The 144,179-nt window shown below is 41.4% G+C and overlaps 2 protein-coding genes across 8 annotated transcripts; both read left to right on the top strand.

Moving 5' to 3' along the window:
* Positions 1-1,443: 1,443 nt before the first annotated feature.
* tfec (transcription factor EC) lies at positions 1,444-45,130 on the top strand. Of its 7 annotated transcripts, none has more exons than XM_086269593.1 (9): positions 1,444-1,567; positions 11,207-11,436; positions 37,283-37,537; positions 38,292-38,393; positions 40,395-40,515; positions 41,396-41,452; positions 41,584-41,659; positions 42,609-42,756; positions 43,855-45,129. In XM_086269593.1, the coding sequence occupies exons 2-9, from the start codon at positions 11,230-11,232 to the stop codon at positions 44,338-44,340; spliced, it is 1,452 nt and encodes a 483-aa protein (XP_086125719.1). In that variant the 5' UTR covers positions 1,444-1,567; positions 11,207-11,229; the 3' UTR covers positions 44,341-45,129. The 7 variants fall into 7 exon arrangements, with proteins under 7 accessions (XP_086125719.1, XP_086125720.1, XP_086125722.1 ...); XM_086269594.1 differs by having other exon boundaries at positions 40,395-40,440; XM_086269596.1 differs by lacking the exon at positions 38,292-38,393 and having other exon boundaries at positions 43,855-45,130.
* Positions 45,131-71,594: 26,464 nt separating this feature from the next.
* LOC147310458 (uncharacterized) lies at positions 71,595-74,096 on the top strand. Its single transcript, XM_086268289.1, has 2 exons — positions 71,595-73,480; positions 73,571-74,096. The coding sequence occupies exons 1-2, from the start codon at positions 71,595-71,597 to the stop codon at positions 74,094-74,096; spliced, it is 2,412 nt and encodes an 803-aa protein (XP_086124415.1).
* The last annotated feature ends 70,083 nt before the right edge of the window (positions 74,097-144,179 follow it).

The raw sequence follows: 144,179 nt of genomic DNA on the forward strand, positions 1-144,179 counted from the left end.
TACACCCTCCTCCATATGTGATTAATCATATTTAGTGATTAATCACTTCATCTTTGGGGGTTTTTGTTGGAAAATTTACCACAGCAACATTCCTGTAACCTATGGGAGTTGCGAAAAAGCTAACATCATGTGCTAGTTCGAGGAAGACAAGATACTGACTGCATGGTACATGGGCAAGAACATTAAACTGTTCATAGGGAGAACAGTAGGAACACTGAAATAACCATAGAATGACAAGCTGACAGTATTAGAAAGCTTGTACTCTCGACAGAGACTTATTAAAAACAAATACAGTTATTGTTGATATAATACAAAATAACAGTTAAATGCTGGTAAATCTAGATGCCAGTACTTTTCCCGTAATTCTAACAAGGAAATTACCCACAGAGTATCAAAATCAAAAACAAGTCACGGATATCTCATAATAATTATTTTTGAGTGTTATCCTTTTCTTATGAGTTTCTAAAAACACATAGTTGTGTATTTTCACATGTGCTGACATACTCACAGCTTTGGCCTTGTCTGCGAGCAGAGGTGCCTCCTCTCTGGCCCCTCAGACGAGGTTTGGTTTTTGGCTTGATTAACCACTTAGTTCAGTCTCTCAGACACAAGATTGCAGGGAAAAAGCAAGTAATGAAGTGCTTTTGAATTTGCATTCCTGAGAGCTTTCACAGACGCCTTGATTTCAGTCTGCCTTTGCTGTTTGTTCTTTGTCAAGAGATGTCTGCTATTTTAACGGTAACGCGTAACAAGTGTCCATCCAGCCTCCTCCATATTGCTCCCTCATCAACCTAACTGCCATGAATAAACACAATCAACATGCATCTGAAGGGGAATTTGAAGGCTTTTTCTCTTAAATCGTCCCTGATGGGTTGTTCATCATTGTTATCATGCAGATTACAGTGTGACCGTGAATGCAGTGTTGAAGCCCTTTCCATCTGGAACCAAATGCCACAATTTCATAAAGCTGACCGAAAACACTTGTGTGTTTTGTTCTTATATTTCAAGTAGTCCTGATCAGTTATGAACAAACTGTCTCAAGAATATGAAATTAACAGTATTCTGTCTACACTTGAAAGTCAAGCCTTTATTTTTAGTGTCGACCTTGACAACAATATCAAAGTGAGGCAGCATGCTGCATTATCAGCTGGAGTGTAATTTACCTGGTAAGTACTGTGGTTTTGTTGAGAATTTCCAGTAAAAAACCCCTCAAAGTCAGGTATAAAGTAAGTTCTGTTCACCACTTTACACTTTTCACATAAAACTTTAAGACGCTAAGATTAAAGTAACCATCATTATGTCACACAATGACTTGCAAGAATCTGTGATTTTTTTTTTCCTGTTAGAGTGGCAGAGGGGCAGTTGACGTAAAAGCTTCCCTTTGCACCCCGCTTGAAAAGAGGAAATAGAATTTGGTTTAAATCTGGGGCCCTTTCACTGGCTCGGGCTTCCATGTGTCACACGTCAACAAGCACTTTGACTTGGATAAACTGAAGCTGCACTTGGATATAGAAAAGCTACATAAAATATACCAACGAGACTTTCAACAAAGAGTCCAAACAAACAGGTAAATGAGAATGTTTTCTTTGACAGACACACTAGAATGCAATTAATATTGTGCAGGCTATAATTTTACTTCTATATGTATAATGCGTATCACCTGTTCTTGCTGTCATGTGTGATGAAGAGGAAGAATTGTCCTTCACTTCTCCACAAGTAACATCCTGTTTAACAGGAAGTTTGATACTTCCCGGTAGGCAGGTATGTTTTATTGGGTTCTTAAATAAATAGATTTTGTGCTCACGTGTGAGCATAGTGCTGAGAAATGTAAGCAATTTGGATAGACATTATTGAGATATAAACATGTTGCTCATATTTTAAGATTATTGAGTGGTGTCAGCATAATCATTTTACGATAACTCGAATGCTCAACTTTTTCTTACGCAAGGCTCACATTTCTCATATTTCTGAGACGGGACATCTCAGAGATGGTTATGTAACACAATGAGGATATTTTAGTTTGCTGCTATACACTAAAATAATTTGATTCTTCATTATATTCATTTTTATATTCATATTTTAAAAGTAAAGTTAATATTTGGACAAGATAACCATGCTGCATCAAGCCCCACTGCATCCTTTGTTTCCAGTTGCAACCTAACAACAAGTTATTATCGCGTGGGCATGTGGTCTGTTTGTGTATGTTTGTCTGGGTGCCGCTTTTAGAAATCAGAATGACACAGCGGGAAAAGTTCCTCATGGGGGACTTCCTCGTTTTCAGTCATCTGATATTATTTACAATATTTTAAGAAAAACTTCTCTAATCTTGCATCACGGGAATGTTGTTTTTGGAGTGCGTGTGCAGCGTGGGGGCTTGGGGAAGAGAAAAAAAAAGCGTGGAGAGACTGAGCGGTGTGGCAAAGAGTGGGGATGTGTGTAAAAGACTAATGGGACAGTGAGTCACAATGAAGATCAGTGGTAGAGCAGTAGGATGAACAGAAATGATCATAAAAGGTATAATTACGAGATTGCATCCAGTTATGTTTGGGGGCTTTTAGCTGTTATTAAAAGGTCAATGACAGAATTCAGTATGGCTTTTAATCAAAAATATGAGAAGGTGAAAGAAATTGTGTCAGTGGTGTGTGCAGGGGTGCAGTGTGCAGCACCACAGATGTGTGCAGCGCTGCAATTCCAGTCTATCTTCAAAGGGTGGAGTGCAAATATGGAGTAGCGTGCAGCTTTGTGGAAGTGGTACTTTGACATGACTGACTGCACTCATTGCCCTCCATATGTTTTGCAATTTTGAGAAATCATTCTTCTCTGAGTCATGACTTGTCAGTAATGACATTTGAAAACTGACACTCATTCTGCCTTTCAAATATTCTAGGATTTGTTTCTTCTGTTTGTGGGGGCAAAACTGTTTCAAGAAGGAAATAAAAGTTGGGGTTTTTTGTTCTTTCTTTTTAAAGCTTCTGAAGTGAGTAAGTGAGAGCACCACAGCACCACCTTGTGGATAATATGAAAATGACAATTTGGTCTGTTTCACCTCCTCAGAAGCACATATTTGTTTACACATGGTTGTTAAGACTTTGTGAAAAAATATAATCTCGGCTTTGAGAAACAACAAAAATAAAAATAAGAAACCTGGAAGACCAAGCCCAGTATCATGTGGCTTCAAGTAGTAGGTTCTAGGTGCCATTTCTGCAGGCGGTAGACAGATGTATGTAAGAAATGATGGGCTAATGGGGTAATGTGCTGGAAGAATGTAAACATTGTCTGCTCTGAGGACTGACTTCAAAGTGAGCCTGTGGCAACCTCCTCTCAGCTGTGGCCCTTGACCGATGAAAAGGGAAGGTGAATGCTCATCCACTCTCAACAGCTTCTTCCTGAATCCGCTCTTTGATGTCACTAAATGGATCTGATTGACACATACAGAACCTCTCTGTTTCCCATCTCTGGAGAGGGGTTGTTTTCGGCAATGCACGAGCATGCTTTAGCATGTGTTTCATCCCCTTTTCTGTTGTTGTTCCTTCATCAGAATTATCATTTTCATCTTTTAGCATTCAGTTTAGCAAGCGTTAGAGAAGAGAAAGTGCTTTAGTTTTAAAAATGTATACTTTTAACTGGAGATCTCATAATTAACGCACATCCTGGCAGTTATTTTGCAGACACATAACAACCACAGGGATGAGTTTGCACAAGTATCAACTTCATGATTCTGTGGTTAAGGGTTAGCCCCAGGTGAGTGTTGTTTTGGTTTATTTATGTGACAAAAATTCCCAGCAGTTTCATATTTGTTAGACAATAAAAGCCGATTCCCCTTTTTCTTTTTCACAAAACCTAATCTGTTTCATAACTATTATAAAATGTACCCACAGAACAACCGTCAAGTCTCTCCGTTGACCTTGCATTGACCCCTCTGGTTTTAAGTTTATTTTAGTTAAATTGATTTCGCTATCATCATTTTTGAGCTTCTATATGTCACGTTGTCAGCTAGTGGGACTAATACAGACAAGCATATCTGGGGCTTCTTAACATGTGGCAAACAGTTTTCAGTCACAATTTTGTTTAGGCCTCAAAGATCATATTATATGAGATTAGCTAAATGTAATGTTATTATCATCATCTGAGAGACATGCTGTGAGGTTTAATGAATTCTCGGAGCTTAATGTTTTATAGGTGGACCTCATCACCCAGTGCAGCTTATTAATTTTTTTTCTTTAATGGAATGAAAACAGAATCATAATAAAGTGACATTGGAATAAATATTGTTGCATGGATCTCAAAACCCTATTTAAGTGACTGCAATCTAACCCAAAATTTGATGACCAGTTAAAACGCACAGGTTTGTAATACCTCGGCTCTTCAGACAAACTGAAAGCCCTCTGTAATAATGACCTCCTACGAGCGGTGTGTGTTTGCTGGCACGATCGGTGATAGAGGCTTGATCTGCAGTGTGTCTGAGCTCTTCATCATTATCTTGGTTCAGTGATTCATGTCTTGGGCACAGAGAACAAAACTCTTGTGGAGGCCTTGTTCCTGACGCAGTGGGATGCTGGGAGTGACAATAAGAGAGAATTAGGGGTGGAAAAAGCAAGTAAATAGGTTCCTAAATACATGGCAGCCCAGTGACAAAGCCCACTGTGGATAAGACGGCGAGCGAGAGAGAGGCAGAAGGTGGGGAGAGAAGCCTTGATGAAAATAAGTAGCGAAGCTCAAAGGGAGGCAAGGCTTGAGCGGATTGGAGGTGATGATGAGTGAAGAGCTGCACAAAGTAGTACATCTATGGGATAGGTTTTAATGAGGCAGACGTCCGTGTGTGTGTGTATGTGTGTGTATGTTTTCTCATCTGTGACACAGACACTCAGAAAATCCTCAGCAATGATACTCCTAACTTCCTGCCTCAACATGGGTGGGTAAAGGTTTGTGTGTGCAACATGGACACAGAGACAGTTATGATTTAAAATAGATTATTTGATTATCGGGGTCATGATCAAAGTAGTCAATTAATAACGTAGACTGAATATAAAAGATGGACAAGGGTTTCAACTTTTAGAACAGTTCCTACCTGAGCATCTTCAAGTTGTATCATTTTTTATGGTACAAAGTTTGAACATATAATGAGTGCTGTCATATTTTAGCTTGGAAACAATCTGATATTAGCTTCAAATATCAGATTGTCTTCAGGAAAAACATCTTAAAACTATTAAAGATAAAAGCCAGAAGCTTTCACTGGTCTTTCTTACCATTAATCGGGATCTAACATTTGAGACCGAGCCATCAATGTAATGTCAGATTACTGGCTTGTTAAAATATGAAAAAAAAAAGTCCCCCATTCCTTCAAAGTCCCGTATTTGATCACACATTAATGAAAAACGTCAAATTGCAAAAGACAACTAGTGACGATATCTGAATGGGATGTAGTTGAATTACACAATGCTGAAAAATGTAGGATGTAGAATACTTTTTAACGGAAATTCTTAGTCACAAAAATGAAGAAAATGCTATTTGCATGTAATTCTCATGCTTAGATAGGATTGTGCAAATATCAGAAGCCGTACCAGAAAAACGAAAATATCAGAACATAGTCTATCCCAAATAGAAGAACATTATGGAATCTTTATTTTTTAAGACCTACTCTACCTACCTATAATCTTGAGACCAACTGCCCCGAGAAAGTCTGATAAATCAGAGTAAAATATACTGAGAGGACAAAAAAAATTATATATTTAACAAAATTATCTTCTCAGTTATAACTAGAATAGTTAACACAGTGTGTGGAAAAAGGCCTTAAAGTGGGCAGACTGACCCTTTCCCCCAAAATGTATGTGATATATGAAGGAAAAATTTCACAACAACCATTATGAAAGTTTTCTAACATAAAATTTTTTATGTAAATTGGAGATGGTTGAGCTTGGTTTGGTTGATAGATGGAATGACTGTAGAAAAAGGTCATGCATTAAATATGCATTCTTTATAATTTCCCCTGCGTAAAAAACAAGTCCACTTTCAGTATATCAAATTCTCTGTGGAAACTACCTCGCTCATAGACTAGAAGCTTTCTCCAATACAGTGTGATGTATGTTTTGTAAATTTAGGAAAAAAAAGATTGTAAAGGAGTGCTTAACTGGACACACTGCGAATGGTAAGACAGTGCCGTTAATGGGAAGGAGGATCTGTATGTAGGAAATGAAACACTGTTGAACCATGTGTGAAATAAATAAAGAAATGAAATGAAAGAATGTCGAGTGTACTTGGTTTCTCTCCTCACTCTGAGGGTGAGTCCACAAACTAATGATAGCATCACAATGGCTATGGCCATCTTTTATATACAGACTGTGTTTGATTACTAAAACTCTGATGCAGTTCAATTCAGTTCAAGTTAGTTTTTCAAACGGTGCAGTTCACATCAACAGTCAAGGTGCTTTATACTACAAATCCCTTCAATATTGGAGGGAAAACCCCAACAATTCAGCAATTCCCTATGAGCAAGGCCTTGGCTAAAGTGGTAAGGATAAAACTCCCTTTTGACAGGAAGCAACCACAGACACAGCCCAGGTTCAGGAAGTGGCAGCCATCTGTGGATGGACTGGAAGGGCATAGCAGGAGAGCACAAAAACATAACTAAATTTGTCAAGATCAAGATAAAAACTAGTCACTCATGATGACAGATAAAAAGGTCATCTATCATCTACAGAGAATGGCACCAGGCCTGTAACCTAATGAAAAGAGATGTAACCCCTGTAGTGCTGCTGCTTGTTGTTTTTCAGTGACCCCCGTGGCTTAGTTTAACTGTAGTCGGTGTCTTCAGAGCAGCAGGAGACCTTTAATACTGGTGTTAGTTCTCAGTTGCAACAAAAGCAAATCAAAAGGCTCAATTAGGGGTAACACTTGTTAAACAAGCAAGGGGTCATAAGATGGTGGTCTCATGAGATCAGGACATCACAGTCACACTGTTTAGAGTGTTGCATGGTCATTCAACGTGTAACTTTTAATGAGCCATGTTAACTAGGGTAACGTAATTAAAGAGACTGAGCGAACACAGGATGCTATGTGGTTGCGTTTTGTCTTAGAAATCTCAGATTAAGGTAAATGAATAAAAAGGAAAATGAATGAATAAGGTAAATTCATTCAAATAATCCATGTTGGTCTATAATAGTGCAAGAATGAGACGCAACCTGGATTCAAAGGAAGGAAGACAAAAAACACATTCAGGCTGTGCTTTTAAAATATACATTTTTAAAAGAAATCAATTAAATAATTATCGTCCCTTTCTCCAACTGATTCATTCTATTGTAATGTAAGGGGAATATTAGAGTAAATGATAAAATGGTTATTACAGGCACAAACTGTACCCCTGTTGATATGACATGCATCTAGCCACATATGACTGTAGTAACTGTATGGCAATTTAAAGGCAGCTGCAGTTTCTCACACACAGTGCTTTCACACATTTGGGAAAAAGTTGGGCTGTTGTGTAAAATATAAATAAAAACAAGATTGCAAATCTCATATACCCAGATTTTATTCACAATATAACATAGAAAAACTGTTTAAACTGAGAAAATGTATCACTTAAAGAAAAACATGTTGAATTTGATTGCAGAATCACATTTTTAAAAATTTGACACAGCTTTTTGGAGATTGTTTTTTCAAGAAATAGTAATATTTCACAGTATAAACATTTGATACATGTTCTGTTGCAAATTATGGATTTATGAGATTTGCAGATGTTGCATTTTTTGAATCTACATTTTACACAGCATTCCAATATTTTGGGATTTGGTTTTATAATGTCTTGAAACTGTGAAAACTGGCATTAAACATTCACTTAAGAAGACAGGCAGTGATACTGTGTTTCACTTCCAGCCATCCATTTGATCTAAATGTGCACTTTATGAATTAGTAATGGAGTAGGGATAACTGGGTGACAAAAGGTTTGTTGAGTGGCATTGCCATCCCCACAAAACACTTAGTTAATTGTTAATTAAGAAAGATGCCTTGCTCATGGCCTAACAGAGAGGCCCACAAACCACAGACAAAGACTCACACTAAACCCACACAAACAAACCACTTGTTCCAGATGACCATTTTTGCAGGAATGCAGCTAGGTGGACAAAACCCTTTCTCTACATTTACAAAAACCTGTTTTCTCATGGCAGGCCTACGTCATCTACACGGTTTTACACGGTGCATAGAAGTGCCTAGCAGATTCTGCGATGTTGGCTTCAGAATAAAAGGCAATTAAGCACTGTTTGCACTGTGCTTAGACAGCCATATGCCTAGCTAATTAACCTCCCACATAATAAGGAGGGAAGGAAGAAGACACTGCAAGATTATAATCGCGCACATCCTTCGAGTCTCTCACCCTTCCCCCTCTTTGTGTTCAATCAGTTCTGCTTGCTGTTCTGCTGTGATAAATGCTCTCTTATTTTGCATGTATTCTGTGTTACTACTCCTCTATGACAGCTAATTTGCACTCAGATATTGTAATTTTGATATGAAGTGCTTACTTACCTCCACATTTGCACCCTTGCTTGGCTCCCCCTCAGGATCATCGGCTATTGTCGACTTCTCCCCATCTAACCTACTTCTGGGCTCGTCTCCCCAGTCTGTTTCCGCGAGGACCAATCACCTTTATTTTAGAGTGGAACATTTTAATTCCTTTCATGTCACCAGTGATTCTCCATGTTAGACATCTTCTTGAATCTTTTGAAGGCAAAAAATAAAAATAACTCCAAGAAAGTGAGATTTCTTTTCCCAACCAGTTAAAACATAGTTTCAGACTTTTTAAGCACAGCACTCTGTAAAAGTCTTGAATAACCCCTCTTTTATCTATATTTTACTTTCTAGGAGTCAGACTTTCTTATAATAATTTTAAAGTGGTTTTGAGAAATAGTTCATTTCCAGTCCGACCATTTTTAGGGGAATGGTCAAGCCACTTAGCACTGTCCCGTGAATCATTCAAGCATAAAAAGGCCGCTCACTCAAGTGATGAGCCAGTGTTGTGTCAACACAAAACAGACAACTTAGCAAAGAACTGTATCACACTGTATCTTTATTCATTTTGTTACCAGCAGCCTGTCTCAAAAACACATAATTTCTTCCAATTTCTTTAGTTGAAATGCCAAGGATTACACAGTTGACAGGCATAAAACAGCATTTTTGCACCAACAAGGTAATTCACAAACAGCTATTAGCTGAGAACTTGGCATATCTCAGCATGGTGGGAAATGTGTCTTTAAAAAATCTGAGGAAATTGAACAAGTGGAGGACAAAAGATGAAGTGTCAGTCCCATAAAACAACTGACAGCTGATGAACTAAATCTGAAAGTCATGTCTTTAAGAAATTGGGGGGGAAAAAATCCAATAAAGACCTGACACAGGTCCCAAGAGATGCATCTGGCCTTCTGTTTGTCCAACTATTGTTAACTGAAGCTTCATTAGAAGTGGTCCCTGTGGAAAGGTGGCTGTGAAGAAGACATTCTTAAGGAGAAAATTCTTAGGTTTTCCAAATTAAACAAGAACTGCACTGGACACTTGTGGCAAGAGGGCTATCTGTAAAACACACTGGAGACTCTCTCATGGTTTGGGACTGCATTTCAGCCTGCAGCATTGGAGATCTTGTCAAAACTGATGGAATCACGAACTCATCAGCATTAGATTTTGATCCACAGTGCAATACAGTCTGGAAAGGATTTGATTGGCAAAAACTTCATTTTTCAGCATTTTTTTTTACTGCCAATCCAGTAAAAGCATACCTGGATAGAAATTGACTATCAGTCGTGGATTGGCCTCCCTAAAACCCAGACCTCAGCATTATTGAAGCTGTGTGTGGAACTTCTTAGCAGCGAAGAGACCAAAAGGTAAGAAGGTCTTTAAATGTCCTTCAAGAAGCCTGGAGAAGCATTCCTGAACACTCCGTAAAGAAATGAGAAGAAAGTTAAAGTGCCTAAGAGAGTTCAGGCTGTGTTGAAGAATAAATGTGGTCACAGCAAATATTGACGTGTAAAACTGTTTTTGTCTTGTATACTGTATTTGCATATACGTTTGCGTGTTTTGATAAACTGCTACATGTGTTTCCATCTTCCTAGCAAAATATAAAGAAATGAAGAGGTGCACAGTAATGTATTAAGTGATAAATAGAGTTAAGTTAGAAAAATCAAATGTGTTTGCCCCTGTCTGGCACTACTAATAGATCTTTAATGTCTTGGTTTCCAGCAAGTAAAATAATAAATATAATAATAAAAGAAAATACAATAGGCCTGCTATTTGCCTAATAGGCCCCTTGCCATTTCAATGGCTGATAATATTAACAATTAAATATAAAAGGCTGGTTGACATAAATGTTTTATTCCAATCAAACTTGCTTTTGATTTTATACATCAACTGATTCTGCTTAGGCCACAGCCTCAGAGATGCTTTCATCTGGGGCATGCTGCTTGTTGTTATTTCAGTCGTACAAGTAATCACGTTTGCTCGTCTATTCACTCGTTAATGGAAATACTAAACGTTTTATGGAATTAAACCTTTAGTAAATCAAATGTGGAGCCATTTAGTCATTTCACAAATAAACTCAAGTAAGTTACTATTGTTCCTGAACTCAATACATTTGAGGGAATCCTGTAAGTGGATGCAATCAAGTTCTCAAATCTGATGGGAGACAGCAAGGCTCCCAGACAGAAACAAACAAAAAAAGACACTAAGGAAGTAGTAGTATTAGCAGTTGTAGTAGTAAAGTTAGTGACCTTTTTGCATAACCACTTATGTGAATGAGGCAAGTGAATTGTGAAGGACAGCTGTTCTGCTAAATGCCTAAAGTCTCCTACAAGTTGTTTCCACGTGATAGATACATCCCACTGTGACTGATGTGTGCTAATGTAGTTGGAAATTATTCCTCTAATGTCTTTAGGGAAAACGCCCTACTTTCAAGATTAACAGCATGTTAGACTTTGGTAACTAATCAGCTGGAGTCTATAGCTGTCTAAAAAAACCCTGCTGATTTAGTAACGAATATAAACTCATGCAAACACAGGCCCCAAATCCAACAGTGCAGCCACTTTCTGCCCTCTTGCTTCCCTTTCTTTAACAAGATATTTGCTGAGAAATTCAAGTGTAAATCATGATTTAATAAGGATAATGTAACAATTTCATTACAAGAATTGGTTAATTTGCTGACTAATTGTTATTTCCTTTTTTTCCTTAGATCCAGTTTTGGGTTGTTCGAAAATGTTCCAGTCGCGCTCCAGTCCAGACAACCAGTGCATGATTAGTGGACAGGGTTTATATGATTCTGAGCCACATCCACATTGGCCTCAGTTCTGCCCCCCTCATCCCAGTGGCGCCATCCGTAATGCTCGCTCCCAGTGTCCCTATGGTGAAGTCTACACCAGGCCACCAGCTCCATTTTGGAGGCAGTCCAAAAACATGTGGAAGGTAGGTTATGAGTTATGAGGTTATGAGATCATCAAATACCACTGAAACATTATTAAATATGATAAATACAACTGACTGAAAGAAGAGATTTGTGGCGCTTTGCTGAACAGATATCAAGGACTGTCAATAAAATACAGAGAATTATTTGAAAAAAAGTTTAATTAATTTCAACTCAGTGCTGTGCCACTGAAACGACTTGCTAATGAGAGTGAATGTTATTGATTGTAATATGGCGGAGGTTTACCTTCATGACCAGAACCTACAATGTACACTAGCAACCAATGATAGGCATGATCGGTATCTGTTAGCAATCAGAATCCCGTTATATGGGGTTTAGGTACAGATATCAGAAGGAAATACAAAAATACAAATGAGTACAATCAATGAAAAAAAATCACAATTATATTCACAATAGAACATTAATCTCAAATGTTTAAACTTAGGAATGTCCCATAAAAATTTATTTTGAATTTGATGTCAAAAATCATCTCTAAAAAAAGTCGGGATGGAGTAAATACACAGTTAGAAAAGCCAAAAGAACATTTTGGAACTCATTAGGTTGATGCGAGCGTCTTAGTAGGTTCACTAATTTGTAAAAAACTGTGTCTACAATTTGTCGAATAATTTAAGATGAATTTTCTTAACTTAGAATTTAAAGACTTTGATGATCTCATCATATAACATACCTAATATTGTCAAAAGATTCTGAGAATCTGGAGAAATCTCTGTGTGCAGACAATTGGTAAATAAAATCAAAATAAGATGCTTCATGATCTTTGGGCCCTCAAGCAGCACTTCATTAAAAACAGGCATGATTCTATTACGGAAATCACTGCGTGAACTCAGTTCCCCGTGACATCCAGAAATAAAGGTTAAAGCTTTACCATGCAGAGAAGACGTATGACAGAGTTTTAGTGGCATTTCTGTGCCCACTGAAATGCATTAGCGGCATTCCTTATCTTCTCTGGGCCAAAGCTCATTTCAAATGGATGGAGGTAAATGGCTTAAATGCTTTGTGTTCAGACAAATCAGTTTTTGGAATTTGTTTTTGGAAATCATGGCTACCATGTCCTCTGGACTCAAGAGGCCCTGTCCCAACTTTTAAAGATGTGATGCTGCCATCAAATTCAAAATTAATTAAATTAATTAAATTTATCTATCTATCTATGGTATTTGCCATATCCTTGTTTGTTTTGGGTTTTTTTGGTGCATTCCTCTCCCTTTGTTTTTCTCTGTCACTTTACATTACATTACACTAATGGTGAGGAAATAAAACTGTGACCTGAGCATAAACAATTAACACCTGTAGCTAAAAAGACTAACAATGTGTGTTTTTTCTTATTCACACACTGTGCTAATAGCCCATATATCACCACAGGTATTTAATTACTGAACTGTCAGGTTAAAAAAAATGTTGTCACATGTATAATTACGAAGCTCTATGTAATGCATCAACTGACATAAATATAGAATGCAATCAGGTCGTAAACACAGAGGGGACTCTCCTGGTGAACCTCCTCTTGCCTGCCACATGTAAATACCAATGAAACGTTACTCTCTTTTCATCAAAGCTATTTAGAGGCCTTTGAAAAGGTCAACAAAACTGTGTCTCACAGTAAAGGTGACTGTGGAAGAAATGCTCATTTGTTGGATATTTTTTTTTACTGTTAATAATCTTTTCTTAGTATTTGCTAATAAGATCTAATATATATATATATATATATATATATATATATATATATATATATATATATATATATATATATATATATAATATATACTAGCCTATTTGTGGCTGTTGTTCACACATGGCAAGAACCATTTGAATGATCCAAGTTTTAGGGGTCACTTCCTTGATATTTTGTCTCTGGATATTGTTGCCAGATTGTCCAAGGAACTCCAAAAACCACACACACAATGTGCTGACAGCTCACTGAGCCATAACTGGCTTCTGCAATTACTGTATGCCACTGAAAGTATGCATAATTTGGGTATTCATATCATGTACTGTTGCATATGTGTGTATTTTCTTAGATTGCACAAAGATTGCATGCGTCGTCTAGGACCATTTATTTTCCTGCTTTGCTTTGATGCAAAAAGTAAGGCTGAATTTTGGATGTTTGGGATGTGTTAGGGGGGTATTGTGAAAAGAGTCAAATGACTCCCAGATCGGCTGGAGTCGTCTCTTGGCTTTGGGGAGGTAAGTTCTGCAAGGGATGCATGAATCAGACTTTTAGAGGAGGAGGAACGGAAAACATCAGATGGATGACTAGTAGACTTCAAAGCATTGTTGGAGCATGTTTTTCACTTCAGTGGGAGGCCTTTCATGTGCTAAAGTTTCTCTGATGTGTGATGTGTGTGTTTGTGTACATGCACAAATACTTGCGGGTGTTTGTGAGTTGATGTCTGCCTCAAGGTAAAAGCTAGCCCTTTCACTAGTGGCTAGGTAGAGTCAGGTAACTTCCTTCTCCTAATTAAAAGAACTACTTAGTTGAGTCTATCTATCTATCTATCTATCTATCTATCTATCTATATAAATGTATATTGTTAATTAGGCAAATACCAAACTGAATTAATGTTTTTTACTTACACACTGAATTTCTCTCTACACTAATTATATTGGCATTAAAACTCTATATAATTTCAGTCAAATAGCTAGCCCATATTGTCTACTGCAAGTGAATCTCACTATACAACCAACAACACAAACATTGTTTGTCTAATATTCACAGCAGGGCATTTGAGTCAGTGAGGAAACACAAAAAAACCTTCAGTGTGTTGCTGGGTGTGTAATGATTTAATGCAGCAGTCCCCAACCCCGGGGCCTTGGACCAGTATCGGTCCGTGAGTCGTTTGGTACCGGGCCGCGAGAGTTGAGGCTCGGGTGTGAAATGTATGGTTTTCAGGGTTTTCAGCGTTATTTTGTTATCGTTTTTATCGTTAACTCGGTTTTCCTTGGTCTTTTCACGTGTGTTATGAATAAATCTTCTTTTTTTCGGTACCCGTACTGGTTTTATTTTGTTGTATTTATCCGCGACACCTTAAAGGCTGGTCCGTGAAAATATTGTTGGGCATAAACCGGTCTGTGGCGCAAAAAAGGTTGGGGACCACTGAATTAATGGATAAAATTAAATGAAGACTCCTCAATTTGCAAACGTTGCAGATTTCTAAATCAGATCGATTCCACACTGGAAAAGTATTTCTTGTTCCACCTAGAAGGTCAGCTACAACTCCACTACACCTAGCAGACCATCAGTGATTATGGGCTCTAAATCCCAGTCACACAGGCTGAGAGATTATTTGGTAACCAGAAAATATAATGAAAATATAGGTGAAGTGTAGGTATGGAAAAAGTGTTATTCTTTGACCAGTGGTAAGTGGTTACTGAAGGTTACTGCCAGCTGCCTCAGCCATGTCTAGAAACCGGTCAGTAAACCATTGCTAAAAAAGAGTTAATATGGAAAAATGTGTATCCTCCAACTGGTTGGTGAGTGGTTGCTGGAGGTTGACATACAGCGCTGCAACAAAACCTCCTTGTGATTGCTTTGGTCCCTAGCAGTTGCTCCTAGTTTGTATAAAGGACAAAGACTTATTTGCAAACATTGGCCTAAAACTGGCTTAGCAGTAGTGAAACTGAAATGTGTGACACAAACTGGAAGTAGAGACCCTTTGCCTTCAATGCATAAGTTGCACCTTTTGAAATGTGTTGGTTTTAAGGTAACGTTTCCTTTGAAGGTGAATGTTCTTCATTTCTGGTTTGTGCTGCACTTTTATAAGTTTCACTACCGCTCCATGATTCCTTCGTGAGTATATACAGACAATTCACTTTCTTCCATGCAAAACAAAGGCAGAATGTGGCAATCTGCTTGTGACCGAAGCAATCACAAGGAGGTTTTTAGTGCAACGCTGTCTTTGTGACTGAATGAAATGAAACGAACTAACAAAGCATTTAAGGTAGAAAAGAAATAAGGACTTAGTTAAGATTGAAGTGAGGGCTGAAAGGAGAAGAATCAGAAGAAGAAAGATAGAAAAAATGTATCAGGGCAACAAGGACATTAACAGGCCAAAGCATGAGAGAGCAGCAGTGATGGGTGTAGACCACCCATCTGGACTGGCTCAGCGCCTGGGCTGGCCCGGGTTAGCCCACAGGACTGGATGTATGCATGAGTGAAGAAACAGAGGTCCTATGCAATAATTCAAAGAGATGAATCAAGGCATCGGAAATATTAAACATATAAATGAAAACAGACATATTTCCTGCATTGACTCTGTGAACCTGGAATAACCGAGAGTCCCTTAAACTAGAATTAAACTTCACAACTATGAAATAAAATAATAGTAAGCATGTAGTTGAATCATCTTTCAGTTAGCAGGCATAAAAGAAAGAAAAAATTGTGTATTTTTTGCACTGGGGGAAAGAAAAGTAACAGTTTATTTTACCATTTCTGTCATTTTTGTACACCATAAAATGGTTCATTAAAGAGTCATGTACATAATTAGAACACATTTTCTGTTTATGATGTGAGTATAGACTTCGAATTCATCATTTAAAAGTTGTTACATTGAGTCAAACACAGGCTGAGGGTAAAGACTAAAGTTTTATATGTGCATTTCCTGATTAGATCTGTGCATAAAAATTCTAATTATCAAATATCAACTAATTCAGGCTTTTTTATGGCCAGACCAATTGTGCAGCTTTTTGGCTTCTTCATTATGCTCAACAGAGTCAGATTTACACAGTATACTGTAAATAAAATTAGCTAATCAAATAAAGCCTCGGTTTTAAATCCTGTTTTCTCTAAGACAGTTATCCTCACAGAGACAACAGTTTCCTTGTCTCTCATATTTAAATCAGTCCGTCCAAAGCAGGACTACACACAGGTAAAGTACTGTAATTTTATCTTTTTTTTGTACATTTCATGACCGCAAATACTAAACTGAAATTGGATTTTCTACTCACTAACAAAGCTATGAGTGAAAGGGAGAAGTTCTCCTTACACCCAAACTGAGACACACAGTTTAATGACAATGAAAAAAAACTGTCAAAATTTTAAATATGTAACAGTGATGCTATTACAACGCTAGCACAGAGTCAATATTAAAAGTTTCCTTGTAATTACAAACCTGGTTTAATGCATACTCACAGATACAGATGAGCTCAAATTGACATATAATTATTTTTATAAACCAAAATAGAATATAGTTGTTGTTTCTTTCAAATTGCTTATGAGTAAAAGTATTTTTTCTTCTTCTTTTTTCTGCATTATTTAGTGATGAAATTGCTATCTTTGTGATATTTTTCCCACAGAGGTATTTTCCCTGACCCTTTCTGATATAAAAGAGCTCTAAGACACTAATAGGATTAGACAAGAATGACCCTCTAAATGCTTCACATTCATTTCTTCAGTGTTTCACACTGAAAATAACTAACTAACTCCAGCTTGTGCAACACACACACACACACACACACACACACACACACACACACACACACACCACCACCACCACCACCACCACCACCAGTCCAGCTTGCCCCTGATCTCCTCCTGCACCAACTGTTCTTACAACACCACAGATCAAGCCATTCATTAGACTGTCCCAATAATTGACACAAAGAAGAAAGCACAGACCACTTCTGGTTAAAACATATCATAATCCCTCTAGGTGGGGTGGGAGGGGAGTTTTAAGGCCACCAAGAAAGCTATTCATAGCATCCAGAAACATGTAGAGACCTCCGGGAAAGACATTATGAGGTGTTGGTTGAGACTTGGTATGACACCCCTGGGAAGAATGGTGATTAAAAATGAAGAGGATCAACTGCACTCTAAGACTTTTACAACCTGTTATTAGGTGTTAAAATACCGACTAATGTGTTAATGATGCTGCAAGAATACTAGCAAGTACGTGAAGATGTTGCACTTGAGGAGAAATGTCTTGTGCTCCCTGTAAATCTGTGCCAGCAAACCTGTAAGCATTCCAGTGTCGACAACCCAAAGTTCAAAGGGCAGAATGACAAGAGCTTCAAGAAAAATTCAACATTTTTGAAAATTATTTGTTTTGTTCACAACTTTTTTCAATTTTAAAGTTTTAAATTGTGAATTTAGTTTAGCAGTCTTGATCTTTATCTAGTGGTTTTAGTTTGATTGTAGGTTTTGAAGTGCTGTGAGTTACTCACTAATTTATTTCATTAATCAAACCCATTGAGTCTGCATGCATAATCATATTGATTTACATATCTGTTTCACACAAAGATTAAAAAATATAATTTAATTCAAAATTTTTTCTTTAAGCCTCACATATTTGAACGGTTTGTGTTGACGTGATTAGGTATTGTGTGAATCAAGCAGTAAAGTGATCAGTGACATGGTAAAAAGCCACTGTTTTCAGTGTATTAAGAGACAGTAACTGCTAGTAATTATCTTAAGAGCATGAACCACATCAAGCCATTTTCTCCCCTGTGCCACTCTTATCTATCTCCATTTCTTTACTTTTATGGTGTTGTTTCCCGTGACAATGAGTGGGTTCATGTCCTCTGGCAGTCTCTGTGACTGCAGTCCTTCAGGCATTTCTGACCTAATGAAGTGAATTTGTGAATTGAAGCCTAAGCTAGATTTTTTTTTGATTAGTATATGTTCATATAACTTTCTAACAACTAATTGTAATTGTTGTTCCATTAGAATAATATGATACCAATATTGTCATAAAGTGAAAAAGTCCCTTTTGATAGGGCTGAGTACTTTGGCTAACACTCTGTAATTATTTGGGATATGAAGAGACTTATTTATGTAATTTTGAACACCCAAGATGTTTAGCATTATTTGTTGATATGAGTTTGAGCTCTTTAAAAGCATTTTAAAATGTTGTAAATGAGTGGCAGGTCTGGACATTCCTGGTGTGATACTGGAAAGTCCAGGGAAGGAAGGAAGGAAGGATAGATAGATGGATAGATGGATGGATGGATGGATGGATGGATGTTCAACATAACTGAAAACATTAACATGTAATCTTTAATCAGATCTAAAAATAAAATAGGGAATGTCTGGGTTTATAATAGAATAAGACTTCTCAGAATATTTTTAAAATGATCAAAGTTCTAAATCAACGTAATTACATTCAGTAATGTAATGTTCAGTGTAAAAGATTTAAACAGAGTAATGCTTAATGCTTAATCTATTATTGGCTACTTCTGATGTAGAATTGGAACTCTCAAGAAACTATTTTTGTAATCATATCTATAACATTACTTCATATTTCAAGCTTTCAAAACATAAAGGTTATCATAGCAGCATCCAACAGGATTGAACTGCAACATACTAAAATAACCTCAAAAAATGTATCTGCGGTGAGAAAATTCAGTAGGAAACCATTGGACATGTGAAATTTAAAATTTACTTGTGACGTTTCTTCTGAGCTTTAGTCAGTTTTACATTATTGATCAATGTTTACATCTTACAATAAAGAATGTTCCCAAGCTTCAGTCATCATTTCCTTGGATCCATGTGCTTTCTTCTTGTTTCTAGGAATTCAGATGACTCTATAGGCTTTCATAAAAACTGGAAAACAATTTCAAATAACTTTTTTTTTAAGTATAAACAGAAAGACTTAATGGTATATTTGGTATATAAAAGTACAGTTCTTAATTCTTATGATCTCATTTAAATTAATGGAATCATAATTGTTACATGAATAATGTTCTCTATACCTGCAACCACTGGGTCCACGTATGCCCTCTTTTATCACTGGGCTGCACTTCCTCTAATACTGATGCCATCCTAGTTGAAACCTAAGTACCTAATACAGCCATTCATCCAACCATTCAACTCTGGGCATCAGTGGGGCCCCCACATAGTCTATAACCTTTATAAGATTAATGCAATGGATTGAGCAGGTGTCTGCCAAAATTCCATTCCCATTTAAACCTTCCAGCCCATACCCACAGCCTAATCCTATTAGGCCCAATTGAGTGAAGTCCACAGTCTTTTTCAGTTAAACTAAGTTCATGCACTAATAGGATTCAAAAGGGGGCAAAAAAGGTACAACGAAGAGAGCAGCAGTGTTAGTGTGTGGCTGGGGAAGTGGACAGTATTGGGACCAGTAGGGGCTTCCTGCTGAGTTTGGGGATATGTGGGAGCGAGGAAACAAGCCAGAGGTCTCCCTCAAGGTGGACAAGCAAGAACAGCTGGCGTCTCTCTCTTGCATGTTTGTGTATGTATGCGCTCCATGGATAATAAATGGTGTGATTTATAAGTGAACAGTTTAATTGATGAAAGATGATTGGAGGAAGATTATCACATTTATCTGCATGTATGTGATCTGTATATATACATACATGATTTAACTACTTGCTGCTCATTGCTGCAAGCTGTAATAGATCAATGTTCTGCCAAGTGAAAAGGGAAATGAAGACAAAATATGTGGTTTAGAGAATGTGATAAATTTATCTTAATCTTTCAAACATTCATCTGAATGTCAGCACATGAAGTGGATTTTGTAGTGAGACATATTACATTATGTTTCATAATGCATGTCACAAGGGCCATGTTATTTTCTTTTCAACAAATAACTGTAATATAAGGGACACAGATGCAGACAACAAACAAGACAAAAGGGTACATAACATTCATATAAAATAAAATAAAATAAACCAAAAAATTGCGTTTAGCATCACAATTAGAATTTCACTTGTACCAAAAACTTCCTGGTAAGAATGAAATCCCAAGATGCAATCTAAATTGAGGGGTCCTCGAGTCAAAAGACAGTAGGAAACACCACTCTTGGCCTTAAACAATCAAAAACTTTGTCACCTCATTGATTCCTTTCTATTTTGGGTTTGTAGCTACAACATATTATCAAGACCCTTTGTTAACCGCCCCCTCTGTCCTTTTGTGCCTGCCAAAAGACAAGATGAGCACTTGTGATAGGCAAAGCAGCACATACTCACGCACACCAAATTAAGGAGGTCAGAAGAGGACACAGTGTTTAGCCAATGGTATCAGTGACACAGATATACCCTGAGGATTTATCCTTTCAGGACGGACCATAGCCAGAGGTGCTAAATGGGATTCCCTTTGAAGAAAACAAATCCAAAAGGACTTGAGAGACAAAAGGTTAGCACAGGATTTCATTCATCTTACATAGTCTCATGTCTTGAAAAACAAACAAGGAACAAAGACTCTGAAGAGATACTTGACATTAACTGCAAGTACTAAAGCTTATTTAACGTAGGCTTTTAAAGTAATAGCACTGAGTTAATAGAATAATAACTGTTTTATTATTACAACCCTGTTTCCCCCAAAACGTTGAATGCTGTTTAAAATGTCAGTCAAAAATGGAATACAATGATTTGTGAATCTGGGACATATATATAAATTTGTGATACAAAAACACTGCATCCTCAGTTCAGATGAATAGAAGTAGAACTTGCCAGACAGATAATTAAACCATTATATGCTGTCTATTCTTATAATGGTGTTAAAGAGGGGCCATGTTACCTAACCTGATTACATCTTTCCTTTGCTTCTTCATTTGCTTTACCTTTGTTACCGTTTTTTATCCTTAGTTGTCAAAAAGTCTTTATTTTCGGGATGCTTCCATCCATATAATGAAAATACAGAAACAAGGGTAACACAAGAGAATAGAGTGATATTTCTACAGGACTGTATGCAATCCTGTGAAGGGCACATTTCAGTAGTTTGTAGAACCACTTTTAGCAGCAACACTTTGAAGTGCTTCACATTATTTTGGTTCACTATTCTTTACAAGTTGTTTCAGTTCATTAGGTTTTGCAGATTTTCATTTATAACAGTTGTCTTCAGGTCCTGGCACAGCATTTTAATCAGAATGAAGTCTGGGATTGGGTGTAGCAATGACTGCAAATAAGTTTAAACACCTTGAGTCTTTGTTCATTTCAGCCATTCTGTTGCATGATGCAATTTCAGCCAAACTTTAGTTGTCAGATAAATGGCCCAATATAGGACTCTAGAATACTTTGAATACAGAGGAGTGCATTTTCAACTCATTGAATACTAGGTGCCCAGGTCCCGTGGCTGCTTTTGGTTGATATGCTGTGTCTGGATTTCTCTGAATGTGGCCCTGTGCATTATGACCAAACATCTCCACCTGTGTTCTAGACACTGTTTCTGATTGCACTGTTATGAGCTTTCATGCTAACTGGGGTCTGTAGAGTCTCTACAATTAAGTCTATGTAGGTTCTCAGTCTTCCAGGTGAAGGTAGTCTAAGAAGCTTGGGGGGGGAAAACAAGTAATTATATTTTATAAATTGTGTATAAACCAACAAGACCTATTCCTGTGATTTGCTCAATATTATAGTTCCATATTAGTTCAGTGGTCAGCTAGTAAGCTTAGCTTAGCCTAAAAAATAGAAACATGGGGGAAAATGAGCCTTGTTTTCTTTAGAATACAGCTATTTTTTTTTAAGCTTACTAATTCTATTGTTGTTATGGAAGATTGCGTGTTTATCTACTATTAATCTGGTGATTCAGTTATGAAAGTGGCATTATTAATCATGTCATCTCATTCTTGGCAAGAACACTAGATCTACACTTAACAAATGTGCACTTAAAAGAGCACAAAACTTTTCCTTTTATGTGTTATAATGGGTTAATACATCAGAATGGTGCTCTTCTTGTGAGTAGATTGTGTGACACATTTTGTAGTGTAGATCTGCTGAGTGTATAATTCAATTATGAGTCAGATTTTATCCTTAGAAGACCCTAATTGTCCAGCTCAAATGCTATCATTGCCAAAATATTATGTACTGGTTTGAGTGTGTGTGTACGTGTATGTGTGTGTGTGAGAGAGAGATAAGAGTCCAGTGATGTAGACTAAACTACGAAAAGGCAGGAGGGAGGGAGAAAGAGTAATATAGCTGAGTACAATGATGGAACAGAGAGTAGGAGGGAAAAAAAAATCAAAGAATTGGAATAATTGGCATAATTCAAGGTGGCTGGGCACAGTCAGGGGGCGTGTCAGTGTTGGGCGAATCTTTTGCCATCCTCAAAGAGAGACAGTCTGCACAATTAGCCAGTCGAACTCTGACCCCGCTCAGAATAATTAATGAATAACAGAGAGGATAAAGACAAAAGGCGCAGAGCGGTCTGGTTGAGTGGTGAGCGAGGGTAATACATCAAAGAATGCCGTTAATTGGCCCTGTGGCTTTCATTCTTTGCCCTATTTCTTTCAATTCATTGACTCAAAATAATGGGTTCAGGTTCATTATCAACAGGTTGTAAGCCCTGGGAGTGCCAAAATTCAACTGGAGAGTCAGGGGTGTGTGAGTGAGCGTGCATATGCTTGCCAGTCCATGTGTACAAAAACGTGTGTAATGGCTTAGATTTTTGCCTGCCCCCCCTCCAAGTCTTGACAACATCAATTCCACACAGGAAAACTAAGAGTTGTACAGGCAGGTTGAGAGCAAAGAGCAATAGACTGCACTTTTTAACTTAATTTTTTTATTTTTAAATAGTTGTGCAAGAACGTAGACATACAACTTTTACTGTTTATGTTTGTGAGTCCTACAAGTCCTGTAGCGATGCTGGAATATAACTGGTACGGACAGGTAAGTGAAGCTGACGCACCAATCCCTGCATTGATGCTTTCAAAAGTATACTGATGTAAACCTCTGCTGATGTATCTGCGTGAGTCTGCAAAGCTTTCAGAATTGCTAATGTTGAATTACTATACTGCTGTGCATTGACTGCTTACATTGTTTAACAATGTTAAACGCCATTTATTGTTTAACATTCAGACTGTAGACAATCAGACCAAGTCTACCCTCGTTCTATACTACATGCTCAATAAAATCAAAGCAATTATTTGGACTCTTACTCTATACATTTACATAACTTCATATCACTAACTTTAAAATAATATAATTGTATTGTGTGACTGCTTAAATGCTTAGCATAAAGAACAGCCTGGTTTCACATAGCACAAAAAAAGAACTTGATGACTCTATTAAATGTTAAATAAAATGAAGTTTGTACAGGGCATAGTTAGAGTAAATAATGTGCATTTAAATGGCATCAGACTCTGTCAAATTCTGTTTAAATTAACAAGGCCGACAGTATTACCTCATCAGTGACATAGCAAAACACTGCAGACTCATTAAAAGATAATCTCCTTAAAGGAGCTTAACTTTACTTCTGTTTCATTCACTTGTTATGAACACTATTTGTTGTCACAGCAACTATGAGGGCTACGGTAGTGTTGCCCCTGGCTTTAGTGGTCGCTAATATTCACAAATCCCGACTAGCTTTCTTTGAAGTGATGTAAACACGTGCAAGGTAGAATTACGTTATAGTAAAAAACACAGTAAATAGGAAAAATAGATTTGTTTAAATTTTTGATTTTGGACAATAAAGCATGTTGACAATAAGTAATTCAATTTGTTTCTTTAGTAGTTACATGCTGTTCTATGTCATAATGTCACAGGAACTGTTTAGCACACTTCGTTATCTGTTAAGTCAGTGTAAGTATTTTCATCATAGTACTAAACAACGTAATTGTACTTCACAGATTTTCTGATGTGTTTAATGAATATCATTAATTGATATTGTTAATCATTAAATGAGAGAATTTCCTGGGTTTTTAAAAAATGTATCTTTGTCATTTTTTTTCTGACAAACTTCATTTTATTTACACATGTCAAAACCAGCTAGTGTGGCTTTGGGCTGAAAACCCTTCTTGAAATGCTTGTGCTTGCATACATAACCAAAGGAGATGTGAAGGAGCAAAGGATAACAGGAGAGTTACTTCAATTGCCAGAACTTTGTCTGTTCACAACACGTGATTTTGTTGGAAAACATAGCTGCGTGTTACACACCGTGAAATACTTCTGCCATCCTCTTAGCTATTGCAGAACGGTCTTTTCCCCTCTTTTAGTCTTTTAACTGTGAAACCAAAGATTTCCCATACCTGGGTAAGCCATGTCAAGCAATTAATACCCTGAAAAACGCCTTTTAAGTGAGTCTTTTGGTCTGTGGACCTCCCAATTGTGAAAAGACTGGTGTCGTGTCTTGTTATCCTCGCACAAGCGCATTCTCCGCCAGCACATCTGATAATTACCATAAGTTGAGATGGAAAGAGAAACATACTTTCAGGGTCCTATAAAATATAAAATAGCCAAAGATTTGTGGAAGAAAGTTATATTTTCTAAAACATTCTGGGATAATATGAGGCATATGGCTGTTTAAACAGACAAAGATGAAGCTAAAATGCTCCAGAAAATGTTTAGCTATAATTATACGTATACAAAGTTTTTATTTCACACGTTAAAACATGCATAACCACCAGCAAGATCCTTTAATCCATCATTTCTTTGTACTGTGCACCTTTCTACATGACCAGTTTGAATTATGTTGCTCATACTGTATATAAAGATATGAAAAGGATTATATATGATTATAAATTATGTAAAACAGCAACGGTTCATGGTCATTTCTGGTTCACTGACATCGCAAACGTTTCACACACAGAAGCAGAAAATTGTAAAGCACCAATCATTTTGGTTCACACACAGAGTAATACCATGGAGTAGAGTAAATGCAACAACACATGCTTGAACACAGACAATGGAAGCATGCAGAAATGAGCAAGTAGTATTCAGGGAGTGTCAGCAGGGTTTTGAGGAAGAAATAAATAAACCGCCCATCCCTTACAACATTATAATTACAAAAATGAGTGAAAATGTGTTTATGCTTAGTTACTGAATGTAAGTATAAGAACTGGTGTTGGACATCCAACAGTTAAAATAAAATACAGCAAGTTAATATTCATTTCAATGACAAGAAAGTTTGGTTTTAAGCATTTTTAACTTTGTATTTGGATTTTTTTAAATATAAAAATTCTGTAAAAATGTCTGAGAAGGATCTTTAAGAGTAAAACAACACGCTCTAACTGCATTCTACAATTAATAATAAATGAAGGCTTCCTGATATTGAGGTGGGAGCTTTGGGAAGATATTTGGGAATATAAAGCACAGGATTGGTCAATAGGGAATTGTTGCATTTCCCTTTGAAAGACATCTTTGGCAGCTATAACACTTGGTTAAGGCTTGGACCAAAATCTGGTCTTCTACATGTAACTCATATCCCTGACACTACTGCACTAACACCCCAAACTTCACCCCCAAACCTTAATGTGTGGTGCAGATTCCCTCTACTCCTGGCACTAAATGTTGAAAATGGATGTCAATTGCAAGCAGACAATCTTTGGTATTCTGGTAACCCTTTGGTATTCTAGTCTGTTATAGAAAAACAAATAAAAGCGGCAGTTTACTTTTAAAATATGGCGAAGACGCAAGAAAGATTAACAAATGCCATTATGAACATCGATGTGATGTGCAGCAGCTCATTTTGTTGGTAACAGAAATCAAAACATTCATGTTAAATTTAAGGTTTAAAACTGGTGAACCTGTAGTTGATTTGAACTTTATTTTCAGCGGCAGGGGAGTGCATCGTAGCCTACAATGAAAAAGTTGGCACTGGCAGAAATTCTGTAACACACTTGGAACTGGCAGTACCCAAATGATGAAATAAATAATAATAAATTGAACTCAGGCAAAGCTAATTACACAATTTACCCCAGACTAGGAGTTGGAGTGGTGGGAGAGTGTGGCTCGCAGTGTAGCATGATCCAGTAGTATCTACGCAAGAAGGATATTTAAAAAGAAAAGAAAAGAGAAAGCCTGCTTTTGAAGTCTTGAGAAAAAAATACTTTCATTTTGGTCAGTGCGCATATATGGAAACACATTATGTTATGTAGGAAGGTGATGTGATATGATCTAAATGCAGATCAGCGTCTGATCAGAGCTGCATCCTGCTTGTGATTGCTTTTCACTTCACAGCAGCTCGCTCGTTCAAACAGCAAAAGCACAAAGATAGCCAGACGGAGCAAACAAACAGCTCTTTGTCCACAGCTCCACTATATATTATTAGTTCGGGTAAGGTCAAAGCTGATTTAATTTTCTGCTTAGTTCTCATTAAACAGCTATTGCATTATTTAATTTCCCACAATCAAGTTAAGGAAGAAGAGTAGGGGTTGACTAATCAATATATGTCCACCAAAAGCTTTTGAACAGTAGATTACAAATTTAGCCCACAAAGCTTTATACTAGTTAGGAACAGTACGATCCTCTTTTTGATGCCATATTAAGCTTTAAAGGTCAGCACTATATTAAAATATTGAAATATTTCCGATTCTGATTTTCTGGCCAAAGACTTTAGTTCATCAAAAGTTTTTGAATGTTTATGAGGACTTAGAATAAACACTCATCAAACCCTGATGGCCTGTCCTGTTTACCCTGTGGGATACAGTGGAAGTTACTAAGTGATATATGTAAAGATTTTTGAGTATCCCAACTAATTAAAAAAATGTGGCAAATATAAACATGAACTATAAATTGCTCCTGAGAATGAATGAACAGAGAAGCACTGGAGAAATGGTTTAAATACTTAAATAAACAGTAAGTTAAAAGGGATCTTTCCAAGGTGGAAAGACTTGGAAAGACTCCATACTCCTGCGACAGCTAGTTAGATAACTGGTTAAAAAAACTGATTGATGATAAGTTAAAAACACAGATGAAATAACTTAAAATAACAGATAAATGGGATAAACAGCTTGCTAAATTAACGAACAATTCTGTAATGCATGCTGAAGTCTGCAACCAATGCACTACAGTCCACCTGAAGGGCACTACTATATAAAAACTAATAGATAGATGTCTGAAATAGTAAGCTGAAATGAAAAGTAGCTCACAGAATAAATTAAACGCTTGAAAGAGTGTTTAAACAAATTGCTAAATGTGGGGTGCAGGTAACTGGTCCAATTGAATCCATGATTTTGCCCCAAAAAAACCAATATATCAGAGGGGACAGTGGTCAGCGCTGTTACCTCACAGTAAGAAGGTCCTGGATTTGAATCCACCACCTGGTTAGGGCCTTTCTGTGTGGCATGTTCTCCCCAAGCCTGTATGGGTTCTATCCAGGTACTCCAGCTTACTCCCACAAAGATGCTTCTTCCAGCTGCTCCCTTATTTACAAGGAGTCACCACATTTGGTAGGCCCACATATTTGATTTTAAAGTGTCTTTTAAAACCGGGTGGACTTTGTGACGCAACACCAAAGGGATTTGTGTCTCCTCCCAGGATCAAACAGCGGATCTTGGCCACTAGACTGGTTTACATAGATCCAATAGTGTCCAAAGACATGCACGTCAGATTAATTGATCCTCTCCATTACCCCTACAACAGACTGGCAGCTTGTCCAAGGTATAACCTGCCTCTTGCCTCATGACCGACTAGATAGGCTCCAGCCCCCTCACGACCCCGAATTGAATAAGTGGAAGAACGTAGGTGGATTGATAAGTGGAAAATCATCATGTTCTGTTCACAGTAGCATCTCAGCTAATCCGTTTTTTTTTATTACCAGATGAAATGACAAAGGGCCGACAAGGTGCAACTCCCCGAACAGCTAAATCCAGACAGGAAATACAAACCGCCAAACACTATGCATGTGACTTCAGAGATTTGGCTTGCATCATTCAAAGTAATGTTGTGCACCCTTGTTGGAAAAAGTTACAATCTAGTTTTTGTATTTTCCATTATCTTCAGACACAAAAAGCACGTCTAATGTTCCACTTATATGTTACATCATGTTGCCTAATGTTTTTATATTGATTCAGAATACTACAGACTAAGTTGATCATTCTGTAATAGGTTACCCAAGACTTAATTACAAGTCTTGATGCTGTTAGATTATTAAATCTTTTTTGGCCAGCTCTACCGATTCTTTCCTGACTATTAAATTCAATAGTCTGTGCTTCATCCATGACTATACCTTCATGTCATATGAATAGTTTCATTCAGGGTGTTTATCTAAGAGTGTAATTTTACAAGAATTGCCAGTAGACAGTTTCATTGAATTCTTAAAAATTGTTATGTTTTCTTAGTAACTGATAGATGCAGACTCATTGTGAGTGGACTGCGGATATATAGATATGAGCTGGGCTGTGTTTAAGTAATTAAATAATGGATTTAAACATATTCCAGTAGATGATCTTTGAGTGTTATTTTTGCTGTTCTAAATATTAATACTAATTGCAACTATCTAGCTAGAAATGTCAAAGAATCCAGATTAAAACTTAAACTCCCATCAGTGCAGATGTAAAAGGTTCTAGTTTTATGTCTGTAAGTGTTATTTCAGTATAAGTTTTGTTGGAGGTGGGTAAAAGACCAACCTCCATGCTATGAAATGACAAGTCTTCAAAGCAGGATTACCAATCACCGATTATTGACAACCATTGTAGTTTCTGATTTTATTTTCTGCTTGTCTGCTAAACAAATCAGATAGAAATGACTGAAATTGGTAAATTGATACATAAAAATCTATGCCTATAATAAAACCAGTAGCAAATTTAAGCTGTCAGTCAGCCTGGTGTAGACACGCAGACAGCTGGTACTGAGGACTGAGAGGTCAGAGTCTCTGTGAACTGAACAGATCAAACGCTTCAATAAAATCCTACTTACACTCATGTCTCTTACTGTGGTTTCCCACCAGGATGTATAACTTCAGAACAGATTGAATTAGTGAGAGAGAATAGATTCCTAATCGATTAGACTAAGTGTATTTAGACTCAGTTTGACATGCAGCATTTGTACAAAAGGCACAGTGAGTCAAATCTTTTGAGATAAATAGATAAATATATCTGTCCTTTACAAAAAAGTAGGGTAGCACAGTCGTACTTAACCGCATCTTTCTTTTAAGGAAATCTAATTCATTGTCTGTATTGTAACTATTTTGTCTATAATCCTTTATCCAGTCTTGAAAAGTCTTTAGTTTGGTAAGCTGGGATTGTCTTGCAATCAATCATGTGCATAATTTTAATAAGACTTCATCTTAATAGTTATAGCTTGGGCTCACTGGGGCTTCTTTTCACCGTCTGCCAAAGCGAGAGATTAAAGTTTGTCTATGGAGCAGCTTTCTGACATCATCCAAAGAAGCAATACTAAACATCGCTCTATCCTGTTCTAGCTCACTGGACAGTGAGGGTCAAGGCTGAGATTCCCCTTTCAGAACTACTACACAGTAGTTTACCCATAATCCTGTTCTGTTCTGTACTGCTCAACAGCTTCTGTTTAAACTTCTTTTGAGGAAAACTTGTCCTGTGTTTCTTGCTCAAATCCACCAGGTGGCCTGGTGCGGTAAATTAGTGCGGTCAGTGTTAATCTCGTTAAATTGATGTTAACACCATAACCGCATTGGATGGCGCTAACATGTTAACGAGCTAACCTCGCTAACACGTTGATGCCATGCAGCCCCACGCACGCATCGGGCGATCCGTGCTAACTCACTAACAGAGATTTGCCAGATTAATGCAGTTGTGGTGTTAATGTCATTTTAAGGAGATTAATGCTGACTGCACTAATTTAATTATATGCAAACATGCCTAAAAATGTAGTATATAATAACAAAATCAAAGTTTGGATCATTGTAACAAGCTTTAGAGTCAATATTTGGTATGACTACTGTTATCCTTTAATACAGTCCGAACTCTCTTAGAAAAACTTTCTCATGTTTTCTTAAGGAAAGATTCTCCAACCTTCTTGAAGAACATTCAAAGCTCCTCTTATGCTGCATTTTTTTCTGTTCTTTGTCGAGATGATCCCACACTGCTTCAATAATTTTGAGAGGTTCTGGGGAGGCCAATCCATGACTGACAGTGTGTCATAGAAATGTGTTTTTCTGCCCGGGTATGCTTTTACTGCATTGGAAGTTGAATTTTTCATCACTGTCATGATGAGAAATGAAGCAGTTGACAATTCGATACGTTTGAGATGGTATTAAAACCTGATCATACTTTTCCATACAATATTTCCATCAGGTTTGACAAGATTGCACAACGCTACTGGCTGAAATGCATGCAGTCGCAGACAGAGCCTATGTTGTACAAATGACTGATTGTCAGGTTCTTGTGTAATGTGGCATATTTCAGTCATTTCTTCCTGGTTCCTTTTATTAGACCATTTCTGATGAGGTTTCAGTGAACAGTATAGGGCTCACCTGTAGGGCCATATGCAACAGTCAGGTCCTGTGTCAGGTCTTTGCTGGATTTTTTCCCCTATTTCTTAAGGACTTTTAGAAACGGTTCATCTGCTGTTATATATTTTAGGCCTACAACTTCTTCTTTTATCCTCCATGGGTTCCATTCCCACAATTTTTTACGGACAGACTGCACATTATATCGCAATATGCCAATATTTCAGTTACTAGCTCTTTGGGAATCACCCTGTTGGTGCAATAGCACCAACTTATGTCAAATTTTATGTTATTCTGTTACCATTTTACTTATATTTGACTAAAGAAATTAGAACAAATGAAATGTATTTGCAGCAGGCTGCTAGTAACAAAGTGGCTAAAAATACAATTTAAAATGAGTTCTGTGTAAACGCATCATTGGTTAATCCCCTGAGTTAAATGGCCATTTTATGTGTGAAAAATATACAGGTCAGTGTTAGGTGGCTTAACAACAACAGGACAGTGCACTTTAACATTTTTTTAAATAATGTTTAGTTATTATATGTCTTATAGTCTTATCATTAAAAAACTAAAACCAACCAATGTAAACAATACAGTGTCATTAACAGCAAAAGGTTTTATTCACAAATATACAGTTTGTGTAGACCACTTGTGAAGTAAAAAAAAATATATAAACCAAAAAACATAGTCTACAAACCTGGATTTATTCTGTGCTATTTCTTCATGTTCTTAACTAGCGCGTGTCTGTGAAGTAGTGTGCATGCATGTGTGCATGAGGGTCTGCGACCTCTCAGGTGTTCCTGTGAACAGGCTCCTTTTTCACTGCTCACAGAAAGAATAATGCGCTCTAACTGATTTAGCAGCAAAAATTGTATTATTGCATTTTGACTAATTACATCTACCCTGTACTGACAGAGAGGACAGGCTGCACTGCGTCGCTCTTTCTCCTACTCCTCTCTCAGCTTTCTGAAGACCTTCAGCTGACTGTAGCTATTTATGTAATACTCATTTGTAAAATTAAAGGTAAATGAGTAAGCCACAAATGTATACTTTGTTAGTCTATTAGTGTGTTATGTCAGGTATTTGCACTTTGCTACAGTAGCTCACATTTTTAGTTCACTACATTTTTAAACCAAAATTCAGTGGAAAGTGAACTGTTAAGTAAAATGATTATGAAAATATTTTTCTATATATGACTTGGTGTTAAAACCAGAGAAAATAGTTTCACAACTAAGTCCTCTGCTTGCTATATCAGTCAAATATAGTTAAATAGGTTTTGTTTGTGTACTTACAGGAATCAGTTTTTCTTTTTTAACCACAGCTGTAGTTATGTACCGCTAATGGCGCTGTACGAATTTACATTTCATTTTCTCTCAGGCTTCAAAATATTACCCGTGTTTTTGTAATTAATGATGGCATTTAAAAAAAAAAGAAGAAGTTTGTTTACAATCAAACCTCCACAGGGCACCTTTAAATCATTTTACAGTGAGATGTCTTTACTTTAAGTATGAATTTTAATTATTTTCGCAGCACTGCTGAGGTGAACCATTTTCTTAAATTCAATATTTCATCAAGGTAACAAGCGCATGCTCTCGCACACAGTTTCATGTGTAATCCAGTTAAAATAGCTGTAATATTTAATTCATATGAGAATCATTAAAAGTGCAGTGGTGCTGTGTCCATTATGCATTCCTTTTCTAGCAGGATAAAACAGTCCTCAGATGTGGGCGCTGCACTTTGAAGTGTTGTCTCAGAAGCAGGCCAACTCTTACAGGAAGTCCCTGATGTTTAAAACATGCTATGACGGGGGACTAACAAAGGTGAGCACTTGTGGCTTGCCCCAAGATGAGCCAAAAATGGCCAGCCAGGAATTTTTGCCTAGATCTGATGGAGCGTACATACAGCAGACATCAAATAAACAAAATAGTGGACAAATATACACATGGGTAATGGTTAGAACAGTACAAAAACGAGTGCAGGAAAACACAGCAACAGATAAGCTGGAGAGATGGGCATGCCTCGTGTTGATGGTCAAACAGCAGCAACAGAATCCAGATAGTGCAGCATAAATATTACCTAATGATCTAGATCCGCTATATACACAGAAGATTACTGTGCATAGTAGCATCAAGAAGGGCATTCTTTGCGTAATGAAATCATTGACCATAGACACGTGTGGGGCAGGCTGCATTTAAACTGCTGAAAGAAGACTTTTAAAACCCAAAGTCTGCACAGGATTGATTTAATTGATTCAGTTTAAGCCATTATGTTCAATGTCCTCAAATTAATCCTGATGTGTTTATTACAGTGAATCAAAAATAATTACTATATGAAATTTGAGTTCTTAAATTGTCAGGACCAGTGTGGAGTTCACCCCAGAACATGTATCGGAGCAACTCTGATTCAGATTTATTCACCTGCTAATATAAAAACTTGTAAATCTTGGGATTAAAGGGAGGACTTTTCAGGGATTTTTGGCCTAATAATAACTAGAACATAATAAAAATGTGTGTTTTAGCATGTTTGCACACATTCTCAAGATTCCTGTTTCCCTGTGTTGGAAAAGTGACTACAGTTTTGTGGATAAAATGACTTCCACTGGGAAGTTGGTGTCATGAAGACAGGAAACTGCGCTGAGCTAGGCTGGATGTTATGTGGGAAAAGCAGGAAAGTGTAGTGATCCACAAGCAAGCAGGAATTCACATTCTGTCAACTTATTATGGCTTCGCACACACACATTCACACACTTACTTCAACCCCCTACTGTAAATGCCATCTGTATTTCTGCCTCTGTCAGGCCTTTTCCTTGACCAAACACACACACAGACACACAGCTACAGAGGGGAAACGGCTCGTGCTGCTCCCAAATAAGCTGATGTGTCATGGCTTCCTTTCTGATATTTCTGAAAAAAAAAAAAAAAATTCAGGAAGGAGGCTGCAGCACCTCTCTTTTTCTTCCTCTTCTTCTCCTCCTGTCACGGTGTGGAGACGAAGCTGTGGCTGTGACAGTTGTTCTTCTTCTGTAAGGATTTGCAGCTCCTGTGGTGGGAGACGCTGCCACTCTGGAGAGCCATGAGCCGCTGTTGTGTGGTCAAAGTAATCACCTTGACAGAGATCCAACTTTTACAGGTAGGGGAAATGACTTATTTACAGCCCAGGAATTTTGAGGCAATGACACACAGTGAAGAAAACATTGTGTTAAATTCTATGTGTGCATTTGTTTGCACGCAAGACACATTTGCAGTTACAGCCAGACTAACCATGGAGGCACCGTGGAATGGGACTTTTGCTATCAGTTCGCTATCCCAGTCTTATCTTTCCTCACATTGCACAATCTAGTGGGTGGTTACAGCTATTTACTGGTTAGCAGGCTCAGCAAAATACAGTAAGCATGACCGAGGAAGAGTTTTGTTCCACTTTCAACTCATCTCCATCCATTTGAGATGGGAAAACAAGATGTTAGATGTTAATAATCTGCATCAATATGTCGCAAAGTGCGGCATTTTGCAGAAATGAATCCAAAACTCCTAGTAGGTTTTGCCCATAATTTGTACAGCTAGCTAATGTCACCATCACCCAGTGTTTCATAAGTTGTTGGATTTTTCTGAAGTGAAAGGAGAACTTGGGCAAGACTGAAACTGGATTAGGCAAGAGCTTTGTGCATTTCAATGTAAAACCTGCAAGGTTGTCTAGTACAATGGCTTTGTGAGTGCAGCATTTCGGGGGGAGAGGGCCACTAAAGAAATACGCCTCTTAACTGCGAGGTAAATGACACCACTGTTAAATGGATCTCACAAATAGAGGCTAAAGAACTGGGCTTACGTTTAGCTGTGAAGGTGTTACTGTAATTTCGGGCCTGCTGCTATCTGTAAGTAGAAGCTGAGGTTTGGGATGTTGCTTTATTTTAAGCCTGACAGAGCTTTGAATTGATATGTTGAAGAGCTGCAGTTGTATTCACTTGTGATGGGATTTCTTGGGCGTGTACTGTAGAGTGCTTTAGATTTGATTAGGACATATGTAGGGACAAAGGCATGTTCTGGGTTTTGGCATTTTTATTTTAGTGGTCTAATATCTCTAATGACGAAAAGTGAGGAAGATACAGATATATATTATTTTATTCAAACACTCTGAAATATGCTGACAAGAAGGTGTGTTCTAAAGTTAAACTATGTGCATTAAGTCAAAAGGCAAAAAGCTTTCATAGTTTAATGTAGGTTTGCATGTCAGGAATAACTGTACAAATGTGTGTAAATAGAAAACTGAACCCATGACCTCCTCTGTGCCAATAATCTCAAACACTGCCTCGATTGTTGTAGCAGGTGCTGGTAGCCGTGCCGAAAAAGAGGAAAACAACCAAAACAAAACAAAACTGAAGCATCTGAATAGCTACAACATGCCCAAACTCCTGATTGATTACATTCTTATATTCTCTCCTGACCCATGTGTATGGCGGGCACTGATAATTTTCCTGCATGCCCGCTTCACACATGCACAGGCCTGCCATTGTCGAGGCTGGCCTTGGTGACTGAAGCACCATTACTCCTCAAATCTAATCAGATTTCCTTAAGTGGATAACAAGCGTGTCTCCGGCATTTACAGTAGTGAGAAAGCTGAAGTGAAACCAGGACAATCCACTGTCACACAAAGCAGATGTGGTGTGCAGCGGTCCTGGCATCCCTCCTGCTATCCAAAGTGGAAAAAAATGTTGATTGGCTAACAACTGGCATCTTGTTTAGCCTGGAGAACTCAGATAACAACTCTTAGTCACTACTGACAAGATGAGTATTGTGATGAGCCTGGTCTTAGTTAGGTGGCTGAGTTGTGAATAAGGTCAGCTAGTCTAGCTGACAAGGGGGAATTTAATGCTGACTTTTAGCATAAAGACCAATTCTAAAGCTGTCAAAGCTAAAAACTCCCTACAGTTCAGCAGCTTTGTGCCAGACAGCATTTGAAGAATAAGAAGTTTGGTCTGAAAGCATGACGATATAAAGGATAGCTGCATAACAAATCAGTTCTGACTATTTTTTTTTTCTGAGGCAGCGTAAAAGAAGAAGTAACACTTGGACTGTTCTAACCAACAGCTGATGATACTTTTTTTTTGGCATTTTAAATAAGCTAGCTGCTTTCCTCATCTCACATAAACGACACCTGTCGCCTGTTTTTAAGGCTGAGTACTGTGATCTAAATGTGTTACCATGAAATTAGGAACACATTAAATATCGGCATTTTCAAATCATGTTCGAGTAATACTGGTCTGGCCAATCGAAGCTTCTTGAGCTTGTTGTTGCTCAGTTTTTGGTGGGTCCTGATTCCGTCAGTCCCTGAAAGAGCATCTATTCCATGGTTTAAAATAACTGAGAGCTTGCTGTTTTGACCAGTAAATAAAACAGATTTGGGAGGAAGTACGCGAGACACAGGCAAACTGACCAACCTATTACAAGACTACCATTCTTAAATCATAGCACTTCATGTACTCCCCTAAATACTCTGCAGCCCCTAAACGAATAAAGCAAGTCACGACAGCAACCGTCTTTGTGAGCACCAACAAGCATGAAAATTTGATATTTTAGGAGGGATGTTCTTTCCTAAATTTGCCCTCAACTTACACCAAAGGAGACTTCAAAACAGATTTACTGCAGTTATTGTATGGGGAACGCATAATACTAAACTATTTACTTTAAAAGCCTTGAATGAATTGAAAGGCTTGGTTAAAAATGGCATTGGAGGAGTTATTTAAAAACTTCACTGGGGAACAAGGGTCAATTGTGCTGCCACAACCCCTACAGAGGGTTGCAGAGGACTTTGGGAGATCACCACTGATTGGTCAACCAGAAAGAAAAGGGCGGTCTGAGGGAGTTAGTGATAGATGCTAAAGGCAGATACCCTGCAGTGATCAAACCTTGGATGATCTAACAGTCCAGTGTTTGAAGTGATTATCATTGCTACGCAACATAAAGGCTTACACCCAGCTTTGGGCCTAATTAGTTCACTTAGGGCCCTTTATAAAGAGCTGGTAGGGAGACTGGAAGGGACAGACACTCACTGAGAAGTCACCAGATCAACAGGATAGCAGCAGCAGCAGCAGCCGTGGATCCCTAAAGTTGACCTGCTGCCACACCAGAACAAATCAATTTGAAGATTATCTGCTTTTCTGAGAATGCCACACTTAAGTGACTGCAGTTACTACACAATGCGGGATGCAACCAGAGCTTCAAATGTAAGAATACCAACTTTTAGAAACATTGTGAGTGGCTTGGTAAAGTTTATTTAACACTGCTTTCATAATGTTTTTTAAGGTTATCTTGACTATTGCTGTACTGACATGTAATTCAAGATCAACTGAAGATTAAATATTAAGATTGATTGTAAAAATAGTCAGCTTAGTTGGTTAAATTCAGCTGAAGTCTCAGGGGGGAAGAAAAGCTTTTTGCTTTTAGGTTTGTTTTTTTAACTTTTAGACTGTGAAAATGAGTTCAGAGAATGAGATCAAATTCCCATAAAGACACTTTCAACATTTTTATTTCTGTACATGATTCACTTTATTATGAGTTCTAACTTACAGTTTGCAAGTCTGTAAATTTACTGCGCATAAGTGACTAATCACGGCAAACTAGTTATGTGTGTTACTTTAGATATTCTTTTCATAAAGTCAACAGCTGTTTTGGACAACCCCTGTGCAAATACTCTGAGTCAGCGCTGTTTCAGCGGTATGGGAAACAGTGCCCAACCTTGCGCTTCCTGGACTAACTTAGTCAGCTTGCTGAACTGTTGAATGATCTGTTCTGCTACAGGTACAGAGCCACCTGGAGAACTCCAAGTTCCATCTCCACCAGAGCCAGAATCAGCCCGTGAAGCAGTACCTGACGCTGGGCTCCAAGCTGGCCTCCTCGGCCGCATCAGGCCACGCCGTGACACATCCGCACACCCCTGGCCAGGCACTCGCCACCGTGCCGATCATGAGGAACGGACACATGCCCCCTGTCAGTGACAGCAGTAACCCCAACAGCCCTGTTACCCTGCTTACGATGGCCAATCATGACAGTGAGGTGAGTGGACGCATGGAAAAGGAAAGAATCTCAGTCATGACTTTGTGGAACTGAAATTCAGAGAACTCCGACCGTGAAATTGAAACAGAAGTTTTGAACCACAGACTGGGTCACTTACGGATGAACTGTGGTTCATGGTTTTTGTAGATTACACAACATCCTTACAAGGTTTTCCTTTCAGCACAGCCTATTACTTTAAAGCAAAGCTTTTCTTCTCTGTTGATTTTTAATAAGCACTTGTGAAAGATTTGTTGCTGCCCCTCTAATTTCTTTCTAAGGGTGATAAATAATGGCTGACACTTTGTTGAGATGGATAGCTGACACGGTGCATACTTCAGAAGCATCAATTATGACTAAATGTACTATCTGGATTGGGTCTGAATCTTAATGCAGGGAGCAGGTCCAACTAATCATCTAAACAAAGTGATGCCATTATTGATCGCCCTCTCTCTCTGATGTGCTCATCAATAACTTCAGACATGCAGTCTCTGATGAGAGAACCCCTTTCAAAGGAGGAAACTAGGTTGGTAACAGATGCCTGTTTTTTCCCGCCAGCACCACTAACAAATCTGAGAACATGGCGGCGAAGAGCTCGTCTGTTATTGAATTAATCTCTCCACAGTTCCTCCCTCTTTTTCCCTTGTCTATTCTGGTTTGAATGTTGAGATTTCAAACGAATTGGACAGCATTGAAATTCTGGTACAAACATCATCAGTCTGTCCTTGAGTACACTGAAATCACTGTTTTCTTTTAGTTTCCAATGGATGAAGTTATTGATGACCTAATTAGTCTTGAATCCGGTTTCAATGATGGAGGCTTGGATTGCATGGAGCCTAACATCATAATGCAAAACAATGTAAGTATGAATCACATCAACTTTGCTCTAATAGCTACTCATTAACCCCCCCCCCCCCCTTTTTTTTTTTTTAAATAATGCTTTGTGCTGATTTCTGCATTTCTGCATGGCTGCCTCTGTGGGTTAGACTAGGTGAGCCTAGATTTGTGACAGTCCCCTTAACTAATCACTTCTCTGTTTTTAAAGTTGAATGGGGACTTGAAAGTGAGGTTTCTTTACCCAAACCCTTAGGTGCTGGTTTGACTCGCTTGGGAAAAAGGGGACCCGACTCAGTTTGAGGTCAGCTTAAGTCTAGAAATGAGTCAAAGTTCACTTGAGATTAGCAACATTACTAAAGAAGTTTAACAAAGCAGATTAAGAACTTTTTTTTTAAAGGAAAAGTGATGACATGCGTTTAACAACTAAAGCTAAATGTATAGTAAATTCATAAATTCATAGGAAAATCACATGTGAGAAAGGTCTTTTTATACTAGTCTGTAATGATGTGCGCATAACAAAAAAAATCAAATAAATGCTCTCAAAGTAATCAAATCTAAACCTGACATTTAGATTAGTGCATTAAAGCATTTAGTAACATAAAGGAAAACTTTAAATCAGTCTAAAAAAAACACATAAAATGCACACTTTTTAACTCTTTAGCAAAAATGAAGTGGATGCACTGATGCACCAGTAGGATTCACAGACAGGGAAGAATTCAAAAACTCTGGGACAAGAGGTCAGTTTGGCCAGAGAACATAGCTACACAATGGGAATCAGGCCTAACTCCATAAATAAAAAGAGGCACACACACAGATAAAGCAAAACAGAGTAAAACACAACAGACATTGTAATGGAGGAGGAAGAATGAGGGCGAGTCAGTGGGTTTCAAATGTAGACAGGAATGCAACAGCCAGGAGCGAAGAGTGAGAGATTTTGCCAGAGAGAGTTACTGAGCCAGTGGATTGGCCTAATGCACATAGTCCCCATGGGCTTGTTCAGAAATGATACCGTGCTTAAATGGATCAATTCATCCTAATTAGTCATACAGTACGATGCATCACATCGTTTCGCTGTGTCAACACACTCAGGAACGCAGACGGGAGAGGAATTGAAGTGATTACAATTTTAGTAGTAGGGGAATTGTTCCTATCTTTTATTTTGATATGCAATTTTGTCCCCTCCTCCTATATATATATATATATATATATATATATATATATATACGTACATATTTTTAAAACCAGCTAACACTCATTTTCTCTTGACTTCCTTTTTCCACATATAAGAGCGTGGTTGTTAAATCTAACACACGTTGGAGATAAAATTAGTTGGAATCCGTGGTGGCTTCTGGCATGCTTTTTTTTCGACATAAATACACAAATGCGAATTAGACACACACGTGTGCCATCATGCTAAAGATCCAGACATCTCTGTCCCTCCACTCCATGAAAAGGCCGTATTATTGCAGAGGGGGATACATGTGTTCTCAGACAAGAAGACACCCGTAGGAAAACAGTTTTGCCTCTGTTCATGCAGTTGACCTAGCTAGCCTTTTCATCTAATGGGATGCTATTTTCAACACAGAGCGAATCAGTGTTAGGAGCACTTTCATCTGGAGGGGTTCTGAAAATGGTACCATTAGCAAATCAAGGCGCTATGTTTGGTCAAATCGCCCCCTTGGCGAGCAGCAAGCCTGGGTTCGAGGTCAGGGGTAAAACGTCTTACAATTAGGTTGCGTTTCTGTTAAGTTGTTTTTACTCCATTGCCACATTCCCGGGTAGAGTGGAGGAGATGCTAACAATCTTTTCTTCAACGCTCTGATCACTCCACATGTCTCTTGTCAGTTTTGCCAAACAAAGCCACACAGCAGTTAAAAACAACTGTTTGTTTGGCGGCTTTTGTGTCAAAGTGTGAAAGCCCTGTTTGTTTATGTGCGTGTGAATGTGTGAAATGTAAATGCACTTCCCATTCACTTAACTCACTCCCCTTTCTTCCTCTGCATCTCCCCTCTCTCCTGCCTAGGTGTCTCTCAGCAGCAGCATGTTGGACGTCTATGGGGGTGAACAAGGTATGAACGCCCCTAATGGTGGACTGAGTCCTACATCTAACCCTACAAAGCTCACTGTAAAAAGGGAATACACAGGTATGAACTCATACCATAATCTGACCAAACAGCTAAACCATTAAAGAGTTGCTCACATTGTGAAACCTAAAAAAATAGAAGCTAAAACAAAGTTCCCTTTGTTAGACACTAGTGGAGACTTTTCATCTCAAGGCAACAACAACAACAACAACAACAACAACAACAACAACAACAACAACAACAACAAAGAGATCCTTTTAGGTTTTTTTGTTCATATTAATTACAAACACCCAGACGAAAGCTGATTAGGAAACAGAAAGGATGCCTGACCAAAAATAAATAAATAAATGAAATCCTTCAGTCTCAATGGGCAAATAAGAACATTGCCATCTGTTTCATTTGAGAGTAGGCAGAGGGGACAATGGGCTGTTGCACAGAGTTCAAATTGTCCTGATTAAATCAACAAGAGACAAATTGGGAAATCCAATCTCAGGTCCCCAATTATGTAATTTAGGAGAACGTGACTACAAATATGGATACACTGGAATTTTTGTCCTTCTCGGACGGATGAGTCAATTCGCTAAATCTTCTTAATTATAGAATGTTTTGCGGTAAAAAAAAATGGGGTTACCATTTTTCTTTTTCTTTACAATGAGCTTCATACATGCTGAAGGGGGATGAACCGGGGTCAGCGTGTGTGTAAGGAGGTCAAATTTATGTCCGTAGTGTAGACTCGCTGCACAGACACTCCTCATTCTGACCCCGGCGCTGAACTCCCCTCAAAACGGCTGATTGTGCGTCTCCTGACTGGACCTTCTGTGGCTTTTTGTATTTGTTGTCTTTCAGTTTCTAAATCTGTGTGCATTGCTAATCCATTCATTCTCCTGCGTGATTTATTTATTCGTGTATTTTTATGGTTTTTTTGCTTTTTTTTGGACAGAACACGACACAAGGGTGATGGCCAAAGAGAGGCAGAAAAAAGACAACCATAATTTGAGTAAGTGTCACCCCCTCCAACCCACGCCGTTCAGCTCCATAATACCTTAACATCTGGGATAACCTTTGGTGCAGCATCTGACACTGCTCTCATCAACTTTTGCTCCCTTTTTTTTCTTTCTGCTTGCACAGTTGAAAGAAGGCGACGATACAACATTAACTACAGGATTAAGGAGCTTGGAACACTCATACCAAAGTCGAATGATCCGTAAGTTGCAAAATCCTAAATATATTTACTGAAAAATTCTCCCCCGCCACCCCACCTCCTGCTTCGCTTCACTTCACGCCACTGAAACAACTGCAAGAACCTGTGTGTTGGGTATTAAATTCACAGCACAAAGACACTCGAAAAGTCGTTCATTGAATTCAAATGAGTGCTCGAGCACATTTCAGTCATATTTCAAGGGTGCACTTGAACTCTCATTGTAGTCGACGCTCTCCGAGCTGTACGTCTCCTCGCCGGGTCCTGGCAGTTCAGCTCAAAGCATGAATGATGAGGAAAGGGTCAAATGCAAAGAAGCAGGCCACGGCATTTGAATCAAAGTTTGAAGCACAATTGGAACACCGAGACGGAGCGTGGAACTGAATTGAAATCCCGCGGCCATCTTTCGCAGTTGAACTTTGCTTCAAATTTAAATGGAAGGTTAGCATTGTCGTCGTGCCATTAACGCGGGATAAAAGAGATTATTAGCGCTGATCAGGCCAACGTCTCACTCGTGTGGAAAAGGACAATTTTACTACAGCTTCCCTGTCCTCTTTTAAAAAAGTAATAATATCTCCAAAAGAATGACTTGCACTCTAGCACCTTAAGTCCATTTCTCCATTTTTCTCCTTGCCTTCCTGCTTAGCTCATTTTCCCTTCACCTATTTTTATTCGAGGATTAATTTTACCGTACAAGGAGGTACAAGAATGGACTTTCCACATACCTACTTAACTATTCTATTAAAATTCCCATTCAGTGTCCCCATGTAATGTCCAAGGATGAATAATTGCCCCGTGTAAATCACCATTTCTTATTCATATCATAAAAAAGGGGGAGAAAAAAAACCTCTGTTAAAACTTTTCCCTGCATTTTTTTTTTTATTGCAAAGGATATTCTGCCGACATAAGGGGGTTCTGTGTAAAAGGTTATCTTTTACGTTTCTCCTTTCTGCAGCGACATGCGGTGGAACAAAGGCACCATCCTCAAGGCCTCGGTGGAGTACATAAGATGGCTGCAGAAGGAGCAGCAGCACGCCCGGGAGCTGGAAAGCCGTCAGAAGAAGCTGGAGCAAGCCAATAGGAGGCTGCTCCTGAGGATCCAGGTAATAAGATGTGAATGTCTCAGTGGGTTTACTTTATATCTGTGGTATAAATGCAGATAAAGTGCTTGACACATTTGATAAACACAGAGAGAAAAAGAAGGAACTTATATTTCATATACATTTTTACAAGCCAATCAGCACACAGCATAATATTTTAATTCTATTTTACAATACTGAGTTCTTCCTGCCAAAGATCAGCTGGTAACTGCCAGTCCCACATCCATCATCCCCAGGTACTTCACGCTAATTTCCACCTGAATGCTTTACGACACCACAACGCAAACTTAGGGACTCCCACAGTCCCCGCCACCTTCACCACCACTCTCTTTTACAAAAGATCCCTCACATCCCATAATCTTTTCTTATAGAGGTCAGTGCTAATTACCTGATAAATAAACACAATGACCTCAGCTCTGCGACCTCAGGGAATGCAGCAGGGGCATAAATAGATGAAGAGCACTAATAGAAGAGATGCTTACTGATAAATGTGTGCTGATAGGATTGCACTATGCACATGCAGACTTTCACACTCATTCACTGTGGTTAACCAGAGTAGATATCAATGATGGGAATGCTAAAAAAAAGAAAAGAAAAGTATGTGTAATCAGAAATGATGATAAAAGTATGTGTGAAACAATAACCAACCCCGACAAAAGGGCAGCAAACAAAGGGCTTAATGCAACAGCAGGGCTTTGTGGTGTCACTGATGGGTGATAAGCGCAGATAATGTACTCTGTAAAAGTGTGAGAAGATTACGCAGTGAACCTCCCAATCCAACCTCAGAATGTGGAGGAGCCAGGGTGTGACTGTGATTGTGTCAGAGCTACTCCCATATTAGTTAAAGACGTCAGCTCATAACTGATGAATTTCACACAGTTTTAGATAGTTATTCAGATACTACACATAGCTTTTTTTTTTTCAAAAAAAAGTTGACGTCTCAGCTTACATCCATCTGTGCATCCAGTTGGCAGCTTCACCTACAGCTGCAAACTGCTTTGCAACCCAGCCCCAGCACCTTTGAACCTATGCCTGCTCTCGCCATGCACACATTTTCTAAACCTATTATTTTTTAAAAGGTTTCTTTTCTTTGCTTTCCAGGAGCTTGAGATTCAAGCACGAGCTCACGGGCTACCAAACATGGCCACAGCCTTGGGGACGGTCGAACTTTCCTCCCACCTACTCAAACAACAACAACAGCAGCAGCAGCAGCAGCAGCAGCAGCAATCATCTCCCCAGGCCCAGCAACCTCAGCAGCCAACTCTCTACCAAGAGGACATCAACAACGACTACCTCCAGAGGATAGCTGCGGCATCTGGCGTGCCATCCACTGCCACCGTCAGCGGGCCGCAGGATCACATTAGTGGCACTGACGCCTGCACCACCTTCTCCGACCCGCTGTCCCATTTCACAGACTTCTTCACCACCACGCTTAAGGAGGAACACCAGCTGGATGAGATCCTGATGGATGACCCACTGTCGCCGTTTGGCACCGATCCGCTCCTCTCGGCCGGCTCCCCCGGAGCTGCATCCAAGGACAGCAGCCGCAGGAGCAGCTTCAGCTCTGCCGAGGGTGATGACCTATAAGGGTGCCCTCAGTCTCGTTATCACCTATAATCCCTGTCGGTAAAGGGCATCCACGTGGCCTTTAAATGACTGAGTGATGGCTCCGAGCATACATTTAAGACTCCTACTAGGGTTGCAAGTAATTTAAACGACAGCTGACAGCACTCCTTTAAAGTGCCACCTGTGCATTAAGCGTGTAGTTCTTGTCGATCAGTTGAGTGTTGAAGCTACAGAACACTGACGTTCGCCAAAGCTGAGCGGGAACAGAAACATCCTGTGAACACACCACGGACCGGCTGCTCTTTTTAACTTTACTACAGACAGTTTCAACTATTCTCTGCCTCCCAGACACAGCTGAAAAAGACTTATAAGAAAAAGGGAGACAATTATAAGTACATAATGTTAATGACTACTGTTTTTTAAACACACTGTGGTGGCCACACACTGTAACATATGCAAAATAACCACTAAAAACATACCAAAGGTGTTTCCTTTCATGAAAGCATTAATTCTTTACAAAAGATCATGTTAATACGTTGCAGATGGTTGCATTATTTGATGTGCCTTATTTGACCAGTACTGATGTACTCACCCCAATGCCTAACACGTCCTCATCAGTGTCTTTGAAATGTTTTTGTTTGAAATGTTGGTGTATTTATATGTTTTATTCCATTTATTCATAAAAAGTATATATATTATTATCTAACACCTTTTTTAAAAACTTCTTTGTAGGGGTGGGAACGACGTAATAAACCCCTTTTTTTTGTATTTCTTATTTCTTGTCATGCTGGATTCATTGGTGCACCCTTCCTCAAACAGTTGTTCCTGAGTGTCACACCTGTTGTAGCCACCGTCAGGAATTTCAGTTAGCAATCTGTCACATCCAAGCAACACATTTCTCACTTTGCTACAAAAACTTTTACTTCTAACTCAACACCCACAAACCTGCAGGTAAAAACTTGATACAAAGTGACTAGTTGTAAACTGGGGGCAATAAAAAAGAAGAAAAAGAAAAGAAAAGCACATTCTGGATGACAACAGGAGTGAATAAAAAAGCCTGGAAAGATTCATAGTGAAAGGCTGATTGGCAACGAGAGGCCGAAAGGAAGAGAGAGGAGGGAAATTAGATAATAAAGACAAGTGGAGGAGGAGTAATAATTCTGATGAGCCCACTGTGAGCTGATGAGCCCTTGAGGATGAATAATGGCGACGGATAAAGAGTTGCTCTGAGAGCTGTTAGCCGAGAGCCGAGAAAGTTTCCTTTGAGGTAAGAGGTTGTGGAGATGGTGTCCTTTTCGGAATACGATTATAAACAATCTGTATCCAAGTTAGCCGCAGAAACTTTCTGTGTGACACAGAAATAAAAACTCTTTGATCTCATATTGACAAAAAAAAAAGTAGCTGTGTCATTGACAAAAATCATACATCAACAAGCGGTTTTCTAATCATGAGGTCATGCATTAATAATACAACAAACACGCCAATACTTCCCAAATGGATTTCTCATCAAAGCCTCTTCAAATTAATGTTTCAGAGTCTTATTAGTGTGTACTGAAATCGAAACGTATCCCACTCGCATCTCCTCTTCAGCTGCAAATAAAGAGAAGATCCAATCAATTGGTTTGGAGCAGAGCCACTTCAAACTACAAAGTGATTAGTGATGTTTACGAATAACTTTCCAAATCAGTTATAGAAGGCAAATACAGATTTCTGTTATGCTAAACAAAACAAAACAGCACTCTCTGTTGTAGTTAAAGTATTGGAAGGATATGAAGCAAGAACATTTTAAAAAGGTGTTAATTAAAAAGAAAACCAAAACATTCACACTCTATAGACAAAACACACTTCCTAACTAATTCATTTCCTCCATATCAAAAAGCTATCACAGGCAAAGTTCAAGGTCCGTTGTGCACATGCTTCAAAAGGAAATGTGGTCGGATGAGGCAACAGTGACATCAGAACAAGTGACTTTTTATTAGGAATATCACAGCTCATGAAGCCCAGGTTTGAAAAACTCGGAGGGTTTGTGTCTGCGCTGGATGGAGAAAACATGTCTGCCTGCATGTTAGAGGCATTAGCTGCATGTGTAAGGAGTTAAACTTGAACATGTAAAACAAATTTGGGTATATTTCCAATTGCGCAACTCTCTCAATCTTTGTCTCACTCGCTATAGTCCTTGCCTAATTTCCGTCGTAGAGAAACAGATGGGATTCTAGCTTCTTACAGAATCTGCAAAGAAAAAAAAAGTGCACCTAGTAAAATAATACTTCACCTCCCTTCTGTTATACTACAAGCACCCACAGGAACATGGTCCCCTTCGGTGAATCACCTCACTTCCACGACTGCAAAAAAAAGGAGGAAAGAAAAGAAAAGGCTGCTGCTGTATCCTGATTGCAACAGCAGGTGGCAGCAGCTGGCTGTGTGTTGTTATCACACTGTGCAGTAATGAAAAGAAACTCAATGCAGGACTGTGGTGCCAATAGGGAACGTTTGTGGTGGATTATTTAAGAAAAGCCAATAAAAGAAGAATAAAAAAAACCTTTATTGTGTAACAATGGCTGGAAAACACTACTTTCCCATATGGAACTGTGCCTTGGCAGTATATGCTAAAGTCCAGGGTACTCCATATACTTCCCAGCATAAACTGACAAATCTAAAGAAGGCAAGTGATGTCGTGAACCTCACAGCGCAGTCGTTCTGTCACCAAAACAACGTTGTCAGACCTCCTGCCACCCACCAACACTGACGCCACCGCCGAGCAGGAGAAGCTGTCACCTGCACAGATGCCAGAGCTGCCAGCATGCTACAATGCGCTCACCTGTCGAGCCTGCCATTGGCAACTCTTAATCACCTCCCGCTGAGGTGACTCACTTTGGAGGCATGGCAAGCTCGGAGACATATGCACGGGGGGCCGCGCGCTCGCTCGTGCACACAAACAAGCCTAATCAAATGTGCTCGTGTGTAAACACAAACACACACTCGCCGCACAAATGCACGCGCAGGTGTGTGTATCACTGAGCTTCGTTGCCACACATAGGTGGAAGAGAAGGTGAAAAAAGAGAGAGAGAGAGAGACAGAGAGAGAGAAATCCACGTAAAAGCCCTCATCAGGATCTGGACTGTGACAAGACTTGTGCACAAATTAGGTGAAATTTGAGTGGGAATAACAATATGACAGCCGGCAGTGAGGAACCAAACATCAAGTGTCATATCTATTTTCAGCCATGACTCAGAGCTGTGTGACAAACAACACCATGCTGCTTCTCAATCAGTCAACCCATCTACTGGAAATGTGGCAAACTACCCCGCCCCCCCCTCCCCATGAGTTTTTTTCCCCCCTTCAGGAAAATAAGAAGCGATCTGAAGCTAAGGTCAAAGTTAAAGGTGAAAAAAAATATATAAAACTTCGCCAAAGTCTGAGCATCACATTTTAATGCTCATACCATTGACTGTGTTCTTCCATTGCACCAGAGTAATACTTCCCATGATTCTCTAAGGGCTGATTTTATTAGGGACCACACCCTGACCAACGCTCGACAAACTCCCACGTCAATGGACCGCCGAGGCCCCCACGTGCATTAACAAAGGAACACGAGAGACAGAGAATTGAATTTTTTTTAAAAAGGCCCTTCTCAAGATGCTATAAAATTAATGCGATTTCCAGAGTTTTTATGAATCGCACCAGATGCCAAATACATAACTTCAAACAAATTGACTTCCAATTATTGGTGCCGCACACCACTTCCAGATGTGCAACAGATGGAGCCGGGGCAACCGAAGGTGTCTCGGCCCGCTCTTTTTTTTGTGTGTGTGTTTTTTTTTGTTATTCCGCAGTAAAAAACAGCGGCACAGTTGTATGCATTTTAAATCACAGTGGGCTGTGGGCTGGAGGTGAAGGGAAGGACACGGGGGATAAGAGGAGGAAAAATGAAAGCACATCATTAGGAAAAATGTAAATCGGCACAGCACAGACAGTGCCATATGTAGCATTAATACGCCCTGATATTATGTAAAGGCAGATGAGATGCCGGGGCTGAAAGCTGGAACTGTATCAAGGAGGTGGAGGGATTCAGAAATGTAAATGTTAATGTGATCTCTGCTGTATCTTCCAGTGCCTGGGATTAAATGGTAAAAAGGAACAATTATGGGGCTTTCTTTCTTTTTTCTTTCTTTTTTTTTGCCGCATATGTTAATAGCTTACAATATCCTTGCATACATAAAGAACATTAGATATGATTAGAAGATATCCACAGTTTATATACTAGGAGGGTTTTACGGCAGCCATAAGAAACGCTGCACTCTGCTCTGTTGTTAATAAAGTCTCTTCCTGGAAACTTGAAGTAATTCGATTAGTCGCTGTTAAAACCGACATAAAAGTAAAACAAATGTGATCCGGAGTGAGGAAAGTAGCTGAGCACGGAGTTCTTTTCACTGCAGAGAAAACTAATAGAATATCCAACAGCGGTACGGTGTCCTGGGAGGGTCATGGCTCTGATCCCATTATTACCACAGACTCGGGGCCCCGAGGGAGCCAAAATGGCTATGTATTTTTCCCAGAGCCCACAGTGGAGCTGTCTGCTGGGGCCCTATCGACTTCACTAGCAGTCTGAGTTGAGCACCACAGGTCCTCCCCCCTCTGATCCTCGGGGCCACGGAGCTTCTCCTCGCTTCCTCACTCTGTTTTCACGTATCTTAGGCTTTCTATTCAAATACAGCAGCGAGCAGGGACCATTTTGCTTGGCCATCGTACCTCTGTGCTGCCTTTAATTCCCTTGCTCTGCCAGTGCTGTATGCTAATCCAACTTGCAAGCCCCCCTCCTCTCTACACCACCACCACCCTAAGTCTTCCTGCACGTGCACACTTTAACCTTGTGTAATCTGGGTGACCTTGGACTGAATGCGAAGCGGCTGAAGAGAAGTCCCTGATTGATTTGAAATTCACAAAGAGCAGGTATGACCACTGACCACCAACAGGAAGAAAAATAAATACATTTTGGATGCCCCTCCAAAATAAAATAAATGCTGGTTAACGCGCCTCCTGACTCGTGTTGTGCAAGTTGGGTGAGGTGAGGTGAGGTGTGGGAGCAGCTGGGTAAATGTCAGATTTAGGCATGGCAGTGTTAGGGGGTGTAAAAGGGGAGAGCATCAAGATGATCATCATTAGCAGTCGAAGATAATTGGCACTGCGTTTTGGGCGCTCTGATGGGCAACTCCGCTGCATTATTCATTCACCTTCCCGCTCTCTCTCTTCCCTCTCTCCAACCCAGGCCAGGCACTGGGCCTTAGGAGCTGGACTCATCTATTATAGATGGGTAATTGTTTATTAAATGCAGGCATGACCCTATTATGCCTATTACCCAAGTGCCGCACACCAGTGTGGCTGGCAAGCGACTGTGTTTTTTCCATATTCTAGAAGATCTGACAATCCCCTTTCAAGGACGTGAGACTGCTTTGGCATGAGTAAGTGTCAGCACAGCTCAGGATGTAGAAAATACAGGAGAAAAAAAAGTAGGTAGAGATGGGAAAATAGGAGGAAGTTGGCAGGGAGGAGAGGAGCAAAGGATGATGAAAAATAAAGCTAAAGCTTGTGTGGATGCCACTGGCTAAAGAAGTAAGTCTCTCCTTCTCCTCGAAGGCTCGGTGGATGGAGGCAAAGACAAAGGGTAAGCTAAAGAGATGCTTTGCCTCTCATTACACTGGCTCCTAATCTACCTTTACCCTATCGTGGGCAATCCCCGCTGCAGGCGTTTGGAGGCTAAAGCTTCGAGGCAGTTTGGCCAAAGCGGATTCATTACCTTAGATAGGACTACCAATGTGCCTGCTAAAATGTCACATTTAAAAAAAGAAAAAGAAAACCCTCACACAGCGAGCCACAGCTGGGGCGAACCGACACTAGAGGTCAGTGTTGTAACAGAGTTCGGACACCGGTCTTCGGTAGCAAACAACAGCACGCTTAAAGCAGACATTACAAAAGACAGGAGAGACTGGGAAAAATAATTCAGGTAATGGAAATGAATTGAAATGAAATGATTAAGTCCAGTTAATTACTCGGTAGCTTAGGCAAATCAGCTTAACTTATATCAAAATTATTATTTCATCCAGAATGGCAGATTCACTGAGAAGATATTTTAGCCAGCATGCACTTAAACCAGTCTATGTGAAGTGGGATCAAGCTAATGGATCAGATCTAATGCATGTGGCACTCGGTATGGTGACATAAATGAATGTGCGGAAACAAAAAGGATTGATTGAAAGGTGGGGACGACATGTTTCTTTGTCACTGTTGAAGTGTTTATAATATATCAGTTTCACTTCCCACGTTAAATGGCAACTCACTGGTTTGGTAACACAGATGAAATATTTTTCTCTCGTCCTGTGAAAGAAGTCAAAATACCGACGGAGAGTTTCGTACAACAAAAACAGCGAGGATCGAGGGGTGGGGTTGGGGGGGATATCGCCCAGCTCGGATGTGCTGCTGTGCTGCGGTATGATAAAGTGATCTGCATGATGGCATGTCACTGGTTATTGGCTGGGTTGAGAGTGATTAACATGGGGTGTTAATTAGTGGGTCGTCAGGAGTGAGTGTGCGGCTAACGACACGGCTCCGAAACAGCTCGGTCTCACTCACACACACACACACACACACACACACACACACACACACACACACACACAGTGTTGAGCTTCGGCCTTCTTTTACAATTAAAATGAATTTGACAATTAGTGCTGAGCAAAATACTTTAATATGTTAGCTTTAATCAAAGGGAAATAAAATTATATTTTTTATGCCATCAAACAAAATGAAAGGATATCTTTAGGATGTGTAAGAAAAATAAATTCTAAATAAAACCCTTTTTTTATTATTAATGTATAAAAACAACTGTAAGTCATTCCAGGCTCTCTTTTAATTACATCCAATTACTTAGCATCTACAGCAGAACAGAAGGTATGACTGTGATATGACTTTTTAGCCTCTTACTTAATAAAAATGATAATTTCTAATAAAATTATCATGGTGAGAATATTTTCATTAAATTGCTGGGAAAGATGATGAAAAAAAGAGGAGAAAATATGCAGGTTTTCAAGCGAATGAACCATAAACAGAATCAAATAATAATAATAATAATAATATTGATAAGTGCAAATCAGTGACACGTTATTTGCAGCCTTTTTCTAATTTAATAGCACTCGTACAGAAATAGGAATTCTGCTGGCAGATTTGCCCTAATGCTGTTGAGTTGATTAGAAGTGTGAGAGGCGAATGACGGAGAGCGAGCAGGCAAGTAAGAAGAGAGGAGGGAGTGAGCGTGCCGAGCCGCCCCTCTTTCCCCTCTGAGGTTTATTTATTCCTCTAGCATCCGGCCCACTGATTAGCCGGCCACATACGCATTTAACACTTCCCCACAATGAACTGCCGGCTGCCGTTTCAATGGGCTTATCTGTTGTACCGCGTGCTGTAAATAATGCTGCAGCTGTCAGCTGGCCTCAAACGCATCATCCCATGTAGCTAGTGCTACGCTGGGATTAGCTGTGCTGAATGAAGTCTTGTGTCAGAGCAGGGGGAGAGCTGTGCCAAACAGTTTACAGGACCCCTCCGCCCCAAGTGGAACAAATAGAATGTAGTTAAGGAGAGATGAGAGCACGGAGGAGGTGCAGTTAGACACGGATGCTCACGCGCTAACATTTGAGCGCACAAACACACATTTACTCCTGCCACATGCAAATGGTTCTTTGTTAGTTGCTGTGCCGGTTTTTTTTAATACCCAGAGAGAGTAAAAAAAAAAGAAGCTTTTTTACCTTTCTTTTCCATATTATGGAATTTGTCATGTTCAGTTGGAGCTGTCATAGCTAGAACAGTGTGCGCTAATGTGTGTAATCTGCTTTGCAACACATCAATTATGATGGATATTGCTCCACCGCCATGCTTCCAGGGTTTTTATACAAGCCTGCAGGGGAATCCGTCTTTTCTTGTTAGGCAACCTGTTTAGTAAATAATGATCCACTTTGAGCCCGCCTGATGTCGTATAATGGGATGCGTGTGCTCGCGTCTGCACGTGTGAGTGCGTGCGTGTGTGTGGCGCTGCTTTGGTGCACAAGGATCAAGCCTGCTAGATCAAAAAACACTTACGTGCAGACTGGAATTCAATCAAGCCCGCGCTGTGTGAAAGCCACGTCGTGGAGAAACCTCAGCTGCTCCTGGATGTGTTACAAACACATATGTAAAAATTATGAACACCATCAATGACCGGTTCAAGTATACCGTCTGAGCTAACAGGGAGGCAGAGACGTAAATATTTAGATCTCACACTTTTCATTCAAAATCATATTTTCTTCAAATTAAATTTCTTATTTTTCAAGCTTACACATACCCTACTTTAACCTCCCCCCACTAGCTAAATTTCCACTCTTTTCTGAACTCTTTTTTTCCCTCCTGTGGTGATTTGTTACTCCCTATCATGCTTTTTCTTTCCCAAGCAACATCAGCTCATGAACTCCTTTTGCTTGCCTTATAAATTATGTTCCTCCATCTTTAACGTTCTACCACACGGTCTCCAGGACAGGGTACCAGAAAACAAGGAGAGAGTGGCACAGATTTAACCTCACACTTTCCACAGATTCGAAGAAAAGGCCATCCACTCCAAACAGCTTGCTAACTTTTGCTCACCTTTGAACCATTAGCCTCCTGGCTCCTGGCAACATTTAGTTAACTTACCCAGAAAAACCTCCGGTGACCCCAGAAGCCCCACAAAATAATAGAGATTCTGTTTTTGGGAGTACATTTTGACAAAAGACATCAGTTCTTGGGAGTTTTTCAGCGAAAGCTTGACTAAAAAGCTGGGCCACCCTGCAAGTTGGCTCTGCTCAGATGGAGCACTGTTTTGCCAGCACGGTCAGGGAAAGCTTTAGCTCGGGGTCCTTTGGGAGCTGCATCGGATCACGTCGAGATCCCTGTCAGATCTCCGCTGCACTGCACTTCATTCAGTCAGTCAATCAGTCAGTAAGTCGGTCTGTCGGTAAAGCAGGGAAGCAGGTAACAGACAGGCAGAGAGAGGCCCTTCACTCATAGATGAACACATTCTTTAGTGTCAGCATAAACCCCTAGCTGCACTGGGACCCACTCGTAGACACTGTTTTCTGTATGGGCTGATTTTCACGTGCGTGTTGAAAGCATGTTGTAGAAACATATGTACACATCTCTGTCAGAGAGAAAAACTGCTGAGATTTGGTGGCTTAATCTGAGATTGGGACAGATACTGTTGGAGATTCTATTTACTCCTTGCAAGCAGCTCCCCGATGTCCCATAAAGCCTCTCGCCTCTGAACTAAGCTGGTCAGGGTTTCAGGGTTAAAGCTCCCCAGCGACAGCAGCCTGAGTACCTGCCCGCAGTGTGAATGTCAGCCTGTTTATGTGTGTATGTGCCCCCCCAATTCCTCCCACCCTGGATCTGAAGTGCAATGGCTTTATTTATGAAGTGGCTTCAGCTGTAACAGGCAGGTGATAAAGGAGATACCACGATCTGCAGCCATGTTATCCCCATGGCTTTTAAGGAACGACAAGGAGGCAATAATTCTCTAACTGAGGGAAGTTTACCTCGACTGCTGTGAATCATCTATATCTGGAAATCAAAGGGAAGAAGCCAGAATGGCTCATTACTTCAATTACCCTCTCTAAACCGACTCATTCTGCTCTTTTGCAACATAATGCAATGGCCCAATTTTCATATGATGGATTTTTGCAAAGGATTTTTGCCTACTGTTTTTCTATAAATACAGGCTCTAAGCCAAAGACTGCAAGTCTGTCTTATTGCTGTAATAAATGCATGCTAAGTCCATAATGTCTCAACCTTTAATCCACACTATAAAAGCACTGTTTTCACCAGAAACCAGAACACAAAATCCCTAAAATTCCTAAAAACATTTAGCTCTTATTAGCACAAAACAACTCAACAGGCTTGAAAAAGACACAAATTGTATTCCTTTTTTTAAGAGAGAGAATTATTTTCTTGACCTGCACCTGCACATGAACAGAATTGGGCCTCTAAAAACAGAAAATGAGGACATTTCCTCAGTACTCCCAGAAGGCAGCAGCCTGCTGGCCAACAAGACCAGCAAGGTTTCCCGGAGATGCAGAAACCTGTTAGAACACACAGAACTCATTCAAACACTCGTCTCCCCGTCCTCTTTCTCCTTTGCAGGCGACCTCTGCTTCGACGCACCTGTGCCGCTACTCAACCGGTCATTAAAATTTACATCTGAACACTTTTTCCTGTGTTTTATTTTTTTTCTTCAGCGGCGCGCCTTTGCTCGTGAAATCAAATGTTCTCTGGGGTGTAGTTGCTGAGGTTGTTTACCTGAGTAACTAATGTGATTTACAGTTTCTTTCAGACCCAAAGACGCTGAATTGATGGCGTCTGGCTGTGGCCAACAGCGCATGACAGCAAAAACAGCGACGCATTGGGGCCCGGTTTAATGTAAACCAAATGCCTACATGAGTACTGATGCAGATTGAGGTGGGATTTGTGAGGCCAGAGTGCTATCATTGCGACCACCTGATCTGTGCATAAGAACAACCTATGACTTTGTAAGATCCTGTATTTCTGTCTGAGCCCAGTCTGAAGACAGAGCAGGCGTACGTGCGGGCCGTTCAGATGTGTCATCTCAGTAAGCAGCTCGCTTTGCTAGCAGAGATGTTATCCTCTCTGTCATGCCGAGGTCCCATCTTGTTTTGCCAGGTGAATCTGAGGGCCCTTTCCTTCCCGCTCCAAACTGACTGTCTAGATCCAAAGCAGCTGGTAGGACACAGAGCCCGTTTAGTCTGGGAAATCAGCTTGTACAAACAAACACCTTGCTTGCTCTGCGGGCCCGGTGCAGGCCAGTGCATCTGCCAGCCATTATAACCTCATATCTGCCTCATATCACTCGTCTCGCAAAATAATCCAGATTCTGCTTCCAGTCCGACAAATAAACCCGACAAGACCACAGGCATCATTATTCATTATTAAAGATGATACGGCAGAGTTGGGGGCAGTGTACAAAGTACACCTGCACCACCCACAGAATTCTAAAGTGACCCAAGGGAGATGCCAAATGCTCCTCACAGGTGATATGGGTTATTCATGCTAACTGACAAGGAGGTTAGGAGTCATGTCTTTAGGATATGCTATTACCTCATATAGAATTCATTCATTTTTATTCATTTATTCATCTTGTCATCAAACGCTAAAGCCTAACTGAAAGTCAGTCTAAGACGAGCAAAAAAACCTGTGAAAACTCCAACTTATGGGAAACTCTTGTAGTCTTCCAGACACATACAAGGTACAAACATGAAGCTGATGGCTGTATGTTGTCAGTCATTCCAATACAAAACTGCCAGGCTGATGAAAAAAAAAAAAGTGCTGCGTTAAGCAACTGTGGAGTGTCACAGCGGTTGAAGTTAACTCGTAGGCCTACTGAGTACTTCTCCCCGGAGTACAAAATTGTTACAAAGTAAGGAAGTGGCTTTTTTTTCTCTTTTTCGCGTCGATGGAGGGGAAACTGAACGCCGCTGCGGTTGGTTACGAAAACTCGAAGCTTGAAGAGACCTCGCTGTACTGCCAGGAGGAGACGGGAAGAAAGAGAGCAAGAAAACAAGAGTGAGGGCAGATTGTAAGGTAAAGAACGGGGGTGGGAGAAAAAGAGGGGTTGGAAGAGACGTACCGTTAGAGAAGAGATGGAACGAGGGAAGAAGTGTGTGCGCGCAAATTAATGTGGATGTGTTTGAAAGGGAGAACGGGAGGGTGGGTAATTTTGGCATGTTTTCCTTGGCGCACCTGCCCGGAGAAGCAGTCATGAACAGGAAGGTCTAAAAGTTAATTACATCAGTTGTTCGAGCCAAAATAAATGTCAGCCCCTGATGGACGCTGCAACACCTCCTCGACTCTTGTTTGCCTCTCAGCAGGCACTCCACCTGCTTTGAGTTAGATATTTGAGCACAAATGACCTCGATTCACGTCGATGTAGTATCTGTCGACTCACAGAAATACGTATAGGCACTTGTGTCTCAAACCGGGCATGTTTGCATGAAAGTTATTTTGTGCCTCTTTGTAAAGCAGAAAGCTCGAAGGACCTAGTTCAGTATATTTTTGTCCGTCTTTCTTTCAATGTGTCCGTCCGGGTACATGCATGTGACTTTTTACTGCATTATTCATTAAGTACGCCTTACTGCAAAGTGCTGCTCCTGGTCTTTCTTACTTCTTAATCATTCCTAATTTCACATGGCACCTAAGGGTGCCCTGCCTTGCCTCTGCTTTCACCAATCCAGCCCCTCTGGCCTCCCCTCCCTTGGCTCAAGTCATTATGCCTTAGCTCCACACACACATACACACTTCGAAAGGCCGCCAGTGCCAATCCAAACCCAAGCCTCAACACCATTCAACCTCCCAGCAATGTGGACTTTAAAACATGTTGTTATCTCCTTTTACACTCTGATGATCCCTGTAACATTAACATAACTTAACCCGGCACCTCTGGTCAACCTATATGGGTTAGGACAGAGAGAGAGAGAGAGAGAGAGAAAGCTTAGACATTTGGAAGAATCTGGCGCACTCTTCTAAATAGTCACACTTGAGAGAGATCTGCAAATAAAGGAAAACAATTTTATTTACTTTTAGCATTTTAAGCCTTTTTTGACCGCGGATGAAAGCAGGAAATTGAGGAAGACACAAGGGGAATAGAATCTGAGGCCAAGGGCGTATACAGCCTAAACACTAAGCTAAACTTCACATTTCACCACCTTCACTAGCCTTAGATCGATGAGGCACTGAGGCCAAAAACAGCCTTCCAACAGAAAGCAAGAAATAAAGACTGCAGAAAAAAGGAAGGTCTTAGCAAACATTTTTCTGTTTTTATAGGATCCAGATCCAAAAAGATCTGACAAAAACATGCGGAGCGATCAAGAAAAAGAAAAAGTTCTGGCGCAGCACAACACAACATTGCTGCCAACACACTGCACTGGCCAGTCAGATACACATACACAGAGTTCTGGTCATTTATTTTGAAAGATTACTATTGTGAGCTTCCAAAGTTTGGAAACTGTGTGTTACTGTACCACACACTACTTGTTTGGACCTCTAAAAAAGCTTCCATACTTCTGAATGTGCTAATTAAACATACAAAGACTGCTTCTACCACAGAGAATATATTATTTAAAAACAAAACAAAATAAAAGTTAATATTTAGTCTTTGGTTTTGTCTGCTAATGCTAATGCCAATCCCTAAATGCCAAGGCAATGAAAGCAACTACTTAATTTTCTAGCACATGCTAATTAAAAAAAACCTGAACTAACCCGCCCGAAAGTTCTTTGTGTGAACTCTGTTTTGCTTGTGGATTTTTTTAAAATCCATAACATGGTGATGGAAGAGTGGGTGGGGAGATGTTGGATGGTGGCTCATCTAACATCTTCCTCTCGCTGTCACATCTGGCATCATCTCTTTCCTGCCTTTCCTGTCGCCTTTCCTCTCTTCTCCTCTCTCCTCTTTCCACTCATGGCGGGAGCAGTGCGTGGGAGTTGCTCAGGAGACATCATCATGAGCCACTTCACTCGAGTGTTGCCTTCAATCAGCCCTTGAATTAATATTAATCATTTCTCCACCCCCCCACCCCCCACACACAACAAGCCCTCCATCTCGTTGCTGCTGTGTTAAATACAGATGTGGGGGTGAAAAAGGCATCAAATAAAGCGTTTACAGTCATTTTATGGACATCTGCTAATGACCACACCTTGGTAAATCCTCATGTCTGTTCCCCCTCTATCTTTCTGTCTGAGTAGCTTTATGGTTCAAGCTGCTGTTGAAGACATAATTGTCCCTAATCACCGCTGAAGGTCATGGCTACTCAGCAACACATCTCCCTTCCTCTGACCTGTCCTTCTCCTCTTTTCTTTTTTTCCAGCCCCCTCCCCCCTTTTTTTCCAACAGCAGCTGCCACTTGAACCAATAGTCCATTAGAGATCTTCAAAAGAAAGAAAGAAAGAAAGAAAAATGGGAGTCAAAATGTAACAAAGACCTTCGTTCAAAAGGAAAAGTTATCAGTTATCAGCTTGGAAACATTTACAGTGTTGCTATTACCAGCAGGTCTGGGAAAGAGGGAAAAAAGAGAGCGACAGAGCCAAATGAGCGATAGGATGAAGATATGAGGCCTAAAATCAGAAGTGATCATCCAGAGGAATGTTTATATATGTGTGTGTGTGTGTGTGTGTGTGTGTGTGTGTGTGTGTATGTGTGCGTGGGTGGGTGTGTGTGAGAGCAAAAGAGAGAGAGCAAATGAGAGAGACCTGAAGATGGCTGAAGGTCAGGAAGACATTGAGGCAATCACACTAATGAAAACAAACGAGGGATAGAGTTGGAGGGAGCGAAGGAACGTCAGGAAGGGACGTGGAGAGCGACAGAGTAAAAAAGAAAGAAAGTGCAGTGTGTGTGTGTGTGTGTGTGAAGAAATAACCTGCCTTACCTCAGACTAATCAAACACAACGGGGTGCTTTAACAGGCAAGTGAGAATGCACAGATACATAAGCAAACTATCAGAGCCTGCCATGTACTGCTCTTTTATTTACATGCCCTCCTAACCTTTAGTCAGGCTTGGCACACACACACACACACACACACACACACACACACACACACACACACACACACACACACACACACACACACACACACACACACACTGTACATATACTGTACACACAAACACATACACAAGGCAGTAGCAATATGTGAAGGTTATTCCTACAGAGGGATGACAGTGTTTATTCAGGGCTACCAGGCAGACTCTGTGACATTCAGCTTGGAGAAAATGATTAATGCAACAATATACATAGGCACGAGGAGAAGGAAGAGGAAGGCACTGTTTCTTCACAAAGAGCCAAGGTCTTTGTACCCACATATACATCCAGCTGTCTTTTCCTAACTCGACTGTGCTACATTTTCACATCGAGTTTGAACACCAGTGATTATGAATGTGATATCTGATGTCAGCATTCGTATCAAGCCCCTTAATTCCTTTTAACATGTTTTAATATACAGAGACAAGACAGGATGAACCAAAAAAATTAAAAAAAGGAAACAAAAGTTTGATTCTGAAATGAGAAGAAAAGGCTGAGATGAGATGTAATTGAATAAAATATCCATTACTTGACTGAATGTAAAGGGAGGGGGGTTAATTAACATCACAGCTAATTAAAGTGGTTATAGATCAAAAAGAGCGAGATACAGAAGCACACGAAGATGTACAATACGCTCACACAAACTGCCTAACACACCGCTGCTCCTCACCTGATCACACCGTTATCTGACCAATCAGTAAGCACAGCAGCTTCCCTCCAACAGCACAAGGTGGAGATCACTGAGACATTAGCAGCGATCAATAAGTAGATGGTCTACCACAACATGTAAACCTTCCCGGAGGAGAGGCACTGCCTCGGGCAGAGACGAGAGGGAGGAGGAGGAGACCGCGGCTAAAAATTACAATTTTCTTGTAACAGGTGGGAGCTATGTGAACTTACTGTGAAATCACAGTGCAGGGAAGTTTCTTTCAAGTATTTTGTGTTTTTTTATTCTCACAACACTGGAGCAACTTAATTCATCTTATTACCAGAGCATCTTTAATAGATCGTTTTCAGATTAAATGGTTGATTCAGAATTTGAATAAACTTTAATTAACCACCCACTGATCTGCCCGCAGGAAGCTTACATTACGTAAAACATTCATGGCTTGTTAGCATTAAAAAGGGAACAAGCTTATGAAGTGTTTTAAGAACCTCGACTTCTGTCTTGTTTATTTGTTTTACTGTGGTCATTTTCAAATGACCTTGTTACTAAAAGGGTATTAAAGGAAGAAGAGAGATTTCTGCAATAAATAAACGATGTTTAACAGGATAAAACTGTCCATACTTCAACCTTCAGCCTTTTAAGATTCATTTTTTAATTCTTGGATGAAAATAACTTCAGTGACAGCCTGAATGTGACATCAATTACACATTGATTGTTTGATTTACCATCCACTGTGGTGATGTATAAGGGCAAAAATTGTGTCTTTGCCCCAAACATTATTGAGGGCACTGTATGTTTATACAACTGAAAAAGATCTGCCAATCAGGCTGTTACAATTCTTGCTAATAAGGGATACTCTGCATGTCTGTCTTCTTGTTTGTGTGTGTGTGTGTGTGTGTGTGTGTGTGTGCGTGTGTGTGTGTGTGTGTGTGTATTTGTTATCTACTTATCTATTTGTTATCTACTATCTCATAAAGGTTATCTTATCTTACTTACACAATTGGTGGGTGTATGCTGGGGACCCAAGGAAGTGCAATTTCTTTAAAGTGATACATCTTACTCTTGTAAGTAAGGTGCTGTGGCAATATGAGTCATTTGCAGCCCTTTCATATTTTGCATTTAAGAAAAGAAAAACACAGACATTCAGTTGATCTACAATCCACCAGTCAACACAGCCAATCACACTGACTCAGCAGCTCTCAGGCAGCATCATGGCTTAACTGAGCTGCTCCATGTTGGCCCATTCTACTTCAGAGGAAGCCCACTACTTTATTTTTCATTGAAAGGGGATTTGGCTTCTATCAACTGGTAGCAGTCCTTATCAAACACACGTCTGGCTTGTAAACAGGCAGCTGGCAGCACTCCAAGCTCCCCACGGCGTGCAGCAATGCCGGGCTGAGCCGAGCGGGGCTGTGACACTGATCCCACCCCTATCACTCCCGCACTGTCTGTGCTAATAGCCCCTTCAATCACTCTTACCTCTATCTATATTTTATTTGAGACAAGTCCGTTATGTTTATGTGTGTATTTGAAGGCTGTGGATGAGGATGTGCATCATGTTGACTGTGTGTGTGTGTTTCTGTGCGTGCACTTGTATTCTGTCTCCCCCATATCTCTCTGGATGAGGCATCTTCTTTATTGCTTGTTGTTGACATGGATCCCTTTAGCCCTTAACAAGAGTCAGCAGGAGGGTTAAGCTGCTAACCACCCACTCTGAGGCGTACACACAAACACACACATGCAGACACTCACACATTGCACTGCTTCAACAGTCTGAAAGCATTATTCAGCAGGTCAACAGCCACTCTCGCTGCTTGGGAGTCTGTGTTTGTGTGTGTGTGTGTGTGTGCCAATGTATACAGTATGTGCATGTCTGTTAGATGTGTGTGCTTGTGTACAGCGCTTCAGGCTAAGGCACTCTGAGTGAAATTATGTTCTCAGACTAGCTCCGTGTTGCCCTCTTTATCCTGACAGCCGAGGAAACAGCCACAAATAAATAAGCAGAGAGCTCTCTCCCCAGACGTGACCGCCATGGCATACAAGCACGCCAGAAGCCAGCGTGAAGAAAACAGAATTGTGTTTTATTGTAGGGGTGGCAGGGGACTGTGACTTGATAAGCATGGTGTATTTGTTGTATTTGTGCCACTTAAAGTAAAGCTCCTTGTGTGGGAAAAGATGTTAGGGGGCGTGTAAGGACACAACAAGCATAGAGGAATTTGTTACTGTGGCAAAGGCCATTTATAGTTCCAGGAATTTTTTAATGGAATAAAATGTCAAATATTTTTATATAATATAAAAATAGATTTAAAGGTTGAATATGAGGTGAAAATGATTTTGTTTTGAAAGGTTTAATAGCCTAATTTTACTTGCTATTTTAGTGAAGTATGGCTACAAAGATGAAATGCGATACAGTGGTCCCTTGCTATAACACGGTATTACCTTTAGCGGCCTCGCTGTTTCGTGGATTTTTTCTGTGCAATTTTGCAATTTTTTCCCCTTTTTTTTCTTTACAGCGCATTTTGTTCTGTGTCCTGATCAGCTGTAAACCATTGTCAATCAATTTCGTGCCGTGTTTCCTGTACAGTACAGAATGGCTTCAGCTTGTCAAATTTACATAAATCTTCGATCGCTAGCAGTGTGACTCTGAAGTGCTGTACTGTATGTTTGTACGTTTTCTCCCCAACAAGCACAACAATGTCGACGAAACGTTTTGCACCCTCAAAGGCACCTGCGCTAGCACCCAAAAGGCAGAGGAAGATGCTAACCATTGCATAAAAAGTTGGACTTCTGGACATGCTAAAGGCAGGTAGAAGTTACTGTATTTTTCAGATGATAAGGCGCATAAGCAAAATAAAACAGTCAAACTTTACTCAACTCATTCTTCTTGCTTCCTCTACTTCTGTACCATTGATTCATTAATGTTGAATTCTCTGGCAGCTGCTCTATTCCCTTGTCCTGGACATGAAAACAGGGTTTGATCTTTGGTTTCATTCTATAATATTGGACTTTTTTTTCTATGAAGGTTTGAACTTTGAGAGTGTATAAATAAGAGAGAAAAGTGTGAAAATGTCCATGCCTGTCTGAGAAAAGTACATAAAGTGTGCAGTGAGGGGTTTTTACAGCTTTAAAACATCTACAATAATTGTAAAAAAATAAAGCTGACTACTTCCCAGATTTCACCTATCACGAGTTATTTTTAGAACGTAACTCTCACGATAAACGAGGGATCACTGTATTCATGATCGACAGAACTTCACTCTAGAACTCTGCACACTTTTCTACATGGCGTAAAAGGGAATATAGTCTTTAGCGCTAATTTGCATAATTGGTCATGCTAATGTAATTGTAACCTACATTGTAGGAGAGAAAAAATAATATCGTGGAAGAGACATAAAGTGAGTTAAAAAGTCCTAAATGCATTTAGAATTTATTTAGAACTACAAATTAAATTTCTTTTAGCAATTATTGTTTTTTGTTTTGTTTTGTATAGTTATTGTATCTTTGTTAGTTTTTATGATCATTAAGTCCCTCTCTTTATTGTTAAAGAGCTTAGAACTGTACTTGAAGGCTCAACAAACTGTAAATGTTTACAAGACACACTTGATAGCAGGACAATAGCAGCCAAATATTGTAATCGCCATTTCTGGTAAATACGCAACTTGCTGTGTTTGAGACAACACTGACCTATTTAAGTTCATGCTTTACAAAATTAAGTACATAGTATTCATAAAGTCCTAAATTTAAGTGGTTTACTAAGAAGAGTCCACACAGTAAGCTATTTGTTCATTGTGCAATGCTATGTTGATCGTTAGTGGATCAATACAACAACCTTTCACTAAGGATAAAATTTATATACCCAAATGGTTGGCAATGGTTTCTGGAAGTTTCAGTTTCTCTTTCTGAGAAAATCGGTTGCAAAGAAGGAGCAGTGTCAAAAACCTCCTAGTGATTGCTTTGTTTGCTAGCAGGCTGCATGTCGTTTTTCCATGTTTTTCTGAAAATGGTAGCTTACTACTAACCAAGCGGTAGTGCCGCTTGGAAAAGTGTCACCGGAAATGGCAAAGACTTGCTTTCAAAGCAAAAGTTGCACATTTTAAAACATGCTAGCTTCAGCGGTGAGGCAAAAATATTACTTTGAAGGCAAATTGGTTGGGGACCCGCCTAACTGAACACTCTAACCTTCACTTTCTCTACAAGTGCAATCAACCTCCAGGAAACACTCACAACTGGGAATGTTCCTTTTTCCCTCAGAATGGGTATTACCAGAAGGGCAGCGGACCAGTCTCTAGGTCTGTGTGACTGGGGTCTTATTGACTTCACATTCTTCACTACATCACTGTGATTATCACACATACAGAATCGTTCATGTCACATGGTTAGCAGTTAGTGTCTTCAAAACCTTAGTATTTGCCATCTTGACATACATCACTCATTGGCATTTCATCAGTAATCACTTCAATCTCCAGAGTTTTTTTTGCCTGCATTGCTTAAAGTCACTGAATCTCATTGGCTTCCTATGGTCTCTAGTCACTATGTTGCTGGTACTCACCTTCTGCATGGATCCCCCTATCCAGCTATACTATCTGACAAAGAGTGATGAAGTGTAAAAAAACAATGCTGAAGAGATTCACACTAAAGATTTCTCTCTTTTCAAGAAGCACCCATCCATATGCCTGTTTTTACTTCTCAAGTTGAAATGAAGTTATACGAGATCATCATGAATCAATCAGACTTCTTTACTCTGATAGGCTCCGCAAATAAAAAGAAGAACTAAGGATTTGTCAATCAAGCACACAGAGGGATAATTTAGAAAAAATGAAAAATGCCTGAGGGAGCAGGGCCTGTAAACTGACTGTACCTTTGTACAAGTCAGCAAAACCTGTGAGACATTCTAAGAGGTCAGCTAAAACCCTAAAAGCCTGTCATTTCACAAATTGTAAGAATTGCTCAAATTATAATTATGCCCCATGTAAAAAAAAAAAAAGGACAATAGCTTCATTAATAGTAGACTTTTGGGATAATGATGAACATTTTTACATTTAAAAAAAAATCTGATAATCTTTTGGTATACTGGTAAATCTTAAGGACAAAAAACTTTTTATTGAAATTACACAAAAGCCTGACTAGTCACAATACTTTGGAAGAAGCTACTATCGGCTACTATTACAGCAGATAACCTTCCTAACACAAAGTAATTTGTGTTTCCTCCTGGGACCAAACCAAGAACCCATTGTTTCTTAGGTGAACGTGTGAATTACTACATTACATTACTACACTAACACATCTCTGTAATATATTAAAGTCAAAACTTCAATTTTAGGAAATCCTAATCTCTGCAAACATAAAAAACTGACACGATGACTGAAATTTGTGGTCATTCATTTGATATAAACAAGGTCTTGTTGGAAAGACTTACATTACCGAGCACACAAAGGCCAAGTTGTGCAATTTAATAATGAGCAGCCATTTTGTTTTTTCTTTTCTAGCTGGAGGGAAACTTAATCGATTTTTCAGTGTTGACAGTGGTTTTATTTAAATGTCCACAGCCATAGACAAAAAAAGAAAGAAAGAAAAAAACGAAAAAGAAAAAATGAGTGTTCAAATGGTGGTTGATGACAATGAAAAGAAACCCCCCTCCCCAGCTGGCCTATAAAAGACTTGCAGAGAGACATCTTTGAAGGTTCTCCTTCAAAGCCCCGGCTTGCCTCCACGGCCGCATCAGGGGATTTCTGTTATTAATTGAAGTTAATTTTCAGGGATATCAGTTTGCTGGGCACGTGGGAAAGATTGATAGCCCCCACGCGTCTCCCGAGTACTGGGATGTGGAGGGGGACAGGGCGAGAGGACAGAGAAATGACACTGTTCCCTCAGCATCCCAGAACCCGGCTTTCACTTTTATCATCACCAAATCAAATTACAAACATCGGAGGCCAACCTTGGCTGGAGGAGATTTCCATAAGATTAATTAGACTGGCTAGCCAAAGACAGAGTGGGCAGAGAAAATATAAAATAATAAATATAGGAAGGGTGGGGGGTTAGTGATGTAGATGGGGGTTGGTAGGGGGTGAAATGCGTGTGTCTGTGTGTGGGTGTGTGAGAATGGGCAAGTCAATGGACAATGGGTAATTAGTGCGAGCACCAGAATCTCAAAGGCATGGGGAAGACAGCCGAGCGGGAGCTCTTCGTTGGCCCCGTGATGTGGAGGGCCGTACAGCGGGGCCCACATTTAATTAGCGCCACTTTGATACCCACAGGAGTGCCAGGGGCCCCGGGGCAACCTAAACAGTGACTGACAACCCCACACCTCTGGACGCTCCCTGCTCTCCAATTATAGATGCACCAAGCTGAGAGAGCCCAGTGTAAACCCTCGTACAGGGGAACTTGCGTGTGCATGCGCACACACGCATGCAGATACTTTCACACACCTTTGTACTGTATGTGCACAAAATGCCCAAACAAGCCAGCCAACCAGGCAGCTGGCTCCAGCCTCTTCCTATTTGTGTGCTACAAATTGGCATTTGGATTAAATGGAGCTTGAGATGCCCTGAAGGCGGGAGGAGAAGACAATCTCTCACCTGGCCTGATCGGCTACCAGAGCAGACGTTTAAAATGAGGATTAATTTTGGGGGTTGTCGGGGTAGCGGTGGTTGGAAGCAGCGATGGCGGGGAAGAAGCAGAAACAGGAAAAATCCTCAGGACAAGGCATATTAGTGAACTGGGGTAAAAAGGCACACAAACACACACCCACACACACAAAAAGCTTTGTCGTGCCAGTGTACGGTTTGCAATATTAATGTGCGGAAGCGAGTCTGAATAAGTGACTGGAAAGAAGGAGCTTTTTCTGTGTTGCACTAGTCTATATTTAATGCGCAGGGATGTGCCCGACACCACAACATTTTGCAATGCTTGAGTTACGTGAACAAACAACTCCTGGCTCCATGAATTATGCAACTGTAGTGTTCTGATCCAGCCTAAAACACATATTTAGTAAACAAACTGCTTACTCTTTAGCTAACAAGATGTTTGTGTAAATAATAGATATTCAAATCTGCTCTCCTGACACACAGGGAAAAAGTTGCAATGTAATTTGTTGTATTATTTAGCATGTTTTCTTTTCATCTTGCTCCGTAACTCCCTCATCGCCAATTCGCGGCAGGTCATTGACAAACAGCAACAGCAACACGATTGTTGTTGGGGTTTTTTTCCTCACTATGCAGCGTGAAGACGCTTCTTCCCCCCCGTAACGAGCTCTTCCTGCCATAAATGAATTACCAGACTTTGAAATATTAATCCACATGACACATATCCCTCACAAAGGAGGGGAAATGTGAAGATTTTCGCAGTGACAAGCCAACACTGACTGCTTAGATTTTTAATCAAAAGAAATCAATAGGATAAATATTGTATGTAAAAGATGGCAGCACAATATGGCATCTAATCACATGCCTTTGCTTGTGCTGTCACAGATAATTCCTCTGCACGTCTCTTATGGGAAACCACAGCACTGTTCAGTTGTTATGAAATGTGGAGACTTTTCCAGAACAGATTGGTGTCGCTGCCCCCCACAAGCCGTGTCTTGTTTATCCAGGGACCTGGAGGTCGTGTTGTTACATCCATAAAGTTTGTTTGATCGGGGACTGGCTCCAATCGATAAAGCAAATCAAATAAACAGACACTGCTAATGGCAGGATAATCAGTGTCACAGATCTGAAATCTACTAAAAGCCAATGGTTTAATTTGACTCACACCCCAGGGCAAAGAGCTGGTCATGGATTCTTCAAATGGTTCTGTATCCCATTAAAAGCAGTTTAAATTCACAAGATTTTCAATAATACCAACATAAACATATGCATTCTTTTAACATAAACACAAGTCTGCCTTATCAAAAGGAACCTGGGTTTATGCACGTTGGCTCACTAATCACTGATTTAGACTTCTGTGGGAAATCGACATCATAACTTTTGAAGCAACTGGAAACCTCTTTTAAATGTACAGCGTAACCTTCTACAGAACCTGATGTGCACCTCCTGAGAAACTGAACTACACACACTGTCAGTGCAGCCAGCATTAGTCTAAATCAGACATCGGTCAGTGCTACAAGCTAAATGTTTCCTATACGAGGTCTATGAGATATGTTTTATACCTGGGAGCACTCTGTCTGTGAATATTTGTAGTGTTAACTAGTTTGTGGTTTGTCATTATTTGACAGAAATCACTGTATTAATTTTTTTTAATCCCACCCCATTTAAATCCACAAAAATTGAATTTCTAAATCAAATACTTTTTGGATATGCAGTATAGCTATACTGCATATACACTATAGCCATTACTACATTAGCACAACCTATATGGCTGAAAAATGAAGCCAATGCAAAGTGCTAAAAGTCCCTTAAATGGCCAATGGCAGCAAAAGTGACTCTCATGTTAAAATGCCAAATATTACAGCAGGGTATAAAATGTTTACAGTTTGATACAAAAAAAAACCAAACACTTTTTCTCTATAGCAATTTTCTTAGAAATAGCAGGGGCTCTAGGTTTTGCGCTATTAGCAGCTGGCTGCTAGGTGTACTAACTGAACCTCTGAACTGGGCCTCAGCATTCGCTGTGAGGTCAATTGTCCAAGAATTCTGTGCTGGTGCTAATCTACTGAGTACTCAGCATTCATATGTTGAACCTTACCAATCTGCAAATTCTGCCTCCAAAATTATGTGACTTTTGCATAGTTGTGGGCTATCATGCAGACAAAATCTGTTGAAAGAAAGACTTCAGCGGCTGATGGTGTGTGTATATATATATATATATATATATTAGGGGTGCAACGATATTCGTATCGATATTGAACCGTTCGATACAGTGCTTTCGGTTCGGTACGCATATGTATCGAACAATACAACATTTGTAATTTATTTTATCAATTTTCCTTCTGACGATGCTGTCTGTGTTGAGCGCTCAGTGAATCTGTGTTCGACTACTCCGCCTAGGCTGCACTGTCGAGCGCAGATCCACTGAGCGCTCAACACAGACAGCATAGTCAGAAGGAAGAGCGCAGGGCAAGCTAGCGAGACAGAAGTTAAGCTCTACTTGCAACAGGCAAATTGAACCTCATTCAGATCTGGCGTTTGGAATTATTTTGGTTTTCATGTGACATATGACCCTGAAGGTAAGCGAGTCATGGACTAAAGTAAAACAGTATGTTGGATGTGCCATGCAATGCTCAATTACATTGGTGTGAACTAGTGTGTTAGCGCAGTTAGCTCGTTAACGTGTTGGCCGTCTAGCCCCATGCACGGAGCGATCGGCGGTAGCTCGTTAACGGAGATTTGCCGTGTTGTGGCGTTAAGGTCATTTCAACGAGATTAACCTGAAAGCACTAGTGGGAACACAACGAATATGACTGCACATTTACGCCGACATCATCCTAGTGCAAAGACAAGTGGAAGCAGACAAAAAAAAGCAAGCATGCTACTAACTTTAGCCGAGTCATTTAGACAGCTGTTAGCACATGATTCTCCTTATGCTGCTGAGAATATAGCCCAGAAGAAGCGGATAGTATAGCTTTTATTTTGGAAAGAGCCGTTTCTCTGTAATAAACTCTCTTTTCCAAAGATGAGTGATTCCTCAATCAGATACAGGGCTCGCAATATCGCTAGCCCGACGTCCCGGAGCTAGCGATTTTTTCAGTCGGGCTACCAAAATCTATCTCTTCCCTGCCCGTCGGGCTATTGTAGGAAAAATATATGTCAATGCTTTTGCATTCTTTCAGAAATGTAGCTGGGTAATTATGTCATTGGCATCGGTGAGCCACTGTCAATATGTGACATATTGAAGTCGCGTTTGAATTTGCGCTTGTTTTTTTGCTTTCACTTTGCAATCGTGCGAACTGTGTATAGAGAGCGACAGCACTGATCTGTGAGTGATGATAATTTGTGCACCAATTTCTCTGACATCGTCTTATTAATCGTTAGCTTACTATGCAAACATGACAAGTGAAATCTCCCGCAGCAAGCTTAAACATGTGAGAGGTTGATCGCGCAGAGAATCGCTGAGCTTATGTGAGTGCATGTGTAAAAGCATTTCAGTTCTGCTGAGCCAAATAAGACAGGTCAGGGTGAAGAAGTGACAGCCAAAGAAAAGCTTACCACAAAACGGAGAAGTTATGACAAATCAGACTATAAGGCAAAAAGAAAGTGCAGCTTTATGGTTTCATGGACAAAAGAATTTCTGTGGCTGCAATATGATGAGCTAAATAACCAGGGCTGCACATAAGTGGTCCGCAGGTGCGCATTCGCTGTCAAAATAAAAAACACGCACAAGGGTTAGGGTTAAATTTAAAAACTGTACTTTTGAGTTAAAATATATATTTATAATTTTAATAAATGACAAATTAAAAATGCATGAACATTTTTTTGTATCGAAAAAATATCGAACCGTGACACCAAAGTATCGAACCGAACCGTGAATTTTGTGTATCGTTGCACCCCTAATATATATACATATATATATAGGGAGTGCAGAATTATTAGGCAAATGAGTATTTTGTCCACATCATCCTCTTCGTGCATGTTGTCTCACTCCAAGCTGTATAGGCTCGAAAGCCTACTACCAATTAAGCATATTAGGTGATGTGCATCCCTGTAATGAGAAGGGGTGTGGTCTAATGACATCAACACCCTATATCAGGTGTGCATAATTATTAGGCAACGTCCTTTCCTTTGGCAAAATGGGTCAAAAGAAGGACTTGACAGGCTCAGAAAAGTCAAAAATAGTGAGATATCTTGCAGAGGGATGTAGCAGTCTCAAAATTGCAAAGCTTCTGAAGCGTGATCATCGAACAATCAAGCGTTTCATTCAAAATAGTCAACAGGGTTGCAAGAAGCGTGTGGAAAAACCAAGGCGCAAAATAACTGCCCATGAACTGAGAAAAGTCAAGCGTGCAGCTGCCAAGATGCCACTTGCCACCAGTTTGGCCATATTTCAGAGCTGCAACATCACTGGAGTGCCCAAAATAACAAGGTGTGCAATACTCAGAGACATGGCCAAGGTAAGAAAGGCTGAAAGACGACCACCACTGAACAAGACACACAAGCCGAAACGTCAAGACTGGGCCAAGAAATATCTCAAGACTGGTTTTTCTAAGGTTTTATGGACTGATGAAATGAGAGTGAGTCTTGATGGGCCAGATGGATGGGCCCGTGGCTGGATTGGTAAAGGGCAGAGAGCTCCAGTCTGACTCAGACGCCAGCAAGGTGGAGGTGGAGTACTGGTTTGGGCTGGTATCATCAAAGATGAGCTTGTGGGTGTCATGATCCTGGGTCTGCTGACCCAGCGTTTTGTGTTTAGTTTATGTAGCCTTCAGGTTTCCTAAGTTCATCGTTTTCATGCCTAGGTGTTTCTAGTTATTTTCCCCTCGTGTTTCCACCATGTTAAGTCTCCCCTGCTTTTCATGTATTTCATGTCTGTGGCTTATGTTGTCAAGTTCAGGTTGTCATGTCTATGTCTCACTCTGTTTCCTGTTTTATTGTGAAGAGGTCTGGCGTTTCTGTGTTCATCGTGTTCAGTTTTACTCTCCCACTGTGACGTCATTATGTTCATGTGTGCCAGCTGTTTCCCCAGGTGTTGCCACTTCCCTCATTATCTTCCTGTGTCCATTTAGTCTGTGTGTTCTCAGTCATTCTTTGTCAGGTCGTCCGTTGTATTCACCCGTTGTATTCGTCCGTTGTTTCCTATGTCTCCGCTCCAGGTATCCCTGTCAGTTTGTTATGTTTAGAGTTTTCTATGTTTTGTTTTAGTTCACCCAGTTTAGGTCATTGTTTAGTTTTCATCGATTCCCTATTATTGTGTACCCTCGTTTCTTGCCTTAATAAACGGCTTGTTTTGTTATTCACATCTCATTTCGGTCTGCGCTTGAGTCCTTCCCTGCAACATACGGTCTGCCCTAGCCAGACCGTGACAGTACGACCTGACCACTATGGACTCAGCAGACTGCGAGCTTTACGAGCGTCGGGAGGCAGCCTTCGCCCAGCTGGAGGAGGAGCTCCGCTGGAAGCCGTGGCGCGCCCCCGACTATGAGCGGATTTTCCACGGGACTCGGCTAGCTCTCGGAGGTCCCAAGAGCTGCCGTAAGTCCCCGCCTGTTTCCAAGCCTCGTCTGCTTCAAGTGGGAGTTTTTCGCGTGGCTACAGGCGCTCACGCTCCAGCCTCGTTGTCGCCGTGTTGTGCACCGGGGGCTCAGTCGCTCGCTCCGCCGGCTTCCTCCGCTCGAAGGAAGCGGCGCGCCCGTCGCCATAAACTGGACAATGCCGAGCTCACGGTGGTGAGTGACATTGACTTTTATTCTCACGTCCCGTCTGACATTAAAAGTAATCAGCTCACTTCTGATCCGTGGGGAACTTCCCTTATGGATGACGACGTGGACTGGGAAGAATCGTTTTGCTTTGCTCCCTCTACACAGGGAGAGATGAAAAACAATACCCGCTCGCCTAAGTCTGCACATGCGGTTAAAGGGAAAACTGTGAACCACTCTACCAGGTCAAACACCTTCAGTTCCGGTTCCGTCTGTTCGGGTTTTGTCAGGTCCGGTTCAGTCATCCCCGAGTCAACCCGCTCTGCAACTGTTAACCCAAGGATTTTGAAAACTGTTAAAACTAAGACTGCTATTGCTAAGACTGCTAAACATGAAGTGGACGGCGGGCTCATTTTTGATAGATCCGTTTTTGTCGACCCTATATATGTTGACCCTGAGCCTGCCGTTTCTGCGACTGTTTTATCTGAGCCTACTCCCGTTCCTGCTCGTGTTTCTCCTCCCGGGGCAACTCGGGCCCAGCGTACCTCTGCACCCATGTCTGTTCCTCGGGTGGGGGAGACTGAGGCCCGGTTGGCTCCCGCTCTGGTTTCCAGGCCGGCTGAGGCTCTGACCCTTTCTGCACCCGTACCTGCTCCTCGGATGGGAAGAGCAGTTGCCCAGCCGTTGCCGGTACCTGTTCCGGTCCCCAGGGTGAGGGCAGCCAGGATACAGCCCGTCTCCGCACCTGTACCTACTCCTCGGGTGGGAGTGGCTAGTGTCCGGCGTGCTCCTGCACCCGTCCCTGTCTCTACTGAGGGCTCAGGAGAATTCGGTCTGCAATCCACACCGCCATCGCTACTGCATGCCTTTCAGTCATTAGCTCAGTCGTTAGCTCTGTTAGCAGCCCAGTCCGTAGCTTACATTCCTGTGCTTCCGTTAGCCCAGCCCTTAACCCACTGTGCAGCTCAGTCATTTGCTCCATCACCTGCTCAGCCTTCTGTTCAGCCGGTGGTCTCTGCACCTACTGGTCATGCCACGTCAACTGGAGGGCCCGAGGAGCCCGTCCAGCAGCCTTCCTCGTCAGCTGGTGGTTCCGGAGAACCACACCAGCCTCATGCCTCGTCAGCTGGAGGGCCCGAGGGGCCCGTTCAGCCACCCGTCTCCGCTGGAGGGTCCGAGGGGCCCGTTCAGCCACCCGTCTCCGCTGGAGGGTCCGAGGGGCCCGTTCAGCCTCCTGTCTCCGCTGGAGGGTCCGAGGGGCCCGTTCAGCCACCCGTCTCCGCTGGAGGGTCCGAGGGGTCCGTTCAGCCTCACGCCGCGTCAGCTGGAGGGCCCGAGGAGCCTGTCCAGCCGCCACCTGCGGCCGCCTCGTCGTCACCTGGTCCAGCTTCATCCGAGTCTTCATCCTCGCCTGGTCCAGCTTCAGCCGAGTCTTCATCCTCGCCTGGTCCAGCTTCAGCCTGTGCTTCGCCTGGTCCGGCTTCATCTGAGTCTTCATCCTCGCCTGGTCCAGCTTCAGCCTGTGCTTCGCCTGGTCCGGCTTCAGCCTGTGCTTCGCCTGGTCCGGCTTCATCCGAGTCTTCGTCCTCGCCTGGTCCGGCTTCATCCGAGTCTTCGTCCTCGTCTGGTCCGGTCTCTGCTTCTGCTACGCCTGGTCCAACCTCTGCCTCTGCTTCTGCTACGCCTGGTCCAACCTCTGCCTCCGCTTCAGCGTCGCCTGGGCCAGCCTCTGCTTCAGCGTCGCCTGGTCCTGTGCCCTCCAAGCCTCGGCCGGTACGCCTGACACTTGGGAGCCGCCGCTGCCTTCCGCGCGGCCGGCCCCCTGAACTGCTCCGTGGTCTCCTTTGTCGCCGCCGCTGCCTTCCGCATGGTCGGCCCCCGGATCGCCGTCGCCTGTGTCGCCGCCGTTGCCACCCGCACGGCCGGCCCCCGGAACTATTTGAATGTGTTCTCCTGTGCCGCCTGCCGCCGGGCCGGCCCCCTGCTCGAGTCAACTATGGACTTCTGGACCGTCACCCTCCGGGTCGGCCCCCTGAGGAGTTGCGAACTGTTTCCTGTGCTCTTGTTGGACGTTTTGTTTTGTGGCCTTGTTTCTGGCCCTCCGTCCTGGGCCCCCGCCGCCCGCCCTTGGTGGGTTGCCTTGGTTTTGTCTTTTCGGGGTTTTGGGCGTCTGGAATCCGCCCTTGAAGGGGGGGCTCTGTCATGATCCTGGGTCTGCTGACCCAGCGTTTTGTGTTTAGTTTATGTAGCCTTCAGGTTTCCTAAGTTCATCGTTTTCATGCTTAGGTGTTTCTAGTTATTTTCCCCTCGTGTTTCCACCATGTTAAGTCTCCCCTGCTTTTCATGTATTTCATGTCTGTGGCTTATGTTGTCAAGTTCAGGTTGTCATGTCTATGTCTCACTCTGTTTCCTGTTTTATTGTGAAGAGGTCTGGCATTTCTGTGTTCATCGTGTTCAGTTTTACTCTCCCACTGTGACATCATTATGTTCATGTGTGCCAGCTGTTTCCCCAGGTGTTGCCACTTCCCTCATTATCTTCCTGTGTCCATTTAGTCTGTGTGTTCTCAGTCATTCTTTGTCAGGTCGTCCGTTGTATTCACCCGTTGTATTCACCCGTTGTATTCGTCCGTTGTTCATGGCCACCTTGTTCACCTGATCTGAACCCCATTGAGAGCCTGTGGTCCATCATCAAATGTGAGATTTACAAGGAGGGAAAACAGTACACCTCTCTGAACAGTGTCTGGGAGGCTGTGGTTGCTGCTGCACGCAATGTTGATGGTGAACAGATCAAAACACTGACAGAATCCATGGATGGCAGGCTTTTGAGTGTCCTTGCAAAGAAAGGTGGCTATATTGGTCGCTGATTTGTTTTTGTTTTGTTTTTGAATGTCAGAAATGTATATTTGTGAATGTGGAGATGTTATATTGGTTTCACTGGTAAAAATAAATAATTGAAATGGGTATATATTTGTTTTTTGTTAAGTTGCCTAATAATTATACACAGTAATAGTCACCTGCACACACAGATATCCCCCTAAAATAGCTAAAACTAAAAACAAACTAAAAACTACTTCCAAAAACATTCAGCTTTGATATTAATGAGTTTTTTGGGTTCATTGAGAACATGGTTGTTGTTCAATAATAAAATTATTCCTCAAAAATACAACTTGCCTAATAATTCTGCACTCCCTGTATATGTATATAATAGCACACTGTAGCTAACTTCACAAAAATGAAAGAGAACCTGCAGTCACATATAAAGTGTTCAGGCATTCACAACTTACTTAACTTAAACTGTCTTTCTATTCAGCACAGATTATTTCTATTCTTGGACATGACTTCCCAAAACTTCTGATCAGACTTCACACAGGCTTGCATGCTCACACCCAGACGTATTATACACATATCTGTATATATGTGTCACTAGCACGCATCCTACAGGCCTAATGTCATGCCCACCCATCTGTATCACTACAAAGTCAGTCCAAATGCCAGACTTCAGATGCCCACGGTAGGGCAGAGTCGACCCTCTTGACCTAGAAACTCTCACATTGCTACCTCGGGAGCCTGAAGTGTCCCTTCTGTAACCACATAATACTCCCTACCACACATTCTACCCACACTTCCCCCACCCTTTGACCAAACTCTCCCCAGTCTACACATGAAGCCCGGGGAACCTAAAGCAGCGCCAGATGGGGCCTCTTGTTACAGCAGGAAGTCATCCATTCTTTGTAAAGCAGTCTCTTTTGCTCTCGCTCTCCTTTGCCCTGTCGGCCTCTCTTTTCACCTTATACATATTGATGTACAGAAAACTTGGCATGACACATAGAAATTGACTCAATTCATGGAACCGCCGACAGCTGTCAGACATTACGTCCAATCAGTTTGGCTCTAAACAGCCACTGGGCAATGAGCCCAGACTTTTGAGCAACAATGGCCTTTATTGGAAACGACAAATTGGGGCCTCTAAAAAACTAGCCTATTTGCCCTGTAATGCAATTTGTCACCGCCTTGCCTAAATTTTTTGGTGGTCAGTGACGGTGTATCAGCTTTCCTAGAGGACATGTTTCTATACATGCATTAGAAATTACCCGCATGTTTGCAATCTCTGCCTTTCATCCACCTTGTATCCCTTGTGTGAATGATTTTGATTCAAGTGACCGACAAAGGAAGCTGCCAGCATCTCATGTTTATCTGCCTTTTACATTCAGATAGCTTACCTTCTTCACAGGAGGCTCTCACATTATGATGTACATATGTATCCATGTGGTTGTGATTTCTTGATAAAAACTATATGCGTAAAATTCCATATCAGCTCACCAGCCATTCAGAATCCAAATATGGAGGTAGTCACTGCGCCATGAATCTGTCACGCAATGGTGTACTTGAGGGTCTGGGGTTTTCAGCTAAATCTATCTGCGTAGATTAAACGATCAAATCAATGGGAAAGCTGAAAACATTTAAACTCAGTTTCCTACTAAGCTTGTTTGAGCTCGCTCAGCACTTTACTTTCCTTCTCATGGTCATCTTAAATCTAGCCCCTCAAACTATCTGCCAGTTACTGGATATAATAAAGTAGCCATAAACTTCCCATTACGACAGGTAGTGGGCAGGGAACAACTTTAAAATTGGGCACACAACTCATGTTGAAGCCATCAAGCCATCAACTGACACCAAGCCCTATCCATCCCACATGTGCAAATCATTATCATTTGTTATAGATTCTGTATATCAACAAGGAAAAACTTTACATAAAGGCTTCCATATGGTCACGAAATGGCATTTTTGTGTGCTGGACACTAAACGGTTCGGAGTAATTTAACAAGATCCCTTTGGAGAAGGAATTTTGCCCCCTTCCAGTGAAATTTCCAACAAAAGACACACACACAAAAAACATATGGCGTTGATGCATGCAAGGGCAATAACATTTACTCTGCAAATCGCTACCAAATTGAGCTGTGTTGTATAAGGTAAGCCACCCCAACAATAACAGTTTATGCAGGGAAATGTTGTTTTTGTTCATGATGTGATTGACGTAATTGATTGGTTGATTTTAATACATCTGTAGCACAAGAAAATGAGCAATTACAGTTTATAAAAATGCTCCAGACACATGCAGAACACATTTAGTCAGTGCTAAATATTTATCAAAACTATTTTATCATTTAAATAGTTTAAATTTCACAGTTTAGACGTTGTACATTATTTATACTTGACGCGCGACAAAAATTCCACTTGTTGAATGAATTTGTCTGCATGCATTTTTTTGGGGGTTTTTTTTCACTGGCAGGCCCGTGCTGCCTCAGACCTGTTGTTTCTTGGCTGCCGGTGTTGGCAGGATCCCAAGATTTCCAGTTAAGATGAAGTGCCAACAGCATGCCCGGCTCTGGCTGTTGCATCATCACGCGTGCCAGACAAAGTGGGGGCAGTCGAGTCTTTGCTCTGTGATGCTGTGCTGCATTAAGGTTTTAATGGTTGTCAGTTTGTTACTTAACTGTTGTAAACACGCCTCACGACCACCACCGCCCCCTCGTCTGTGAACGGCGAGCAGCCCTTGGCAATCTGTTGGCAAATTAATGAGGAGGGGAGGGGTGGGATTCCTGCCCAGCACTGGCGCTGTGCCAGGCTGAGGCTGTGGAAGCAACAGGCTGATACGAAAGAAAACACACACACACACACACACACACACACACACACACACACACAAGGCAGGGAAAGGTTGGAAGAAAGTGAAGGAGAAAAAGGATGATGAAGAAAATCCAATAAGACAAATTACATTAAAGTACTTTCTGTTTAATAAATGTGCTGTTTTGTTAGATGCTGCTATGTTACACACAAAATCACAGTTATTACCCATTGACGACTGAAAGGGAGCTCAGTTTTTTAAATGTGCAAAAGTCTTAAGCCACCCTACATTTATTTAGAGAAATGTGCAGTCATACATGGAAATATGGTCTATAACAGTGGTCCCCAACCCCTGGGCCAGGGACCCGTATCGGTCCGTAAGTAGTTTGGTGCTGGGCCGCGAGAGTTGAGGCTCAGGTGTGAAATTTATGGTTTTCAGGTTTTTTTATCGTTAACTCGGTTTCCCTGTGTCTTTTCCCGTGTTGTAGTTGTGTGTCTAATTTTGAAAGAAATATTTACGCATTACCATAGTGACCAGAGAGCATTAAGGGGCAGAGAGGAGGATATTACTCTCAATGTTGTTGACGTATTTCAGGAGGACGCTGCTAATACAATTACACAATTGCACAAATAATTCACATTTTTTCTTATATTTACAAAATACCACAGTTTTTGTCTTGGTCGTATCATTTTATTTTGTTGCATTTATCCGCGACACCTTAAAGGCTGGTCTGTGAAAATATTGTCTGACATTATGAAAGTCAGTATTTTGTATTCTTTAACAAAATCTAAACTGATTTCAGTCCAGTTTATGTGTAATTTAACCTACCTTACCAGTAATTAAAAATACCTCACCAATGGAAAGGTGGCTATCAAGAAGCCATCTCAGCTATCACTGAGACTATTTCTGATGAGGATTCAGGGGTTAAGAATCATCTGAAGATCCTGCTTCAGGTCTTTGCTGCATTTTTTATTCTATTTCTTAAGGATGTGATTTTTAGTTACTGTTCATCTGTTATTGACAGCATTTTTGGCCTGTCGCTTCTTATTTCTGTCCTTCACTCGAGCAGTTTCCCCAAATCTTAAAAAGATACATGCACATGATGTCGAGAAATGCCAAGTTTTCAGCTAATAGGTCTTTGGAAATCGCCTTGTTGCAAAAATGCTATTTAACGCCTGTCAAACTGCGTTATCTTTGGCATATTTGGTAAAGTAAACTAAAGGATGCGTTTTTGTGACAGACTGCTAGTAACAAAGGGCCCAAAGATGTAAGATAGAGTTTAAAATTGGTTCTTTGATTAATTGTCTGTTATGTGTAGACATAACAAGGTTGCTCTCATTCCTCTGAAAATGTATGAAGAGTGGACTGAAAATGAGTGAAAAATTAGCCAATGTCCAAAAAACCTTTGAAAGACCTTCAGAAAGCCTGGGGAACTATTGCTCAAGACCACTTTAAAAAAAATTACAAGAAAGTAGAAAATAAACCATTTGACTTTCTTAAATACATTTCCATTCAACAGCCACTTGTTAGAATATCAAATATTCACGTTTCCATCCAAAAAGCTGCAAAAACAGCCAAAAAGCTTGCCTTGAATTGCAAACTGATTCTGGAGAACATCCAACATCCAAATGTACTGAGAACCAGTATTTACTCTAAGGCTGTGTTGATAATCAACTAACTCTATGAGGCCAGTTCAGCTTTCATGCTGAGTGTTCCAGCCGTCGCCAGCAGTGATGCCTCTGCTGAGCTAATTTACTAAATAGAGTGTGTGAACAACCCTTGGCCTTACTCCACCCCTTTTCCTCACTTCAAAGAAACTTTATTAGTGGAGAGATTAGACTGCACTTAACCTCTAATGATGGCTGAAGAAAGAAGTTTCTGCACGACACTTTTTTTATTTGATAGTTTCAATGTGAAGAAAGGAAGGGGAGCAGCGGGGGGAGACGAGCACGCCTGCTGCATGACAGCTCCATATCTGAAAGCAGGGTTCTTTCGCAGGGAGACCGCCACCACTCCTTCCCCACCCTCTCTCTGATGATGTACAGCTGTTTCCTTTCCCTTTTTCCTTTCCCTTCTCCCCGTTCCTTCTCTCTAACCTCCCACCATCTCTTTTGCTAGTCAAAGGCCCTTCCCCTCCCCCTGTCTTCGCCACAAAAAAATAGGCCAAGGTAACTTGTCGGCGCCTCCCCCTGCCCCCCTCCCCGGGGGTTTGTGTGATATTTAACTACGGCTACAGTGGCATTTACTAATTTTATATGTGCAGAATTTATGTCAGATTCTTATTCAGCGAGAACAGGGGAGAGGAGCAAAGGTGGCTGGCTCCGTGTCCACTGTGTATACACTGGTATTATGTGAACTATTCACAACACGTCCACTGACATGAGCATCGCTATTTTGTCTATAACTCTGCTGCTTTCCGACCCAGGTGCCACAATTAAAGCCTAACCTTAGCATTTGGAGAGGGAGACATGAAGAGCCAATTTGTTGTCTGCAACGCAGCTGCCTTTGATACAAAGAAGTGAGTAAAGTTTTTTTTTTCTTTCTTTTTTTATGGAACTCGCAGGCCTGGCTCTACATTTTGTTGACAGGGATGTGAGGTCAATCAGATCCTACAGACAGCGACACACAAAAAATGGCATTCGGTGGTATACTAAAACACACTAATGACACATGCAGAGCCACCCACATATATACACCATATGCAAGCACGCATTCACACAGGCATGCTGTGCATCACAGTCAAACTTGTGTAGTGTATATAACTTAAGAAATGCATTAATTAATTCATTTTCTGAATTAAAGTTAACGTAGTCTGCTTTAAAGTTACACTTTATAAAAGCTCACCACTAGATGTCAGTAGATTGCCGATTGCGGTCAAATTTGCAGAATTATGTTTTTTAATCCATCCCATTCAAGGGTATAATTCTTGCTATGGTGGACAATGTAAGACAAACAACTCTAGTATCCGTTCATCTGTAGCGAATGTAGGCTGTTAGTCCGCTGTTTATTTCTGCCTCACTATGTATCCCTATCTATTTACTCTGCAGGAGGCTGTAAAAATTCATGAAAGAAGTCCGATCTGAGACACTGAGTCAGTGAACCTCACTTCTCACTGATGAGTGATATGAAGTTGTTGAGGTATCCTGTACTTTTCTGATGCTGTTAGCCTCTGTTAACTGCTGTTAGCCACTGTCAGCTGTTGTTAGCTGGCATTAGTAAAACTTTCTTTGAAATGGATCTAAAATTGTTGTCTACACGCTTGACAATATTCGGAATAAATAAGCATATTTCTGCACATTTTCTGATATTAGAGCCCTGACTTCGGCTCAGTATTTGAGGCTTAGAATGAGGAGGAAGAGGATGAAGTAGAAAGGAGATAAGAGAGATCTTATAAGAGGTACTATGTATGTGGCAGTTCTCTAGCCACATGCTTGTCCATCTGACAATGTCCATCTGAGTCACTCTAATCAAGATGGCAGGGCAAAACGGCAGCTTCGCAAACTGGCGCTGCTTCCTATGTATTTTTAATGGATAAATTCTAAGTTTACGAGAAGAAAGTTTGTTGGAAGATGTAATTACGCACTAATCAATGTTTATTTATGAGTACAACATTTCTTCTTTCTTCACTTCTTTTTCTATTAAATAACCTCAGAAGAATTACTGCTGAAACTTTAACAACTGCATCAAGTTACTCGATATAAAAACAGGCTTTAACCCTTGTATGGTGTTCGGGTCTGTGAGACCCGTGTTCAGTTTTTTTCAAAAGAAAAATTAAACAATTAATTATTTTTTCACGTGTAAATGTGTTGTGTCTTTCCACTCACTCCACTTGATTATCACTGATTTATTTATAACATTTTATATAAAAGAAAAACGAGAAGCACATTAATTCATAAATGTGATCTAACAAAGGTAAAGGGAAAAAATTAACCATGTTTGCTGTTCATATGTCTTGTAATTGGGATGAAGTAAACATCTGTTGAGTAATTTAACATAAAATTGTTTGATAGTGTTAATTTGGAAAGCCAAAACTCTAGCGGGTCCACCAGACCCATGAACACTGGCTGAGTAACAAAAATACGAACACCACACAAGGGTTAAACCCTGAATGAACTTTGACTGCATAGTGGACCCATAAAAATCCAAAAAAAATTTTTGAATTATATTTGTGTCTCGGCTTCCAGTATGGCTACTATTTTTAGGTCACCCTCGGGAAGTCCCATTCTGACCACTTGCATGTGCACATCTGCAATTTCAGCACGGGCCTCAAAACCTCCAACCTCAACTTCCAGCTGACCCAACTTTGAATCAGTTGTGATGAGAGATGGATCTCCCACCCAGAGACCAAACAGTAGATTTCTAGTCAGTGTGCAAAGTTCAAGTGAGGAGGAGGCACATGAGGTGAGGACTGTGCACTGTAAATTCACCCCCAAGGTGATCGTCAGCGTAGAGTTCTTCTACAAGAACTAAGGTGTGGTGACACTTGTTGGACACAGCCTGAGCTGTCTGGGTCGTTCTTTAAGATTACACATTGCATTAACAAACAGCAAAAACTTGTGCTGCATTCAAGTGATTATCCTGACACCTCCATACAAGATTGCCATAATTTGTTATTGTTCAAGGATTCAAAGTATATGTTATAATGGGCCAAATAATGAGCACGAAGTGCATAAATGCAAACACGAATGCACCAGTTCTTACTTGTTTGTCCCATTTTGTGTGCAGCGCATCTGTTTTCTTGCACTGAAGTGAATAACTACTTGCCACTCAGTGGTGACCATAAAGAAACGACATCCTGACATTTAAAATCCATATTTGTGGCTGTTGCATATTTTGATGTGACCACCAACCTTCAAAGAGAGACCGCTCTGAGAGCAACTTAAATGCACTTCTGCTAGCGGTTTAACACAGAGAGTTAAAAAAAAAAGAGTAATAGAGACAAAGGGTTAGAGAAAGCAAAAGAGAATGAAAGTGAGGGGGGACGATAGAGACTCAGAAAGAGAAAGCAAATGACAGATGTGAAGGATGGGGAGGGAATGATAAAAGGCGGCACCTGAAAAGGGGGTTCAGGAGATTGACCTGTGGGGCTTAAAATCAAATTGCAATGGTATTGTATTCCCTCCCATTTCCAGTACAGCTAGTAAGCTCCTTATTGATAGAGAAGAGATGAGACCACCCATACCTGGGGCTCATCCTGCTGTCACCGTGCAGGACGGGCACCAGGAGGAGGGAGAAATCACACATCACATGCAGGGGGCCCTTTTCTATTTTGCAGCCAAAGCCAAAGCCAAATCCTCAGGGTGGGATCCCGCCTCATCCCACAACTCAATAAAATAATTAGCTTTTGGACAGCCCTGCCGTTAATCAAGCTGCTCTAACATATGCAAAGGCGAAAAGAGAGGAAAAAAAGATATTCTTTTTTTTTATCCGTCTTTTCACTTGGCAAGCCATGGCACTTTTATCTGTAAAAGTCGCTGATGTGAGTTCTTTTTTCCCCCAGATTTTCTATAAAACATACAGGAGAACCAGATTGCTTTTTAATTTTATGTTTAGTCTACAGGAAGCCAGATTATTGCTCCGTGGACTGAGGGGGTTGAGAAGTAAATGAGAGAATCAGCACAAACTGTTTCATTTTAAATAAATCTGCGGGGTGCTGGAGAGAGGACGTGTCATGTGAAGAATCTGTTTAAATAAACTCATGCCTTTTTTTTTTTTACCACCCCCTCCATCCCAAAACTTCTCGGGGTGTAATTGTTAGCTGTAAATGAAACATCTGTTTGGCTGTGGCGCTGCAGTCAAAGAATCCAGCGACCATCAGATAAATGTGAATCGATAAATGTCCGAGAACAGAGTTTCTGTCAGAAATCCAAAGAGCGACGCAAAACCTTTGCACTAACTCTGCAGTTTGGGATTATTTTTAATGCCAGTACTGCAAAAAAAGATGCAACCTCAAAAATAAAAAGCCTGGTTCTTAATTCACTGGCTCACACATAACCAGATCGTATGCAAATCCTACAAAGGTGTAGCAGAGGTGATAGAAGGTTGTCTGACAACAAGTGAGATGCCTCTTGTCTGTGGAGGCCTTTGCGACGTGCTACAGTTGAAAATGGCACTAAAATATGGAGCGTTAATTTAAGGCTTAACACATTTCAGTGTCTAATTTTCCTACTGCTACACTTTACAATCAAGAGAATGCAGATATGTATTTTACACTCACCCCTTTGGGGGATTAATCAGTATTTTCTCACCTATTCTATAGGACGGGCAGCTGGGTTTAACATTAGATATCGTTAGCTTCATAGCATAAGTGCCTAAGTCATTGACTTAGTCAAATGACTTAGGCACTTATGCTATGAAGCTAACGATATGCAAAATAGACTCTGTTCTATGTATTCCACACCCAAGAACGTCTTTCTAGGCAAAGGAAAAGGTCACACGGGAAATGTTGATGATACGGTACCGGACTGAAGGATCATAAAAGAGACAACAGTCTCTTTTATTCCTGTCAACATGGAGCACAAGTTTGAGCAACAAATTTTTAAAAAACAAAAAAACAATGTTATGAACCTGCTGAAGAAAGAAAGACAGTGTGTGAGCAAGGCTAAGAGCACTTGCAGAGCTCTTATCCTTAAGAGGGAATCTGTGAGAGCTATCATGGATTTTTCTTTACAGGGAGCAAGAACTAATACTGAAACACTAAATCACAACGACTTCTATACAGCTCACCAAAACAGAGAGAAACACCCGCCCTCCCAGTATTTTCTTTCAAACCCTCTCCAGCCGCCGTCCGCATCTCACATCTCTAATGCATGAGTTCATCGCCAGGCATTGTGGAGGGCTCCAGCATCAACCAACAAAGTGTTCAATAAAATATGGCGGCATGGCGTTCAAAGCCATGCTAAACGCACCTGACGTTGGGGGAGTGAGAGCGGGACGTGCAGCTCTTGTCAGATGGGGGGAAAAGAGTGAGGCTGCACATGAGAGAAGCCGAGAAGAAAAGTGCTGGGAGGAATATTGTAACTTTCAGATCTGAACACTCGGCTCGGGATCCGCGATGGTGCGCTCGTGGCCTTTGCAGATCGTGCCTGTGCGTGCGTTTGAGTGAGTCCACTTGTGTGTTTGGGTTTTGAAAACTGTGTGGCGTGATTTAACGCAGCAGTTAAATTCCACGCCGATTAGTTTTGTCATTAATAAGATGCACGATGGTTCTTACTAGAGGTAAGTTTACTTAAATGGAATGTGATACTTAAGAATGAAGGACTAACTCAAATTCAGTGGAACAGATGTTTAATTCACATTTAATTGCACTTTGTGAAATGCACTTACTATCTTGCAGAGGGCTGCATGAGAAGACATTGTCTTTATAACTACAGCTAGCTGTTGACACTGCAGAACTGCCTATAACTGCAGATCTTTTAATGGCCACATGGGGTAGGCTTTAAAATAACCTTGCCCCCCATTGCCCCCCATGGTATCTGCAGTGAGTATTGCTCACAACTGTACAGGTATTTTGTGCATCACTGCTTTAAGTAAACAGTGGGTGCTGAGTCATGTGTTCTACTACTACGAGTTCCTCAACTGGACCTTTTGGCTTTGTTATTATTGTCTGAGAAATAGTATCTTATCTGTTGTATTAAAAGCCTGTTCAAGACGTTTGGGTTGCACTTTTTACCTAATTTCATTTTATTTGCACGAGTTTACATTTTAGTACCAGTACTGAGTTAGATCCCCTTTTGTGTCTGCCTCAGGTCTCTGTGTGATAGATTCAACAAGGTGCTGGAAACATTCCTCAGAGATTGTGGTCCATATTGACATGATAGCATCACGCAGTCACTGCAGATTTGTCAGCTGCACATCCATGAAGTGAATTTCCTGTTCCACCACATCCCAAAGTTTGTTCTATAGTATTGAGATTTGGTGTCGATAAAGGCCATTTGACTACAGTGAACTCATTATCATGTTCAAGAAATCAGTTTGAGATGATCTGAGATTTGTGACATGGTGTTTTATCCTGCTAGAAGCAGGCATCAGAAGTTGGGTACACTGGGGTCATAAGAGAATGTGCAATGTCAGCAACAATGCTCAGGTAGGCTGTGTGGTTGATACAAGGCAGGATAGATTCATGCTCTCTTGCTAAATTCTGATCCTACTGAGAAGCAAGAGACCAAGGAGCAGACCACACTGGAGTGGCTCCCAGTGTGCTCTTCTGCTGATGTAGCCCATCTGCTTTAAGGTTCAACATGTTGCTCAAACAAAGATGCTCTTCTGCATACTTTAGATCTAACAAGTTGTTATTTGAGTTAGTGTCACCTTCCGCTTAGCTTGAAGGTGTCTGGGCCTTCACCTCTGACCTGTAGCATCAACTAGCGTTTTTACACATAGAACTGCTGCTCACTGGATAGTTTAAATTTTTTGGACCACTCAGCCCAGTCCATCTGGCAATAACAACAACCACGCCACGTTCAAAGTCACTTGAATCGCCTTCCCTTCCCTCTTCTGATGCTCGGTTTAAACTTAAGCAGTTTGAATTAACCATGTCTACGTGCCGACATGCATTGAGTTACTACCATGTGACCGGCTGAATAGATATTTGCATTAAGCAAATTTGCATTAAGCAGCTGAGCAGGTGTACCTGGTTAGCACCTTGCTGGTCAAGTTAGTTAGCATTAGCTGAAAACGTAGCACACAAATTTCTTGTGCAAATACAAAAAATGATTTAAGTATTCAGAAACTGAAGCTTCCGAAGAAGAGTTCACGAACTAACGGGTGAAGCCACAGTGGCTACAGCCAACATTTTTATCCACTTTACGCTGGACACAGGGATTTCCCCCCATACTTAACAAATGATTCTGGGATTTAAAAATTTTTCCTGCCTTACAAATGTTACAAATGATGTACTAAACCCCGACTTTGATTTTGTGTACACAGTAATATAACAAGATAATAACAAACTCGCTGAAAAAACAAACCTTCATACTTTCGGTGCTGCTTAATGATGCCCACCTGCTTTTTGACACCATTTGTTTGTAAGAAATCTTTTGTGCTGCTCTGAGAGCGAGTGAGTGAGTGAGCCAGTGAGGCACAGAGAGCCAGCGAGAACTGGGGAGACTGAGCACAGCAGACTGTGTGGCCAATGATGTCTGCAGATCATCATGTATCATAATTACCCACAGTCAAAATTAGAGCAGGGATGTTGAAATTTCCATCATGTCTGTTTTCTTTGGGCCTCGTGCACCTAATCACCTCCAACGGAATGCGGCTGTCAATCATCGCATGACTCCTGTCCTCAATCCATAATTCCAGGAGTCCCCTGAGTGGCGCTGCCTGCTGGACCGAGCTGCAGAGAATGTGTGCACACATCCAGAGACTCACACACGCATACTTGACTGCATCCACACAAAGGTACAAGTGCTTTCAGGAATTCAAACACACTCACACACACACACACACACACACACACACACACACACAGACACATGCAAAGATCAGCAAAATTAGTTAAGAAAAAGAAGCTGAAAGAAAGCAGCCAAATGAAATAAATAAATAAATAGATAAATAAAATACAAGCTGGTGTTCTCGTAAATTTTAGATGACAGGCTTATATTGATTGGGCTGTGTTTGAAACTAAACAAGTTATATCCATAGCCCAGAGCACTGAACATGCACTCCGTAATAATTATTTATGATATATTTGGAGAAGGGGCCAGTGATGTTTTGCCATAATAAGCTGGAGCAGACTACAGACTGTAATCACTTGGGCTATCCTTCAGCACCGAACACCAAGGCCAGATGGAAGCTCACGTTATGAGAAATACAAACTTCTATTTTCTTAGGAACCCAGAGAAATAATCAAAATTGTCTTCCCTTATGAGTAGTTTGGCGCTCAAGTCAAACTCTATTCACTAAGGATGAGATGAAAGGAGAACTTACAAATGATAGGGAGTAATCACATGATTGATATTACTTGACATGAATTTTAATCTATAGGAGCGATCTTGCCTCGTGTTCTTAGTCAGTTCAAAGAAGAAAATCAACGGTAGATCAAATGTTTAACCAGGCACCACCCCTACATAACTATTGCCACATTAAAATTAAAATAGAGCTACAGCTATGTTAACAGAGGCCCTGAATAAGAATACCAAATGGATGATAACCCTATTTAGTCGGCTCCATGTCACCCAGTAGCTCATAACATCCTGATATAATAGACGGTACGGTGATAAAATCAGCCCGCGTCCCATACGATATCTAAATCTGATTTGCAAAGTGGCCAGATTGTATTTTGTGCACACGTGCGCGAGTTTGTGTGCTGAGAAGCCCAAAGAAGATGAGACAGGGACCTGTAGGTGACAGGTGAAGCACTTCACATTTAACAGGCTTACACTCTAGTGTGTCTGTACATACAAACAAGGCGTAAGTAGCTTGGAAATCAATGGCCTCTACAAGGAGAGATAGCAGTTCCAACCCCCTCTTCTCTCATTCATGTCTGGTCAGCGAGAGCTTAGACACTGCTAATCCATGTTTAATATCAAAGAACTTGTGGCGTACAAGAAGAGACAAAAACACAGAGCCCTCAGATTTCCAATTTGGAACGAATAAAAAATTGAACAGTAATGCAACACTAATCAGGGATTGTTGTTTACGTAGCTGTGATCTCTGACTCGATGTGTGATGGTGTTTTCCCAAGGGGGCTTGGTGTCTATGAATGTTTGTGTACACATATGTGTGTGTGTCTAAATTACACTGGGCCGTTTGGCTCTGTTTGTTGAGCAGTTTCTTCCATCCAAATACTGTCACACCACAGATCGCTCTCCCATGTATGAAAACACAGATGGTGTTTGTCTAGCAAGAAATTAGCCACAGAAGCAATGTAATTTCCTGGGTCATTCTCTTTATGTGAGATGTCCTAATTAGCTCGAACAACTTTTGGACTACTCAACAGACAATGTTTTCCATATGTGGATAGACTCATTCGTCAGATTATCATCTCTAGGGTACAGACCTAAATGCAGGATCTCAGGACTGAGGCAGGTGAGTAATCAAAAGACAGCTTCAGTGTCACAAAGAAGAGTAGACCTCCACCAAAGCTGAAAATTCACTCCACACCACGAGACCACAGATAGGCTTTCTTCATTTTTTGTCTTATAGATTATATATTTCTAAAGGTATCTCAGATGACTTGCAATGAATCAATTTTAAATTGTCTTTTGTTAATAGCAGCCTGTCAAAAAACACTTAATTTGTTTCCATTTCTGAATGTGTATGTGAATGTCATATCCTTAAAAAACAAGAACTATGACCTGACCCATTACCTGAGAGATGCATCTGACCCTTCAGTTGAAACGCATTACTAGTAACGCGTTACTAGTAATGCGTTACTGTAATCTGATTACTTTTTTCAAGAAACGAGTAAAGTAAGGGATTACTATTGCAAAAACGGTAATTAGATTACCGTTAATTTCCCGTAAGAACGCTGCGTCACTGCGTTACTAAAACCGTGATTTTTTTGCAAGAATGTCTCATGACAGTGACGTAAGCGAGTGCGACGTTCGTGAAAACAGCTGTGTGCAGATCAACAATGGATCTCATATCGAGTGCAGAGAGAGTATGAGCATGCAGCGTTTAAAGCGTGGAAGTACTGACCTTACTTTGAGTTTGATTCCATAAAAAGTGACAAAAACATTAGCGTCCATCGTGCGTGGGAAGAAAACTTCTTTTTAAAGCGAAAAAAACCCCTAAACTTCTGAGCAAGCACCGAGTGCACAACGAGGTAATGAGAAACTCACAGAGAAACTCACGGATTCTTCAACTGACCGCGGCACACCTGCACCAGGGTAAACCTCCGCCTACCGCAGTCCTGCTTTACAGGTGAAAATAGAGCAACAGGACCGCTAGTCTTTGACTTTATTTATTTTCTGCTGTGTTTTACTTGCATCTATTTGAAAGAGTGAGTGTAAACACAAAAAGTATTTTATTTTATGTCATGGAATGTGTAGAAAATAGGTTTAAATGTTAAACTAATTTATTCAAGTCAGAGAATGTTGCATATAATTAAATTTTTGCTTGATGCATAAAGTTAAAAGATTAAAACTGATAAAACAAGTTTTAAAAAGAGAGTTTTCCATTTGATTACATTTTGTATGATGGATTATGTAGAAAAAGTAGAATTGGGCTGAAAGATCTATCGCTTTATCATCTCTTCAGGTTGTAAATCGTGTTTTTAAAAAGTAACTAAGTAACTAAGTAATCAATTACTTTTGAAAATAAGTCATCAGTAAAGTAACGGGATTACTTTTTTGGGGAAGTAATCAGCAATTAGTTACTGATTACTTTTTTCAAGTAACTTGACCAACACTGGTCAAGAAGTTATTCTTAATGAATGGAAACAGGTAGAAAAGGTGAAGTATGTAAATATACAAGAACTGGACTGAGTGACAACAGTGACGTCACATTTTGATGCATAATGCAATGTCATCCAAAAAGCATCTAAATGGCAAAAATGTAATATTTCACCATGGCAACCATGCAGTAAAAGCTTACCTGGAGAGAAAAACACATGGATTGGCCTCCCCAGAAACAGGACCTCAATATTACTGCTGCAGTTTGGGATCATCTCGACAGAGGACTGAACAAAAGGAAGCCATCATCCAAAGAAGAGCTTTGAATTTCCTTCCGTAAGTCTGGAGAACTATTCCTGAAGACTACAAAGACTGCTTAAAGAAATTACAAGAAAGCTTCCTATGAGCTCAGGCTGCACTGAAGAAATATACAGCCTGAAGAAAAATACTGAAGTAAATTGCACAAACTCTCTTTTTGCCTTTTCCACATATGTTTGCATGCTTCAATACATTTCCACACCTATTTCCCTATTTCCCATTTTCCTTGCTCAGTATTCTATAACCATCTTTCAGCCTTACCATTTGAAAATGTTAAATTCTACACACCTATAAAACAAACAAAGAAAAACATATACATACAACAAGCAAGTTATGCTAGGCCACACATACAAACACACACTCTCAAACTCACAAGAGAGAGCTGGGGGAGGATCCTGCAGAGGTCAGCAAAGCAACACCAAATGATCAAAGCTTTTGACTTCACACGAGAGTGTGCGTGTGTGCAAGTTTTTGTGTGGTTGTTACAAGTGAAACAATTTCTCTCAGCAGAAGTGCTGTCCATGTGAGTCAAATCAGTCAGCCATCGCAGAATAACGGACTCCTCCAGTTGGCACAACAAATCTCACTTTCCACCGTTTCTTTATTAAAGTGTTTGTCACATCTGCCCCCACCTGCTATCACAGGAGCAGAAACTAAAAAGCTAAAATTATCAACTTCAGCTCAAAGCAGCGGTGAGATTTCCTTTGTTAATTAATTCCATGCCTGCCATTCTCATAAACTCTGGATTTCTAACACATACATGTGTATCGCATATATGAAAAAAATAAATCCATGAAAGGTTGTCTTGCTGATGGGAAGGCAGTAGTTGCTGCTGAATGAGGGGTGGGGGTTGAAAGTATATTCTTTTTCCTCCGCCTTTCCTCTGGTTTTAATTGCGAGGTGCAAAAGTGAAATGGCTGTGCTACATGATAGTGTTACAGGAAACAGGGGTGTCAATGAGTGAAGGAGGTGGTGGAGAGAGGGGGATGAAGAGGTGGAAAGGGGAAGACAGGCAGACAGTACAGAGGTAGATCGGAGTTGGGAGGTGGGGTGGACCGGGGTCGAGTGTGGATGGTGTGTGTGTGTGTGTGTGTGTGTGTGTGCGTGTGTGTGTGTGTGTGTGTGTGGACGTGACAGACAGCACAGCGAGTCCACAAGGTGCTCTCCAAGGAGCAATAGATAAAGATTCTCTGGGGAAATTTCTCTCATTAGTCCTTAGACACAGTTCAGTAATTCAGCCGTGTCAGGTTACTTCATGAGACCAAAAGAAAAAAATATCAGACTACGAAATGAATTGAAAAGCATCATTTCACTTTCTTTATTTGGATATGCCACCTTAAAAGAAAAAAAAAAAAAGGATTTAAACTCCAGTCATCAACTGTCGTCATTATTCTAAGGAACCCCTTGTAGATAGTCATCACCCCTCTGCTCTGCCGATAAGCCAACTTTCATGATTAAATGAATTAATGCTGTCTTTGTTGGAGTATTTTAAACCCGATGGCAGCAACACAGTTTGTAACCAAAGCAGGCTACAGCAGGATATATGTGTCGCTAAACTGTGCTGGTTACCATTTCAGCAGAATGAGCACGCTCATGAGCCGGATTCAAAGAAAGAGCCGTGATGGTGACACCAGAGACACAGCCAGAGCAAGAAAACACCCCCGGTCTAAACGGCCCAACATATTAATCTTGCCACCAAACACAGTGTTGCAGTTATCTCCTCTGTACAACAGCTTCCCCAGGAACAAAAGGAGCTCTCCCTCAAACAGAGTTGCAAGTTTTGGACATTTTTATTACACAGTTGGCGGTATCAATTTTGAGCAACAAAAGGAGCCCCCGCTCCCCAACCACCACCACCCTGCTTGTGTGTCACCTCTGAGACAAAGCTAAACCAAGACAAATGAATTCCTTGGAATGTGATTGTTAAAAACGTGTGTGTGCGTGTGTGTGTGTGTGTGTGTGTGAGCGAGAGTGAGAGAGAGAAAGGACCCATTTCTTTTCCACACACATCGCCTTGACACAACAGCAGACGTACAACAAATGTGCCCTTTCGGTGACAGAGACAGACACAGCGCTGTGACAGTCGGTAGCCTCAGAATGTATGAGGGAAAACTCAATTCTCATATCTACTTCATTATATTTTCAGCATTGTAATCGATAATCTGTCTGGGATTTAATGAATAATAGAAACATCATGAAATTCATTTTTCATATTTCAAAAAACCTGTGAGGCCTTGGAATCTGAGAATAGATGCTAGCAGCCGCTGGCCTCTGTCACCCTCTCCAGCTTCCTGTTACACTTTGGCCCTCTGCATGCCTAAGCGAGAAGGCCACGGCCTTTTACTCAGTTGTCAGATGGAAATGGGAGACTCTTTCTCTCGGTAATTGCTCCTCTGTGTCTGTATCATCTTTAACAACGAGGAAAAAGAGAGAAAGCAAAGACGTGAGGAAGCATGGGAGGCCTACCCCCCCTCCGCCACCGCCTCTGCTATAATACTATCAACCTCAGCAGTCTATTATACCTGCCGGTCCTCATTTCATTCATTATCCTCATGGGTTAAAGGTCAGCCCATAGCCATCCCGAGTGGTCATTTAACTCTTCTTAACACAACAAAGAATGCAGATGACATCTCTGCAACCCAGAGAGGTCTCTGATGGGTAACTCATTGCATATATATATATATATATATATATATATATATATATATATATATATATATAATTTTTTTTAAGCAGAAAAATAAGCATTTCAGTGTTGGTGCTCATCTCCATCTGCTGGAATGACCAGCGGTTCGCCTCTCTCCGTGTGTGGGGAGAATAACAGTTCAGCCTTGTGGTGACCTTGGATATATCCTGGGCCAGTGGTGTTTTAATACAAGCCCAGCTCCCCACTTTATGGATGCCTCTGTATTATTAATACCATGAGAAATGAGAGGCGAGAGGTGAGAGACTGCAGGTTGGGTTTATGGATACTGTAGTGCCCGGCAGCGCAGCCGGGCCATAGGAGTAGAAGAAGGCTGAGTAGTGAAATAATTCTGAAGCCACATAAACTTTACCTGAATAACAGAGGGACTGTTTGACGCTCAGGGCCACACACCAACAACAAATTAACAAGGGTTCATTTTTAATGCATTTTTATCGCTCTCCTGGGATTAACATACCACTAATATATCACATCCTTCCTTTCCAAATCCCAGTGCCAACGTCAAGTTTAATAAAAAACTGGAATGGCCTGTAAATGTAATTTGGCGAGTGGGCAAAAACACCGATGTTCTTCAAGCATTGTACCTATAACCTCTGGACTCGAAAAAAGCCCACAAAATAGAATTATTACACCGCAAGTAGTCGAGCTGGAGTCAGTCATGCGCTGCTGAAAGTCCTGCCTCTGTCTGTGATGGCACATTGATCAACTGTATGTCCTCAGGCGCAGCTGGGCTAGCCAAGCAGAAGCAGCGAGAGCACATAAAACACTTTTAACCAAACTCCAGGGCAAAAAATCAGGCTGAGGATAAGCTCCTTTCAGAGGGAAAGGCAGATTTTGGTGTGCGATTCTCTGTGTTTGGTCAACACTGTGTGGATGTGTGACGATGTGTTTGAGCTGGCGGGTGGTGTGTCACAGAACCTCTGGGCCTTTCTCTGAAACAAAGTCTTTGAAAGTGGGACAACCCCCTGCCAAATGTACGACACACACACACACAAAAACCCAATTTAGAGCAGCACAAAGTCAGCAGAAAGTCGCGTGTGTTACAAGATGAACAACAAATTAATCTTCCCATTGGCTAGCAATTCATCGGCATTCATCACAAAAAAACGGTGACATGCATCACAAACCAGGGACAAAGTATACAAAAGCGGACGTGTAAAATTTGTGTGTGCGCGTGTGTGTGCACGACACAACCATGAAACGGAAGAAGATGTAAAACTGTACGAGATTATGACTTCTCCCTTCATTTGAATCTGCGCTCAAGTTGAATAAAGCTATTTATAGAAGTGGCTTTTGAGCCACACAGAGAATTATGTAAATTCAAATAACATATTCTTTATATCAGCGTGAAAATAATGAAGGCACTATAATGTGTTTCTTGTAACAATGAATAAGTTTGAGGAAATTTTCTTCAGACCCTGATCTTGCAGAACAATGTCTTGTTCATGGACAATTAAGACAAAGAGCAATGGGGGTTCTGCTGGGACGAGGCGATGAGCATAAATGTCCTTTATGGGCTATTGTCCCCTTTTTATGATAGTTTAGCTGGCTCGACCTTAAAGACGGAAAAGAAAATCTTGGAACCCCCCCTCCCCCATCATGCCTATGATTTTCAATCATTTGTCATTTTCCTGTAGTATTCAGTATCTCTGTTTCCTTTTTTCCACCACCTTCCACAGCTGAAGGAAAAACGGCATCTTGGTTTACTACTTATGTAGTTTAGCTCCTTGTGTTTTTCGCGTGCTTTTGAGTTTTCTTGGTTTCTTGTTTAGTTTTTATGACATTTACTGCCAAGCTGTGCTTTCATTTCTCACTTTACTTACCAGACGTTATTTACTTTCCTCCACTTCCTTCTGTTGTTCATCCAGGTTGCTGAATTTCCTTGTTCCAGTTCTTGTTATCCACCTCCTGTTTTACTTTGGTAGTTACTTGTCTTTCATCACCCAACTGTGCCTACCCCACAATCAGCCATGTGTGGTTTTTATAGTCTCCCCTTGTCCCCTGTAGTCTCCACATCATTGTGTTTGTTTAGTCAGCCTGCATTGCCTACCTGTTTGGTTTCATTGTGTTATTCCCTGTATGCTCTTGTGCCTATTCAAATTCCTTTGTTGGACATTTTTGCCTGTTTTCTCTAAAGCTGACAGTTTGCAGACTTTGGTAGTCGTATATATACACACTATATGTACTGTGTCTTGAGTCGCCCTTCATTTCTTTATGGAAAACAAAGGATAGGTGGAGCGATTTGTTGAAATATGTGCAAACATAAATGGAAATACAGTACATAAGTAAAAAATGAGTTTGTACATTTTTAACAAGCCTGAAAGTCGATATTTTATAATTCCACCTTTAATGTGGAACACAGCCTGAACTTCCTTAAAAATGTCTTTATGAAAGCTATCCTTCTGTTGAACATGCAGCCAACACTAGATGCATCAACTGAAGGCTGTTTTACTATTTTATGCCTGTCAACTGTTATCTTTGGCTGTTTTTCATAGATTCAACCAAAGAAATGGGAACAACTTGTGTGTGTAAAGTGTATAAAGATTGCCTCTGCTCTGTTGTGTGTGACACAACACTGGTTCATGAATGAAAAAGCAGAGCAAACCCAAAGAAAGACCTTCAGAAAACCTGGAAAACTACTCCTGAAGACCACTTCAACAATTAAGGAGTAATTTAATATAGAATACGTCTTAATGTAAATGTATAAAAGTCAATCAATCGTATTTAGTGATTACATTTATTAGAATTTTTGCCAAACACAGAGAGACGTTTTTGTGTTTTGATAGCTGTCATTTAAACTGTAGCCATTAGTCGCATTTAGTAGCCTATAAAGAAATACAGATAATACTTGCATTAATTGTCAAATATAAACGCCTTCTAACAATGAAGAAAATAAGAAGCCAGTATTTGTTCCTCGTGAAACTGACAATGTGTGTATTTAGTGTATTTGAAGAAGAGATGAAAAGGTTAATACAGATGCAGATGCACGCTTTTTTCTCTCCTCTTGTGCTATCTTAGATACTACTATGCTCTTTCTGCATTTTAAACCGCCACATTGTCTTCCTCTCACTTTCTCAGGAAGCCAAGTGACCTCTGAAGGCCCTCGCAGTCATCAATCCTCCTCAAATGCTAGTTAATTAACAAAAGCACAGTTTAGGCTTTGCTAAATAGCTAGATACTGTAATCAAAGTGTGAGATCTGACAGGCTGTGATACAAGCTGCTAAGCAAAGGAAACCACTTGCTGGCTCAGGACTGGAGAGGAGGAAAAAAATAATTATGTTCAGCCTGACCAGTCTGGGATGTGTATGTGCAAGTGTTGTGTGTGATAAAGAGGGGGGCTGGAGAACAGAAAGACTGGGGTCAAATCAATTGTTGGCTGTTTGGCGGAGAGAGAGAGGCTGAGAGAGAATGAAAAAGAGAGAAAGTCATGCTGACCAACAACCAAAAAGACAAAAAAAAAAAAAGGGAAGGAAGGTGGGGGGCATAGTGTGACCTTTTCCCTCTGGCCCCTCCTTACACATCTCCAAATTGCTCCTATTGACAATCAACACCTGAAAGGGTTACAGGGGACATTCAAAATCATTCTTTCATCAGCTTCACAGCTCAACACCTTTCTTTTCCCTCTTTTACCCTGCTTTTATATCACATACGAGAAAGAATGGAAAAGGAAAAGGAGTGGCAAAAAAATATAATATGGCAATTTAGCTAAGTAATTACAGCATTTTACTCTCAACTACCAACCACCTACCCGCGGCTCCGTTGGCAGAGAAAGCTAATAATTCAATTTCTCGGTGACAGTAATTGTCAGTCGGTGTACCTAAAGGTCATATCAGTCACCCAAGAGAAAAGGAAGGGAGAGCCTGATGACACAATCACACAAGAGCAATTTAACATCAGAGCTAATGGGAGGAGTGGAGCTGTGATAGACAGAAAGAATAGCAGAGAGGTGGAGAGCGGAGCGGCTCGATCTTATGTCAGAGTGGTCACGTGATATTTTGATGGTCAGGAGACAGAATGTCCAAGACTGGAAAACTTCGGCGCTTTAGGATCTGTTAGGTTTATCGAAATGCTTCTTTTTCCTGCTGTACTTCAAATTAGCTCTATTCATTGTACATTTATCTTCGCTTTATTTGAAAAGCAGACACGGTGTTAATGTTTTGACAAGATTTTTCAACCTTTTTCATATTTCATTTTTTTTTTTCACATATATATCAGCAAAAATATTCCCAGAATTTCATTCGTCGAGATCAAGGTTTTTGTAGCTCTCGCAAAAATATGAATAATATCTGTGTTGTTGACACATTAAAAATATGTTTACATCCTGGATAAAAATCCTGTTTTTTATGGTCAATATGAATGAATGCAAAAACTTAATCCCTTTGTCTTTTTTGTCTTCTTTTGTCCTTAATATCAAATATAAATAAGCCAATTGAATAATAGATACAATAAAAAGTCGATGCTTCGTAAAGCAAGGAGTCAGGACTGTGGGAGAGGTAATGAGAGGGCAGCCTAGCCTTTGAAGTAATTGACTAATACAGTAGCCAGTATTAAAGTCATTGAGTGCCAAAAGGGAGCAGGCAGCCGCTTGACCCTGAGCCACTTTGGACTAATCTAGCATTCAATCCAGCGTGTAATGACTGCTAGAGCTGTCAATCCTCTGGGCTCTCCTTCTGTCTCACACACACACAGACACACACAGAAGCACATGAGCACTTACTCATGAAGCGCTCGCGCACTATATTGTGGTATAGAAACGTATGTATACGCAAACCTCCCGTTTGTTCTGTGGACAACATATTGAGAGTCTGCTAGACAGCTAAGCTGAACTGACCAAGAGTTTCAGGGAATAAACCCGGTCATCTCAAGCTGCTCCAACCATCAACCATCCACAGACACAATACAATGGAAAAAGAGTGTGAAGGCTGTTGGAATTGATATTTTTTTATATTGTCATTTGTGCTTAGAAACATATAATCATCTGTATGCTGATAAAAATCATATCCTTATTAGGTCTGATAAGATTCTGTGTGCACTTGATCTTCCAGATCTTCCTTTTTGTGACTTCACATATGAGTGCTTATTACAAATTACAACTTTAAGTGTGCAGTTTTTGGGGACTAGAAAATGCAACATGCGCAATCAGCTTAACCTCTTCGCCTGGCTTATGTATGTGTATAGATGATCAATAGCTTTAATCCACACTGAGAAACGTCCTTGAGGATTGCAAAGCAGACATGTTGGATAAGAAAATAGAGAGAGGACTTTAAAATTAAAGCCATCAATTATATCTCCATTCTATTTCTTTGCCACGTTGATTGCTGGACATCGCTGAGTATCTGCTGGATGAGTGATATTTTTTACTTTGGTGTATAATTGAGCAGAGTAAAAATGGATATATCCCATTTTCTAAAGAATTCCTGCTCCCCCAAAAAAGAGAGAAAAGAATTCATCATACAAATCTGCATTATGCATGGAAAGTTGGATCATGTTTCTCTTGGGAGTTACAAAACAGTTACCTGGATCCTTAAGTATTTGTACATCACATGTACATACCACACCACAAGTATGTATCAGGGAATTATGGAGACTGTAACTATAGATTTTACACATTACAATAAGGGGTCTAGAACATGCTATAGATTGTTATGATGTCTGAAAGTATACATACTAGCTAAAATTAACTACCCCTCATCCAATCACAACAATGAATAATTAAAAACCTAAAATAGCCCATGCACATATTATATTAGAGCATTGAAAAGAGACGTTTTCCTTTTCAACATGTGTTTCTCCATTTGAAATTTTGAGCACAGATATCTAGATTTGCAAATATGTTTTTACTTCTTTCAAGGAAGTTTGTAAAAGTATCAATACATGCTGCATTGTTGCTTTTTAAATGATCTCAGAAATTATTCTGTTTTTAATTTTTTTAATCTTCAACTTGATGCGTAAAACTCTACTGCACATAAGTGAAGTAAGGTTCTTGATTACTTGTTTCAAGTCTTCTTTAATAAAGCATGATGTTCATTTTGTCCATGATGGATATTTTAGGGAATAGCTAAGTCATGCTCTAAGAGTCTGGAAGCTTTGGTCTTTGAAATATGTCTTTAAAAACCAATAGCTGACATGTTTTTAGTCAGTATAAATCATGAATATCGCACATAATATAAACAAACTGTTCAGTATATGGTCTGGTGCGCATGAGTGAATGAGCAATAAGACTTTTAATGAGCCCGTTATTGCACCACGTGTGCAGAAGGAGTCTTTCAACCATCCACTGACTCACAGCACTGTCTGCAGCCCTATCACCACACAATTGATACCTGTCACACTACCTGAACAGCTGCTTAGAAAGAGAGAGCAGGAGAGAGGGGAAAAAAGAAAGCCAAAGAAACAGAGGCACTTCACAACACTGTCATTACCATTCATAATACGCACTGACGTATAAAGAGGGCCATTAGGGGCCCCAACCTGGGAGCCATTAAATCATTTTAAATCGTTGTAACATCCCATTAGTGTCAGTGGTGGGACCACATTATAGTCTATATTAGAGATATAACCACAAGACACTCCATTTGGACTGAGTCACATGGGTCCTCTCTAGTCTCCTGTCCTGGTCCCCAGATCCTCACCTCTGTCCAAAGAAAGTGAAGGGTCACTGGTGGTTTGGAGTGCCAATGTAGACACAGGGGACTTGATTGAGGGTTGCTACCCTGTTAGTTGCTGCTGCTTTGTATCAAGAGGATGAGGAGGCTACTGAATAAGGAAACACAGCATCACCACCTGATGAATAAAGCATGACGCAGGTAGGCTATAATAGGTCATTATGCTCCCTTTAACTGCATCAGTAAGAACGAGGAGAATTAAATCTTGGTTTGCTTAGTATGGGGAGAGATGCCGTGCTCCTGATTTTCTATTGTGCATTGAGTCACCCGGTGTAATAAAAGTGAGCAAGCATACTTACAAGCATAACAAACAAATAGCAACATGATGCAAAAAGCTTTGGCAAGATCACATATTGAAGAAATAATGAAAATGAGTCAAGTTTTATCCACACACCAAAACCTGTATGCTAAAGGTACTGTTTCGAAAATACACTTATTCGATGTCTTGTTTAATTGAACGAAGATAAAAACTGCTGTCATGTCTGATGGTTAGTTTCCCAGAGAGACTAAAGATGGAGAAAAGAGTCTGAGTCAGATAAAAGTAAAGTCTTAAGATCAGCAGTTCATACTCTTTCTCCTTAGGTTCTTTGACAGTTACTGCAATAGTCACCTGCCTGAACAAGAAATACTCCACAACATAACTCCAAACTCACAACTTGTTGCTGGCTTAGTTTTTGTAGAGAAGACACAACATGACATAACATGTTATCGTGGCAACTTTCGAGGTTCTAATCTCTCTCTATATATAGTCATACATATTGTATTTTTACCTTTATAGAGAAATCATTCTTGTTCCCATGGAATCAAAAACTGTTGCTATGTCAAAGCCTCCTGAGATATACACGGATAGCCTCCAGGTTTGGTAGAATGAGCATCATTGTGACTCACTGTAAAGGCCATAGCAAAATCAAATGAAAGCAAACACTCTCTGTTTCAAAGCAGCAACAAATCACAACACAGTTAACCAGCAGAGTGCAGCTCATGAGCTGCGCGTGGGCTTTGCTTTTCATTTATTTCTGTTTTCACTTGGTGCTTTCTTTCAAGGTTAAGCTGAAAGACCAAAACTAGTTAGGAAAGATCATAAATAATTATTTGATCCCCTGCTGAATTTGTAAGTTTACTCAGAAATGAACAGTCTCTACTTTTTATAATAGATGGGGCGATCGTGGCTCAAGAGTTGGCAGTTCGTCTTGGAATTGGAAGGTTGCCGGTTCGAGCCCCGGCTCGGACAGTCTCGGTCGTTGTGTCCTTGGGCAAGACACTTCACCCGTTGTCTACTGGTGGTGGTTAGAGGGCCCGGTGGTGCCAGTGTCCGGCAGCCTCACCTCTGTCAGTGCGCCCCAGGGCAGCTGTGGTTACAATGTAGCTTGCGTGTGTGAATGGGTGGATGACTGAATGTGTAAAGCGCTTTGGGGTCCTTAGGGACTAACTATACAAATACAGGCCAGTGGAGAGAGACAGAAGATCAACCAAAAAAATCCAGAAAAGACACATTACTTGAAAGTTATAAGTTTGCAAGTCAAAGAGTGAAATACGTATTTGATCCCTAACTGAAACATGACATGCTACTTGGTGGAGAAACCCTTGTTGGCAAGCAAAGTGATGCTTCTTTTAGTTGGTCACAAGTTTGCACACATTTGAAGAGGGTCTTTGGCCCTCTTCTTCTCTTTACAGAAGCTCTCCAAATCCTTCAGCTCCTTCCACTGATTTTTTATACTACTGAGGTCAGGAGACTAGGCCTAGGCCTTAATGCGCTTCTTCTTTAGCCACTCATTTGTTGCCTTGTTGGCAATTTCTTACTTGAAATTGAATCATTTAGATTTTCACTGGCAAACTTAAAGACTGGCCTGTACGTGTGTCTTATTGAGCAGATGAATGGGTGCTGCAAGATTTCAATTCATTACAGTGTAGTGAGTTACCAGCGGTGTTCTTCGTGAGTGCGGTCCCAGCTGTCATCAGATCATTTACTAGTTCCTCCTGTGTAATTTTGGGCTGGTCCACCACCTTTCACATGATCGTCCTCACCCCACGAGGCAAGATCTTTGAGGCCGACTGATGGTCATTATTCCTTCTTACCAAGCTTCTTGCTGGTATGGTCTTGTAGCCCAATCCAACCTTTGTAGGTCTACAATCTTCTCTCTGATGTCTTTTGACAGCTCTTTGGTCTTTCCCACCGTGGTGGAGAAATTGGAATGGAAGAAACTGATTCTGTGGACAGTTGTGCTTTATACACGTAGCAAGTTGAGATCAGGAGTATCAGTAATTGTAATCTTCACATTAAAATGAAATAATGATAGAAACAAACTTAGATATGGCTGATTCCTTTGTGAGAAAACATACAAGTTAAGCAGGGGATTAGATAATTTCCCACCCACTGTCTAGACCCATATTTCCAGCTGAAACTTAATAGCATGGAGACAAACCTGTTAACAAACCTGTCATCTAAATCTCAGGACTGAATAAGCACATTTCTAAAAGTGTTTAACTATTCTTTTAAACTATTCAAATGCTGAGCAGCCAGAGGACAGCAGTCCCACAGATCTCGTAAAACTAAGCTGTGTTTACAATGTAAGTTTATTTATTAGTGCCAATAATCAAACAAGTATGTTTCAATGCCATTCCAACATGATTACTGTTCATATAAATCACACAGGTGACAGGAACTCCTGTAACAATACAAGTTGAACTCGAAAATATGTCAAGCTATTGTAAGCTTTGAGAAAAACTCTGCGTGAAATATGCATCTCTTGACTTCTTTCTCTATTTTTCTCTGCTGGATGATAAATAGCCCATTCGGTAGACCCTTGGTGTGCCCTCAGAGTTCTTAAAGGAACAAAGCCATGATGAATGGATCAATGCCAACGGTCCAGGAAAACAGCTCTTCCGGCCGATAAAAAAGATTTGCCAATGACAATTGGGGGACAGCGTTGACCCAGAGAGTGGGTCTTTGGGGTACAGCCCCCCTAGAGGGGACCTGGTGATGGAGCTAGGATCACCATTAGGGGGAAGATTAAGTGGCCCCGGCTTCCTCTCTCACTTAATTATACATGCAAGCCCCCTCTATATGGCCCGCTGCAGCACCTCAGAAAAAGGCAGAGTGCTCCTTTGTCTCAGCCGCTGGCCGCCACTTTGATTGCTTATTGGCTGTCTCTCCTGACAACCACTGAGCACAGAAACAACTCCCATTGGCCAAGGTGTCAGAAAAGCAGAGAGAGAAGGATAAAATAAGGAGAGAGAGTAAAGAAAAAGAGAAAACGAGGGTTTGTTAAGACAGCACGGGAAGATGTGTGTATTTAGTTTTCATTACAGGAGCTTGAAGAAGATGGGGGAGGAAAAAAAATGTCCTTGTCAGAATGAGAGTCTCTGGAGGTGGTGGGAGGCGTGTCGGTGCCATCCACTGACACTCAGCTGACAAATATGAATAGAGCAGTTCAAGCTTGAAAACAATGGCTTATGAATAAACAACAGGACTCAAGAATCCAGGCTAATAAACAAAAACATACCACTAGGGGCTTGGACGGGCAGCAAGGGAGTAAGACAAGCCAGAACACCCTCATGCTAAGAACATGCACCAGTATGCAACAATAGATGTGTTAGCCTCCAGTGGTTCAGTGGAACTTGTGTCCAAACTGTGATTTCAGTAGAAATAATAAAAGTCCAGATCTTTGTCAAATACTACAACACTTTAAAATGTATTATTTAGCATTAAAAAAACACAAATACAAGGAAAAGGCTCCAATCACAGGCAAGGTAACATGTAAGTGAATCTCAATGATGCCTTAAATCCATGGAAATCCAAGCAAAACATGTTTACAGGAATCTAGGCTCCATACGTAAGAGCACTAAGCTATTTTTATATAAGATAATCTTTAAAAAGAAACTGTGAACATGCTTTTAGTTTGGGTTCCGCAAAGGACAGTATTAATAATTAATCCTGGAGGCGGCTCTGCTTCGGTGTACTCACCAAGAACATTAGTGGCGATGCTGTTAAAATGTAATGTGACTGCAAAGATGGTTGCCAGCATCCAGGTTTTTTTGTGGCAAAAAGGAAGAAATCAACATTTATGTCCTGAGGAAGCCTATTTCAAATGGATTACTTGGTGTTAGTGGGTTAATGGCTAATCAATACAGGGTCGATGGTCCAGGGTCACGGTCAATTCCCAATAGTTTAATCCACCTAATCGTATACAGAAGACTAGGGGCAACACATTGGAATGAGACGGAATAGGTGTTAATGTGCTAAACATATTGACACTTGTTTAAGAGGCAAAAATGACATCTTCAAAAATTGATTTCTAAAGCTTGTTCTTAAGTCAACATCACAGAAAAAAAACTGAAGTGATTCACAAATCGTTAAGCAGCTTATTTCTTTGAAAATAGCACAACGTTAACATTTCAGAAGGTAACTTGCACATGTGTCAGATAACCATTAATGCATATAAAACATATTTTATTAAGGGGTGTCATTATTATAGCCAGACAATGCCAAATGACATTCTGCATGCATTACAGCAGGATGTCTCTGCTCTGCTGTTAGAAAGTTAAGGGAGTAAACTAGAGTGTTAGCCCTGTGATGGATGGATGAATGGATAGATACAGGGAGTGCAGAATTATTAGGCAAATGAGTATTTTGTCCACATCATCCTCTTCATGCATGTTGTCTCACTCCAAGCTGTATAGGCTCGAAAGCCTACTACCAATTAAGCATATTAGGTGATGTGCAACTCTGTAATGAGAAGGGGTGTGGTCTAATGACATCAACACCCTATATCAGGTGTGCATAATTATTAGGCAACGTCCTTTCCTTTGGCAAAATGGGTCAAAAGAAGGACTTGACAGGCACAGAAAAGTCAAAGTCTTGAGCTCTCAGCGAAGGTGGTCACACTTTTCTCCTCTCCTCCTCACCCTTATCTTCCCTGCTTAGCCTCTATGCCCTTGTCTTGTCTTGTGTGCATTTACTTTCCCTGGAACAGTCTCTCACTGTCGTTCTCTAAATCCTAAAAGAGAATTATGGATTTGATCAACTGGTCTCTGAGTGCTATTGACACCCTTTTCTCAACGAGAAGTCGGGGCTCGGGAGAGCCTGAGTGCCCTGGAGGGACTTTCCCTGCCGGTTACACGATGGACGGGTGGCAGAACTGGAGGACCGTGTGCCTGGCGGGACTGTCGATCGAGGACGCTGAAGATATCTACCTATTCGGAACCATGATAACAGGGTTCATGCTGATCAGCGTTGGCTTAGCCCTGGTTTATCAGAGCGGAACCGGCTGTTCAAACCCCCACAAGGCTGCCCGCTGGATTCGAAGCGACGGGACGAGGCGCGACCTCTCACAACGAACGTAATATGGTCAACACCTTGGAGACGCTTACAGCTGCTGTGAAGGCTCAAAACAACACCATTGAGCGTATGAGGGGAAACATCAGAGAAAGGCCTGCTCAAAATGATACCCTTGAGCGACAGTTGGAAAACATCGCGGAACGGATCACTGCAGTTGTGAGGTCTCAGAATCAAAAGACTGACAACACCATGGAACAGAAGTTTGATACCATCATGGGGAGGCTCGTGGCTCTCCAACGGGAGATCGAGGGACCAGTGTCAGAGGGCTAAATTCGAGCTGCTCACAAAGGAGAAATCAACAAATCAACAATATTCAACATTTGGACACCACGGCACCAGCTGCTAGGCCCAAGGCTGGAGCCCACCAAAACAACTCCCTGATAATGACTGTGTGATGACTATTCTTCCCGTCCCATGAAGGCCACCTGGGTTGGCTGGCAGACTGTTTACTTAGCCTGATAGAGCGAAGGACACTGTCTCCGCTGAACTATGGACACGCACACACATACACTTACACTGATAGGCACTCACTCATCCCCCCTCCCTTTCCAACGCCTTCGATGCTTGTTTCCGGCGAGGGAACACGGCGGGTCTGTGTGCCGCTCTGGAATGATAGCGCTGTGCAGGGTGGCTGCTGTGTTTCTTCGGATTACTCCTCACCCCCCACCCACCCCTGTGGCTTGTCATGTCTTCACAATGTTGTGCTGTGGACATTTATGTGCTTTTTTGTGCAAAGGAGTTTTTTTGTTTCCTGTTCTCATGCTGTCCTACCATGGAAGCACAGCATGAGTAGGGGTCTCTTTTTTCCTCTTGTACTTTCCCCACTGTAGTGTACATTTCAATGTTTTTTTCTCTGATTCTACCAATCTCCGACCTGTATCCCCATGTAATGTTTGTGCTATATGTGTAAGGTCGGGGGGGGTCCCATTTCACTGCAGGGCAACCTGCATGTGACGAATAAAGCTTTGATTGATTGATTGATATCTTGCAGAGGGATGCAGCAGTCTCAAAATTGCAAAGCTTCTGAAGCGTGATCATCGAACAATCAAGCGTTTCATTCAAAATAGTCAACAGGGTCACAAGAAGCGTGTGGAAAAACCAAGGCGCAAAATAACTGCCCGTGAACTGAGAAAAGTCAAGTGTGCAGCTGCCAAGATGCCACTTGCCACCAGTTTGGCCATATTTCAGAGCTGCAACATCACTGGAGTGCCCAAAAGCACAAGGTGTGCAATACTCAGAGACATGGCCAAGGTAAGAAAGGCTGAAAGACGACCACCACTGAACAAGACACACAAGCTGAAACGTCAAGACTGGGGCAAGAAATATCTCAAGACTGGTTTTTCTAAGGTTTTATGGACTGATGAAATGAGAGTGAGTCTTGATGGGCCAGATGGATGGGCCCGTGGCTGGATTGGTAAAGAGCAGAGAGCTCCAGTCTGACTCAGACGCCAGCAAGGTGGAGGTGGAGTACTGGTTTGGGCTGGTATCATCAAAGATGAGCTTGTGGGGCCTTTTCGGGTTGAGGATGGAGTCAAGCTCAACTCCCAGTCCTACTGCCAGTTTCTGGAAGACACCTTCTTCAAGCAATGGTACAGGAAGAAGTCTGCATCCTTCAAGAAAAACATGATTTTCATGCAGGACAATGCTCCATCACACGCGTCCAAGTACTCCACAGCGTGGCTGGCAAGAAAGGGTATAAAAGAAGAAAAACTAATGACATGGCCACCTTGTTCACCTGATCTGAACCCCATTGAGAACCTGTGGTCCATCATCAAATGTGAGATTTACAAGGAGGGAAAACAGTACACCTCTCTGAACAGTGTCTGGGAGGCTGTGGTTGCTGCTGCACGCAATGTTGATGGTGAACAGATCAAAACACTGACAGAATCCATGGATGGCAGGCTTTTGAGTGTCCTTGCAAAGAAAGGTGGCTATATTGGTCGCTGATTTGTTTTTGTTTTGTTTTTGAATGTCAGAAATGTATATTTGTGAATGTGGAGATGTTATATTGGTTTCACTGGTAAAAATAAATAATTGAAATGGGTATATATTTGTTTTTTGTTAAGTTGCCTAATAATTATGCACAGTAATAGTCACCTGCACACACAGATATCCCCCTAAAATAGCTAAAACTAAAACCAAACTAAAAACTACTTCCAAAAACATTCAGCTTTGATATTAATGAGTTTTTTGGGTTCATTGAGAACATGGTTGTTGTTCAATAATAAAATTATTCCTCAAATAAAACAACTTGCCTAATAATTCTGCACTCCCTGTAGGTTAATCTGGCCTACTTGCAGTCCCTGTCATACACTGAAAAGGATCAGGTGCATTATAACAAATGAGGTCCCAAACTTACAAGCTTCAGAAATCGTGTCCACCTATTAAATCTATTAAATGAGAGATGGAAAACAATGGTTATCGTGACCCTGTCGGAACTTTTTTGAAAACAGTTGCTGGCATTTAAAATTAGCCTTTTTTTTTTTTTTAAAGAATCCATCCATCCATTTTCTTTTGCTTATCTAATTTAGGGTGACAGCTGGACTTGGAGCTTATCCCACGTATTATAGGGCTAGACACAGGGTACACGCTTTAGTGTACAGGTCACTGCTTTATCCAATGGCCACCTAATCTACAGGCACAGGGACAACATGCATGCTCCAATCAGAAAGACCTTACCTGGCCGGTGCCCGATCCCAGGACCTTATGACTGTTAGGGGATGGTGCTAACCACTGCACCACCATACCACCCTGCTTTTGAAAATGGAATTCATTTAAGGAATGCAGTTCTGATGACTTTTGTTTTCGTAACTAAAGAAACTTTTTTAAACCTCCCAATAGATGTAATAAAAGCTTTGACATAAGAGAAAACCAACCACTGAATTTTGCTCTTCGGAAATGGCAAATATCAAAAAGTGAACTAGAAACCAGTAGTGACACATTACTGTAGACGTGTTAGATAAAACTGCTTTTAGGATTAAAATGAATAATCAATGTGTTTACTATTCAAGCAAACTCAGAGTGAAATTAAGGGAATGTGTTTGGTTTAGACTAAGAGGAAAGTTTGCAGAGGAAGTTATGAGCCTGCATTCACTTATTAGGATTTTTGCCATCTGAAGTGGAGTAGCTCTCTAAATGTTGAGAGGTTAACTAAGGCATTTCATTCTCAGAACATAAAATTCTATGCAATTCTGCATTAACATTTATGCCCAAAAGCTATCTATTATTAAATATCATTTGAGTATGATGAGCTGAAAGTGACATTAATGGCAGTAACAAGATTGATACACTTGGACTCAACTTAGAACTTAGAAGCAAACGTACGCACACAAGTGCGTGCATGTGTGCATACACACACACACACACACACACACACACACACACACACACACGCACACACACACACACACACTCATGTCCATCACTTCAGAGGACATTACACTGACTTACATTTCCCAGAGAATTACCTTAACCCTAACTGTAACCACTACTTACCTAACCTTATCTTAACCCTAAAATGGAATGATTAATTATTACATGGAGAAGCACAGAAAATGATGCATTACGATTTCAAATTAAAATTAAAAGGGGAGTACAATGAATTTCATTTAAATAACTACTTTTAGATGATTTGGGAAATGTGATTCATGGGCATAATTGTTTACATAATTTATAAGATAATTATCACATTACGGCCCATATATTATTCTCCTTTAATCATAATTCAAACCCAGCTTGCAATGTCTGAGGTTTATTTAATATGCATTACAATCATAAATCAAAGTAAGCAACACTAATTTGACACAGTGCAGGCCTAATCATTGTCTGAATTCTATCATCAAACACAAATGCATGTTCCCATCTTAACCAGAGCCACAGATGCACAAGTGAAATCAATAGGAGAAAATCAATTAGAATGTGTTTGCATGTATGGATTGACACCTTGAATCATCAGTGCTATTGATCCCCTCCACTGTGATCTTCATAAAGCCCATTTGTTCCACCTAAAGTTTGCATATCCAGCCAATAAGTTGTTCCTTCTCAGATTCCGGTGTGCATAAACATTGGCAGAAGGGTCATAAAGAATACATTGCAGGACTTAGTGAAACGTCAGAGGAGAAAAACAGGAAAGACAATAGAAGCAAAAGCTGCTTTTGGATTTAGGTTAAAAAATGCATTTCTACATCTGAAGCTTGCGATACTGAAACACACAGAATGATGATCAAGTCCTAAACTCCTAACCACCCCACCCTAAAACAAAAAAGCTCTGATGAACATCCCTGTGACTGAACTGATTGCAGTTAATTAGAAATTATGCAGTCTTTGTGGGCCCACAAAAGAAGACATCCCCACTCTGCAGTCAGATGTAATTACCAAAGTCAGACGCACTCCACTGTGTGTGATCCATTCCTGACAGGCAACACTGACTGATGACCTTCCTGGGTAGAGACTCCCTCAGTTGGGTCGCTGAGCACAAGACACACCCATCCCCCCCCCCCCCCCCCCCCCGCCTCTTTCTAAACTTTCGTTCTTCTTAAACATTTTTATATGGCCTAAGACACCCACATGATCCCTTGCTTTTGAGGGAAAAAAAGGTATTTACAATTTGAATCATCAAGTGCCGTGGCTAGTTTTGCGTATCATTCACAATCAAAGGTTTATCACTCCATGCTGCTATGTAGGGCAAAGAAATATGACTCCCCATCAGCGGGTGGCAGAAGGGGTTGGGCTTTGGAGTAAGGAGGTAGGGGAGGAGAGGACTAATTTGACACAGCTCGCTTGGCTTGCCATAATTGCTCCGTCACTGTCAGTCCTTGAGAGGCCTTCTTGCAGTACAATTTGGACGCAATTACCGGCCGTTTACCAGTGGCCGTTATGCCCATCGCCCCATCCCCTCCTCCCCCTTGAAACCCCGCCTGTTCTCCCCGTTTGGCCGATGGCTAGGATGTGCCATGCCTCATCAAACGCGGATGCGGCCCATTAATGAACACTGTTAGCATTTCTCTTAAACTTCTTCTGCCTCTAATAAACATGCAGTGTTCCATGAAGGAGCATTGCCATCTTCATGACATGATATTTATTGTATCTGCTGGTGGGAGGGGGTGAGGATGGGGGTACAGAGGTGAGGGAGGGGCGGTTCGAAGTTAAGAGAGAGAGATATATCAGCAATGATTCCGGGGAGGAGGGAGGGGAGGAGTGCAAAGACAGATGAAGAGGGAGAGCTAGTATGGAACATCTCTCTCTGCCATTGCTCTGTTAATGGCCATCACTGCATTACATAAACATTCACCCCAGGCCTGTGTCGCAATTTTGCAAGCCCCACAATAAACACATTACAGCAGGGGTGTCGAAGTCTAGGCCTCGAGGGCCAGTGTCCTGCAGGTTTTAGATATCACCCTGGGTCAACACACCTGAATCAAATGATTAGTTCATCACCAGGCTTCTGGAGAACTTCAAGACATGTTGAGGAGGTAATTTAGCCATTTAAATCACCTGTGTTGGATCAAGGACACATCTAAAACCTGCAGGACACCGGCCCTCGAGGCCTGGAGTTCGACACCTGTGCATTACAGGGACTGTGATGTCAGCACTATGATGTCAGTCCAGAATGTTTAAACCTAAAGGGTTCAATATGTAGCGTGCCATGTAAAAAGGGGGTCATTCCTATCCCAATAGCATGAAGCAGCTGCTATTGCTGCAAGGGTCAGGCAGCTAGTCCATGGCCTGAACTTATGCCGGTGATCTGTATGTGGTACAAACCCTCACTAGTCAATTCTCCCCTGGATCTTCGTTCCTACTGGTCACTTGCTAGGAACTTCAACCATTGCTGTGTTTAGTGTGTCACCATCTGTCCTTCAAAATGCTGGTGGTATCTGGTTATTATGCCAACTTTGGCACACTTTGAAACAATTTCAAACCAATAATTTCATGCAAGATCTTAGGGTGGCTGGGCTCTCCCTTAGAGTGACTTGGAGTAGAGGCACTGGTCCTCCACATCGAAAGGAGGCAGTTTGAAACATTTGATTTGGATGCCCTCCGGGTGCCTCCTTAGACGAGGTCTTTCAGGTATGTTCTACCAGAAGATGGCCCAAACACAGCCCCAGAATTTGCTGGAGATATCATATCTCTTGGCTGGCTTTTGAACAACTTGGTGTGCCCCCAGATGAGCTGGAAGAAGTGGGCAGGGTGAGGAAAGTTTGGGATTCTATGCTTAAACTGCTCCCCTACTGACCCGAACCTGGATAAGCAGTCAGAAAATAGATAGATGGATTGAATTTTATGCAAATGTTGCACTTGGGTAATCCTGCACAGTAATAGCTTCCAAATTCAATAACCTTTTCAATGGAGTTGAGATGTGAGATATGAATCAAATTCTTTTTAAAGTAAAATCAAACATTTCTAAAGGTTTGAGCTTGTGGACACACTGCATATTCACACGCAGGTTGATGTTCACACAACAAAGTCGCACTCAGCAGGACTGTGACATAATTCCTCTGCACTCTGACACCTGTTTCATCGTTGCTGCCAAACATTAAAACAGGGAGTAAAACAGAAAGCATTAAAATTAGACAGGAAAACTAAATGAACAAGCTATAGACAGCCTGTGGTGACCTAATGGCGTTTATGTCCTCTAAAAAGCGTGTCATTTCCTCCTCCTGCCTTGGGGTGGCCCTGTCCGTTGCGGCACGGACCATTGCTACTGAACAAGAGGGCGCAGGGGTCATCATCTATCATAGCGCACCTGCCTCTGTTTCCTATTTTGAAGTAATTTCACACCCTACAGACAGGGCAGGGGTGGTCACTATGGCGATATACACACTCAAGACCCTGGCTAACATACACTGAAGAGGACAGTTCTTCACACATGCAAGAATATATAAATGCAATGTGGTTCAGAATAGTCAGTGTTGTGTCCCCGGAGACAATGGCTCCGCCATCACCCCCCCAACCCATTTCTCACCTCTGAGACCTGTAGAAATTAATGAAGCTCAGTGCAACTGCAGTCAAAGACACAAAATGGCCGCTCATTAACAACCTGCTGTGACAGGGGGCCATTATGACACAGCTAGATATTGGAAATCAGGGAAGCTTTATTCCTGGGGCCACTAGTGATGAACAAAAATTATTGGAAAAAATTGCTGAGGAGTTGCTGTAGCATGTTTGATATTAAAATGTCCTTCTTAGTCTATTTGCATAGCTTTAAAATCAATATAAAAAAGCACCAGGCTTTTTCAGCGTGGCTGCACCATATATATGCAAAGGACTGTAAAGATGAGCGGGAAAAAAACAAAGGGATCTAAACTCAAGGCTCACATACAGTAACACCAGTGCATGCACAAACTAGTGGCACAAACCCTGGCAACAAAGTAAGACTTTTCATGTCTCCGTGGAGATATGAGCTGGCATCGTACTAAGTGTTTGGTTGCTCACCGAATAAACTCATTAATTTGCTTAATTATGAAACTGCCTATCAATTTCCTCTCCCTGGGAAATGTTCAATGAAGCCACGCAACAACATAACACATTTAGAGGCTATGTTCTCACTATCACATAATAAACAAACAGAAAATACACCAGAGCCTGATTAAAGGCCTTTACACTACAAAGCAGCAGAGAGTGTGTTTGTTTCTCTGCTCACAGATGAAATTGTTTCAGCTTGTTTTTGACAGCTACAGCTACAAATGTGCTGGCTATTACTGGGGGTGGGGAAGAAGACAGAGACAGGGAGAGAGAAGGGTGGTTGTAATAATTAAACAACACCACTAACCTGAATAAATTAATGCCTCTGCTGTACTGTGTGCATGAAGGCGCGTGCTAGCGCAACCGCACGTTCAAACGGTCTTTGTTCATCCTGATTAATTTCGGTTTCGTGTAACGTTTGTCTTCATGTGTGCACACGCGTGTGTCCGCGCAAGGATGTGTATGCGAATGTTTTCCCGCGTGATAAAAGTACGTCTCGCTGTATTGTGATGCAGGAGCTGTTTGCTTCCTCCTCGTGGCTCACAATTCTTATCTCGTGAATACAAATTAAAAGTTTTTAAGCTCTTTACTTTTCTCTTCTTTAAAAAAATAAATCCACTGTAATTACTAAGAAATAGTGGCTAAGACAAAAGCAGAGCTTTCTGTGGGACATGCAGCACCAAGACACAAATATATAAAACGTAAAAACCTGAACGTTTCTTGAATTCATCATAAATGTTAATGTTTCTATGGTACAAAACCTTAAAAAAAAGAGTCACGCCAACCTACCTTTGCTTGCACAACCTTTTTAAGCTGCTGCTAAAAGGTTGTGCAAGTATCTGAGCTTTTAAACACTCGAGCAACTGTAGCTTTTTTGTTGGTTTTTTTTTTTTTTTGCTCAAAAGCAGCATATAGAAATGTCGCCTCTCACATGTTCAGCCAAATCTTTTCCTCCATAAAACCATTCACTCAGTGGTCCATTTAGAAATATCTCATCCCTCTAGCTCGTAGTGGGTCTGCAGTAGTGCATTTAGCCCTGATGTTGACAATGACAGCAGAACTGGCAGGAACAAAGACAACACACACATTCATGCATATACATGTACTGTGCTGCATATATGCACATGCAAAGTCTGCGCACGCACGCATAAACGTTGGCGAGCGCTATCTACAAGATAGCCACGTTTACATGCACGGACACGCGTGTGCGCACTCGCAAAAGAGAGAAAGTGTGGGAGGCTACAGGGTAAATCCCATTATTTGGCCCTCATCCCAGAGAGAGAATTGAGAGTCAAGTAGGATGCATGTGGTAACCACAATGAAATTACAGCTGCTGTGAGGCCGAGCACTGCTAATGCACCCCCATTGTGTCCTCGAGTGCATCTAAATAAGCAGAGGTAAAAGGCAGCCTGCACTATGGCTGCCAGGGTTACAGGGTGTATATCTGTGTGTGTGTGTGTGTGTGTGTGTGTGTGTGTGTGTGTGTGAGAGATGGAGGGCTGTGTTTAGGCCTAATGACGGGTAACCTGTGGGGACCACCTGATGCGACTTTGTTGTACATGGCTTTATGAAGCTCAGTGTAAGTGCTGGTGTTTATACGTCTGCAAGTCCAGGATATTTCTCCCACCTCCACTTACTGTCACTGTCTACCTGCAAATACTGGAAGAGGACGGTAACACCAGACAAATGGAGCAAATGTGATATTTTTATCTCTAATAAAACCACGAATGGCTTCTTATTTCATGGACTCGCACAGAAGAAGAACTAAGCAGCAGATTACGGCCCTTTGTAACACAAAGGTATTTCCCTTTGTCACGGAGCAAACAGCCGCAGTCTCCCACAGCATAGCAACCAGAACATTAGCTGGTAGGATGAAAAAAAAAGTTAAACACTAAAACTGTCAGTTGAAGTTGCAAAACAGAGATCCGGATCTATCCATTATGAATGAGATGTGTTTGAAAGGTGCAGGCTGAATATGAAGAGCGAGGAGGAGGATGACATTCACTTACCATCCCCTGCAATGTTTAACCCTCTCGCAACCCCGCCAACCCTTCTTCCCTTCCCCTCGGCACAAGCTCTGGTTCATCAACAAAAGCCTTTGTACGGTCAACAGTGCTGTTTTTATTCATGTTACATTTATCCTCAGAGCTGTCCATCAGGCGCAGCGGGGACAGCTGATCTAAAACAGAGCTTTACACTCATGACAGGAGGATAGAGTCGTAACTCTAGAATGCTAACCTCCACTGTTATTTGGCCTGCAGAGAGCTACAGAGGGTGGAGGGAGATACACAGCCTAATGACAACTACAAACACAGATATAGCTTTGTTCTAGCGCTACAACAGCAGACTTCAATGGGATTGCTTTTTGCTTCCATGGGCCCAATCAAACTTGTGTTATTTAGACTTCAAACTTGGCCTCCTCAGAGAGACGGGGAGGGAAGCTAGGTGTGTGTCTCTTGCTAATAGCTGCTAGCATGATTCGGTTAAGCTGCTTATTTCTGACATAAATAATGCATCCAGACAGATGCGCTTGACTTTCGCTGAATATGAATCGCTTGCGTGATTGACACCGAGGTTTGTTGAGCGCCGAGTTGATTCTACAGGCTCACCTTTGGAAATGGGCCTGTCTCATTTAATATCCCCTATGTTAACATAATTATGACAACCAACACTGATTCATGCGTGTGTCTGTGTAATATCCGTGACAAAATTAGGCTACTTTTTTTTCTTTTTTTGGAGTGGGGGGCAGGAGGGAGGAAGCTGCAGGATAGATTTCAGTGGAGTATCAAAGGCAACTAGATTGTCTGGCTGTTTAGCAGCTTAGCCAAATCAAATCAGAAATAAGAGGCCTATCTTCAATTTAATTCGGGATATTTTCAGAAGGCGCCCGACTTACCCACCCACAAACTCTGCCCCCTCTTAGCCCCCCCACCCCATCCTTTTTCTTTTTTATTTACAGTCATTGATTCCAATCAATCATCGCTAATTAAGCAGGCACCTATACATATATGTGTCATATGCTAATAGGGTAATGATATGGGCATTTAGTTCGAGCTTTAATCTTGTGCTACTTGCAGCTAACAAATAATGACACTCTCTACTCAGCCATGGGGCTATTTATAAGAGACTACTGAAAGCATGTGGACACACACACACAAACACACACAGAGCGGAGGAGATTGGTACTTCACAGTGGCTCACTGTATTAAACCTTATTTACAAGCTAACAGCTATAACCATTACACATGCGGTGGCGGAGAAACCACATTAGGTTCAATGGGCCAAGAGCGTGTAATCCAAAACAATAAAATGTAAATTTGAGTCAATCTCTCTCCTCTCACACACACACACACACACACACACACACACACATGCCTTGTCTGCAAACACGTGTATCACATCTCTGTGATACCACCGCCGCCACCACGTCCCTTTCTTTCTTTTTTAAGACCTCAATGCATCAAGGAGGCAGTGTTTCTCATTTCACTTTTAATCCCCTCCAACACACCCTCAGTGTAACGTGCTGCTGTGGATAAATATATTGCATTCTCTCCCTTCCCCTCCTGATTTAAGCACAAATTAGCACAATAAAATGGCTCGCAGACAAGTCAGTCTGTGAAGAGGCTGTGTATAAATAAGTATATTCACAACAGGCCAACAGGGTGCGTGTTTATAAATACTTTTACACTTGCCTTATCTCTTGCTTTTTACTCCAAGCCTGAGTACCTATCCTATCAGTGCATAATAAAAAAAGGCCAGATGTGAGTATTTAGCTGGACTGCATGTTTGCTCTTTGTTGTTGTTATGCTAATTTATTTTTCCTCATTATCATTACTGCATTTGCAGGTAGTCAAAAGTCAAGAGATGGATTCAAATCCTTGACGTCACAAACACACAGTATGCTCATTTCCCCTCCTTTGCTGAGCCAGCAGGATGCCTCGGGCCGATGTACTTTTTCCATGACAATACTTGTGGAGAGGTTCAGGCGGAAAGAGTGCGTGAATCACATCCAGCAGGAAGCACTTCACTGACTGTGCTGAGTTGTTATAAGTGAGCGGGGGCCGGGAAGACGATTTGACGTACACGAGCTCGGATTTACTTCAATTTCAATGAATGGTTCATGTGAAGTATTCAAAGCGATGACACACGATGTTCTAAATGATTTAGAAAGCCCTGTTTTGTCGATTTAACAAAAAAGACTTGGGAAGGTTGGTTCCACTGGGACTGGACAGCATCACTTTATCCGACCAGGTTCAAGTAATTTTTTTAATATGACTGTTATATATAGTTTAGGTTATTAATTGCCAGTTGTGTGCAGAAAATAGCTTTTAACCAAAATAAAAAATATGGTAAATGGCCTGTATTTATATAGCGCTTTACTAGTCCCTAAGGACCCCAAAGCGCTTTACATATCCAGTCATCCACCCATTCACACACTGGTGATGGCAAGCTACATTGTAGCCACAGCCACCCTGGGGCGCACTGACAGAGGCGAGGCTGCCGGACACTGGCGCCACCGGGCCCTCTGACCACCACCAGTAGGCAACGGGTGAAGTGTCTTGCCCAAGGACACAACGACCGAGACTGTCCAAGCCGGGGCTCGAACCGGCAACCTTCCGATTACAAGGCGAACTCCCAACTCTTGAGCCACGATCGCCCCACAAAATAAAAAATATATATTAAGAGTATTGCCAAACATCCAGAAGTCATTCTTTGATGGATTGACAGCTTACCCGGTTTATACCCTGCCTTTTGCCCTATAATAGCTGACATAGATGGATGGATGGACTTATGGATAGATGCAGAGACAGTCAAGGTAACTGTAAGAGAATCATCTCACAAGAAATCCTCATAAAACTCGACTTGTGTTAAAGTTTTCTAACTTTACAAGCACTAAAACTAATCTCAAGTTCTGTCCTTGCAAGCCCTTAACTTGTGTCCTTTGTTGCCGCTAACAACCTGCCTCTGTACAGCTCGTCTCCTGCACCACTCTGTTGTGTGATATGCAGAAAGAACCAAAGGTAAACTCGGTGGTGTTTGTAAGGGAGTTCTCTCTCCTACTCCCAAGCGATAATTATTTGATCTTGTTTAGTTCATTATTCATCTTGAGGGAGCTGGTTGTGACTTGTGGATAAATGCCATATGAAAGGCATTGTGCACTGAAGATGCATCCTCACTTTTATCCCGGCTCCCAAAACAGATCAATTAGTAAAACTAAACAGTAAATTATTAATCACATTGCTTTGTGTCCCCGTTCCATCACCGGAAGAAAACAGTTCATTAGAGAGAGAAAGGCAAGTGAAAAGGGGATGGTGGGGTAGGGGGTGGCGGCGGGGGCAGTGTGATTGAGAGGGGCTTTAAACCGAGCTGATGCTGTGTGAACATCTGAAGAAAAAAGAGGGAAGAATTATCAAGCGTGTCCATCATTCCAGGTAACTTCCAAACCACCACCACCACCCCACCCCCCATCGCTCTCCTGGTTTCACCTAAAATGTGACGTGCGCTCATAAAATGGGGTCAAGCAGTGAAAGAGTTCAATGTCACAGCCATCATATATGTTGCCCGTTGGGGTGCGTGTGATTAAAATAACACACAGGGATGTTTCCTGTCATGGTGAGCAATCAGACCATATTTGCAAAAAATATTCAGATCAGATGAATTTTAATGAGGTGTACACTCGAGGGGGATACCACTGCCAGAGTGCCCGGTATCCAAGGTGGAAGCAAGCCCGTCCCCCTTTATTTGCCAGGAGATAGCAAGGTACATAAACTTTTTTTTTGTTTCCCCATGTTCTCTCCACTCTTAGATTGAAAAAAAAGAGAGAAAGAGAAAAAGAGGCAAATCCAAATTTGGGGTCCACTCAGTGTTCAGATTGCTCCGCTGTTCTGAGCAATTTGAATAAATTATTCCAGGAACAGAGAAAAAAAAATGCTCAGTGGGGTTCATTTTGTGAGAAATTATATTTTCGTAGGAAAGGTTAATTTTGAAGGGAGCTGGAATGACTATAGGAACTTGGGGTGTGGTGGGAGGGGGGCAGGCTGCAGAGGGAGTGAAGATGGGGGGGGGGGGGGGGGGGGGGGCGAGAATAAGGCAGAGGGAAAAAGCGAAATGGGCGGCGGGTGGGGTGGCGGGGGTGCGCAAGAAGCACAGGGCGTCAGGAAGGAGAAGGGGTGAGAGAGGGATAGAGGGGAGGGAGCGAGGGAAGGAGGCAGTTATTAAAAGCGATTGCATTGCCTCCCGGATGTCTCAGGAGAGCAGAATCAGTGGAGATGTTAAACCTTGCTTGACACCCCAGTTGGATAATTGTGGGTGTGGGAGCTAATCAGCGGAAGATGTCTCCTCAATTTAAATCTTGTCAGTTAGTGAAGATTAGGCCCTCCTGTCCCGGCCACCATTAGCTTTGTTGCATGTCAATGCACCAGCGAGGGCGTCCGCCTGGTCCGGCAGCAAGGGTAAAAAAAAAAAGAAGAAAAAAAAAAGGCAAGCATGATGGAAGCAGGCAGATTTATTCCAGCTAAAACCAATATGGCATTTTCAAGAAAAAGAAAAAAAAACATATGAGGAGAAAAGGGAATTTATGCAGCCTTTTTGAAAAAGCATTTGTTACTACTGACCCAACAGGGGGACCCTGCGGAATAAGAAATGCAGTGTGGGGATGTGCTCCAGATTTTTCTGCAAGAAAAACATCGGCGTGGTAGCTTAGTCAAATGTGGTTACACAAACTAGATGCCGGGGAAGGAAAATTTGTTGCTGAAAATATACAAAATTAAGAGGAAACGCAATTGTTAGGAAGGCGCAGACGCACTAAAGTCATTATTGTATAATCACAGCATCCTGGTGCACACGCCGTATGTTAAAATGCTAAGTTATGGGATAAACGTGGGCTGGAGGAACTCATTGGATCCTGATCATGAGGCTATTAAACGTCTAATAATCTGTGACAGCGTGATCTCATTAATAAAAATGTAAGGGGTATAATTTTAACCCCGGTTGAAAAGGGATGGGGGTGGGGAGCTAATTCAAAAAATGCACTGCAGTGAATTTTACAGCTTGAGCCTGGCTGGCTGCAGGCCACCGCTTTGCATTCCCTCCATGGTAAATATTTGTAACAGATTTTTTTCCCCCCACAGCACAATGGCTCCTTTCACTAAAGAAGGTCCCCGTAACCTCGGTGCGAAGGCGAGGTCAGGGCAAATAAACAAACCAGCCGTGCCAGGCTAAGCAGCTCCAGCGATTCCTGCGCCAGGGCCTGCGCTACATACCAGGGCCCTCTGCTCTCTCTCGCTCTCTCTTCCTCGCCAGCGGAGTCCGGAGTGCTGACAGATGTTTCAAGCTCAGCTGAAAAGCAAAGGGGAGACCAAGAGAGAGAAAACAAGAGTGCTTTCCTCTCACTCTCAGCTCACTTCTCCCACATTCCCAACATCTTTTTCTTCTCTTCTTACCTCAATCCAAGTGTGTTCAGCTTCCCAGGCAGGGCAGCACAGCCTGTGATATCTAACAAAAAAGAAACTATCAAAAAGCAAGTGAAGAAAGAGAAATAAGAGCATAACTGCCTCTGTATAGCATCGGTATCACATGTATAACCTGTGCAACCCAGCCTGGGGTCAGGAACCTTTGAGTGTTTGTGTGCAAGAGCAAGACATGGATGTGTATCCATCCATCCTTCCATCCCTCCACCCAGAGTATTCCTATAGTACTAAAAAAAATAGTGATGTTTCAATAGCAGCACCTCCCAACCCTCCAGACCACTTCTGTTCAGCCCAACAGCCTCAAAGACGGAGCTACCGCCAAGCTACCGCGAGGCGTAACAAGTTCAAGGCCCCCGCTCCAGCCCGAGGCGGCAGACGGGTAAACAGTTGTTACTGGGTGATTTTTTTTTCCGCAGAGCCCAGACAAAGCCTCTCTGTGTGAGGAACAACAGCTACAGCTGGGCCGAGCAGAGTGAGACATCGATCCATAAGCTCGTTCCTCCGCACCCCCTCCGAGCGCTCATCTGGCAGTCAGCAGGAAGCAGCAGCGCATGCCAGAGCTGGGCACTGCACTGCCACAAAAAAAAAGAAAGAAAAAAAAATTTTCTTAACCAGCCGTTTAATCAGAAGCTGAGTCTTCAAACCATATATCTGGAAAAGGGACACGGCTAAAATAAATATCTGCTGTCAGCAGCCTGTGAGGGAAGGCAGGTAAAGCTGCACTGGAATGTTTTTTTTAAATTCCAGAGACAAACAAATGTCAAAAATGAGAAGAGACGACCATTTTTAATGTCCGTTCCCCCTCCCCGTTTCCTGCTCCTCTCATTTACAATAACACATTTAAAACAAAGACGCTAAATAGCAAATGAAAATCATACAAACTTTTAATGTCTTTCTGTAAAACTTACATTTTCGTGTACATAAATTTAAATGCACCTATCCCCTCGCAATCACACTGGTCATGAAGAGCCACAGTAAAAAGTATCAAAGAGAGGAGACAAGAGACGGGCGTTTAATCTAATCTATGTTCTAATAGTTGGAGAGACATTAATTATTGATAAGGCCGGCAATTGATTGGTTAATAAGATAATGTAATTGAGAAATGAAAATCATCAGAGTTGGGCGTGCGTGTGTGTGTCGGCTCCAATCGGAGTCGCACGGGAGGGTTTTGTGTGTGTGTGTGTGTGTCTTAGGGGATTGCCCCTACATAGGCTTCCATCATTACTGCCACACTATAAAAGCAGAGTGGTGATTAAAAGGACTTGATTGATTTGGCTCTCATTGGGATAAGCTGTCCTTTTCCCATCACCGCAAAGGAAAGCGTGTGCATGTGTGTGTGTGTGTGTGTGTGTGTGTGTGTGTGTGTGTGATTGTGTGTCTATAGAAATATTTTCTGTGAGTGTTGATGCAGAAAATCAAATAAAAATAATTAAGTAAATGCGTTTGCAAATTTGAGTGCATTTACAGCTCGGGGAATGTGTGTTTGCACGCAAGTTCTATACTTGGACACATTTGCATTGCATTTAAATTCACAAATTTACTCCTATATTTATTATAAATCTGCTAAATGTGCTTGCATGAAAACGCATAATTGTTGTATAAATGCATGTGTTTGTGTGTGTGCATGGGGGTCAGCGGCCCAGCTATGGAAGGCAGAATGAATCATGTGCGTGTGTGCATGCGTGCGACTGTGTATCCATGTCGTCAAGAGGTGGCCCCACTCCCCTAGTTTTCACTCGCCTTTTGTCTGCACTCTATACTGTACTCCGCTGCTCAAACACACACCCAGACAGACACCCGCACACACACAGAGAAACACACGCACACGCAGAGCTCTAACCCACCCGGAGAGATGGAGACAGACCCTGCCGCCTGACACAAAAGCTATTGATTTTACTATCTGCTGCAATGAATGATCTTCCTTAGCCAATTTCTGAATTTAGAAATGAGTTCAATACTAATAATGATAGTGGAAGGATTCTTTAAAATGTTCGAGTTGAGGTGGTGGTGGCGAGGGGGACCGATAGGAGAGGAAAAAAGGAGGGAGAGAGAGGGAGGAAACGAGGAACGAAGTGAAGATTTGTGTGTGTTTGGCTTTAGAAAAAGAGAGGATGTGATTTCTCGCCACGGGTGAGATTAAATAAAGATGACACCGATGATTTTTAACATTCTAAATTACTACATTCTACCCTCAAATACAATTATTCTTATTTGGCTTTCCTCAGTGGGCTGAGAATGGAATAAGTTAGTGGCGGGATTTGTCTTGTTTTGTTTTTTTGGGTTTTTTTTAATGATACTTTTAACAGCTCCCAACTTTCACACGAACAGTTTTCCATCCACCCATTTCCACGAGCCGCTCTTCTGCTTTTTATGATGCAATTTTCAATGTACAGCATTTTGCGAGCTTGCTCCTTAATCCGTTCATGTATTTCATGCCCCATAAAGACGCAGCTATTTCAGTTTCTATTTTGCATCATGGAAATCTTTTCCATAAAATAAAATAATAAAGTACTTTTTTTTTTTTTTAAAACTGGCACATAAATATTTAACATGGCCTCTGTTTAGATGTGGCAGAGTAACTATTTATGCCAAATTAAACAACAAATATGCTGCTGCTCGACAGAGGAACTCAGCAGAGAGAAACTGTTTCTTCCAATATTTTATTTCTGGGTGCACATTATTTTCATGGTTATTCAGAAAACTGCCATAAAATGCCTGGAACAGCTGTCTTGAACCTTGATTTAAAAAAAACCTGTCATATGAATACAAGCTGATGTTAGAATGAGTGTAAAAATTAAAAGCACACACACATATATGTATATACTTATGTGTGTGTGTGTGTGTGTGTGTGTGTGTGTGTGTGTGTGTGTGTGTGTAAATGTACATCAGGGTCTCTCTCTTCTCTGCTGGTCTTTTATTTAGGCAGGCAGGCAGCAGTTTGGTGGGGTGATGTGTGTGTTAATCAGGAGCCCCGTGTCCCGTCGAGGTGTTAATTCGACCCCCCATCCCCCCCGTTACAGAGAGGTGTAGATTAATAGATAGGGGAGGTCTGAGCGAGGGTCAACGTGATACAGCCCTGGCTGTGTTCACCCGACTGTCAGACACCTGCCTGGTTTAAGCTGCCGGCTTTCCTCCGCGTTGCGCGCAGGTGAGAGGTCAATCATTTACCCAGTTCTCCGGGCTCTCGTTCAGCTTTCAAGGTGGGCCGTATCTGCATAAAGGCTCTGGCATCTGCATGCTTCGCAGGGGTCCGCCTGCGCGGGAATCTTCTGCCGAGGATTACAGTAAATATACTTTAAGACTCGAGAAGAAGACGAAGAATGGCCGCAGTGCCGGAAGCGCGTTTTATTTTATTTGTTAGAGTTTTTAAGTCTGATTTTAGATGTACGGCAACACAAAGCTTAAGATGATTTTTTTATAGTTGTGGTTTTCTCATATTATACTTGATCCTTTTCAGGAATTTTTGTTTTGACTGTGAGAACAGGAAGATCTTCAGCAAACAGAAAAGAAAAAAAAGGAAGTGAGAAAAAAAGGGGATAAAAACAGGTTTGCAGGGGTGGAAGGAGAAAAATGCATGAAACATGAATCTCTGCAAATTTGACTTATAACAAGCAAAATTACACCCCGCTGTCATTTAAATTATGGCTGCCCTCTATAAAGGTGTCTTTTAGGTGCATTAATTGAATTCGGCACTATTTCCCAATAATAATCTGTAAAGTTCAGCCGTCCATCCTTCATGAGATCCCTGCCGCGTACCAGAGGAGTATCTATTTCAGTGGCTTAATTTATTTTCATGATTCGCCGATAATGACGGCCATGCAGGCTGTACATCAGAATTAACCTTCATTTCACTGAGGTATATTACGATGACAGTCCCCGACACATTTCACCTACACAAAGGGCATTCTCTCTCTCTCTCTCTCTCTCTCTCTCTTCCTCTTCTTCCTCTCACTTTCTCCCCCACCTCCTGCCTGCTCTGTCGCTGCCCCTGCTGTATAATCATCCTCAGCAGACCAAGATTGTTTGATAGCCGATTAATTTTCATAGGAAATCAAGTGGCCAGCTCTTTCTCTCTATCGCTCTTTCTTTATTTCTCCCTCTTATGCCCCCCCCACCCACACCCGTCCGCCGCACACCCCGTCTCCTCCAAACACATACATACGCTTCTCTTGAACAATGGCGAACAGCGCTTGTGCTTGGTGACTTTTTCTGTCAATTAGGTGTTTTATTTAATCTCATCTCACTTTTTCTTTTCTCTTCTCCCCTCCCCCCTGTAATAAATTGGACCCACCACCACCACCACCTCGCCTCCACAAACCTCGTGTTTCTGATATCTCCAGCGTTGGTTAATTTATTTTGGACGATGCCGCTGTAACAAAAGTGCTGTAAATTAATCAGGGGACATCAAGCGAAAGAGGGTGTGTGTGTGTAGGGAGAAGGGGGGGGGGGGGGGGGGGGCTTTCACTCGGTCCCTGTCTCTAATTTCTATGCCAACCATTAAGTGTCAGATATAGATTCCACCATTTGCTACGGTCGCAGTCAAAAGATTTCATTAGGGACCTGACGTCACATTTTGAAGGCAGCGCCGGATCATTTCTGTCCTATTTTCTCCCTCATGAGCTCTTTGTTCTTCGCCCCTCTGTAGGATCCTGCCACTAAAAAAGGCCCCTATGCAAATGACAATAATAGATTTCGCTAAGCACCGCCGCAACGGCGTGATAGCCTATTTAGAGAGAAACCAAAGAAACATTCAATTTGTGGCATTAACCAGGGCGCATGCAAAGGTTGCCAAAAAAGTGATTAAGAAATTACAGAATTGGTCCTCTCTGCTTGAAGTTCTCGTTCTCGCTCTCCCTTTTTTCTCCCTTTCTCATTGACATGGCATCTATAATGAGGAGGGCTGGTAATTACAATATTCTGGAGAGGTGAGCCCTGCTGGAGCTGGCAGCCAGAAGACTGATCTCTCTCTGTCTCTGTCTTTTCTGTATTATTTCTTTCCTCTGTCATAAGGGCCTGGACGCAGAACAGACAGAAAAACAGCTGTCTCATGACCGGGCTCTCTATGGATCTCTCACATTTCTTTGTGTGTGTGTGTGTGTGTGTGTGTGTCTCAGACGAGCTGCTCAGAGCTCCTCTGCCAGCAAATAAATATAATCAATCTCCCATTTACATACAAATAGGCTTCTCCCCTTCATCCTAATAATCTGCACAGCATCCTCAGAGAGGGAAAATAATATTCACTCCACATGGCGATTTCATATTTACCATTAGATGGCTTTATTGATTGTTGTCTTTTTTTTTTCTTCTCTGATATTTTTTTTCCTTCCCACTTCATTTTATCGTAGGATATTGAAGGCATGTAGGGCTGACATAGCGCACACGCTTCATTATTTCCTACCCGGGGACGATTATGGTTATTGACACTGTCACGTCTTCCCCCTTCGTCATCAGTTATCACTGCTTACTGCGGCGAGGTCCAGGAAGCTGGAATACAAGTTTGGGGGGTGTGTGTGTGTGCAGGGTGTGGGGGCTCAGAACATTATCATGGGCGTTTAATGGGTGTAAACTACACAGGCGTCGTGCGTGCTCGGCTGCATGCCGCTAATGTGGATCATTCCACTTTGTGTCATGTTGATGATGGGGGTGACCGGCGGGGCCCCGAGTCAGTGTCAATCCCACTTTGGACAGACAGCATTTCCTTCAGTGTGATCGGCGGCTCCAGGGGCATACAACAAATCTGTCATACACAGACAAGGAAGGGGGGGGACACGACAGAGTCGGAGAAACTTCCTAAATGCTAATTACTTATTCCCATCTAATTAAAACTTGTCTAAGTGGAAATCTAGATAGCATAAAAGAAGGAATGCTGACAGGATTATGATCTTATCAGTGTATTCTAGGTCTCTCTCTCTCTTTTTTTTTTTTTAAATAAAAAGGAAGATCTTAAAGGGGCACTTTGACATTTTGGAGTTCTTTTTGTCCACATTTTACTTACTTTTGCAATGAAAATGATTCCGCCTGTCAAAAAAAATCCTCAAGGTGTCTAAATTATAAAAAGAGAGGAGTAATCTTCCTCTACGTGCAGTCGCTAACATGTAGCCAGACTGGAATCAGATTAAAAGTAATAAACATCACTGCATCATATACTGCATGATAAAACAACTCCTGTTAACATGCTGGATAATGAGCAATTTAGCTGCCATAGCTATTCTTGGGGACCGCAATCAATAACAACAAGTTGATCTTCGGAATGCAACTTGTCACATAATTAAGTTGTCACTCGTTAGCGTGATTACCTTCGCAAATAGGACTCCTACACTTGGCTGGATCGTGTAATTTCTTATTTTCCCAAGCATTAGGAGAAACAGCGCTTGAGTTACAGTTTCCAGATCCCCACTCTGCCATGTTAATTACGTCCTAATGACCATTATTGACTCATTAAAAGACATTTGGGGATTTTGAGGAGCCGCAGTGACATAAAAAAAATCAAGTCCCAGTCTTTCAGTGATGTTCAACCATATGACTGTATTCAAATTAACTTCTGCTAGCTTCAAAAATCTTTGTCAATAATCACCCTACGCACCTTGAAATCAAAACCACAAGGCAGGGATGCATCAGCCCTCCTGTTTCTTCTAAATATTATTCATTCGAGGTGCTGTTTTTAGTGAGCTCATAGGGTTTGGCAGGGCAAAGTTCCTGTGTTTTGGATTGTAGCGCTGGCTCCAGGAGGAGTGTTTCTGCTAGTGATGTGTCGGTCGTGAACGAAATGGCTCTTAGAGCCGGTTCTTTGACATGAACGACGGGAGCCGGCTCCTTATCGCGAGCCATGGTTTTTTATTTTTCTTTCTCTCACCCTCTCTCGCACTTTTTTTCCGCTTCACTCCGCACGCGAGCCTTGTGCTTTGGGCTGGGAAGAGGGGGGAGTGGCGTTAGTTACGCTCGCAGTAGCACAGGAACAGAGCGGGAGGGAGAGAGAGAGAAAGAGAGGCAGGGATAACAACGTCACATTAGAAAGGTATAGTAATCATCCACAACTATTTTCAGTTGCAGATGATAAAGGATTCAGAAAGTTTATTCATGCAGACCCATATGACAGAGAATGTGCATCTTCTTTTAGTTTTCATATTTTAAATTATATTTAATTGTGTTGTGGTTTGCAGTGTTTTGTGTTGTTTCACTTTAAATTTGTTTAAAAGGAAAAAGCTGAAAATTTAAATAGTTAAAAGTTGAAATGTGAATAGTTGGTTTTTGTATTATATGATTTATTTATTACATTTTATGTGGAGTGAATAAATAAAAGTATATTTACGGTGGCCCCTAGAGACAAAGCACGTACAAACACGTACGAACTCTGAAGGACGTACAAACTCCAAAACACGTAAAAACTCAGAAGCACATAAAAACTCTAAAACACGTACAAAAGACAACAGAAGTGCTCCAGGATGCTGGGCGCAGTGGTTGAGCTTTTGTTACTTAGTGGCTACACAAGCCAGCAAGTACCAACGACCTGATTTGGTGTGTGGTAGTAACAGGTAAATGAACATTTTTTTTAAATTATTTGAATATATATGAGTGCTTGTGTATAAATACACAAACAATACACATATGCTTTCAATTGTGTAATTTAAGTGATCTACTAGCTCTGTTTTGGAAGTTCAGTTCATGCTAGAAATGTGTTTTAGAGTTTGTACATGTTTTGTCTCTAGGGGCCACCTCATATATTCATATATAAACATATATAAATAAAACCACTTTTTTTTTTTACATTAGTAATTCCTTTTGTGCATAATTGTATATTATTGTTAATAATAAATTAACTACAACAAAACAACCTGAAGAGCTGGTTTGGAGCCGAAAGAGCCGTCTCTTTTTAGTGAGCCGAGCCGAAAGAGCCGGTTCTCTAAAAAGAGCCGGAAATCCCATCACTAGTTTCTGGAGCATGCATGGGTAAACAATGAAAACATTTTTAGCGAAAGCAAAACATGTCCAGGTCTTCCGTTTCCTTTCTAAAAACTAGATCCTTTTTTTTTAAGAGAGAGGGAAAAAAGCTGATTGTGTAATAATGAGTTTCCTCTGAGATGAAAAAGCGGTCTGATCAGTATCAGTCGTCCCAGTGTGTGCACCATAAAACAAAGAGGCAGTGGTGAGATTCTGTGAAAAGATCGTCAACAGGCGCTGACAAAGTGGTGCAATTAAGATGAATTGGGATCTGACAAAATGTTTGTCTGAGGTGTAAACACACAAGTCAACAGCACTAAAGACGTAACGGGGGAAGAGCAGAAATAGATTAGAGCATTTAACAGCTTGTCATAATCAAAAGATGATCATTAAAAATACAGAAATTCCATGGGAGACAAAATTCTGTTTTATGCATTGAAATTGAACTTTCATGATTATGTTTGGGGGAAAATTAAGCCTTTTCTGGGCATTTTTATATTGTTTGCTCTAAGGCCAGACCAAATAGGATTTTAAGACTGATACCAAAACTGAAATTTGGTGTTTTAACCATAAGATATAAGTTGAATATCTCTCTTTTTTTCACATACATGAAATATATTTGATTTCTCTAATATTTGTTATGTGTACCTATTTATAAGCCCTTACTAAAATATTTTGACGATGCAGTTAAAAAGTAATCTGGTTTTATTATCCCAAGTTGTGGATCACTCGTTCAAGTTCGAGATAATTTGCAGGGCGCCTTCTGCTGGACAAACTACGCTACGCTCATAACATGGTTGAAGGGTGTTTTTAACATCTCCTCTTTACTTTTTAAATTTCATTTATCAGGTATTATAAATGCTGATACCAATATATCTGCAATTAGCTAATATCGCACAAGACATGGGCCTACCAAGAGGTTAGTTCAGGTCAGTTTACAGTTTGTTCTAGTGCGATAAAGATGGAAAAGATGTGGTACAATCCTTGGACGACTACTCGAGGTAACCCTAGTTCCTCTTTTTTGAACTGAGTGGTTTCTGTCACAAAAATGACTGCGTCTGCCTCAGAAGTTAGTGAGTTTGATCTCTCCTTATCCAGCTTACGAGGGCTAAGTCTTGGAAAAACCTGGAACTTGTTCCCACAGACGTCCAACCATGTCTTCACTGACATATGGTAAGACGACGTCAAAATTTGTCATTAAAGGTGTGTCAAATATCGTCTTTATGTGGGAAAGAGTGAGCAAACAGTAAAACTGTTGTTTTATTGTGTTTCATATATATATATATATATATATATATATGTGTGTGTGTATATAAAAGAGTTAAATACCTGGTGACCTGCAGTATGGCGAAAAGTGTGAATTGTCTCTGCAACTTGCGGAGCATGTGATGGTATGTTGTTGCAAGATTTTATATATATATATATGTATATATATCCAGCTGAAGTAAGGGAAAGAAAATTAACAGAAACTGTCATTCAGGAATTATGATGGGACATTGTGCTCCAAAATACATATGTTCTTTGAAGTCCTTATTTCAGCAAAATTATATACACACAGTATATATTTGAAAAAAAAAAACCTTTATATCTAATTAAAATGATAACTGCATTCTCATTTTTCAAACTCTCATATCCTGAGGGCCAATTGGGATGAGTGCTCTCCCTCCCTCCTATGCAGCTGCAGCTTCCCTCTCTCTCTCTCCCCCTTCTCTATCAGTCTGTCTCTCTCTCTCTTCGTCTCTCCTTCCCTCTGTCTTTCCCCCTCACTCCACTGTGGCTCAGTGAACTGCTCCTACAGCAATATCCCATCATTACCATCTCCCCAGCTGAGCTTCAGCCAGCCATTATCATGCGGCATTATTAATCTTCTTGTCTTATCAACTTGCAAATCACAAACCATTGAGCCTTATGGCGCAGTTTGGGGTGCGCCGTTATTCATTTTGTAGGTCTACCTAGCCTCCGAGTCTTTCTAATCACCTGACGATTGTCACTCTCTCGCTGTTGCCCTGCCCTTCCCCTGGCCCCCGATGCTCCGTAGCACTGGAAAGGAGCCAGCTGTTTCACTCCATCTTCACCTGAACCTAAATCTTCTTTTTCTTGCACTCAGCATGCAGGTTTTTCCATGTACAGTCTCTCTTTTCTCTCTTCTTAGATATAAGTGCATGCTAGAATTGCGTTAGGGGGTAGCGGTTTCAAGGTTGTTGGTTCGATCCCCTGCTCCTACAGATATCACGTGAACTCAAAATGACCTTAAATGTGTCACCAGTAAGTGCTGTGAACTGGAACATTTGTGCAAAGCACTTTCAGTTGTTTAAAAAGACTAGAAATACACAATAATCAGTCAACTTCTAAGACCATATAAAGAAATGTATAATTAACTTCAGATCTTTTTTTTTTAAATTGAATTTAATTATTATTGAATTGATACTGTTCAAGTATTTGAAACTGGTATAAGTAAATAGCTCTTTTGTTCTCGTCTCTCTGTCATTTACCTCTCATCTTTTCTTTCTCCTCTGGTAATCCAAAACTGTCAAATTATTGCTTTTTAAAGAAAAAAAGAAATCTAAAACTTTGAATAACATACACTTTAAACCTTGAGGATTAATTGTGTTAATGGGTGACAGCTGACCCCTGTCCCTGACATATAACGTCCACGGTGTTTCTGTCATCTCTCCCCTTTTCCTCTCCTCTGCTAACATTAGTATTCGAGGGAGGAACGGAGCTGAGTCGGGAGGCGAAGAGAAGGAAAGTTTCTTTAAAGACACACCATTGACCCCTGATTCTTGCTCTTGCTTGAGTTTGCTTTTCTTCAGGGCTAAAATATTCACCCTGGAAAATGTGGTGTGGCTACGGCTATGCAACCCCCCCTCCCCCAAAAAAATGTATATAAGAAAGCTGCAAAGAACGTGTGCTCCTCTTCAGTGTATGAGTCTGCGTGTGTGTATGTGTGTGTGCGCGCATATCCAAATTTGCATTTCCTTTGAAAACTTTGCATGATAAATCACCATTTTCCCCACATAGCTCATTAAGCACCATACAACAGGTAGCGGGCATGAAATATTTAGCAGAAGACAAAGTGTTTCATGTGCTCCTATGGACCCAGCTATTACCCAGGCCTTTCGCATAACATCCGCTAAAAACAGCCCCACTTTGATCTTCATTAATATCGTTTGGTTAAATATTTCAAATAAGCTTTGGTATGTTTGATTAACATCTTTCAGAATTATTCACTAACATAGAAATTAGCTCTAAATGTTCGACTGCTAATGATGAAATTGCGATTACCCACCCCTCCGATAGTGCCATTCGGGGAAGGAAGTTTAATTTTTTATTTTGATCAGTAATATATGGCAATGCATACTGGACAGTTCATAAAACTTCATGTATCAACTCCCCCCTATGCATTCAAATATGTGCTTAGAAGCCCTGGGTATTAATATTCGCGATGGGTGTATTTTAGAGCACATTTCAGAGCACTGCATGCTCGACATTGTAATTTCCAAGCTTATCTAATCAATTCTGCAAGCTCCATCGGCTTCATATCAGGCCTCGTGTAAGAAATCAGCTCAGTAGCACCTTCAGAACACTTATAAATAATGAAAAACAGCTTTTAAAAAGAAAGAAGCGCTTAAGGAAAAAAAAATGTTGATTAGAAAAGTGCCTTTTATCCATGGCTTCAAATCTTTCACATTCCGAAGATGCGGAGGACTCCGGGCAAACGCGACGAATAAAGTACCCCTATCTGACCAGGGAAAAAAAGAAGTATTAATTTTTTTGAGATAAAAAGTGCTGATAGCACAGAATGAGCCAGGTGGTATTTGGATATGAGCGCTGAAGATGAGATGAGAGCCCAGAAGATCACTTTCATCTTGTGTATGGAGTTGTCCTTGAAAACTTCTCTGAACTCTGCGCTTTCTGGAGAACACTGTGTGATGCTCGTCTTGGCTTTTCAGTCGTTTATCTTCCTTAGCGCACCGAGCTGGTCGGCGAAACTAACATCAACGTCAAAACCCGAGTTTGGCCAGGCTCGTGTGGGCCCGCGAATTTGAGTGCGTAGTCATCATTTACTGGGGTGTAACGCATGTGTAGCCATATTGTCTAAGGGGTAGGGCGGGGTGGGGGAGAGAAAAAGTTGAGACACAGGAGCTGAAGGGAAATAGTAAAAAAAAAAAAACTTGCACATGGTTAATGTAATGTGTCCTATTTTGTCATGCTGGCGCTATGCAGGGGTAGGTGGGAAGGTAGGCAGGGTGAGTGAAAATACAGAGTTTTTATGCCCATCTATAAATTAGGAGTGGTGGGTTGATGAGCAGTGAAGGAGAGTCGTGTCTTAGCTGGAAGACAGAGGAAGAGGGAGAAAGAGATGGAGCCTCTATGGCAGCCGGATGATACATATCACATGCACACACGCCCACAATGATACACTGAGGTCTTGATGACAGTTATCCTGTTAGGCTGTTTTAGAAAAGACTGCTGGGCAACACACACACACACGCATGCACACACACAGCTGGCAGGCACTGAGGCCCTTGTGCATCTCCTCCGGTGAGGATTTGCATTCTGCTCCTGGCAGGTCGACCGACAAATTGCCCCGGCAGCCGCAGGAGACGGAGGCTCTGGCTGAGGGAAGAGCGGCTGCTCAGAAAGTGACTTATCCGTCTCATACTCTCTGTGGAGCCACTCCTGCATCACACCTCACTTCCATAGGCACGGCTGATAGAGGCGGACAGCCAAGGACTGTTTTTGGAAACCGGAAGGCCTAGCGGCCATGGCCGAACCTTCCCTCCCTGGGGCCAGGAGGGGCTCGGAGGCCAGTGTCCTCCCCCCCCCGAGCTCGCCTTAGGCCAACAGCCCTGGGGCTATCGTTCACAAATCAGCCCCCGTTTTCCCAATCAAAGATGCCAAGTGGGGAAAACTGGCCCAAAGTGCTGCTTATTGCCTTGAATAATTCACCACCCAAAATGTCGTCACTCACATACACACACACACACACACACACACACACGTCAATGGACTATCTGCAGAAATTAGATGGGAGAAAAAGAGATACCAGGAGACCACCACAGCCCTTGTCCTGACCACTCTAATTTCAAAAACACTTACTTAAAAGCACATTTCAATCTTTAATCAACTTATAAAGTGAGTAGCAAAGAGATTGGCTAAGAGATGAGCGAAAGGAAGAATTGTAAGTGATGGAGGGCAGTTCTGCAGCCTCATTAACACTCTCGAGTTAAATAGGGATGATGTAAAATACTTACGTTGAAACTACTACTAATAGAGTTAGAATTTCTGCAGTACAGCATTTTAACAGCTACTTCTCTTTAAAGAGTGAACTTGAGCAAGGGGGAAAAGTTTTTGGCACAGGGGTAAAACCAAAATTAGGATTTAAAAAAATTAAAAGCTAGTCAGCATTTATTTAGGATAATTAGGGGGTCCAACTCTTGCCTAACCTTGGTCGATATCTTCCCCCTAATGCTCAGAGAGCTCTGATGCCCATTGTCTAACAAGCCAGGCTGATCCAGTCCCACCTGCAGGCCCACTGAGAGAGCACAGAGAACTGAGAAGAGCGGGAGGATGAAGATCTCGATGAGGAAAAAGTAGTACAGGTAGCTGAGTTGCGAAGAAAAAACAGGGGGGTATGAGGGCAAGTGCAGGAAGCTGGAGCTGAAGGAGGAGAAGAAAAGAGAAGGACAGGCAGGCAACCTCCAAAGTGTGTGCCAGTCTCTGATACACGGTGCAGAGGTTTTAATGACTGCGGGTGTGTTTGTGTTCAGCATGGAGAGTATGTACATTTTCAGCTTCCCCCTTGTGTTTGTTGCCACGCTGCCCTTTCTCCCTTTCCTTAATGAGGCTGGACGCGTGGCTGCCTCAGCACCTGCCGTGGGTGGCCACAGGGTTAATCCCGGCTGGCTTCCTTTCTCACTTCGTCTTCCATCTCTCTCTCTGCTATGCCTCTGGGCTGCTGACGGCAGCAGGCGCTGTGCGAGAGGGCGACGAGGAGTGTGGGGAGGTGACAGGAGACGCCGATATCCACCCCCCACCCCACAACCGCAGCACGGCAGAATGAGTTGTGCTAGACGCCGCTGGATACCTGACAACCGGACACCTTCATAAATTACCAAATGAAGATTGATCGCGCACACCCCCTCGCTTCTTTTTTGCATCCACACACATGCTCAGGCAGCGACACAAGAAACACACTTGCACAGGAATCGGTACACACTGCACACTTGCTTGTTGTCGAGCTTGAGGTGAAAGTGATGCGGCCGCTTCGCGCTCCGGCAGTTAGATAAAACAGTCAGTCAAGTCACCTGGTCAGTCAGTCGAACTGGTGATGCAGACTCCATTACAGGTGCTGTCAAGGCCAAAGGAAGCTGTATTATTTATGGGGGGGGGGGGGGGGGGGGCAAACATCTAAGAAGGCTGCACAGGTGGTGTGAAGTCAGGATGATGTGTGGAAAAAGCACCTCGCTCCCTTTTGCGAAAATAAAAAAAGCGCACACGGACACGCACGCATGCACAAACACACTATGGGCAAATGTTAAAATGTATAGTTCCTGCATGACTGACCTTAACGTTAATGTACAGCGGGCCATAAGTAGAGCGCTTCTACCCGTCTTACTCAAGTGGATAAAGGGAGTTCAGGAGGTGGACCGGAACCATTCACCTGAGATTGATACCCCTCCACGTGACGCGTAAAGATCATCTACATCAACCGGTTCCACCCCGGCCTATCGCGGTCCTGCACCCTCCTGAAACAATCCGCATCAGCAGAAGGCTTGTAACATAACGTAACACGTGCACATGCTTGGAAGTTAATCGACTTGTGAAATCACAATCAAGAACCATTGTCTCTCGCTCGCACACGCTCACACGTTCTCTCCCTCCTACATTTTTTTTTTTTTTTTTTACATTTCCAAGGACAGTAACCTTGCCTTGTAAGTTGCTTACTCAACAGACCTTGTTACGGGGCGGCCGCTTTACTGCTCACGCCTCCACTGAAAGGTCAGCACTGTCGCGGCCGATCTCGTTTTCAGCTGTGGGGACCCTGCACTGTTACAATCGGGCCATTATCACGGGCTGATTCGCAAATTGGCGCAGTGAGAGATGATGGGGACGTTTTGCAGCATACACACACAACAAACGAGCTTTGGTCAGAGGGGTGAACGCCTGCATCTGACACTGCGCCCATTTCCCATCTCCTGTATCTGCACCGGTAAATTGGCAGCACTCCAAATGAGAGACAGAAAGCAGAGAAGAGTGAGATAGGGTGGAAAAAAGTGTAACCTTCTAACTCGCTCCTTAAAGGAGTCTTTTACATGTGTAGACATACTAGAATGACTTGAGGGCCTGTCAGGAAGCTGAGAAAAGAGCTGAGGAGAGGAGGAAGAGAAGGAAAGGAAAAAGTCAAATAAATCTGACTGATATTCCTCTCCATCGGTTGGCCAAAATGCCAGACGCGGCGTAAATCACGATGCGCTGACTGTCCATCCTCGCCGAGCTGACATTATCCCACCAGCTGTCTCCGCTTTACGATTTGGCCAGTCATCCCATCCGCAGGCCCGGACCCGGAGATTGATGTTTATTCAGAACCAGACGACATATTTCAGTTACACAACCAGCGAAAGAGACACTTTAACATCAGTCCAGCCCCGGTAACTGAACCCGAGATAATTTAATACGCTTGTGCAGCACATCCATTTATCTCCAGCCCCATCTATAACAGTGACCGGGAAAGTTTAGAGAGGGGTCAAGTTCGCGGTTCCTAATGGTTTTGACATGCCTTAATATTCTTCTTAAATATTAATATTGTGCACGTTTGATTTCCACACACAGTTGCACTAATATGCCATAAAGACCAGCCATTCAGACCTTATAGGCTGCGTGTGTGGGGTCGAACTCCTGAGGTGTGCAGTAATGACGGTTATGAAAATCTAACAAATGTGCTGGTTGTGTTTCTGGCTGCAAGTCAGTGCAGACTAAACCTCTGTCCAGATAAAACTTGCCAGCCTTATTTTGAAAAAACAGAGAGAGAGAGAGAAAGAAAAACAGCTATTCTGGTGGAATGTATAATGTCATGGCCATAATAAGCAGTATTATTACAACTATTAAACTGAAGTCATAAGTCAGGTTCAAATGGACAAAATGGGAGGGACAAAGCAGCCAAACACAGAAAAGGAAATGGCAAAAAAGAAAAAAACCCACAAATTTCTTGGGCTTTCTTCCCAAGCAGCATGCATTAGCGACAGTGTAAGTACTGTATTGTGCCCCAGTTGTGACCCTTGGGAGTACGCTGACTTCACTGAGCCATCAAGACTGTAAAACCTCATGTATATTTCCACAGGTGAGCGGTTAAAAATGTCCCTAAGAGCTAGGGTCTGCCTGTAATGAATTACTGGGTGCTGTCATTTCACCAAAACATCCTCCGTCTCTACATAATCAAACCTCTGAGTAAAGAGGCAAAAAAAGACAAAGAATATATATATATATATATATATATATATATATATATATATATATATATATATAAAAGACACAAAAGGCAGAGCCTCTCCCCGCACGACGCAGAAATAACGGCAAGTTTAAATAATTCCGGAGAGCGGCTGGGCCAATAAATTTCCGAGCAGAGGTTAATTTAGTGAGGGGGAAACCTTGCCGCAATTACCTTGTTCGATGCCTCCCCTCCGAATGCCCTCAGGGCCCCGTCTGAAATGTCACCCAGGAGGAGGGAAGGAGGGCTGAAGGTTTGGCTGGATGGAGACCCACCTCAGGATGCAGCAGCCATGAAAAACAAGGCAATCAGGACAGGTTAAATGCTAACAACAATGGAGTCCTATTAGTGTCTGGGGGAAATGACACTCCTCTCCTTTATAATTTTCATCAGATTCACTATAAAACTGAACATTATGGATTACGCAGTGAGGGCAGAATAGTGAAGGAAAAATTTGAAAGCGCTAATTGGATTTTTTTTTAATAAAAGCAGAAAAAGGCTAAGTCTGAAAGCATAAAGGCACAACAATTTATTTTGGAACCACGATAGGAGATGTGGCACGTTTAGCTCTTACCTTGGGCCCCATCTTGTGTGATTTTTTTTTTATGGATCACTGACAGAATGACTCCCCGCTCCCTTCATCATTCGCCGCATTTGCTTTGCCAATACACAGGACTCCATCTTTATCACACTCCCATAAGCTCTGGGTCTGGTGTGCTATATCTACTGCTGAGATCTGGGATGCCTGTAATTACCACACTATCTTCATCTACTCAAATCAGCTCGATCCAAATCTTTATTTCCCCCAGGCCCCGACCAGGCTCCTAGCTAGCTCTTACCTCCCAGGAAGACACAGCCAACGTCTGTGCTTTTTAATCAGACCTCGACTCAAGCTGTTCCAGCAGTGAGGAAAAAGACGGTCAAGCTGTGCCAGTGGCTTTTAGAAGGTGAAAGGTTCCAACAAAGTTTTGCCCAAATATAAACACTGACAGTCTTTTAATTCAAACGTTGCACAGTGCATCAGTGAGTCGGGCAGCTGGGAGTAATATGTATATTTTGTCTCATGGCGCATAGTTGTATCACTATTCCATCTGGACTTGTTTGAGTTTTGAAGTCATTAGTGAGCTATGGTGGCTTATGATATTACACAGTACTAATGGCACCACACACACACAAATAGCTTAACTGACATATAATTCAATTAAGCACCTTGGCTTTATGGAGAAAAATGTCTTTATTGGCCATCATTCTGACGCTAATGCGTGCTCAAATAAACATGTTGCCCGTGTCCCGTGTTTCAATGTCAGCATGCAAAAAAAAAAAACCATAATCTAGAACCGAGAGAGGAAGCTCATTTGCACTTCAGAGCCCGACTTAGCAATCTCTGCAGGCCTTTGCTTATTTGCTCATTGCTTCCCCGCCCTTCTGCATTAAATGGTAACAAACCCAAACTGCGGGAGTCCAAAAGGCCTCGCATTAGACTTTATAAACAGTTTAAGAGAGACATAAGCAAAGGCATTTACACAAACATCATCAATATTTCACAATTCCCAACACTTCCTCTCTCATGTCTTGCTAAATCCTCATTTAGAGCTAAATGGAGCTTTAGCCTGATCGGGCTAGCTAATTGATTGTGACTGTTTGCAAAAAAACTGCTATACTTGGATGCCAACCGCTCACACACATGCACACTCACACTTACATATATGCCTTTAAGAGAAAAAAACAACATCTCCATTAAGGCTTTCAGTGGAGCATGTACAAATAAAATCTGCCCATTTGATCAGTCTTCAGAGTATGACGAGTATATTCAATGAATTTGTCAGTTAGGAGCCTTTTGACTGTCAAATAAATTGCTTGCAAAACTCAAAAAAAGTCACAACATATTAAAACTACACCTCCTTCACGGAAAAAAACGTGTTTTCATTTTGCTCTACGAAGACTTAAAACAGGAACATTTCAAAGGACCAACAGGCCCGATTTTGGCTACAAGCTCTGAACAAATCTAGAAGAAGCGACAACAATAAATAAATTAAATAACGTAAAAAAAAACTAAATCACACGTGCAACCCTAACTAACTGCCATCATTTATATTACACGGACAAAGGACAGAAAGTTCACGCACCTTATTGAAAGCGTGCCAAATAAATTAGAGGAGCCACTTCAGCACACCCAAAGGTCTAATTAGGTACACAAATTCAAAGAACATAATGTATGAGGAGGACGAGGGAAATGGCGGGTTAATGCCGCGCAAAGCAGGAATTCGCCTGCTGATTTGGGCCCCGAGTGCAGGCGGGCGTGAGAGTGCGCGGTATCCTCAAGGAGCTTTTGAAGTGAGCATTGTAGTCGAGGCTTTTCCTACAAATCACCTCCTTACTGCTAAGACTGAGCACTGCCCATACACCCACCCACAGACACATATGTTCAAGTTCATGCATACTCCTATCCAGAGTTGCACGCACACTGAGTAACACTGAAGAGTGAGAAGTGAACACAAGAGGAGAGGAGATGAGAGAGAATAATGGAACGAGTGGCTTCTTCTCTCCTAGGTAGCATGCTATGACACCGGTTTGTATTTTTTATTTTTTTTTCTTTATGGAAAGTGTCTGAAAAAGTGTTGTATGAGTGTGTTTGGATGTGTGCATCCTCTTGCTAATGCATCACTTTTTTTCCTCTTCTTCTGTGTCCGCAGTGTGATTGCAGCTCTAATCAAAGCCAAACGCATGTTTCCGCAGAGGAATGACGCTTTAAGCCTCTAAACACAACACAGGTGACTCAGCTGAAGAAAAAATAAAGACCCATGAAATCCTTCTCCTCCCGCTGCTCTTTATTCCTCCTCTCTCAGGTGGATCGCTCATTAAAAGATTGCTGTACAGCAGGTGTTTGGTCACAGAGCATTGAAGGAGAGGGTCCTTGAAGTGGCAGAAACCACAAAGTGGATCGGGATGTGTGAATGCAGGAATGCAAACACACACAAATATGCGTTCAATGCGTGCGCAACAAAAAACACCAAACTATTGCGCGCAAGTGCACACACAAACACATCAGGGTGCTAGTGAACAGCTGCTTGGAGCAGGTCCCTGCAGATTTGACTAACAGCATCAGTCCTCTCTGGCCCTGAGTGGCCCATGTAGGTGGGCCTACTGATGCCGTTTCCCACACAGCACGCAGATTCACACAAAATAAGAGAAGAAGAGAGGAACTAGAGGAGAGATAAGTAAGAATTATAAGTAGTCCGTCCATCCACTTTCTTAAACCTATCTAATTCAGGGTTGCAAGGAGAACAGAGCCTATCCCACCTGTCAAAGGGCAAAAGGTGAAGGATTGATCCAAATATCAGTAGCATTGATTATTAATGCTGGTATCAGTGTCGGATTAATACTAGTGTGATGGGATCAATATTTTTCTGTCATACTGTGCAGTACGCAGCCCACCAAACTGTGTTAAATAAATAATTATTTGGAAATGAAAAGATATACCTTAAACACGCACTTTGAAAAATGTATGAACCTTTTTTTAGTTGATTGTCACGTCTACTTCATTTATATCCTATAGCACCGACCCCCAACCTTTTTTCCACCACGGACTGGTTTATGTCCAACAATATTTTCGCGGACCGGCCTTTAAGGTGTTGCTGATAAACACAACAAAATAAAACCAGTACCGGTACCAAAAAAAGATTTATTCATAGCAGACTGGAAAAGGCCCAGGGAAACCGAGTTAATGATAAAAACGATTAAATAAAATAACGATATAAACCCTGAAAATCATAAATTTCTCACCCGAGCCTCAGCTCTCGCTGCCTGGTACCAAACAACTCATGGACCAGTACCGGTCTGTGGCCCCAGGTTTGGGGACCGCTGTCCTATAGCACATTTAAACAATAGGAGCTGACCCAAAGCCCTTTAGAGACAGGCACATTTACATTTTTGGTCTCCAAAACACTTGTTCTTTACAATACATGAAAAGCTGAAAGGTGTGTTTTCTTGTGTGCACTAATTATTTTGGAAAAGTAAAAATCACAGATTTAGTTGTCTCTAAAATGTGTTCAGAATTTGCAAACTGATGACTTATCTCATACTGTAAGTCATGACACACTGCTTTTCCCTACATAATCTGCCTTTATAAGTATCGGCGTTTACTTGGTATCGGATCCATATCAAAATGTGCAATATATCACACCACTACACTCTGGACAGTCACCAGACTATCACAGGAACAGAAAACTATTCACACTCCACACAGAACCGGTGACCAGGGAGATGAAGTTGAGGTTTCAACCTTGTTTGCCGAGCAAAGACTCACCCTCACACCTAGGTGACACCACCATGCCCCCCATCACCACATAACCATAATGCAATAAGCCCGAGTCGCAGTAGTTGTAATTTCCCCTCTACTGCTCAGCTTTCATGTAAATGCAGTCTTCTAGCTCCAAAGGGGGGCCGGAGAGCAGGCTGCACGACTCTGTGCTGCACCAAAGAGATAATAGCTAATGTGTTTCCAGGGGATGCTATTTTTACGCAGGAATGCCAGATCCCATTCCTTCAGCACTTTTTTCCCCTTTTTTCTGTTAGACTCGTGATTATTTCCTGTCCTGTCTAGCCCTCCTATCCCATCCTGCCTGCCTGATTCAATTAATATTCAGTCAAAGTAAGTATGAAAGTACAAAAAATCAATTTATCATGCTTCAGAATCAAGTCCGCTCTTCCTTTTGTGATTTCGTAACGGTGGTTTACATACGCCGGTTACATTGCGGGAGCCCTGTCCTGAATTGTAGTCTGCTTTTGTCTTCATTTTTCCCAGAGAGGATGTTTCTTATCTTTGCTATGTCAGGCCTCTGACACCCCCCACATGTGTGTATGTGTTTGTGCAGGTATCCCGCATGCGTGTGTGCATTCTTGTATACTGGGACCACTTGTTATTCCCAGGGTTGGAGTTCACTGAGGCCTGTGTCTCTCTGTGTTTATAGCTCTGGGGGCTTGTTGCCTCCTGACTACAAGAAAGACTGATGAATAAATAACATCCTACTCTCTCTAGCTCTCTCTCTCACTCTCTCTGAGGCCTTGAAGTTGGTCTGTGCGTGTGTGTGTGTGTGTGTTTATGTCTTACTGTGTATGTGTGTACTTATATGCCAGTAGCTGTATTAGGAAGTTTGTGTGTGTGCGTGCGTATGTGTTCGTGTGTATACAAGCATTCCTGTTTGTGACCACGTGTGTCACAAGTGTGTGTTTGTGTCTTCGGCATCTCTCGGTGGACCAGCTTCTCCTTCATCTAACTGATTCCTGGCCCCTCTTGGCGTGAAGCTGTCAGAGAGGGATTGCACTCCGACAGAGCTAGGGACAAACACACAGGCGGAGGGAAAGCATCCTCTTTATCCCAGACATCAGTAGGAATATGCAGAAGCCTATGTGTGTGTGTGTGCGCACTAGGTTATGTGTGCAAGTAACTGTGTCTGTGTTAGTATGGGTGAGGCTGAGAGGGAAAAGAGATATCTAGAGAAAAAGAATGCATTAAAACACCACTATGTCTTAATTCGGATACACCCAATTTGTAGGCGACACTTTTATGCATTATAGTTAGGTTCACGAGTAGTTGGACAATGGCAGGATTTTGGAGTTTTGCCTACACCACCCATAGAGGATTTAGAATCAAATGGAGTAAATGTGAAGCACTCTTCAAAATATGTTCTACTTGGTTGAGATCCAGTCTCTGATTTGCCCAAATCTTTGCCAAATACTTATAAACTGTATACAGACTATATAATGTGCAAAGTTAATTAATTTTATGTTTTGCATACTGTTCTCTCATATTGAGAGCTAGCAATATTTGATTAATACTAGCTAATCAGCATTGCTGTTGTTGATGTAATTGAGTTACCTGAAAACTGTGGGACATCTCCTCACGTCTGCTAGAGACAGCAAGGAAGCAACCACTGAAGGTGAGAAACGTACAGAATGCCATAACTTGATATGGAAGTCCCCAAAGATTTTCAATCTACCATAGGCAGATCTAAAAAACCTCAGAGTCAGAGGTCAAGTTTTCTCCAAATGTTTTTAATCCGATAACCTGAGAACAAGGCAACATTTTGAAATTGATGCCACATGTGTATCTACTAGGAGACTGAGGGGAACCAATGGCAGCGGTCAGAATTTTTTTTGTGTGTATTGTTAAAATTAGGCTTTTTCTAGCGAAGAAAAATATATACAAAAAGCTACATCTAACTGCAGCCGCACAGAGCTTTAGCCCACTTGTCGGCATCAAGGCACAAATGCACTCAAAATAGCAAGTGAAATCTGTGCAAGTGCGGAAGCACACAATTCAAGGGAGGGCATGTGTATTTTCCTATGAGACACTACAACAAGTCTCCATACTCTTTCCCGGGAGAGACCTTCATTAACCCTTAGCCTGCTAATTAAACTCCCAAAGTACACTAACCAAATGCCACTTAGTTATCCCGACTGGACACATGTGCATACGCACAGCCTGCAAGTTATTGCCTTGATGGAGGAAATTACATGAAGGCGTCCAGAGTTAATGTCCCAACCAACAAATAAAGGCCTCTTTGCAAGTAGTCTTTAAGTAATTTCTGCAATGGCTATAAAAGAGTCTCTTGTTATAGCTGCTAGATATTCATTTGTCTCTTGTGGCTGCTTATGAAACGTGAGCAGGAGGGGGAAGTGGTTTTATTTACATGGCATTATGTTACATCAAGTGGTTGTACTCAATTAGGGAAGCCATCACAATGGTTTTAAGTCTCTAATACAGTCTGCTGAAAGGGACCATGACTTGCTAATAGGGTGTAATTCCTTTTGTATCTGTATCCATGTGCAGCGGTAGGGAGGGAAAGGAGAAAGGGAGGGAGGGGGCAAATCCGTATCATCAGTAAAAACAATGCATCAATTAAGCAATTAGTGAGGAACAAACTGGGCAGCTTTCCAAACCCTCTCAATAAGGCACTGTGCCAAGGGGGCTTGTAATGTTCATTATACCCACATCACAGAGATGGAAAGAGAGAGAGAGAGAAACAAGCAGAGAGGGAGTGTGAAAGAGAGAGGCTTGCCTTTCATTTGTAAAGTCAAGGCATTTGTCTGCCAGCATGGAGACGTTTTGTTCCGCCAGATGTGCTTTTTAGCGAGGCCACATGGTCGGTCAAGGCTGGTGAGAAGGTGTGCGTGAGTCCCAGTGTGTGGATGTGTATGTGTGTCTTGTGTATTGAGGAGGGGTTGGTGGGCACCAAACAGCCTCTTTGCTGCCATCTGATTAATTAAGACTTGAAAGGGGCCCAGTGGCAGCAGGGTTTTAATTGTGGTAATTGGGGTTAATAAGGTGCCATTACACGCGCTGATCACAAGTATTGTTTCATCCAGACGGGCAAATTGAGCGGGGTTAAACACTGATGGTAGAAGGGATGTGAGGAAAAGGGAGGGGGGAAGTGGTGAGGAGGAGGGGGGACTTGGCAGCCATACATGGCACTTGTTTCTGTGTGTTAGTGCCATGTATCCCCTTTCAGGACCTGAAAAGGTAATGTACTGGGAATTACCAACGACTCAGTAACCCTAAAGAGTCCTGTTTCAGCTTCTGTGATTCAAAGTTCCATAAAGTTGCTTTAAATATGGTAATTAATTACCTTTTGAATTTGCTTTTTTAACTCAGTGTGCTTAATTTAATCTGTATGACCTTTGCCAAGAGCAGCAGCAAATACAAGCGCTTTAAACACAAACATGAATATCAAAACGAGGATAGTATTTTGGTTGGTTTATTTTGTTGTGCTGAACTGCAGCATTCCCTGGATGTTTACACTTCAGCTACACCTGTACAACTGCTCCTTAACCAGCAAATCGGCCAATTACATGGCACCAACTCAATACATATAGGCATGAAGACATTGTGAAGATGACTGGCTGAAGTTCAAACTGAGCA

The sequence above is a fragment of the Aulonocara sp. 'chitande type north' Nkhata Bay genome, linkage group LG17 (genome assembly GCF_057382095.1).
Source record: "Aulonocara sp. 'chitande type north' Nkhata Bay isolate Kocher_YH1m ecotype deep benthic linkage group LG17, A_spYH_male_GT1.1, whole genome shotgun sequence".
NCBI classification, from domain to species: domain Eukaryota; kingdom Metazoa; phylum Chordata; class Actinopteri; order Cichliformes; family Cichlidae; genus Aulonocara; species Aulonocara sp. 'chitande type north' Nkhata Bay.

Bases quoted from the DNA above. Each gene is read 5' to 3' on its own strand.
- tfec (XM_086269593.1), top strand. From the start codon at position 11,230: ATGTTCCAGTCGCGCTCCAGTCCAGACAACCAGTGCATGATTAGTGGA. The intron at 11,437-37,282 runs GTAGGTTATGAG...GTTCTGCTACAG, and splicing joins AGTCCAAAAACATGTGGAAG to GTACAGAGCCACCTGGAGAA. The intron at 42,757-43,854 runs GTAATAAGATGT...TTTGCTTTCCAG, and splicing joins GGCTGCTCCTGAGGATCCAG to GAGCTTGAGATTCAAGCACG.
- LOC147310458 (XM_086268289.1), top strand. From the start codon at position 71,595: ATGGACTCAGCAGACTGCGAGCTTTACGAGCGTCGGGAGGCAGCCTTC. The intron at 73,481-73,570 runs ATCCGAGTCTTC...GCCTGGTCCAAC, and splicing joins GCTTCGCCTGGTCCGGCTTC to CTCTGCCTCTGCTTCTGCTA.